Here is a 142208-nt window from a genome sequence, read left to right on the forward strand (position 1 = left end):
CACACACACACACAATCACACACACACACAATCACACACACACACACACAATCACACACACACACACATCACACACACACACAATCACACACACACACACAATCACACACACACACACAATCACACACACGCACACAATCACACACACACACATCACACACACACACACAATCACACACACACACAATCACACACACACACAATCACACACACGCACACAATCACACACACACACACAATCACACACACACACACACAATCACACACACACAATCACACACACACACACAATCACACACACACACACAATCACACACACGCACACACACAATCACACACACACATCACACACACACACAATCACACACACACACACAATCACACACACACACAATCACACACACACACAATCACACACACACACATCACACACACACACAATCACACACACACAATCACACACACACACACAATCACACACACACACACAATCACACACACACACAATCACACACACACAATCACACACACACAATCACACACACACACATCACACACACACACACAATCACACACACACACAATCACACACACACACAATCACACACACACACAATCACACACACACAATCACACACACACAATCACACACACACACAATCACACACGCACACACAATCACACACACACACACAATCACACACACGCACACAATCACACACACACAATCACACACACACACAATCACACACACACACACAATCACACACACACATCACACACACACACAATCACACACACACACAATCACACACACACACACAATCACACACACACACACAATCACACACACACAATCACACACACACAATCACACACACACACACAATCACACACACACACAATCACACACACACACAATCACACACACACAATCACACACACACACACAATCACACACACACACAATCACACACACACACACATCACACACACACACAATCACACACACACACACACAATCACACACACACACAATCACACACACACACAATCACACACACACACAATCACACACACACACAATCACACACACACACACATGAGCTTCATTTTCTTTCTCAAAATCTCATTTTCTCTTCTTTCTTTTAAATGCCCTATCCTCACCCCCTACCCAATTTCCTATTGTGCATTCACACTGTGTGAGCCCATCTATAAGACCACCAGATCAAGGCTTTACCAGACTCACTGTGGTATCTCTGTGGAGAGACATTCCTAGAGAAGGATTGTCACAATTTGTCATTTAATATTAAGTTTCTGTACTGCACGTGACTTACACACAATAGTTCCTGTTCTTTTAAGGTTACCTAAGGGTCGAAAATCTACCTTCTTTCATAAGCAACATGTCCATCTCCAACTCAGGACCAAAAACTAAAGGATGGTTTTAAACACCTTTCTGAAATTGCCTTTTTGCCAGAAGGTGAAGGCTGTCTCCAAGCCTCCGAACCCAGCAGAAACAGACCACGTGAAAACCCCACGCTTGATTAGCATTGCCAACTCCCCGTGTAAATCAACAACCTGCATAATAAATAAAAGGCAATCATGTTATAGGAAAAGGCTGACATCTCTTTGCAGGCCAAACCTTTTGTAAATAGCTGCCCACCTAAGCAGCATGTTCCTCACTCTGCAGTGCCCGCTGTTCAGTGTCAGGCTATAAGCCATTAACATGTTATTGTTCACTCTGTGGGTGGGATGGGTGGAAAGTAGAGACCATACTGAATGAGGACGGGGACAAATGTGGCAAGGAAGCTAGGAAGCCAATTAGGTACAAGGTTGGGGAAGGGATAGGAGAAGCAGGGCACTGGAGAGTGAGGAACATGCTGAGGCTTGGATTATTGCAGGTAAGGTGTGTGATCCAGCTCCCATGGGGTGAAAGGAGAGCTTGGCTGAGTGTCTCTGGCCCACAGGGTGTTGCTGTCAACACACAGATGCTGCATTGTTCCCAGGAGGCCCTTGGCTCAGGAGGAAAGTGCCTAAGTGCTGAAGAGCTGAAAAACCGCAGATGTACCTAAGGACTGGTCCAAGTGAGGGACAGGGAGTGAAAGGCTCGGTTGTTTCTTTCTGTGGGGAAAACTTCACAGCCTCTGGGCAGGAGTCAGCTGCTGGCAACCACACTGTGAAAGTCCCAGTATAAGGTGTGCCCTTCAGCAACGAGACTGAGGGATTCTGTGGAGGTCACCCAGTCCATCCCAGGGCTGCAATCCAAACAGCCTCTCGCTTGAGGCTGAAACAATATTGCTAAGATAGGCACATCCCAGAAGGCTCTTTTGGTCCTGTAAATGAGAACTCTTGACATTTACGGTCAGGAAATTCTTCCTGATATCCAGCTGAGGTCCTCTGGTCTTGTGAGCTATTTCGTCTTGCCCACCCTTTGTGGAAATTCTTAGCAGCTTCCAGATGCCCTCCTCCAACAGCACCTTTAATCCCTTCTTGGCTGCACTGAAGCCCCTTTATCCAGCCATCTTTCCCTAGTACTCACAATCTGACTCTCATCGTTTGGTTTCTGTTTCTAAATCATTTGATTTACTTTATTGTTTTTCTCTCCCCACTCTTTCCCAAATTCTTCACTTTCTTATAAAAATAGGAACCCAAACTGTAGTAGGACCCATGAGCTACATTTTGTGTTAATTTTTCTATTATTTTTCTTGAAGTGTTCCCCTCAAAAACCACATTGAGATACCATCTCACGCCAGTTAGAATGGCGATCATTAAAACATCTGGAGACCACAGATGCTGGAGAGGATGTGGAGAAATAGGAACACTTTTACACTGCTGGTGGGAGTGTAAATTAGTTCAACCATTGTGGAAGACAGTGTGGCGATTCCTCAAGGACCTAGAAATAGAAATACCATTTGACCCAGCAATCCTATTACTGGGTATGTACCCAAAAATTATAAATCATTCTAATATAAAGACACATGAACACATACGTTTATTGTGGCACTACTCACAATAGCAAAGACTTGGAACCAACCCATATGCCCATCAATGATAGACTGGATAAAGAAAATGTGGCACATATACACCATGGAATACCATGCAGCCATCAAAAAGGATTAGTGCATGTCCTTTGCAGGGATGTAGATAAAGCTGGAAACCATCATTTTCAGCAAACTGATACAAGAACAGAAAACCAAACGTTGCATGTTCTCACTCCTAAGTGGGTGTTGAACAATGGAAACACGTGGACACAGGAAGGGGAATGTCACACACTGGGGCCTATCGGGGAATGGGGGGCTAGGGGAGGAATAGCAGAGTTGGAGAGATAAGGGAGGGTTAGCATTAGGAGAAATACCTAATGTAGATGATGGGGTGATGGATGCAGCAAACCACCACGGCACGTGTATACCTACGTAACAAACCTGCATGTTCTGCACATGTGCCTCAGAACTTAAAGCATAATAATAATTTTTAAAATGCGTGTAAGAACGCTATAGGAACAAGAGAATGTGTGCATGTGATTATATGGAATGAACGTAGCAGCATAAAAAAGCCATATCCACACTCTGATTGAAACAACTATAAAAGCAGCTCGCAGTATCAATTGAAAGACAGCGCACAAAGTGAAAATCAGTCTGTGAAAGGGGACAGATAGGTAGCATTTTCCTTTTCATCTCAAAATTGCATTTAGTGTTGATGTTACAGTACTGTTTTAAAATAAGGAAGATTGTATCTTAAAATAGATTAAATAAAAGTCATAATCAGTACTGACCACATGGGTCTTAACATCTTGACAAGGCATTTCTCTACTTGCTGGCATTCAGTAGCCATTTTACCATGTTATTTTGTATGCTTAGTTGTGTGTGTATGCTATTGAATTGAATTATTCCTTCTCATCTTGTGCTTCTTCATAACTGCCAGTTATTTTGGCTGGTCTTCTTCATAAACATTCATGTTCTTTTTAGCTCTGGGGACTCATGACCAAAGAATGGGGCTTCAGAGAGAAGAAATTTCTAAAGGTTTTCATTCATTTGTTAAAAATAAGATCTCAGAAGCATCTGCATTTTTTTCTCTGAATAATCTCTTCCCAGGTCTACATCCATTTCCTCAGGGCTATGTTATTGTTGAGATATCTAGATACATCTTAGCTAGTTTTTATTGTAGAATCACTCATTGGCCCTTACTGACAAGACTACCACACTTTTTCTTTAGAGTATGAAGGAAGTGATAATGTTACACAATATACATTTGAAAAAGATGGCCAGGCACCGTGGCTCACACCTGTAATCCCAGCATTTTGGGAGGCCAAGGCAGGCAGATCACAAGGTCAAGAGTTGAGACCATCCTGGCCAACATGGTGAAACCCTGTGTCTACTAAAAATACAAAAATTAGCTGGGCGTGGTGGTGCACGCCTGTAGTCCCAGCTACTCAGGAGGCTGAGGCAGGAGCATTGCTTGAACCCAGGAGGTGGAGGTTGCAGTGAGCTGAGATCACGCCGCTGCACTCCAGCCTGGCTCCTGGTGATGGAGCGAAACTCTGTCTCAAAAAAAAGAAAGAAAGAAGAAAAGAAAAAGATGTTAACATATTTGGAAGACGATGATGGAAGGAGAGGGACTGAAGCAGGACTCAAAGAAATGACTGGAAAGTTTGGGTCTGAGTCTCACTTCTTCTATGTGTGTGCCTCTGTGACACTGGAAAAACTACTTTTATCTTTGAACTTTGGTTTACTTAGGGTAATGTAGTAATTCTTAGGATTGCTTGAGACCCCAGGGTGATAATCCATATTAAGTAAAGTTTGTCTATTGCTTTTCTTTTACGTTAATACTACATTGCATCTAAACAGTCATTTCTGTAATTGTCAGAACTTACGGGAAGGCAGAGGCTTCTTTCAGGCTATTTCTTTGAGGCTGAAAAAGTATTTGAGGTAACAGTTTTTAAATGTAGGCTTTATTGTATTCTAGATATGGGGAGACCAACGGATGAAAAAAGATTGCCATTTGAAAGATAGTTTATTGCTCACAGTCCCCAAGAGAAAGAAGCATGACAGCATGCTGTGCAGAGCCACATGGGGGAGCACCTGGGGTTAATCAGAAGGTAGAAGGAGTAAGGAGAAAATGACAAGAGCCTTTATTATCGTTTTTATGGGGAGAAAGGGGAGATAGCTAGGAGGGTAAGGAGGCTTAGGATTGGCTGGTTTTGATAATTTCAGTAGGCTCTGTGGCATAGGAGCTGTCCCTTGTTGCCTGGAACCTGGCTCTGGGTTGAGTAGGGCTGGGTGGTAGCCCAGCATGTGATAGTCCAGTAAGGACACAGCTGGAGTATGGACTCTGAATCAGTTGGTTTGTATATAAAAGCTCTACTAGCAGGTGAGTTCATTACTATCTCTAGGAATTGCCCATCTCTAGGAGGAAGGGGCAGTCTCTCCAGGGTAAGCAAAGCCCCAGATGTCAAAGCATTAGAAATACATAGATAGTAAAATAGCTCTGACATCCATTTGCCATGGAGTCCCTCTCCTACCACCTATTGGGTCATGCCCGAAGGAAAGGCTGCCTTCATCAGGCCCATCGTAAAACACATATACCTTGAGCAGCCATGAGTAGGACGAGGGCTATGCAGCATATTGAGAGAGAGAGAGAGCAGTTTATTTATATGCTCATTCATTCATTTAAATATTTATTAAACAACTATAAGTGTGCCAGGGAAAACTGCCCCCTGAGAGAGAGAGCAATTGGTGATGATTGGATGATGAGCTGTAGAACAGAGACATTTCAGTTGTAGTGACAACGGGCAACATGGAAGCCACCAGAATGGTTCTGGGCCATGGACAGAATGCAGCCAAATAGGAAAAGCAATACACAGGGAAGAGGTGTGTTGTGGAGGGGTCTGGGCAGGAGGCTGGCCACGGGCTGAGGGGGCCCCACAGCTGGGGGAGGAGGAGCCACAAAGGAAACAGTCCACAACCATCATGAGCAAACTTTATTTCACAATTGAATTTGGAACCATTATTTCACCTTTCTGAAAATATCTTGTTTTCTAAACAGAGAAAAGTAAGACAGGAAGTGGGAAGGATCTGACCCATGGCCCCTAATTGCAGAAACCTTACATGAAGAGGCCCAGAGAACAGGAAAAGGAGGAAGTTAAACATCAACACCTTTTGAGTGTTGAACCTTTGGAGAAAAGGTACTCTGGAAATCAGAGAAGCAAGTGAATTTCAAAATCAGACCTCTACATTTGAAGGTGATTCGCCCTCATTCAATTCACTGCTAAGACAGGTCTCTCTTTTCTTTCTGTTTTGGAACAAGGTCGTTGTTTTTGTGGGCTTGACAGTGAAATATCTGAGCCATACTAGGGATAGAAGGACATGGGTGAGTAAAGGATGAGGGCATTAGGCCACTTCTATAGGTTATGAAAAGTGGTGTGGCATCCAGCCATTAATGTTTAATTATCCAAACAATTGCACTAAATCTTAATAGCAGAATTTAATTTCTGAATTAGCCCACTTGTCTTGAAATGGTAATATGGTGTTAGCCTAAAATTAAAGACATAAACATAGAGCATGTTTGACATAATTCAAGCTGTGGCGAAGTAAAAATTTTAAAATTTGCATTTTATTACAAGTCATGTTTTCCCAGAAGCCTCTGCAACTAACTTTCATTACGAGGAGTTTATAGGGGCGTGTGTTAGGATCTGTGTGGAAATGAAGAAAGCAGCATTCACGGAAATATAAGTTAGGCTGTGAAGAAGCCACAAGAAAGGCTTAGATTGTCCCATGTGGATATTTGGTGCTGAGGTTTCCTTGCAAAGTGCCCCAGATTGGAGAATGAGAGCCAGGCCTTTACACCTCAACATCGAACACTTGATGATGCGAACTGCACGTAGGAAAGGTGTATGCCCTTGAGCAAGATGGTTCATCCGAGCACAGGGAGATTCCTGGGCTGGCTGGTGGGTAGGATTCAGCTAAGAGCTCTTAGTTATCAACATGCTCAGAGCTGGGAGAAGCTAATGACTTTGGGGTGATCTGCGTGACACCACAGCATCCACTACACATGCCCAGAACAGTATCTTCTTTTCTACCACCCCAGTTGTTGCACCAACGCTATGCAAAAGAATAAGGAAAGGACACATTCATTTTATCAAATAAAAATTGTGAGACCCCGTCATTAAGTTTGTGCTGGGGAAGAGCACGTCTATGTTGTCTTCACTCAGGGGCAGGCTTCACTAATCCTGCCAGGGGCAGCAAAATGTATTCACTTTATAATCATTCACTCATTCATTCCTTCACCAAGCATTTATTGAGTGCCTGCTAAGAGATAAAGATGTATCAGGAAATAGATCTGGCCAGGTTCAGTGGGTCACATCAGTAATCCTAACATTTTGGGAGGCTTAGGTGGAAGGAACCCTTGAGGCCAAGAGTTCAGGACTAGCCAGAGCAACATACTGAGACCTTATCTATGAAAAAAAAAAAAATATATATATATATATATACATATGTGTATTAACCAGGATATGGTGTGGTGGCATGTGCCTACAGACCTGGCTACTCAGGAGGCTAAGGTGGGAGGGTTCCTTGAGCCCAGGAAGTCAAGGAAATAGATCAGACTCACAAAGCATAATGTTGACTTCACACCTTCTCCTCTCCAGCCATCTGGTTCCCTAGTGTAAGATAAATATGAAGTTCACTGGGAAATTGAGGAACGGGAATTTCTAACGTACTTAGTAGATAGCCAGATATTTAAGTGATAATGTTAATGATGTAATGATGATGATGATGATGTAACAGGAGTCCAACCGACCTTAATTCTTATTTTTCCCAGCTAAATTTCATGGAGCTGATCTTATTTGTTGTTAAATATCTCTTGCCTTTATGTGCAGAGTCGACAGTGCCTTACCTTCCTGTCTTCATTTCCTGCCCCTCACTCCTTCTGCCACGCCATCCTTTTTACTCATAGGTGCACATCCATCCTTTACCATTTTACCAGGTCCATTCTTTACGACTTTCCTACCAGTTCATGGCCTCTATCTCCACTTCTCCCTCCATCGCCGTCTCTTCCAAGAATGGTGCTCTAGGTCACTACATGGGGCAAAAGTTCAGGCAGGGTGATAATAACAGGGCTGAGAACAAAGGAAAGGAAGTATCTGGAAGGAGGCGGATACACACCGAACAGTTTGTTGAAAGTTCAGGCTCTGTCCTGCAAACTCTACCGAGTACACCTTGACCATCAGGTCCCATTAGTCCCAAAGGGCACTCCTTTGAGACCTACATACCCTTTACTCCGCTACATTTTGGCAAACATGTCACAGAATGAAAATGGAAAAGAATGACTGTTTGTGACCTAGCTCCTCAGACCTGCAGCCTCTCTTGGATTCACTCATTCTCATCACTCCACACTCTTTTCTTCCCATAACACCACTAATAATATACCCAGCCCAAGAAGGGAAGAGGCTAAGTCAGCCACAAGTGGTAATGGAAGGTGTCTGCAGGAGGGCAGGGTGGTTTGTGGTCGGATATTTACATAATTGTGAAATACAGGAATGGCGGTGGATGGTAATATGATGTTGCTTTGTAAGGTGGGAGCTAATGGGTCAGAGAATCACCATCCTGTTGAAGCCAGCTGACGTTTCGGAAAGGATGGTAGTCAACGTGGTTAAGGCAGGAGATACTTATGCAAGCCAGACCAAGTGTTCACATGGCAGCTTATTAAAGGCTATCTATAGTTTGAGAGCTGTCATCAGCTTATGACCCTCCAGTTCCCCCACTTTCTCATTTTCCAATTTTCCAAGTTGCAAAATATTCAAGTTCCTCAAAGTTTCCTCAAGAAGATTCACCATTTCTGTCTGTGTGATTCTAATTACAACTTTGTATCTTAACATAGCCATTTCTGGAAAGCTCATGTCACTTAACACAGTTTCTACAGGGCTTTCAAAATGTCTGCTTGTAGGTTCAAGGTCATCAAATTCTACACAGAGATGGAAAGTTTAGAAATGAACTTAGAAGGGCTTTGTCACTTGAGAACTAATGAATACATGAGGAAAGCTGTGATAAACAAGCAGCCTCTTAGAAGAAATGTATTTGGAAGAGGCCATTGTTAGCTACGATTCTTAGTCACCAAAAACAGAACAGAACCCAAACCACAGCAAAGGCTATTTTGTTCATAAAGCTAACATCAATTCCTCATCCTCCTCTACACATTCCTGTTTCTATAAAAGACAGGCCCCTTAAATAAAGATACTAAAAAATCTTTTGAGATAGGTCTTATTTTATTTTATTTTCTTACTATAGAGAGATTGAGCCTCTAAGATCTGAACGAAGTGGTCACAGTTGTACGAAAGGGAAGAAATTTCAAAGTAACAATTAAGTCACTTCTCCAAGCAGCCATTCTCTTCACCAGTTGTGGTGCTTGGCATTCAAAGGACTGTTAGTGTTTGGTTTCGTGGAAACATCTAGTCTTTTGCAATCTGCCATTGAAAAATGATCGTGCACTGGAAGAGTCGAGGAAGGAGTATCATTCATCAAGAAGGGGCCTGTGAAAGAATCTGTCTCTTCAGGCATAAAGAGTTAAATGTTAAAACAATGAGTCTTAGAAAAGGAACATAGTATTTAGTATTCATTTACTGTACAACTTTCCATTGTACATTTCAGCGTTCATTTACTGTTACAATTTATCTAATCATAGCTGTCACCTAGAACTCCTAGGCTCAAGCAGTCCTCCTGCCTCAGCCTCCTGAGTAGGGACTACAGGCACTTGCCATCACATCCAGCTCAAATTAACTTTCCATCTCCTTAAAGGTACATTGTAAGGGTCAAGCGAGATGAGGAATGGAAAGCATTCTGAAATGTAAAAATACACATTGACTTTGGCCTGGACTCAGACGCTCCTTAATCGCTGCTTACACACACACCTACCTGCGACTAAATGCTGAATCACTACCAAAGGCACCTAAAATGGCTCAGAAGGAGCGGGGGAAGCTGGATCATCTCGAAACACAGAGTCTACTGATTAATAAAGAGTTGACTGTGAATCTATGCTCAACTGTGCACAAACTGAATTATTGCCACATTTATGTTCCCAACCCACAGGAGCCGAAACTAAGTCTCCCCATTTGTAGGTACTGTCTGGTAATTTAGTGACACATTGCTTTAATCTATGGCTGTGAACGGGGAGGCGAAAACATCTAACTTCTCTGAGACTCAGTTTTCTCCACACAAAGTTAAGGAGAAAATGCCTTAAGGTTCCTTCCTAACTCTAACATCTTGAGTTCTGAAAATTGACGGAAAAGGAGGTCAGAACTGATGGACTAACTAGTTCATGTCCCAGGCACCAGGCCAGACATTTTACCGCTCCATTGTCTCCTCATAATGAAAATAACTTCAGTTCAGTTAAGGCCAATGCAGCCTTAATCTACTGCTAGTTTGTAAATCAGTCACTCGCCCCAACTCAAGAGCAGCTGATTCTATTTCTGTCTGATTTTCTTTGCCAAAACTCAGCCCCCAGTTTGTTTGGTTTTAATAAATTTATTCTGTTGTTACGAACATTGTGTAAAATGGAAAAAACAAGTCTAGACTGGTTTTAGTTCAGGAAGTTAGGGCAGGGTCTCTTTATTAAAAATAAACACGCTCCTGCTTGCTTCCTTTTCACTCTTTTCTCACAAATCTGTTCCCAAAAGCCCTTGGAATCCAGGATTACAACATGTAATAATTGCCCCAGATCTCTGTGCTACACCTGACCCCTTCCTGAATAATAAGGCTGAGAATACAGGAAGTTCTTAAAGGCAAAACACAAGTTGTATGTGATAAAAAATTGATGACCTGATAATTTCCCCGATAGGATCTTTTGGCTTCCTGTAATAAAAGTTGGCACAATTTTCCCAGCTTATGAGACACACTTTTCAACTGAATCTTGCATTCCTTGTTTTTTTTGGCATCACTACCTTTCTAATTTTAATTAAAGACGGTGGCCTATAACCCTTCTTGTCCCATAGAAACAGGAAAGTTTGGTTATTCCCCTCGCAGGACATGCGATGGGGTGTGGCTCGCTTCTTCAGTGTCCCGCTGCTCAAACCTCTAAGGAAGCGTCAGACCGGCAGGTTGTGGGGCTCCAACCCCATGGCAGTGTCTAGGGGTGAAAGTTTACAGCTCTTGAAGCCCTAGCGGGTGTGTGTTAGAGTGCTCTTAGTGTAACCATCCGCAGATGGCTTCCATTAGCCAGCTCAATTAAACCCTCTACCTTCTCACAAGGACAGAGCGCTTTCTGTATCCCACGTTCCTTGATGTAGGAGAAGAATCAGATCAAACCTAGGCTCGGAGAAAGAGTCCAAGGTTTTATTGAGTGGAAGTAGTTCTCACAGATGGGGGAGCCAGAAGGAAGATGGTTTTCCCCTGGATTCAGGGAATAAGTGGCCTGGGCTCTGCTCCAACTGCCCCAGCCAAAGTCTGCAGAGTTCTGCTTCTGCCGGTGGTGGCCTGCCGATGGCCCAGTGCCTGTCAGTGTGATCTCGACGTCCAGCTGTCTTTGGGTCTGCCTGCTAGGGTCTTGGGGTTTTTTATAGGCACAGGATGGGGGCGTGGCAGGCCAGGGTGGTCTTGGGAAATGCAGCAGTTGGGCAGGAAATGCCTGTCCTCACCTAGGTCCATGGGGGTGGAGCCCTGAGCAGGGACCACGCCCTCCTCTACCCAGCACTTCCATATCACCAATAGGGTATTTGATGCTGTAACTCAATCCAGGGCCGAGTTTATTGTCCCCCCTTGTCTTTTCACCTTTGGCGTTTTCCTTTTTCTGGTGGGTCTGCCTCTTTCTTTTCTTCTCAGGGATGTTGTGAAGTGCCATTAAAACATAAAAGTTTCTGATCAGTGAAGGACACAAGTGGCCTGCAAGAAGAAATACATTAACGAATATTTATTGTTCTTCTGCAAACACTTGGAAGGACATCGTGTGGCAGTTAAGTGCAAGGGCTCTGATTCACTTACCCTGTGCACCTTCACAAGCCTCCTCGTTTCTCTGCACTTCAGTTTCTGCAGTGTTAGGTGCAAATAGCAGCAGAACTAACCTTAGAGCCTTATTGTGAAGAGTGAAGTAAACAGCTCAAGTTAAGCACTTGGAAGGTGACTTGGCACAGAGTAAGCATCAGGTATTACACTCGAGGAACATCTCGAAGAGCTCAGAGCTCAGACTTCTCAAGCTACGTTTTTTTTCTTTGTTTCTGGTCTGTGCTAAGGCACTAGTTATTCATTCTACCTAGAATATACTCCCCACCTTCCCTCACTGGCAGCCCGTCATCAGTCATCAAATGGGTCTCTCTGGAACCTTCCTCGTGCTCCTAGGCTCCCCTAACACATGGTAATACACCTGACTAATACAGAATTAATCACATCTTATTACTACCATTAATTTCTATATTTGTCTACTTTAAAAAAAACATGTAACACATATTGGGAACTCAATATATAGTTTAAATATCTGTAAGATGCATCCAAATGTTAGTTCTCAATAGTTTCTTTCCACCACTCTGCTCATGCTGATCTGAAAATGTGTGAACACATGACAGTGACCAGCCAGAAAGCACAGAGCTATCTGGGGCATGAAGAAGGTCTTTGAGCACAAAGCTGGGGGACAGCAGGTGGGGACTTGAGCCTCAGGAACAGAACTGAGCAATTCAGGAGACTCCACAGAGTTTACCTTTTCAGTTTCAAAACTTAGTTTACTTATCTTCAAGAATGAGTTTGTCATAACCTATTGGTTTTCTCCCCTGAGAAAGTGTGTGTGTGTGTGTGTGTGTGTGTGTGTTTCCCTAGGAAACAACCATACCTGGAAAGGTTTCTGTGAATATCAGAAATAGTATAGGTAATTAGGCATTTAATAAATAATAGATATTCTCATTGTTATTAGCCTAAGCAACTATATACAAATAGGAACCCTCTGGGCAAATTAACTTTTTGGAATTTAGCTAGTTAACTAAAGAACCTTTGGGAAATTGTCAGCTTAGGTTAGACCAAGGCATTTACTTATATAAGTAAATAATATAGGAATATAAAATTTTTTGATAAATGGATGCTTTCATCATAAGAATATAATAATGGATAAGAAATGAATAATGAACAGGACCAAGAATTAAAAAGTCAAAAGAGAAGACAGATAACAAAAACAGAGAGAGAAACTAAAGCTTCTTTCCCTTGTGAAATGACAAGGCATAAATGATGGTTTTAATAACTCCCTCTCTCTCTGTCTCTTTCCCCTCCTCTTACTGGCTCCTAGCTAGTCTGGCTCTGGGGATGATCACAGAAGCCCTAGGAGGTAAAGAACATAAACTGTATAACCAACAAATTAGATTAATCAAATCAACACATATTTAAGGCAGCGTGGAGTCATGGAGAGAGCTCAGATCTGAGATCTGATTGCAACCCCAGCATTTATCGGTTCTATCTCTGAGCAGATTAGTCTTTCTAAGCCTAAAATGGAGATAACATCCATACCTGGAAAGGTTTCTGTGAATATTAGAAACAGTATATAGGTAAAGTGATTATGCATTTAATAAATAATAGATATTCTCATTGTTATTGGCCTAACCAAGTATATAAAGCAATGCAAATAAGACTTGGTTCCTAACTTAGAGCAAGTGCATAGCAATAAATATGTGATGCATTAAATTTAAAAATATGACTAAAACACCTTAGGTAACTGAAAATGCATCCGAAATTTTTCAAAAGCAGAAGAAGAGAAAAATTCTTTAAACTTTCTGGGGGAAGCGGCCGAAATGCCTAAAATGTATAAAAGGTTGCAAAATTTGCCTCCTAAAACAAACATGCTATAATGACTTGGCATTTTATTAGAAAATAGATTTTCACCCACATAGTTCTCAGGCTAATTAAACACTGTATCGGTGGTCACATGTCCACAGAAAACAGAACTGATACTGGCAGGAAAGGTGGGAAAAGGCATTCCAAAAGAATTCCAATCCCTTTGTGTGGGAGTGGTGTAACACAAAGGGACCCAGGTGTCTGAAATGATCCTGAGCTTTTAATCACGTCCCCCACAGCTGCCCAGCCCCACTGGAAGAAACTCCTCACACCCTTGTTTATTCAGAGCTACCTTCTGGATATTTTTCCATTTTCCTATAACCTTGCACTAGGTCTAGAGGCCTATTACTGATCTCAGCTCTCGACTTCCCGCCACATTTCCCATCTACAGTCTCACACTCTGATATCCAACATGGAATGTTGTTTCCATGGTTCTGTCCCTTGGTTCCCTTCCTTGGTAACAATTTTAAGTTGCCTCTCACATTGTATCTGTTTCTGGTCCCTCCAGAGAACTAAGCCTGATCCCATGAGACTATTAGGACTAGGGTTCATGTTGAATCCACTGTCCCTAAAGGGAGAATGGAAAAAGACACGGAAAATACAAGATATTTGTAAATTAATTTGCCCAAAGCAGAGTATTTGGGAAGTTGAGTGGTTAAAAACACTGGCAAGATTTTTTGCAAAATTACAGAGTTCTTTCCACATTGCTGCTCTCATGAAATACTTTGTGCTTGCCAAATTATATTAGCTGAGAAGGCCCATGGCCCACCAAAGGCTAAGAGACAGCCTGAAGCTGTGGATCTGAGGTGATGCCAGGTCACTGAACTGCCTACGTAGCCAAAGTCAGCCTCCAGGGTGAAAAGGCCTTTCTGTCGTCTGCTTAAGTAGGAGTACAAAAGTATTTATGGCTACAGTCATGTTTCTGACAACAAACCCAATTATAAGCCAACATTAAGGAAGGGATTTAGTCACGCTTTTAGTGTGACTTGGTCAAACAACAAATATGTATTGATCGCCTACTCCATGCAAATCCACCCAATGGACTTACGTGGTTTAAACTCTCTCTGTATAACTCAATTTTGTTGATATTGTGCAATATATTGTTTGGTCTTACTACTGTTACTAACGAAAGAGTCAAAAGAGAATAACCAAAGAGAAATAATGGTCATTTGCTCCTAAAGACTCATTTCTTTCATCTATCCCTGAGTACAAAACAGTTGGTTCTATGGTGGAAGATAGGTGAGACCCATCTAGGGAAAAGGGTCTTGCCATTATTTTAAAAAAATAAATCTAAGTGTTTTATTTGCATGAGCTGATGACTCTCAAATTTATATTTCCAATTAAGATTAAACACAGAACTCCTACTGCTTACTCTGTCTTTCTATCTAGATACCACAAAACATCTCAACTCATTATACCGGCTTATATTTCTCCCTACAAACTGTGAACTACTCTAGATCAGCATCAGCTGTGCAGTCCAGAACCAAGGACCCAAGCTTGACACCTGAGCTTTACCTCTGCATTTGTTAGTTCACCACCACCTTCTAAAGATTTCCATATCCCTGTTCCTCTTTCGTCCTCTTCCACTTCATTTTGGTTTAAGCCACCATCATCTCTTATCTGAGCTGCTGCAATGCCCAAATCCTAGCCGATCTCCCTGCATTAACTCTTACCACCCTCTAATCTCTTCTCCACAGTGCTGCCAGATTCATTTATGAAAAAACACAATCTGATTATGTCGCTCTTCTCCTTCCGAAAGTTCTTAATCATTTCCAATCACTTTAAGATCTTTTTAAAATATCATTTATTTTGCATTTTTACATGGACCTGCCTAAATCCCCTGCTTCCTCTTGTGTCTTTTAATACTTCAAGCCTTATTCCACCTTACAACTTACATAATTACCGTTCCTTCAGCCTGGAGGACGTTTCCTCTTTCTGGTCTTCTCCTTTTATCCAGTTAACTCTCATTTATATACTTCAAATTGCAGATCAAATATTCTTTTTAAAGATAACTTTTTTCTAACCCCCTAAACTAAGTCTGGATCCTCTGTCATGCACTTTCCTAATTCTCTGTTCTTTTCCTTCATTAACTTTAACAAAGTTCATAATCACACTTTTTTTACTGCATTTTAGATTTTGGGGTACATGTGAAGAACATGCATGATAGTTGCATAGGTACACACGTGGCAGTGTGATTTGCTGCTTTCCTCCCCTTCACCCATATCTGGCATTTCTCCCAATGCTATCTCTTCCCCAACTCCTCTCCCCGCTGTCCCTCCCCTATTCCCCCCAATAGACCCCAGTGTGTGATGCTCCCCTCCCTGTGTCCATGTGTTCTCATTGTTCATCACCCGCCTATGAGTGAGAACATGCGGTATTTGCATAATCACACATTTTTATGATTATCTCATATCTCCACAAAACTGTGTGTCCCAGCAGGGTAGAGATCTACCCCTCTTATTCATGAGCACAGCACACAAATGAATATCTATTGGGGGTGGGCAGGTTGAGCTAATCCAGACAAACATCTCAACAATAACAGGCGAACTGAAGATTCTGTGGCATCAGAGCAGACCCTCAAAGTACTTCCTCCAACATTTCTGCTTCCTCTTAGCATCTGCCACTACCTCATAAAATTATTTACTTATTTTACTAGTTAAGCGTCTGTCTCCTCTATTTAGCTGATCTCAGGTTTTTGAAACAGCATTCGAAGAAATGAGAAAATCACAAAAAAGAATCTTCAAACTATGAGGGAAATCAAGTTTCAAGCTAAAATTGTATTTCCAAGTAAACTATCATTTCAGAGGAGGACAAATTCAGTCTATGTTTAGACACCTCTTGTGATTGCTTACCACTCACAAACCCCTGTTGATAGAAGCTTTACTTCAGAAAATTGTACAACAATAGAAAAAAAAATTGAATGCAAAGAGATTGTAAGCATTCATGTAAATCAAAGCACACAATGACTGTAGAAAGTATTAAGGATAACAGTGAGTAATTATGGGGGTGCTTTAACTGTCATTAAAACATTTAAACTTTCTTCTTTTGCCCAAGAGATATGTAGACGTATTGATTAATTTTTTATCATGTTAAGAAAATATAGATGTTAATAATTCAAAGAAACTCTCTTAAAAACATAGAGAAGCTGGGTGTGGTGGTATTCACCTATTGTCCCAGTATTCAGGAGGCTAAGGTGGGAGGATCCCTTGAGGCCAGGATTGCAAAGCTGCAGTGAGCTATGATCATAATATTTAATATGAAACAATATTTAATATATTTTCAAACTTTAAAGATTTCTATTTTATATAAACTGTACTAAATAATAGAAAAAAGAAGAAATCCTTTGCAACTCATAAGGCTAGCATAATTTTTCTATCAAAATAGGCCAAGAATCGTATAATAAAAGAAATTTATTTTAAACCTTGCCATATCTTTTATCTTAAATGTTTCTCTTGGAGACAGCCCCACCTAAATGGTGAGTTTGGCCCATTTACATTAATTAGAATTGCCACTATATTAGAACTACTTTCTACTTTTTACATAAATGATTAAAGTTTCTTATGTACTTATAATTATTGGTTTACAAGACTTTCTATTCCTCTATAAAGTAAAATTTTCTTAAGGAAAGATATCAGCTCTAACAGTATGGCATACAATAGTTTGTGTTTGTAGAATAAATGAGCAAATGACTAAAATATTATGATTATGCTCAGAAATTCCCATCACTGATACGTTAACTTGTTTTTATAAGTTCAGTTTAGCAAATAACTATTAAGTGCTTACTATGTGGCAGGCAATGTAGCGTGTGTTATGTTGGAATACAATTATGAGTTGAACATAATCTTCACTCTTTAGATATCTATAATCTGATATAACTGACATAAACACAAACACATAGATATGCACACAGAGAACTATTCTAAGTCAGGTAAAGTCCAAGGCATGAAAGCCCCTAGTGTCCCTTTGGACAAAATCAGTTGACACCTCTGAGCCTCCATTTCCCCAGAAGAACTTTATAGAAATAAATTATATTATTTGTGTCAATTTATATTTCAAACCATATTTTATATTCACGTGCTTGTGTGAATTTTTATTGCGGATTCGCTCAGTTGTTTGCATACATTTTATTCCTGGTCCTCTTCAAAGACGCCCATATGAGTAGTAGAAATTGCCTTCCTTTATGCATGTATTTTATTTTTTAAATGTTGGTGCATGATATTAGGAAATTTTTTCCCTTAAGGCATCAGTTAGGCCCTAGATAGTTTAAATAATATGCTGTGGTCTATATAAATTTGTTTAGAGAATCACTGAAGTGTTTTAACATCTTTTTCTTTCTGGTCTTTTCTTTCAGGACACTTGAAACACCTTAGGATTCTTTAACTACCATGTGTTCGAGCAATTAATTCTAATCTTACACCATATGGAAACCATTTCTACCAGTCAGCCTTGCCAAACCTATTCATGGCAGCCTGTGTTGTTGCTATCTTCTTGTGCAACAGAAAGACACTCTGGCAAGATGAGCAGTGAGTCAGATACTTTGCTTATCTTTAAACCTACACAGGAAAAATCCCAGCCAGATAAACTGTGTCTTGCCCTAGAAGGGGTGAGTCCAGCTATGAAGCACACTTTAGAGATCAAATGTAGGTGCTGAGAAAACCAAGCAAAATTGCCAGATTAGCTAAGGTCAAAACTGACCTCCAGTTGTTCCAGGAACTTTTTTTTTTTTTTTGCACCATTGTCCACTTGATTTCTTTCTGGCAACAAAATACTAAGTGTTGAAACGCTGCTGTTCTAGAGAGTCCATGGTATAGAGATCAGCCAGTATTTGTATCAGAGTTAGTCGTCCTTCCCAAGAATCCCTGGCTTTGAAACACGTCTCCCCAGAAATCCTCTACCTCTTGCTGCTGACCTTGTGAGAAAGATCATATGGCATCGTCATCTGAGGATGAGAAGAAAGGACTGAAATGCATTCCAACAAATACCGCACAAGTTCTCGGAAAATGAAAAATGATACAAAATTGTCTTCCTTTCAGCTATTTGGTAAATGTTCTGCAGACATATAAAGTTTTCAGAGACAAATCTTGGAATAGCTATACTCTTTCTCACAAATTAACTTTTTGTTTATTATTTGTAGATAATACAGTCATATTTTTCCTTTTCGAACTAAAAATGGTGCTTAGTTTTGAGCAATCTGGCTTAGGTAAGAGGCGTGTTTTGATGGGCCGGAAAAAAAATGAAGAAAACAAAGAAACAAAATACTACCTAATAAATATTAGTTATTCCCATTACTATAATGAAAAACGTATTAGATCATTTACTTCTATCCCTTGGCAATCTTTCAAATATTCTTGTTTTTATTTAACTTCAAATATTTATAACTTGTTTGGTGCTATAACCGGGGTCAGCTTCTTTACACAATTTTACATGGATGCACAAGCCCACTCCAGTAAATCAACACGTGAAAACACAGATGCAGAGAAAAACATGTGGGGGGACACTTTATGTCCTTTATATCCAAACACAGTAAGGGAATTTTCTTATTTTGTCCTTCCAGAGGAATTCTTGCTATTCAAGTCATTCCACTAAGATTTCTCTTTAAAAAGAGTAAACTTTTACATGTATTTCTGTCATAATTTAATTTTCTGACACTATCTGGAAACTTCTCAGGAACGTTGCTATTTCATGAAAAGGATAATCATTTAATTTAGTAGTTGGATTGCTGCGTAAGTCAAGGGTGACAAGTAATAGGAAGACAGCATTTTCTTTCATTTGACATACAATGTAGTTATTTAGTATTTCAAGTTACAGCAGTCTCCTGTCTCCACAAAAGGCAGAGGTGTTTCAGTTAAAGTTCTTAGACTGCTGTAGTGAACTGTTAAAAGTAACTTCATCGCGCTCTTGCGGGGTGGAAACACTGCACTGGCTCTGCACGATCAGCTCAGTTCAAGAAGCACAGACGAGCACTTACTGTGTGTCAGATGATGCGTAAGAAACAGAGGATACAAAGATGAAAAAGATACAATCCCTGACACCCCTTGTGGAGCTTAAAATTATGTACTGAAATCCAGTAAGATCGATGAAAAAGTATCGTGACTAGTGTGAGAAAACTGAGGTATCTAACTGAAAATGCAATTCAGCAAGAGAATTCTTTGTTCTTTCAGCAAGAAGTCTTTCTAGAGATGGCAGTTTCCTAAACAATGAGTCATCATCCTTTGGGTAAATGGGTATGGGGTGAGGAAGCAGAGGAGACATGAATAGCTGGGAGAAGTGTGTGCACAAGATGGAGCACAGAAATGCCTGTGATTCAAAAAAAAAAAAAGAAAGCATGTACTACTAAAGAGATAAAAGTGCTAAGGGAGCTTTTGAAGGACGGAAAAATAACACCTGGTTGAGACGCTTAAGCAAAACATCATGTAGCAGGTGGTATTGGAGCTAAGCCTTAAAAGATACCCAATGTTCCTATAGACAGAGACAGGGAAGCAGAAAAAGAGGATACCATGAAATGAGCAACCGTGTGATAGCAAACACTGAAGGATGTGTCAGGAACAAGTTGCTCAGTTTGGCTAGAGGATTGGTTACATGAACGGAAATAGTGAAAGAAATTAATGGGAAAGACAACTAGGCAGTAACAATGAATGAACACCTACTGTGTCACATACACCTGCTGGGTATTTTACAAAGACTTTCCCATTAAATATTTACAACAATTTACAAAAGAATTATCACTCACATGTTACGGTGAAAAACATGACTTATTCAGGGTCCCATAATTAGTTAGACACTATCATAAGAAGAAGAACTACTTTCATGGAATGTTTACTATATGCCAGCATGGGGCTAGCCAGGTCCTCACATGAATTATCTCATTTAATCCTCACCACAACTCTATAATTGACTTTCCATTATCGCCCACATTCTATTAGATGAAGAAAATGAGGATTTGAAAGACAGCAGAGATCATTCAGTGACAAATGAAGTGGGATTCACATGTTCTTTTCCATTCTCTCATTATGACACCAGAGAATTTAGGATGCCTGTGAGAAGGATGGCAGCTTAATTCGGTAAGCGATGAGAAGCCATTGTGCGTTTTAATAAAAGATGAGTAGGGGCCAGAGAATAAGCTCAAGGAACTCACCGTCTGGTGGAGGAGCAAGACAAACAAGCGTTCGTGTCAGACTCTCGTCCTTCCTAATCCCACAGCCCAGCCTATCTCCACTCATCTGCCCTCCTGTTCCTAACCCAGAACAGAGTAAGACCAAAAATTACGTCTTGTTCCCTTCGACTTATTGTCTCTTCCTTTTGAGTCTACTCTTTTTCCTACTGGTTTATGGCTCACCAAAAGACAAAGAACCCCAGTGAAAACTCCTTTCATCCTCTTAACAAAATAAAAGCCTCTTTCAAAATTCCATAAATGGCATGAAAAAAAATAAGTGGGATTATGAGAAAACAGGAAACGCAAAAAAATGATAGATTAGAAAAATTGGAGTCAGAGTAAAGTCCCCGAGATTCAGACAAGCTCTGGCTACAGGACCCCTTAAATAAACTCCAGCAGGAAGGGCTGAAATCAATTTCCACAGTCAGCGCAGCCAACATCTCACTGCATTTTTTTCCCATCACAATCTTATCAGGGAGAAATCAGATGTGGAAACAATCTCTTATTCCACAGCCTGTTCACTTCTTAGCTTAATCAGCAAAGGTATGCCCTGTGCTGTGCTCTCTCTCACGTTAACCTGTAAATTTTTCCTTTGTGTCCTGTAGAAACTCCCTTTTCTGGATTTCATCCCCTTTCCATGGTTTGCAATGACTAGGCGATGAGACAAAGGAGAGGGGTTGCTGAGTTGCTGAAAGGAGGGTTTTCTCGTACCGACCAAATCCTGGCTGAAAAGACTGACTTTCTTCTAAGGATTTCAAAGCACATCAGCATCCAACTCGAATGAATGAAGATATTTGACTACAACTGGGAAACAACAGCAGACCGGACCCATTGGCAGCCAGTTATTTGAATGAAGCTTTTGAAAGGCATCTTGCTAGTGGTTTGTCAGCTGAGGAGGTGGACATCCAAACACCAATCAGCCCTAGAAACACTTACAAAATTGCATTAAGAACAAAGTGTTCCTTCACACACTGAATTATATAATTTCTCTATCGTGTTTATTCATTTCAAGGATGAAATAATTTAGAAGCACAAAATTATGCAGGTCTATTCCCACTCTTCTGTTTAAACAGGCAATTGCCCAGCAGTCACGCAGCCATTGGGTGGCAGTGCCAGAACCACACTGAGCTTCAGCCAGTTCCCCAGTTCCCAATGGACAAGGCCTTGCTGGTTCCGTCCCTTCCACGTTTTGCATTCTCTCCTCTGCTTTCGTTTTCAGCAATCTGTTCCCTCGCTACTGGGAAAAATGGAAGTAACACTAGACCAGTGTAGTTGAACCCATCTTTTGAAATAATATTGTGTGTGGGTGTACTCCATGGCATTCCATGTAGGCCATTAAGCTAGGAGCTCTGCAGGTGTTGCCTTATCTAATTCATCTAACAGTCCTCTGAGTTAGAGTCCTCTAACATTTAGTGAGCACCGCCTATGTTGCAGACACTTACAATCCCTACCTGTGTCACTGAGGCTCAGGAGTTTAAACAGCATGTCAAATGCCATACAAAGAATAAGCAGCAGAGGCCAGGCACAGTGGCTCACGCCTGTAATCCCAGCACTTTGGGAGGCCGAGGCAGGCAGATCACTTGAGGCCAGGAGCTCGAGACCAGCCTGCCCAACGTGGTGAAACCCTGTCTCTACTCAAAATACAAAAAATTAGCCAGGCAGGGTGCCATGTACCTGTAGTCCCAGCTACTCAGGAGGCTGAAGCAGAATAGCCTGAACCCAGGAGGTGGAGGTTGCAGTCAGCCAAGAATGTGCCACTGCCCTCCAGCCTGGGTGCTAGAGCAAGACTCCATCTCAAAAGAAAAGACAAAAGGAATAAGCAGCAGAGATAGAAGTCAAATCCAGGCTTTGTTATCCTGAAAACTGCGTCCTTTGGCCAGCTTCTACAGAGCCTGTCTTCAGAGTCCTGTGGAGGTTATGTGATGATTGTTTGTTAGAGTAGCTACCAAAAGTATGGAGAGAATACCTAGATGAAGTGAAGCTGGGGAATGCTCACTCCCCTCCACCATCTGCTTTTTGTTGTTATTGTTTTGAGAGAGCAACAGAACAGATGAAACGGATACAGGCTGGAATATGAAGAATCGTGGTCAATTTGACTCATACGGGTACCAGATATTCTCCTAGTTAATGTATTACCTAAACTTAACATCACCCTAAGAAAGATTTAAATCTCCACTTCAAGGAAGTACCCTTAGGTTAGACGTGGGGTCCATTCAGATGCATACCTCTGACTGAAGGATTTCAAAGAGCATATTTTCATTTCTCATGTCAACTTTAAAAAAATTACCATCGACTATTTTTAACTTCATTTGGTAACGAATGTTATATTTACTTAATTGTTTTAAATTATTCTCTGTTGTTTAAAGCATTATTTCTATCTTCCCTAAAACTTCTTAACAACTCATTCCAGCGCTGTCGAGTTATCGGGCACCGTGATTTGGTGGATTAAGCTGTCGTCCTCATCCCGCTCTGCTTCCACCTCGCTGCTAGAGACATGATGTGATGGTTCTCATACGCCCTCTCCTCACCAATCCTACCTTTAGGATCCAGTTTCTGCCAGTCACCAACATCCCCTGCAACTCCTGCAAGTTACTTGGCTCCATTTCTTAGGGTTGTAAATGTCGTGAATATAAAAAGGAGTATTTTTATTTTGGTGATTTGGAATAATGAACAAGGAGATTATGAGTATAGGACAGACTGCGGGTTGACAATAGGATGGATATAAAAGGGGCCTTCCTTTCCAGCTGAGACCACGGTACTGAAGGAGAAATTCTCGGGCTGTCTTCATCACACCTCGTCTGGAAAAGGCAGCCGAAGTCTGAAGACTAAACAGCCAGCCTTTAGTCAAGACAGGAGACATAGGACCTGCTTTCTATTTTGCTTTGAGTTGATGGAGCATTTTATAAATTAAGCTGAGATTTCCACTTTTCTGGGGGGTCTAAGTAAATGTAGAAATTGGCCTCGTGGGCACTGGAAGACAACATTCTTAATATGTCAAATACACAAACCAGAGTGAGTGTTAGATGATATTCAGCAAACATCGGCTTCATAGGCTGGGTGAGACTTGGTGATTCCTGAAGGAAGCTGAAAGCTTTTGGGAAGCACCATATTTGACTTGGAGCTTGTTTGAGCAGACATTTAGTGTGCTGTGCACTGGAGAGAGAAATAGGGGAGTTATGGTCTAATACTAAATCTATCCCTCTCTCCATTTTTATAAGTCATTTAACTTTCTGGGCTTAAGTGTACACAGAGCTTTAATTTGTATTGCACTATTGTAAAGGATACTGAGAAAATATCATTTTAAATGTGTATGCCTTAATTTTGTGTAACCTTGTCTCTAGCTATGAAACTGGAAACTCAAGGAGCCCTGTAGACATAATCACAACATTTAAGCAGGTGTCAAAACCTGACGGGATCTTGCATGCTCGTATCATATTAAAAACATATGATTTGACGTCAAACAGTCCTGTGTTCCAATCCGGTCTTTGCCAGTTGGTGTGTGACCTTGGATAAGCTATTTTACCTCTTTGAGCTCCTATTTTCTTATATATGCGATGTGGGTAATTATACTCAACTTATAGGATTATTATAAGAAGTAAACACCGCAACAAATAAAAAGTGATTATCAGAGCATCTGACATATAGCATTTCATATACGATGGTAGTACTTGGATAGATGTATAATTTTAATTTTATATTTGCTATCTTATTTAAAAAGTGAAGTTTTTCATAAGAAGGAAATGGTGGAGGAAATAATCAGCAGGAAGGAAAAGAAAACTCCCAGCCATTCCCAGCCAGCAGCTCTCCACCTCTCAGATTTCTCCACCTTTATTTTACTTAATAATCAGGCATCTCCAACTTTCCCTGGAAGTTTCAGCCCACGGGTCCCCAGATGCTCCTCCCATGCCTGAGTTTGACATTTATTCTCACTTAGTTCAATAAGTCAAATTCAGGAAAGGAAAGAAAGATTCTGTGCCTAGGAAGTTACGTCAGTTAAGAAATCTGACATGCAGACTCTGCTCAAGGGGCTTGCCTTTCAAAAGCATGGCTCTGTCACATGCCATTGGCTGCATCATGGGTCCCATGACATCTGGCTTCTATTGCATTATCCTTTGATGTCCTAGAAAGTGATTTCTGCTCTTGTCTTCAGGGCTGCTTCTTCCTAACTCTCCTTTCATTTGCGTTTTTCCTTTACTGGCAGGAGTAAGGGCTCTGGTGCTGCCAGTTTATAAAAAAATCATAAAATCAAAATTTAGTAAATAAAGCTGAATTTCATGGAACAGCAAAAAAAGAAAAAAATCTGACTGGAGCTGGGAAGATTCCTCCCAAGAGACAAAATGCCTGGCCATCTGAAAGAGGGTTAGTCAAAGGATAAAGTTAGCAAGGGCAGAAAGGGAAGGAGGTAGAATTGACAGGGAAATATATTACTCTTACTACCTCTGCGCCATTATTTTAGTCACAGAAATACCATGTGAAGGGCATAACTCTTTTGGTATATTCTCCAGCAAAATATACTTTTCTGAAAAGCTTCTCTCCACGGTATTTCCCAGCAGCTCTGCCAACGTTGTGTCCTGCATTCCCTCTCTAAAGTCAGAATTATCTGAGCTGGTCATTAGCACCTTTCCTGATGCTTTGGAAACAGAGATACCTACCCCTGAGTGCTCACAAGAAAGGTCAGCCCAATGAGAAAGCTCATTACTTGGTCTTCTTTAGGGTCAGTTGGCTGCCTAACAACTTTTTTTTAAATTGATTTTACTTCAGGTGCATACTATATCTGGCATTTCTCCCCATATTATCCCTCCCCTCCCTCCCCTCCCTCCCCTCCCTTCCCACCCACACCCGCTGTCTCTCCTCTACCCCCAACAACTGCCCCCAGTGTGTGATGCTCCTCTCCCTGAGTCCACATGTTCTCATTGTTCAACACCCACCTATGTGTGAGAACATGCAGTGTTTGGCATTCTGTTCTTGTGTCAGTTTGCTGAGAATGATGGTTTCCAGATTCATCCAAGTCCATACAAGGGACACAAACTCATCATTTTTTATGGCTGCATAGTATTCCATGGTGTATATGTACCACATTTCCTTTGTCCAGTCTATCACTGATGGGCATGTGGGTTGGTTCTGGGTCTTTGCTATTGTACAGAGGGCTGCAACGAACATACGTTTGCATGTGTCTTTATAGTAGAACAATTTATAGTTATTTGGGTATATACCCAGTAATGGGATTGCTGGGTCAAATGGAATTTCTATTGCTAGATCCTTGACAACTTTTTAAATAAGAGGAGCCACCATTCAATTTGTGTTCAAAGAACACACTTGATGCATGAGGCTAGGGCCCATATCTGTATTTTTCTCTATTGTATTTTCAGCCTAGAGTTGACATGCAGTAGATGTGCAGTACATTTGTTGGCTAGATTAATAACGGATGGATGGATGGATGGATGGATGGATGGATGGGAGGATGGATGGATGGATGGATGATGGATGGATGGATGGATGGGAGGATGGATGGATGGATGGGAGGATTATGAAATCACAAAGCTCCTTCTGACCCTGACAGCCATGGTCATTCTTCTCTTTTCTGCCTGAGAATAGGTGGAATAGGAGATCTTGTATTACTCCAGCTTCTCTTGCTTCAGTTCCCAGGTTGCCGACCTCACATGAGGAGATTCCTATACATTTTTAAAAACTGGCAATTGGCCGGGCCTGGTGGCTCACGCCTGTAATCCCAGCACTTTGGGAGGCAGAGCCGGGTGGATCACGAGGTCAAGAGATCGAGACCATCCTGGTCAACATGGTGAAATCCCGTCTCTACTAAAAATACAAAAAATTAGCTGGGCATGGTGGCGCGTGCCTGTAATCCCAGCTACTCAGGAGGCTGAGGCAGGAGAATTGCCTGAACCCAGGAGGCGGAGGTTGAGGTGAGCCGAGATCACGCCATTGCACTCCAGCCTGGGTAACAAGTGCGAAACTCCGTCTCAAAAAAAAAAAAAAAAAAACTGGCAACCGTATCACTGTCTCATATTTCTCTTATCATTTCTGGGAGTATCTTCAAATATTCTCTCCTCTGAATAACACTCCCCTTTTGTTAAGGAAAAATGTCTGTATAAGTGTCTTTCATAATTGTCTAAAATCCAATTATAATTTAGAGTTTCATGTGGTCTTGTCTTGACAAGCTATCCCAATTAAGAAAATGCGAACTAGCTGGCAAAATTAATTTGTTTAAATTTCAATATTTTCTGAAAATTCACAGACAGTGTTTTGCCATCTCAAACAATTCTATTCCTAACCAAAGCAACTTTTATTTCTCTGTCGCCATGTCTCGCTTTTGATATGTCTCACCTTCCACGATTGCCTCAGTTTTTCCTTGCCCCTCATTCTCTACCTAAAACTCACCCAGCAAACCAAACTATTGAGGCTCTTCTCATTTCCTCTTCTCTGATTTTTTTTTCCTACATCCATTCTTCTCTTCTCTCTTCTCTCAGATGAGTCGATCTTCATCCTTTCTAATGTAAGTCCCCCATCCCTGCTCTATGGGTTAGTCTAAGTTCCCTTCCTAAAAACATAGGACTAGAGTTGGCATTCACAAAATTGTGTCTGAAATGGGGAGTAAGGTGACAGAAGAGAAAAATGAGGGCTCTGGATTCTCACACATGTTAATAATTTTTACAAATCATACATAAATGGGATTTTACAGAGAATAACCCAGAAGTAGATGGAGAGCAATGGACAGGAAAGTCAGATGAGGGACTGAAGAGACACAGCTCCCAAAAGAGAGTTAGCGCCAAAAAACCAAGTCAATAAAGAGAAATGCTTAAGTTGAGGGAATCCAGTGGAAGCAGTGATTTGAGGTGAACAGAGGTGAAGCTTAAGTTGAAATGAGAAGTATAGGATTTTTGAGTTTAATTTCTGGGAGTGTAAAAAATAAACAAACAATTGTGATGTCAGAGGCTGAAAGATTATAGTTGCCATTTGAACTTGGGGATGAGGAAACGTCTAGAACTTGACTGGAGAAGAAGAACTAATGTACACTGGAAAGCATATGTTTATAGCAGAAAAAAGGGAAGACTTATCTTTTTCTGGAGATGGAGTGAGGAAGGGGAGAGTAGACTACTCATTTTAAGGGTGAAACATTGGAACTTAACGTGTTTGATGTTATGTTAATTGGGGGTTAATTACTAAGCTAAGTACATATGAAACATTTATGGCTAGCTTGTTCCCCAAAATCATGCAATGTAGTGAACTGGCTTTCACACTCTAAATTATTCACTCACAGTGTAGTGATTGGGGTTTATCTTAGAACATGGACACTGAAAGTAACACTCAGAGTACGTTGTGATTTAAAGAGTGAAACAACCGCCAGTCGCATTTGTGGACATTGCGATAGTTGAATTTATCACGGATGAACATACATGGTCTTCTTTCTGAGATTTTCTTTAAGATTTTCTCCCAGAGAATCTATTTCTTAGGTTTTGGAGGGAAAACTTGAATTTTATTGATCCCTCAGAACTCAATCTTTCAGATTTCAAAGGAGCTATTTCTTTTAAGGGAGACCCTTAATATTTATAAAAGCTCTTCAGAGGATGGAGGGTGGGAGGGAAACTCCATCCCAATAACACAAAAAGAATGAAGCATGAGGCTCCACCAGTTCATCCCCACTCCTTGAAATACATCAGTATTGAAAGACACATCCACCCACCCCCAACCCAGCCCAGCCCTACTGCTGTTCCAGCCCAAGGGTCAGAGGCCCCAAAGCTGCGGCTCTTCTACAGTCTTCTGCTCTGTGACTCCAGTCTGTTGTCTCCAAAGAAAACCGCTGGGTACCCAAGAAACAGAGGCACATCTGGTTGGATAGATTTGTGATTGCAAAAGAAGGGGTAAAATAAAGAAAGGAAAAAAAAGAGCTCTCTCTACAAGATAACCAGAGGCAGCATACTGAAATCCTCCTGTGGGATAATAAGCTAGCACTTCTGGGCCTGATGGTTTAGTGAAAACCTGTGCTTGAGGCTACGTTACAGTGAAAGGGTGAAGCGAATAGTAAGGAGCCATTACTTCCCTCCTTAGGGAGGTGTCGTGTTTGTCCATACATCCCCACAGCACCTAGCACAGTACCTTGCATCTCATTTGCCACTCACTAAAGTCCATCAAGTTAGTTAATGATCGAGACAATGCCCTCAGAAAATGAGAAAAGAGTATCCTTGTATCCTTGCTGCACTCTCCATCACTGATATTCTGCCTAAGAGAGGACTAGGCACAGGTTTGAACTAATGTCGCAAAACTGGATGGGCAAGTTACAATGGTGTTGATTAAGGAAACAGAACTCACGGGGCACTGGACGGCTCCACCCTGCTGACCCCTTGGAAAAATTCACAAATGCCTGATTGGTTTGGGAATGATAGGTCTAGATTAACACTACTGGGAAGATGTCTAAATTATAATCAGCAGAGAAAATGAAGTCCTTCTGGAAGAAGAGGCAAAGGTTATAAAGAAGAAAAGAAAGTGAAGTCCCTTCTCCCCCCAAACCTCTCATCAATCCATCAGGGTAACAAACAGAACGCTAGGGCTCTGTCTGTGGACCAAACCCAAAAGGCCTGTGGTCAGGGCTAGGAGGGTAGATCACATGTTTGAGGCAACTCCCTCTGCGGGCTTTTGCCCAGGTCTGTCACCAAGCGTAGGTTGGCCACGACTTCTGCACCAGAGCAGCATCCTGCTGTAGCACGGTCAGGTCCAGGAGTGAGGGAAAACTGCCCACTTCGAGTAGATAATATCTGGGAGGAATGACTGTTTGGGAAAAGTTCCAGTGCTAGTTCAGTGCCAGCCCTTCCCCACCTCTCTGGCCCTCTCCCACTGGTTCCTCCCCTCTCAACTGCTCTGGTTCCTATAAAAACCTCACAGCCTTCCACTAACATCCTGTAGGAGCCTCTCTCCCTACAGCTGCTACACACAACTGACCTGCCACTGACCTGCAGGACGAGACCATGAAGAGCCTGGTCCTTCTCGCCATCCTGGCCGCCTTAGCGGTGGTAACTTTGTGTTATGGTGAGACACTTTTCTCCCTTTTCTCTGAATTTACTTTTCTGCCTCTGACTTTGGGTCATATTTTTTCTCTCCCTCCTCCTCTTCTTCCCCCTTTCTCTGTTATAATGATGAAGTACCATTACTTTCACATTTCCCAGTCTCCGCGGACACTGATCTGTTGTATAGAGTCTTTTTTATGTCCTGAAAATCCAGACTCTTGTGCAACTTAACAGACAAGCCCTTTCAGTGGTAAGTCTCTGTATATCTAGAAACTCAGATACTTCAGAAAGAAGATACCGAATTCCCAGCCACTGTGTTCTCATTTTTAAGGATATTTATTTAGACGTTGGCATCAATGGGTTAAGGATATTGTTTAAACCACTTGCCTTTGGGAAAATCAATTTTCATGTGAAGTATTAAGTATAGCCCTTTCTAGGCTATACTTCATATCTTGAACAATATCATGAACTTACTATTTTTGTTTGGTTAATTAATTTTAAAATAAAGTTTTCCATCAAAAAAATTTTAGAAAAGAATCATTTTCATAACTTCTATTGTCAGAAAATAAATTTTTTCTATTTTCTACATGTTGTTAAATACACTTCTGTTTGTTCAAAGCTGAAAAAAGGACATCTGAAGCAAAGTTATTTATTACTTAATTCAGTCTCACATTTCAATTACCTGGATATTTTCACTGTTTTTAATTTTAAATTACATTAACAACCAGAAAGATTATGCTTCTCACTCTTGTCATTCCTCCACAGATTTTCTGTATCAGAGGATTTGATTTCTTCACCTCCTTTTTAACTTTTGAAGAAAAGTTACTTGCTGGCAAATATTAATAGAAGCCTCTTCTTCCAAAATTTACCTGCTGTGCTCAGGAGAGGGGCAGAAAGAAGAAAACTTTTGTTTTGACATCGTTTCAGTTCTCTCTCTGAACTGGCATCGTGCCCAGGGTGCGCTGTCAGCTGGAGCCCGTGGTTTCGGTGGCTGCCAATTTCACACAGGTTCTTAAGAGGTTTTCGGATCCCTCTTAGAAACTTGTCCTGGTAAGCCCAGCAGAGCAGCTGCCCTGCAGTTCTCTTGCCTGGAGAAACCTGGCTGTCTTCTGGATCCTTCTTAATCCTCTTTGACCCTGTTCTCAAACAGGCTCTGCGTAAATCAGAGAAGATGGTTCTCTGGAGACTTCTGTGCAGCACTTAAAATGTCTTATTTTGATTGTCTAAAGACGTCATTCTTGGGAAATTTTAGCTCAAAATGGCCACTTCCTCCTTCAACATCAGAGAAACTAGAACATAGAGATACCCACAGCAGAGCCAGAGCTAGAGGAAAACCTCCTAAATCCTAAGTTCCTGAAATTTGTAATAACCACACTGCTAAATATATTCTTCACATTTTCTGAATCTTTCCTCTCCGCCCATCCCTCTATTTAAACTATGACAATGTCTAAATGGATAAATAATGATATAGTGAATCACTGATAAATAATGATAAAATGAATGTTTTTCTTTTTAATTCCAGAATCTCATGAAAGCATGGAATCTTATGAACTTAGTAAGTGAATATTTAACTTCCTTATTTAAATCTCTTGCATTAAAGAACCTTTCCCTATTTTTAAATAAACAAGATGGTAAGATATATAACAGGGAGAAAAAAGGGGGCCTCTTTTGGAAAACTAAAGTAAATTTTAAACTCTAACGACTATAAAAATTGCCAAAGGAGCAATTTTTTAAGCTTGAGGTAGTGCAATATGGGATTTAAGCTGCATGCAACATATTCAGAAGCCATAAAATCGCATTTGGAAATTTCAAGTTGGCACCACGTCAACCACACAGATGGAAAACGAGGAGTAATGACAAATGGTAAAGCACAGACTTGGATGCCAAGTCAGCTGGAAGACCACAGGCGCCACGTTAAGCTGAGTGCTGTTTTGCTGTGTTTTGTATTTTTTTTAGACAGAGTCTCGCTCTGTCACCCAGACTAGAGTGCAGTGGCATGCTCGGAGGCTCACGGCAACCTCTGCCTCCCAGGTTCAGGTGACTCTCATGCCTCAGCCTCCCAAGTAGCTGGTACAGGCACACGCCACCATGCCCAGCTAATTTTTGTATTTTTAGTAGAGGCAGGGTTTCACCATGTTGGCCAGGCTGGTCTTGAACTCCTGGCTTCAAGTGATCCACCCGCCTCAGCCTCCCAAAATGCTGGGGTTACAGGCGTGAGATACTGTGCCCAGCCAGCTCAATGCTGTTGAATAGCTGGTCTTATAAAGACTGAGCAGGGCCGGGCGCGGTGGTTCAAGCCTGTAATCCCAGCACTTTGGGAGGCCGAGGCGGGTGGATCACGAGGTCGAGAGCTCGAGACCATCCTGGTCAACATGGTGAAACCCCGTCTCTACTAAAAATACAAAAAATTAGCTGGGCATGGTGGCGCATGCCTGTAATTCCAGCTACTTGGGAGGCTGCGGCAGGAGAATTGCCTCAACCAGGAGGCGGAGGTTGCGGTGAGCCGAGATCGCGCCATTGCACTCCAGTCTGGGTAACAAGAGCAAAACTCCGTCTCAAAAAAAAAAAGACTGAGCATAGGAGGAAATGGCCTATCACTCTGGTTTTTAATTTATTCGTTATTTTTATAGTGTCTCGACTGTTCATTCACTGGCAATCTAGAGTTATGCTTCATAAATCCTCAGGACAGAGGATTTCTCCTCAAAAGGAATTTAAAACATACCAAATAGAAATATGTAGATTAAGAAAGGCAGAGTGATTGTCCAAAGGCAAAACCAACAAAACCTACATGACCAGTCTCTAAGACACATAGAGACTTGATCAGGAAGGTAATGAAATCTATTTTATACGCTCCTTTGATTTTTGCCAATCTCTGGTTAAATGAATTGCAGAAATTAAGGCACTTTCAAATATATTTGTGTCACGGAATATTCATAAATATTTTCAGCTACGTGTTACTAAAACTGCATTTATTTATTTTCTGTTCTAAGATCCCTTCCTTAACAGGAGAAATGCGAATGCTTTCATATCTCCTCAGCAGAGATGGAGAGCTAAAGTCCACGAGAGGTCAGTGACAAAACTTCACGAGGGGCGGTCATTTTTCCCAGTGTAGATCACAGATCTGAAATGGAGTGGGGAACAGGTTTTTCATCATAAACATTATTTCTAATTGTATCTTTAAAATCAAAAAACTTAAAAACAATATACAGAAAACAACTGAATTATTGGGGAAAGATCTGGAAAGGAGAGGGGAGGAGGGAAAGGAGCACAGAAAGAAAACTTCTATTTTCATTTTTTAAAAAATCTCCTGTTGTGCCTTCCCTCTCTGGTTTTTTTTTTTTTGGTTTGTTTGTTTGTTCGAGACAAGAGTCTTACTCTGTTAGCCAGGCTGGATTGCTGGCACTATCTCATGCCTCAGCCTCTAAAGCAGCTGGGATTACAGGCACATGCCACCATGCCCAGCTAATTTTTGTATTTTTAGTAGAAACAGGGTTTTGTCATGTTGGCCAGGCTGGTCTTGAACTCCTGACCTCAAGTGATCTGCCCTCCTCGACCTCCCAAAGTGCTGGGACTACAGGCCTGAGCCACCACACCTGGCCTCTTCCTGTTCTTTAAATATCTCTTAACTTAGGGGGGACATGGAGGGAAACACTCTCCAATATTTTTTCTTCTTTTCCATTTTCTTATTTTTCCCCTTTATGCTTCTCAATTTTGGCCTCTTTTTCCTCTTTCTAGGATCCGAGAACGCTCTAAGCCTTCCCACGAGCTCAACCGGGAAGCCTGTGATGACTACAAACTCTGCGAACGCTACGCCATGGTTTATGGATACAATGCTGCCTATAATCGCTACTTCAGGCAGCGTCGAGGGGCCGAATGAAACTGAGGGAAGAAAAAAAAAAAATACGTTTTTTTCCCGAGGCTGGCACCTGATTTTGTATCCCCTTGTAGAAGCATTACTGGAATAGACAGACTCATTTACAATGCTTGTTTCCTGTATGTTCTCTTGTCTAGCTGCACCCCTTTTCCCCACCCCCCAGATTGATAGGTAGTGAAAGTGCCCTGTGGTGAGGGTCAAAGGAGAGCGAATGTTCCATAATAAATTTCTGGTGTGATACTTTCATCTTGTAAATCTGGTTTCTTTTGGGAAAATACTGAGATATTTTAAGTCATGGCTCACCTTACCCAAAATAGGAGATTCTGTTCATCTTATATCTAGTATTGATTAGAAGGAAAACTACATAGAAAGAAGGACGCTTAGAAGGCACTCATCCAGCCATAAATTCTCTAAACCCTCCCTACCTTGGAATCTGTGAATGGAATCTGGTATGTTTGTTCCAGGATTTTCCTATGGTGAATTGTGGCAAATACAGGGCTCACTTCATCTGTTTTTCATCTCTTATGCATCAGAGTCAAAAAAAATTCTGAATCTAGGTAACCTAGAAGAAGAGAAAAAAGAAGAGGAAAAGGAGAAGAGAAAACAGAAGGGACAAATAAAAAATAATTGTCCAAAACTATCAATAATTGTTTATAGACAACTATATCAATAACCACATTATATGTAAATAGTCTAAACAATCCAATTTTTTTACTTCTATATTTATTTTTACTTCCACATTTGTTATAGCTTCCACACTATATTTTTATTATTCTTGCTTTAAATAATTTTAATAATTTCCTTTAAAGTTTAGATAATAAGAAAATATCCTGGACCAGACACAGTGGCCCACACCTGTAATCTCAGTACTTTGGGAGGCCAAAGCAGAAGAATTGCTTGAAGCCAGGAATTCAAAACAAGCCTGGGCAATATTGCAAGACCCCATCTCTAATTTTTTTTTTAAATTAGCCAGGCATGGTAGTATAGCCCCAGCTACTTGGAAGGCTGAAGCTGGTGGATCACTTGGGTCCAGGAGTCTGAGGCTGCAGTGAGCCATAACCACACCACTGCACTCCAGCCTGGGAAACAGTGAGACTCTTGTCACTACAGAAAAAGAAAAAAGAAAAGATCTCATACGCTTACCCATGTCGTTTTCATTTCCTGTATCTTCATTCTTCTTTCCATCTGGTGTCATTTCCTTTCTGCCTGAGGACTTCCTTTAACTTTTCTTGTAGTTCAGGTCTACAGGATTCTTTAAGTTTTGTATGTTTGTTTTTATTCTTGAAAGATGTTTTCACTGTATGCTGAATCCCAAGTTGCCATTTTTCTTTTAATTATTTTAAGATATTCCACTGAATTTTAGCTTGCATAGGTTTTTGACATAAAATTTGTTGGAATTCTTATTTTTGTTCCACTGTGCATACTGTGTCTTTGACCTCTGGCTGATTCTAACATTTTTTTCTTTATTAGTGATTCAGACCTACCTTGATTTGATTTGTCTTATTTCTCTTGTTCTTAAGGTATATTGACCCTCTTGGATTGCATAAAATCGGAAACGTTTCCAGCCATTATTTTTTCAAATACTTCCATCCGTCACTCCTCCTCTCCTTTAGAGGATCCAATGACATGTACATTTGACCAGTTGAAGTAATCCAACTCTCTAATGTTATTTTAATTTTTTATTTTAATATAATTGCTTTTCTCTGTGTGGTTTATTTTTTACACTTTCTATTAATGTGTCATCAGGTTCATTAACCTTTTCTTGACAGTATCTAATCTTATTTCATCTGGTTGTATTTTGCATCCCAGACATTGTGGTTTTAATCACCAGAAGTTTTTTTTTTTTTTTTTTACAGTGTCTAATATTTTAATAATATAACATCTTAAGTTCTTTTTGTCATCCAAGTTTTGTTTAAAATTGTAGCAAACTCTATGTGTGTGTGTTTGTGTGTGTGTGTGTGTGTGCACGTGCATGCGCCCTTAGTTGGCAATCTAGAATAAAATACATCATTCTGTTAACAATAATTTTCTGTAGTGTGTGAAAGTGAGGTATTTAAGAGTAGGAAATCTAGATAAGATTTAATTTTTTAAACAAAGCTTCACATGCACCCCTGAACTTAAAATAAAACGTTTTTTAAAAAGATTTAATTTTTTCCTTTGCGTTCCTGGGCTGTTGGATTTTTTTTATTGCATTTTAGGTTTTGGGGTACATGTGCAGAACATTCAAGATAGTTGCATAGGCACACACGTGGCAGTGTGTTTTTCTGCCTTCCTCTCCTTCACCCACATTTGGCATTTCTCCCCAGGCTTATCCCTCCCCAGCTCCCCCCCACCGCTGTCCTTCCCCTATTCCCCCCAATAGACCCCAGTGTTTAGTACTCCCCTCCCTGTGTCCATGTGTTCTCATTTTTCCTCACCCACCTATGAGTGAGAATATGCGGTATTTCATTTTCTGTTCTTGTGTCAGTTTGCTGAGAATGATGGTCTCCAGATTCATCCATGTCCCTACAAAGGACACGAACTCATCATTTTTGATTGCTGCATAATATTCCATGGTGTATATGTGCCACATTTTCCCAGTCCAGTCTATCATCGATGGGCATTTGGGTTGGTTCCAGGTCTTTGCTATTGTAAGCAGTGCTGCAATGAACATTCATGTGCATGTGTCCTTATAGTAGAACGATTTGTAGTCCTTTGGATATATACCCAGTAATGGGATTGCTGGGTCAAATGGAATTTCTATTTCTAAGGCCTTGAGGAATCGCCACACTGTTTTCCCCAATGGTTGAACTAATTTACACTCCCACCAACGGTGTAAAAGTGTTCCTATTTCTCCACATCCTCTCCAGCATCTGTTGTCTCCAGATTTTTTAATGATCGCCATTCTAACTGGCGTGAGATGGTATCTCAATGTGGTTTTGATTTGCATCTCTCTAATGACCAGTGATGATGAGCATTTTCTCATATGTTTGTTGGCCTCATGTATGTCTTCTTTTCATTTGGATGTTTTCATATCTTTCATGCCTGTACTTATTTTTTTAGTGTATTTGATATATTTAAATAGTTACAATAACCATTTTAGTGTCCTTATGTGCTAATTCTAATATGTGTCTGTTACGAGTTGGTTTGATTGGTTGATTATTCTACCATATGAATCACAATTTTCTACTTTTCTGCATTCTTGCTTAATTTTATTTGATGCCAGATATTGTAAATTGTACCTTTTTGTGTGCTGGATATTATAGTTCTGTTATTATAGTTATAATAACTATAGATATCATAGTTCTATTATACAGAAATAGTTCTGTATGTGTTTCTGAGCTTTACTCTGGATTCAGTTAAATCATTTGGATAAATTTGATCAGTATTTAATCTAAGGCTAATTATTTTGGCACACTAAGCCAAGACCTTTCTGAATCCTGCGCCCAGTGTCCCATGACAATAATTGCAGCCTTGAGTTAACAGCCGCCTGTTTCCTCTGTTATTCTTGGATGGTAATCCCCCCACACACATATGCCAGTCAGTCCTCTGTGTGTACATGAGACTGCCCTCCACTGATATCCAGGGATCCCTCCCACTCTCTCCTCTGCAGTATTTGGCCATGTGAAATACAGTCACTGTATTTGTCTAGAACTTTCAACTCCATCTCAACTCAAAATGTCCACTGGACTCCAGCTTGATTCCCTCTCCCTAAGCCATGGCTTAGAAACTCTCTTAAGGCAATAGGCTGGAGAAGCCATAGGACTCACTTTGTTTTCCATCCCATATCAGTTGCCATCTGTAATTGCCTAATGTCCAGGGTCTTAAACGCCATTTTTTTGGTATGTATTGTCTGTTCCTCTAGTTGTTTCTGAAGGAAAGATAAATCCCCTTTCTTGGATCGAGTCTTAGTTCCTTAGACTCCATCTTAGTTAAAAGTCCATTAAAACAGGCAGGATTATTTAAATGGTCATCCCAGCCTCAGAGTTCCCCCATAAAATTGGCTCAGACATATACTGCAGATATATCACAATTCAAATGTTCACTCTGCCTAGCCCTACTTCCGGCACCCTCTCATGCATTGTTCCCCAATAAACCACCCGCACGCAAATCTCTAAATCTTAGAGCTTGTTTCCTAGGGAACCAAATCTATGACAATCATTCAGGTGGTAAACGGTGAATAGGCAACCAGCATCTTCTAGCTCCAGAATCTTCTCACTCCAGCTTGTTTTACTCATTACCTAACACTAGTTTCATAGTTTTTGAGTTGACAAGAGATTCAGCAATAATCTATTTAACCCCCTCATTTTACAGTTGAAGACTTTGAGAGCTCGAAGTCTAAGTGACTTGAGTGACGATCCCAAGGGCAGGTAATTCTGTTTTCTTGAGAAATTTACTTGTACTGGCCTCATAAAATCTAATTCTTAAAGAGACGCATACAAATAGCCCATATGTTTTTACCAGCCTCCCATCGTGTATAGTCACACTTTCCAACCTGATGAAGCTATTTTTAATGTAGTTTCTACCTCAGTCAAAACTTTATCTATCTACCATCTCAGCTCTATAATTTCTTTTTTTGATATACCCTTGTTTTTCAGAACTAAGACACATAAAGTAACATGTTACAGGTCTTATTCTCTTCCCCCTTTCTCATCTTGGTAAGGTTTGTCCATAGATTAATTTAGCTTGAGAACCAAAGAGTGTTTAAATGTAAGCCGATTACTCTGCCACCACCCGTAAAAGCAATTTTCATCTTAGAGGAGTGTCTAAGAATAAGTACTCTGTAGCTAGGCCTCCTGGTTTTTAATGCCAACTCTGCCACTGAGAATGTGTCAATTTTGGGCAAGTTAAGTGATCTCACTGGGCCTCAGTTCCCTTATCCATAAAATAAGATTATTCTAGTACCTATGTTAGAGTTGCTGTCAATGTTAAACAAATCAATATATGTAAAGTACACAAAACACTGCCTGGCATGTAGTAAGTGCTCAGCAGTTCTTAGCTATTTATACTGCATTATACTACCACTATGCCCTGGATATTTAAAACAGCAAGACAATGCCTCTTTGGACAGTTAACTTACACCTCAAGCATCTATAATCGCCTGTGAAGGGCGGTCTGCAGGACTCGTACCAAACACTATTAACAGCACCGGCTACTTGGTGCTCACTTCACTTTCCCTCTCCTCCACCAGGCCACAGCTACCCATGCTAATCAGCACGCAGTTTCCAAAAAGACTAGAAAATTCATGTTCTTCGTTTCCGTGCTCAACTGGGTTTGAAACTTTTGCAGCCAAGGTAATTCATACTAGAATGGAGCTAAACTTATATTCTTATATTGTAATGGTAGTGGTATATGCAGACACCATGTACCCTTACCCTTTCAATAGAGGGAATCTGAAAGTAACCTGTTGCTATATGTACCTTAAGTTCTTGATGTCCTTAGTTATCCATCATCAGTCGCTTTTCCAACTACTAATTTTAATGCTTCCTCGCCATAATACAGAACTCTAATTAGAGTGAATTCTGTCGTAAATTCATGTTGATTTGGAATCCTGAAACTCTGCCTCTGCTTTGCCTGTATTTGCCTCTACTTAGGAATAGGGCTCTATTTTATCTGAGTTGGCCATCCTCTGGAACCCAGACATTGCTACCCATCTGATTATTCCTAAATATACTTTCTGCCATCTCTTCCACCAGTAAGTATCCCTGACATTGATGTCAGTTCAGAACAAAATAGATTAATCTAGTCTGCTTCAATGGCAAAAATGAGCCACCTTAATCCAGGATGTGTTACATACCCTGAACTACTAAGCATTGTATAGGGTTGTGTCCCCGATAGGTAGACTATATACGTCCGACAATAAGGTGTGGAAGCAGGAGTGGCCTTTCTTGTCATCATTTGTAAGCCGCATGAGGAATTTATATTGTAAATCCCTGCAATTCTAATCTATAGGCCTGAAAATTCTGGTTTCTGTAGAGGAAATATTTTCACCGTAGAACATAGGAAGAGTCTCATTTACGTTCTAAAGCTTCACAGTAACTTCAAGCTCTTTATGCCAGGCAGCAAATGAAGGAGTCATCTTCCTAACAGGAGTAATTAACCATCTCATCAGGAGAAGGTAGGGCCTCTGTTACACAATCTAAGGAGTGACTATGACACCACTGAAACATCTCTTGATATGCCTGTGCCCAGTCATGGTGGTAGATGGACAGATATATCAGCCACGGTCTAGAAGAGCATAGTGCAGGAGCTCCCAACTCTCAAGAAAGGAGCTGTAACTCCCTTACCAGTTAGACACCAAGACCACCAGACACACTGTGACTGAGCAGAATCTAGAATGGGTAGTTTTTAAGAGGGAAACAATGAGTATTAGCAGTGGCCTTACAACTGTCTGTAGCAACAGGGGCTATCGATGGTCCTACTAACCTTCATATGTCTTCTGGCTTAACCCAACAAGTGAATTAGAACTGAAACGTGAGAATATATCAAATGAGAAACTATAGAGCTGGAAAAGATGAGATCGTTATCACACTAAACGTGGGAAGTACGTTTGTTTAAAACAGCCACATTATCCAGGAAAGTAGGACGAGAACTTCTCTATTCTGACTTTTCCCAGGAAAAGAGACCAATCAGAATCTTAAAGAAGCTGTTCTTGGAATAGTTTGTATGAAGCAAGTTCAAGCATAGTGGGCGGATGTAATGAATGATGCGGGGTATTGCCCAGATCCCTTAGCAAGTTCAAGCATAGTGGGCGGAGGTAGTGAATGATGTGGGGTATTGCCCAGATCCCTTCAGGACTGAGGCACTCGCTTTCTCAGCTGCCTGAGTCTCTTTCCTAAAACTGCTCTTAGCTGAAGAAAGTCATCTTGCCCAATTTGCATCTCTCTCCAGAAGCAGCCCGTATCCAAAAACTGGTCAATGCAGGGATATAAGACATAGCCCTTTTCCCCTGACACTGACACTTTTCAGTCTTGTGATTGTTTCTTATCTCCCCTTCCCCTGCCAGCTCTATGTTAAAAAGCCAGGATCTATCATGACTTAACTGCGTAGTTTATGACTTTACACATTCTGAGTAATGGGAAAGCAGAAGTATGATATAGGAACCTCTCATGGTGGTCTCTGAATTTATTCCAGGATTGAAATTGGCCCCAGTATTTCTCAATTAAAAATGAAACCCGCAGCCCATCCTCAAGAGTATTGAAACCAGGGACTACGTTAGGAGATTCATCTGTTAATTCCTTTAAAGAAATGAGCTGGGTGACCTGTTGGGGGATTTTTCCATCTCTAATTTTTCTGAATTCAGGCATTGAAAGCTAACCAACAAATAAGAAAGCCGGAAACATAAGTCATCTGGGGTTGTTCAAACATGAGGTTAAGCTTTGAAAAATACTGTTCGAGAAATGTTCTCCTTGCTCATTTAGTTAATACAGGAGACTTTTATGGTGTTTGCCTAGAAACCCTCTGACTCCTTTACTTCGGGTAGAGCAATACACAAAATTTGTCCCTACCCATTTCATCTAAGGATAATGACTTCTTGTGACCACAAACCTATAATAAATAAAGTAGGAAAATAATTTGCATTCATTGATGTTTTTAAACATTCTGAGAGAGAATTTTCCTCCTTATGAGGAATCTTGGAAACACCTAAAAGACAATAATTTTGTATTATAAAAGTATTCCAAGAAAATCATAAATGTTGGTACTTACTCCTAGGAGTGAATTAGACTTCAAACATGGGAGTATACTGAAGAGAGAATTATAGAGCTGAAAAAGAGGAGATGATTTTTACATTTCTATAGAATAGCTACAGGATCCAGGAAGATGGGTCTGGAACTACAGAGTTTACTGGAAGCATATGGACAATCTGCACCCATCTCTCTGAAAACATAAAAAATAATTGAAAAAAATATAGAGCAAATTTAGTTCAGTGTTCCCCAAACAGGTATCCTAAAAAATCATACTCCAGTCAATGTGCAGCCAAAATTGTTCTATGCCCAGACGAGTTCTAGGTCTTTATGTGTCTCCTCTTAGAAATACATGTGTTTCATATACTAAACGTAGTATCTCAAACCTTCTGTGTGGTCCATCAGTAAAGGAATTTGTTTGAGTCTGTTAAGCTCAGGGGTTTGCAAGATATATTGACAATAGAATGCTGTTTTCAAGGGGCATTGACCAAAATCTTGCAGAACACTATTTAGAACCACTGATCAAACTCAGCTTCCCACTATTTCTTTCTGCAGCATTCCTAGCATTCCACCTACATGTATGTAGCATTTAACAAATATTTATCGCATGCCTACTCTGTGCCATATGAGGTGGCCGATGTAGCAGATGGCCATTCAGTTTGTACTTGTGAACACGTGTTATAAAGCTCTCTATGCCACAGGATGCCCCAGTTTTTGTATACTGAATCAATTTAAACATGTTGGCCTTAATTATTCTCTCTCAAACAAAACAGAATGAGTCTACTCTACTGACTCATTTCTCTGCTCTTCTTTTCAGTCTTCCGCATCGTGTATGCTGCTCAGACACCTTTGCACTCCCATGCATCTTTCTCTGGTTAGATCCTAATTTATCAGTGTCAGTCTTCAGGACCCAACGTGAAGCACAGCACATTTTCTGATAGTCTCAAAGTGACACTAATTGTGACTATTTGTGATCCAAACCTTGTTGCATCCACGAGGAATCTAAGACTGTATTTGCTTTTCTCATAGTTGCTTCTCACCAATGGCTTTGTTAAAACCTTCAGGGATTAGCAACAGATATATCAAGAGGAAAGAGCCAAAAGGGCAGGGTTGAGGGAAGGCAGTGCCACGGAGAAGCGCTTGGCACTAAAATTCACTTCAAAGTTAATTGTATTCACTGCTCTTTCACAGGCACCCTCATTAGTCCAGTCTGCTATATCAGAAATCCCAATGCAGATTTAGGAAGCCAATAAATTTGTCACATGCACTATGTATGGTCTGTCAATTGGCCCTGCTAGCTTTGTTCCCTTATTCGAAATGCCTATCAAGCTGCCAGGTGATGCAAAATGGTTAGCTAATATATTATCCAGTATAAACCCGGCTAACTGGACAAAAAGGACAAAAGGCAAAGGAAAGTTCATCAAAAGCTTGCAGTGAATCAGATGCAGCATCCTGTATGCAATACTATTTATAGGACATCCCAGGCCAGGCTTCCTCACTCTGCCCCACCCCAGAGCTTTGAGTCCATGTTAGGCAGGCTCTATCATGAGCTTTGGCATAGAGGTCCTCATGTCAGGTCAGTCTGACATAAAACTATGACAACCAGAACAAAACAAACCAAAACGAAAAAACTCTTATCTAATCATACAGACTTTCTCATTCTAGAAAAAAAATAAAACTTAGACAAATTAAATTTAGCAGAGTTTATTTGAGAAAAAAAAAAAAAACAGTTCATGAATCAGGCAGCGTTCTTAAGCAGTAAAGGTTAAGAAAGCTCCATCTAGAGATAGGAGCAGGCTGTCTTTATAGACAGAGAAAGGAAGCGATGTGCAGAAATAGCCTGACTGGTGACAGCTCTGCATTTGCCTTATTTGGACGTGTCTAAGCAGTTTACATCCCCTGATTGGCTGAAAGCTCAGCTGCTATGATTGACCAAAACTCAATGAGTCATGACAAGAATATACTAACTGCAAGTAACATTGCAGTGTACTTACATATTAGGTTACAGTCTGCACATATGCAGGAAGCTTTAGGCCAAATTTCGTTTAATATAACACTAGTGTCTCTTTTTCTATCTACTCTCTCCCCACCTACAGGCCAAAACAAGTTGCCTTAGTCTTCCCAAGGAAATGTCTGCTTTGTAAAAATGGAATTTGGAGAGAATCATGTTGACGCAAAGAAACTTGTCTCAAATAGTGACCCTAAACGCAGCCCAATAAGCTCTGGAACAAGACACTTTGGAGCACGGCCCTCCAAGTACCTCTCAAATCATATTATAAAGTAGCAACCTAGGCTACCAACTTGTAAAGAAGTTCTCTGCTGGCTGAACAGCAATCCAGATCACTCAAGCTGTCAACCAAATGTAAGGAAAAATAGGCCCAGACCATTGTGTTTCTGAGAGAGTCCCCAGATGAAGAGAAAGTTGATGTTTATCTGGACTCCTCAGAATTACTAGTTTCTGGAGAACCTGCATTTGTCCAGGACTAGATTGAAGGAGAAGCATGCTAGGACTAACCACTAGAATGTCAGCTGCAGACTTGGACCTAGAATAGAGAGGTGTGGGTATACACGTGTGTTTGCAATGAGGAAAAGGAGACACAGTCTCAGTGCAGTATAACCCTCCTCTGACCCAGCTCAGGACACCCAATTCTTTACACAGACTCTACTCTCAATTCTGCCCTAGCAGCCCCAGATGTATTGTATTAATTTCTCATTTTTATAAATGTTATTTATTTCAAGTGCTGTCACTTAGATACTTTATTTCCACTGGTTCTAACTGCATCTGTGGGGAATGGGAACAATATTGTCTGTAGTCAAGAGGTGTGGGAACAAAGTCAGTTAGGTTAAAGTCACTGAAAGCAAAGAGCACTGGAGCTCACATGTGAATACCTAAACACACCCTTAAGCAGTAAAGGTAGGAAGCTTGGAAAGTCTTTTTGCAAAGGGGAGACTAGAGACAAATAGCAATGTGTGCAAACTGACTAGACTTGAAGCCATATGGAAAAGAGAAGACCCAACCCTAATGCTAGAAAACGTGTTGGGAATGAAAATCTCCTTTGCAGGTATCTTTCATTGTCTAATAAGACTTCCTTAGAAATCACAAAGTCAGATGTTTGAAATCAGTCTAAAAAGCATTTTTGAGTGGTAGAAAGTCAGCCTTCTGTTTAGAACAAATGAGTTCCCTTGGATAAAGTTAAATAATTCAATTTTAATTTTGCAAGAAGGAAAAATAAACATGTGCTTCAAAAATATTTACAGGGTTTTATTTTTCCTTTGCACTCAGTGACCTGGAAGATGAAAAGAAGGCCCTGGGCCAAACCAAAATATGTCCATGGTTTTCCACAAGCTGGACTGGGCTTGTAAATGTTGCAGTCAGAAAACTTCAAAGTCATAATTTAGGTCTATGCTGCCTGATATACACATACCTTGCAATTTTAAACAATGACATGATTTATTTCCTTCATGTTAAAAAAACAGGTATTACTTGTAGAGGCTATAAAAGATCTTGATATGATAAAGTGAGTTCTGAGATGTTCAAACTCTAGAATTGGCCCTACACATTCTTTTCTTTTTCTTTTTTTTTTTTTTTTGAGATGGAGTTTCGCTCTTGTTACCCAGGCTGGAGTGCAATGGCGCGATCTCGGCTCACTGCAACCTCCGCCTCCTGGGTTCAGGCAATTCTCCTGCCTCAGCCTCCTGAGTAGCTGGGATTACAGGCACGCGCCACCATTCCCAGCTAATTTTTTGTATTTTTAGTAGAGACGGGGTTTCACCATGTTGACCAGGATGGTCTCGATCTCTTGACCTCATGATCCAGCCGCCTCGGCCTCCCAAAGTGCTGGGATTACAGGCTTGAGCCACCGCGGCCGGCCTGACCCTACACATTCTACAGTGTTTTCTAGTATCCATATTCATAAGCCTCTAAGTTTCTAGGATCCTTCATGAGAGGCCACCCTGGACCACAGATAGTGTATCTACCAAAGATGCTTTCCTGGCTTTGCAAATGCTGGTACACACAAATCTGGGCTTTCAAAAAGAAGTGACAAAACGCCTTCCTTATGGCTTCAACTGCAAAATGACCTGCAGAATAAGTTAGGATGGGTAAAATGAAGGCTTCTGGATGTTCCCCATTTGGTGGTGACACTGCTTTTTTTCCACAACTCATCGTTGGCTGATGTTTCACTGAACATGCACTCTTTGAGAAGGATGTGTTAGAATGTTTCCTCCTTTCTAAAAGGCCATGAAATCTAAATCACCTTCACCTCCACTTAAACTACTCTAAACCTAATTGGTACTGATTTTTAGTATCCCTTTTCATGTCTTCTCCTTGTGCCCGTCACTGGAAACAAAGAGGGCCAAAATTGGAAGAATAGACCCTTTTATTCAACATTTTCTCACACCATAATCTCATGCAATCCACTTCTCACCTTTAGAAAGCCTAGGTGCATGTGTCTCTTAAGTTAGTATGGTTATATATATATATATATATATCCTGCTCAATTCATGCTTTCATTTTACAGCCCAGAGATGGACTCTGGAGATCAGGGGAAATGTATCTAGAAGAGAATAAATACAAAAAAGGAAAGGGGCCTAAAACTAAACTCCATGACCAATGGTGAAAGAAATGAATTCTATTTGATCTGAAGCAGAGAAGGCATGTGTGACCTTGAGGTACAAACCTACAAAGGTCTAACATGTGGAAAGGAAAAAGACTAAAAACAAAAAATAAAAATTACAGAGAAAAAGATTTTGGTTCAACGAATGAAAAATCTAAGAGAGAAGTTCAATTTGCAAATGTCTACTGGAGTAAGCTTATAATCACAGGACATGTTTAAACATGGGGAAACACCACTTGACAGGGACGAAGGAAAGGAAATTCCTGGAGAGAATGGTCAGGCCAAATGAAACTTCAAACCTTAAAATCTTATGATTCTGACCAAGGCCTAAAGGGGAGAAATACACAGAGCCAATACTTCTGTTCACAAAACCAACTGTTGGCCCTTCCACTCAGGACAGGAAGAGGGTTAGACAGTATGTTAAGATATAGAAGCAGGCTGATGGAATTTAAGGACTCCAGGACAGAGAGAATCACCATGAGAGTGTGAGCCAATAAGGTGACTACGACTATGTGATTAGATGGGTGAGTAGTCATAGAAGTAATATTAAGTAAGGAGCAACTACATAGCCTTTTAAGCCTCCAATTGGACTCTTTTTTAATATGCACGGATGGCATATATTTGAAGTAAACCTATTTAGGGCTTGGATTTTCTTTTTTTGATAACTGATTTAATTGTTTAGGTCTTACTGTAACCATAGCCCTGAGTTGTGAATTAAACGTGTTCAAAAGCAGAGAGGTAACTAAGAGTTTGACAGCAAAGGAAAGAAAGGAGTTTCTGTTGTTTTCTAAGCATCACTGTGACTCATAATCTTAAGTGTAATTGCACTAATACAAGCATGTATTACACATTTTATTTTGCTATGGTTTGTGTGACGTACTAGAAATGAAACTGATGGGGAGGGGGCAAAGATGGCCTATTAGAAGCAGCTGCGGTACCTGACTCTCACAGAGAAGAATGAAAGGAGCAAGTAAATTCCACACCTTCAACTGAAATATCCAAGTACGCGCACTGAGGCTGATGAGGAAAACAACCTGACCCACAGAGAACACAGAAAAGCAGAGTAGGGCAATAGCCCACCTCGGAGCAACAGAGCCAAGGGAACCCCCATTCTCAGCCACAGGAAGTGGTGAGTGAATGTGCGACCCCAAGAAACCAGACTCTCAAATACACTCTCAAATCAGGAGATTCCCTTGTGAGCCCACATCACAGGGCCTCGGGCCTGACACAGCAGAGCAGCTGCTCAGGCACACACAGAGACCCAGGAGCTTTACATACTCTGGCTCTGGGGTCACTGGCAAGGCAGGAGACCCACCTATACCCCTAGAAAGAAAGCTGAATCCAGAGGGCCAAACAGTGTCAGTCTGCAGGCCCCACTTCTGCGGCACCTCACAAGATAAGATCCACTGGTTTGGATTCCAGTCAGCCACTAGCAACAAGTGGCTGCCTGAGATGGGTCAGAACCCCTGGGGGCAGTGGTGGGCCATCATCTCTGCTGTTAGGTCAACTCAGCCATTCCAGCCTACAAGCTTTGGAGAGTCCAGATGGTCCAGACAAGGAAGGATCCCCCCGCCCCCAGCACAGTACAGTTGCTTTGCCAGAACAGGGCCACTTTAAGCAGTATCCCAAAACGTTCCTCCTCACTGGGTGGGACCTCCCAGCTGGAACCTTTGGCCACTCCTGCCCATTTTCTCTGGACAGAGTTCTGATCTCTCCTTGGGACAGAGTGCCTGGGGTAGGTGTGGACTGCCACCTGGGTTGTTTGGACAGCTCAGCCATTCCAGCCTGCAGGCTGTGGAGAGTGCAGTGGACCAGCACAGAGGCAGTTCCCCAGCAGGGCAGGGCGGTTTTGTCAAGGTATAGCCAAATTCCTTCTTTAAACAGGACCCCAATCCACTCCACCTCGAAGGGCAGGGTTCTCCCAGTCATAGCCTCTGGCTATCCCGCTCATATTCTACAGACAGAGGTCTGATTTTTTCCTGGGTTGGGTTGCCCAGGGGAAGGAGCAGGTCACCATCTTTGCTGTTTGGGTGACTCAGCCATTCCAGCCTGTGGGCTTTGGTGAGTCCAAGCCGAAGGGGCAGAGGTGGTTCCCCAGGACTGCACGACTGTCTTGTTGAGGTGTGGCCAGACTGCTTCTATAAAAGGGAGCAGGATCCACTCTTCCTTGCTGGGCAGGGCCTCCCAGTTGGGACCCCTGGCCACCCCTGCCCATGTTCTATCACTGACAGAGTTCTAATTTCTCCCTGGAATGGAGGTGCCCAGGAGAGGGACAGGTCACCACTAGTCCACCCTGAGGGCCTTGAATTGGGGGCTGAAGGGATCCTCAACACAGCACAGCTGCTATACCAAAAAGCAGCCAGACCGATTCTTTAGGCAGGTCCCTGATCTTGTTCCTCCTGACTGGACGAGACCTCCCAACCAAGGTCTCCAGCCACCTCCTATAGGCACATTCAGGCCGGCAACAGGTCAGTAGCCCCCAGGACAGAGCTCCCAGACAGAGGGGCAGGTGGCCATCTTTGCTGTTTTGCAGCATTCACTGGTGATACCTTCAGGTACTAGAAAAAGCAAGGTGACTAAGATCTGGAGTGGACCCCCAGCCAAACATAGCAGCCCTTCAGAAGAGTGGCCAGACTGTTAAAAGAAAAACAAAACAAAAAATAGTAATAACAACCACAGAAGCCACCCAAGAACCCATCCCAAAATGAGCAACCTTAAAGATCAGAAATAATAAGCCCACAAAGATGAGAAAAAAATGAATGCAAAAACACTGAAAACTCAAAAAGCCAGGGTGCCCTCTTTCCTCTAAATGACTGCAACACCTCTCCAGCAAGAGTTCAGAACTGGCGGAGGCTGAGATGGCTGAAATGACAAAAGTAGTCTTCAGAATGTGGATGAAAACGAGCAAACAAACTTTGCTGAATTAAAGGAGCATGTTGTAACCCAAGGCAAAGAAGCTAAGAAATATGATAAAACAATGCAGGAGCAGACAGCCAAAATAGCCAGTATAGAGAGGAACATAAGTGACCTGATAGAGCTGAAAAACACACTATAAGAACTTCACAATGCAATCCCAAGTATTAATAGCAGAAGTGACCAAGCAGAGGAAGGAATCTTAGAGCTTGAAGACTGTCTTTCTGAAATAAAGACAGGCAGACAAGAATAGAGAAAAAGGAATGAACAAAACTTTCATTTTGTGATTATGTAAAGAGACTCAGTCTATGACTGATTGGGGTACCAAAAAGAGATAAAGAGGCTGGAATCAATCTGGAAAGCATACTTCAGGGATCGTCCCAGAGAACGTCTGCCATCTGCAGAACAGGTCAACACTCAGATTCAAGAAGTGCAGATAACCCCAGTTAGACACTTTACAAGATAATCCCCAGGAGACATAATCATCAGACTCTCCAAGGTCAAAATGAAAGAAAAAAAAAATGTTAAGGGCAGCCAGAAAGAAAGGCCAGGTCACCTAACAAAAGGAAGCCCATCGGACTAACAGGGGACCTCTCAGTAGAAACCCTACAAGCCAGAAGTGACTGGAGGCCAATACTTAACATTCTTAAAGAAAAGGATTTCCAGCCCAGAATTTCACATCAGGCCAAACGAAGCTTCATAAGCAAAGGAGAAATAAAATCCTTCTCAGACAAGCAAATGCTGAGGGAATTTATTACCACCAGATCTACCTTACAAGAGCTCCTGAAGGAAGCACTAAGTGTGGAAAATAAAAACTGTTGTCAGCCATTACAAAAACTCACTGAAGTACACAGACCAGTGACAATATGAAGCAACCACGTAAACAAGTCTGCAAAATAACCAGGTAGCATCATGTTACGTGTGAATCAAACATAACAATACTAAATGTAAATAGGCTAAATGCCCAATTAAAAGACACAGAATGGCAAGCTGGATGAAGAGTCAAAATCAATTGGTATGCTATCTTCAAGAAACCCATCTCACATGCAAAGACACACATAGGCTCAAAATAAAGGGATAGAGAAAAATTTACCAAAAAAAGGAAAAACAGAAAAAAGCAAGGGTTGCAATCCTAGTTTCTGACAAAGCAGACTTTAAACCAACAAAGATCAGGGCTGAGCATAATCTCAGCACTTTAAGAGGCCATGGTAGGTGGGTCACTTGAGGCCAGGAGGTCAGGACCAACCTGGCCAACATGGTAAAACCCTGTTTCTACTAAAAATATAAAAATTACCTGGGGGTGGTGGTATGTGCTTGTAATCCCAACTACTCGGGAGGCTGAGGCAGGAGAATCACTAGAATCCGGGAGACAGGGACTATAGTGAGCCAAGATCATGCCACTGCACTCCAGCCTGGGTGACAGAGTGAGACTCTGTCTCAAAACAAAACAAAACAAAACAAACAAGCAAACCAAAAAGATCAAAAAGACAACAAAGAAGGGCATTATATAAAGGTAAAGGGTTCAGTTCAGCAAGAAGAGCTAACTATCCTAAATATATATGCACTCAAGACAGGAGCACCCAGATTCATAAAGTAAGTCCTTAGAGACCTTCAAGGAGACATAGATTCCCACTCAATAATGATAGGAGACTTTAACACCCCACTGACAATATTAGACAGATCACTGAGACAGAAAATTAACAAAGATATTCAGGAGCTGAACTCAACTCTGAATCATATGGGCCTGATAGATATCTACAGAACTCTTCACCTAAAAACAACAGAATATACATTCTTCTCAGTGCCATATGGCACTTACTCTGAAATTGATAACATAATCAGAAGTAAAACACTCCTCAGCAATTTCAAAAGAACTGAAATCTTAACAGTCTCTTGAACCACAATGCAATGAAATTAGAACTCAATATTAAGAAATTCACTCGAAACCATAAAACTATATGGAAATTGAACAACCTGCTCCTGAATGACTTTTGGGTAAATATTGAAATTCAGGCAGAAATCAAGAAGTTCTTTGAAATTAATGAGAACCAAGACACAATATATCAGAACTTCTGGGATGCAGCTAAAGCAGTGTTAAGAGGGAAATTTAAAGCATTAAATGCCCACATCAAAAAGCTATAAAGATCTCAAGTTAACAAACTAACATCACAACTAAAAGAATTCAAGAAGCAAGAACAAACAAATCCCAAAGCTAGCAGGAGACAAGAAGTAACCAAGATCAGAATGAAACAGAAGGAGAGAGAGACATGAAAACCCCTCAAAAAATCAATGAATACAGGAGGTGCTTTGTTTGAAAAAATTAATAAACGTGATAGACTGCTAACTAGACTAATAAAGAAGAAAATAGAGAAGATTCAAATAAATACAATAAGAAATGATAAAAGGGTTACTACCACTGACCCCACAGAAATACAAAGTGTCAGAAAATACTATAAACACCTCTATGCACATAAACTAGAATATCTAAAGAAATAGATAAATTCCTGGACACATACACCCTCCCAAGACTGAACCAGGAAGAAATCAAAACCCTGAATAAACCAATAATAAGCTCTGAAATTGAGGCAGTAATAAATAGCCTACCAATCAAAAACAAAGCCCACGATCAAAAAGATTCACAGCCAAATTCTACCAGAGGTGCAAAGAAGAGGTGATAACATTCCTATCGAAACTATTACAAAAAATTGAAAAGAAGAAATTCCTTCCTAACTCATTCTATGAGGCCAGCATCATCCAAAATGTGATACTAAAACATGGCAGAGAAAGCCAATATCCTTGATGAATGTCAGTACAAAAATCCTCAACAAAATACTGGCAAACCAAATTCAGCAGCACATCAAAAAGCTTATCTACCACAATCAAGTAGGCTTTATCCATGAGATGCAAGCCTGGTTCGACATATGCAAATCAATAAATGTGATTCATCACATAAACAGAGCCAAAGACAGCAATCACATGATCATCTCAATAGATGCAAAAAAAGGCCTTGGATAAAATTCAACATCCTTTCATGTTAAAAACTCTAAATAAAGTAGGTATTGAAGGAACATACCTCAAAATAATAAGAGCCATATATGACAAATCCACAGCCCATATCATATGGGAATGGGCAAAAGCTGAAAGCATTCCCCTTGAGAACTTGCATAATATAAGTTTGCCCTCTCTCACCACTCCTATTCAACACAGTATTGGAATTTCTAGACAGGGAAATCAGGTAAGAGAAAGATAAAGGTATTTAAACAGCAAGAGAGGAAGTCAACTTATCTTTTTGTGTAGATGGCATGATCCTACATCTAGAAAACCCTATTGTCTCAGCCTAAAAGCTTTCAAAGCTAATAAGCAACTTCAGCAAAGTCTCAGGATACAAAATCAATGTGCAAAAATTGATAGCACTTCTAAACACCAACAACAGGTAAGATGAGAGCCAAATCATGAATAAAATCCATTCACAATTGCCACAAAACGAATAAAATACCTAGAAATACAACTAAAAAAGAGAAGTGAAGGGCTTCTTCAAGGAGAACTACAAACCACTGCTTGAAGAAATCAGAGATGACACAAATGGAAAAATATTCCATGCTGACAGACGGGAAGAATCAATAGCATGAAAATGGCCACAGTGCCCCAAACCATTTATAGATTCAATGCTATTTCCATTAAACTACCATTGACACTCTTCTCAGAATTAGAAGAAAACTATTTTAAAAGTCATATGGAACCAAAAAAGAGCCTGAATAGTCAAGGCAATCATAAGCAAAAAGAACAAGACTGGAGGCATCACACTACCTGACTTTAAACTATACTACAGGGTTACAGTAACCAAAACAGCATGGTTCTGGTACAAGAACAGACACAGAAACCAGCAGAAAAGAATAGAGAACCCAGAAATAGGACCACACACCTACTACAACCATCTGATTTTTGGCAAACCTGACAAAAGCAAGCAATGGGGAAAGGATACCCTATTTAATAAGTGGTGCTGGAAGAACTAGCTGGCTATATGCAGAAAATTGAAACTGAACCCCTTCCTTACACCATATCAAAAATCAACTCAAGATGGATGCAACTTAAATGTAAAACCCAAAACTATAAAAACCCTAGAAGAAAACCTAGGCAATACCATTCAGGACAAAGACACGGGCAAAGATTTCATGATGAAGATGCCAAAAGCAATTGCAACATAAGCAAAAATTTTAAATGGGATCTAATTAAACTTAAGAGCTTCTGCACAGCAAAAGAAACTATCAACAGAGTAAACAGACAAACTTACAGGGTGGGGAAAAATTTTTGCAATCTGTCCATCTGACAAAGGCCTAATATCCAGTACCTATAAGGAACTTAAACAAACTTACAAGACAAACAACCCCATTAAAAACTGGGCAAGTGGCTCAAGCCTGTAATCCCAGCACTTTGGGAGGCTGAGACGGGTGGATCACGAGGTCAAGAGATCGAGACCATCCTGGTCAACATGGTGAAACCCTGTCTCTACTAAAAATACAAAAAATTAGCTGGGCATGGTGGCGCGCAACTGTAATCCCAGCTACTCAGGAGGCTGAGGCAGGAGAATTGCCTGAACCCAGGAGGCGGAGGTTGCGGTGAGCCGAGATCACACCATTGCACTCCAGTCTGGGTAACAAGAGTGAAACTCCTTCTCAAAAAAAAAAAATTTAAAAAAAAACTGGGCAAATGACATGAACAGACGCATCTCAAAGAATGAAATACATGTGGCCAAGAAATATGAAAAAAAAAAAGCTCAACATCACTGATCACTAGAAAAATGCAAATCAAAACCACAATGAGACATCATTTACACCAGTCAGAATAGCTGTTACTGAAAAGTCAAAAAGCAACAGATGCTGGCAAGGTTGTGGAGAAAAAGAAATGCTCTTACATAGTTGATGGGAGTGTAAATTAATTCAACCAGGCTGGGCACAGTGGCTCATGCCTGTAATCCCAGCACTTTGGGAGGTGAAGGTGGGGAGATCACCTGAGGTTAGGAGTTAGAGACCAGCCTGGCCAACATGGTGAAACCCCATCTCTAATAAAAATACAAAAATTAACCAGGCTTGGTGGTGCCCAGTGAGGCACAAGAATCACTTGATGTGGGGAGGCAGAGGTTGCAGTGAGTACAGATCATGCCACTGAACTCCAGCCTAGGCAACAAAGCAAGATTCTGTCTCCAAATAACAATAATAAATAGTTCGACTATTGTAGAAGACAACATGGTGATTCCTAAAGATCTAGAGGCAGAGCTACCATTTCACCCAGCAATCCTGTTATCAGGTATAGTCCCAAAGGAATATAAATCATTCTGCTATAAAGACATTTGCATGCATATGTTCATTGCAGCTCTATTTACAATAGCAAAAACATGGAATTAACCAAAATGCTCATCAATGATAGACTGAATAAAGAAAATGTGGCACATATACATCATGGAATACTATGAAGCCATGAAAAAGGAATGAGATCATATCTTTTGAATATCACGCATGGAGCTGGAGGCCTTTATCCTTAGCAAACTAACACAGGAACAGAAAACCAAGTACTGCATGTTCTCACTTATAAGTGGGAGCTAAATAATGAGAACACATGGACACACCGGGAGAACAACACACAATAGAGCCTGTCAAAGGGCAGGGGATGGAAAGAGGAAGAGGATCAGGAAGAATACCTAATGGATGCTGAGCTTAATACCTGGCTGATGGGATGGTATGTGCAGCAAACCCCCGCGGCCCACATTTACCTATTTAACAAACCTGCACATGCTACACAGGTACCCCTTAACTTAAAATAAAAATTTTAAATTTAAAAAAAGGAATAAGAAACTGGGCTTAAAGACGCTAGAAAGTAGATGTGAGTCTTACATATAGTCTAACACATACTAGTTATGTGTTTCTTAACAAAGTCACTTTGATGGCCAGGCGCAGCTCTCACCTGTAATCCCAAGACTTGGAGACGCCAAGGCAGGAAGATTGCTTGAGCCCAGATGTTTGAGATCAGTCTGGGCAACATGGTGAAAACCCGTCTCTACAAAAAAATACAAAAATTAGCTGGGCATGGTGGCGTGCGCCTGTAGTCCCAGCTACACAGGAGGCTGAGGTGGGGAGATTGCTTGAGACTGGGAGGAGGAGGTTGCAGTGAGCTGTGATCATGCCATTGCTCTCCATCCTGGGTGACAGAGAGAAACCCTGCCTCAAAACAAAAACAAAGTCACTTAGCCTATTTGCCCACAATTTCCTTACATGGAAAATAGGGCAAATATTGTCTATTCTAACCACTTTTTAGGTTACTATGAAGATTGAGTTGAATAATGAAAATTTTTAAACTGCTAAGTGTTTATTTAGTATATAAAGAAGAAAATATGTATAAAAAGAGTTTGGGGGTTGGTTAGATATTTTTATCTACGCTATTAGATACTTCTTGATATAGAACTTATAAAAATATACACATCAACCACTTGTTAGCGGAACATAAATCACTTCCTTTTTTTTGTTTTAAATTCTAACACCAGTCTTTAAAATAGACGTTTCTTATATGTAATACACAGAAATGTGAAAAAATATAATTTCTGTAACTCTATATTTTCTAAAAATCCAACACTTTTAAACTAAATGTGAGGATGGGAAATTCTTCATCATACAAAGAAAGAATTGAAGGTAAAATACTAAAATAGGTTTGTTTTTCTAGCGTCTCTCATTTCCCTTTTCTTTGCCCTTCCTTTCACCACTACCCATTACTTGCAGCTATAAAGTAAAACTTGTATCAGCCCCTTTGATTTATACCCCAGTAAAAAATCTCCCTTGGGAGTAATCTGCAGTCAGTCATGTGCACCCTGCTATGTCAGAGGCCATGTATGACTTTTTCTGTAGATAATTGCCTTGTAAGTTTCCTCTCTAGCTATGCCCAGAAAGCCTAGCCCTATTTGGTTCAGGAGACGTCAGGCATCAATGAACAAGTAGAAAAGATCATGTGCTTCATTGCCCAGCTCTTTTGCCCCTGCTGGCTCTGGAAACTTGCAATTCAAATTATTGACAGAATTTTAGTAAACGGTTTCTCTAGGCCAATATGTAAACAATGCTGTTTTCCTGGCCATTAGTCACAAAATTTCAATGTTTATGTAACTACGGTCAAGATCCAGAAGCAGCAGCTTGACCAAAACTTTCCTTTCTCAATATTACAGTACAGTTCTGCTTTTGTACACACCTTGCATGACTGTAGAACCATGTGGTTATATTCAGTTGGCCAGAAAATTATGTTTTCCTTGACAGCAATTAAAGTTTTACCCAAAGATCTTCCAGTCTGAAACAACATCTAAAGGCATATTTTTCTAGTTAAGGAAAAAAAAAAGATACAAGTGATGCCATGAAGCTACATCAGGTCCAGAAAGCTTACATTATATTTCAGCTAAAATATCATTCTAACTCTTCCCTACATTTGAACCATGACACGTTTCTCAATTAACATTTTTACAATTAAATATGTTAAACATACATTGAATTCACAAAAAACCATCAACTTGAGAAACGTACAAAAGAATCTGATAGGTACTTTCTTCTATAAAAAAAAATTCTTAATAATATCTATGCTTGCTTAAACAGAAAAAGAAAAATGAGCAATAAAAAATGTTAAGCAGCCCAGCGCAGGGCTCATGCCTGTAATCACACACTTTGGGAGGCTAAGGCAACACAGCAAGACCCATCTTTACCCGGTAATGAAAAAACTAGCTGGGCATGGTGCATGCCTATTGTTCTAGCTACTTTGGAGGCTGAGGAGGAAAGATTGCTTGAGAAATCGAGGCTACAGTTAGCTACAATCATGCCGTTGCACTCAAGCCTGTACAACAGAGACCCTGTCTCTAAAAACAACTAAACAACAACAAAAGAAAAAAACAAGAAGTTACAACCAAAAAGAATTACACAATTAAACATTTTTTATTTATAATTGAAAATAAGTCGTAAAGGCTTCTCATCTAATACTTAAATCTCTTTCCCATCTATCTCACTCCCCAAAGTCTTTGCTAAGCAGCTACTGAACTAATTAAATACAACTGAAAACATGCATATATGAAAAGTGAGAGATACCTGTCAGGAAACTGTTGTGCATTTAGATGGTCGTGACTGATCTGATTGACTAGCCTATAAGGTTAAAAACACTGAGTGTAACAATTTGTGTCTAGCCAACTTCTTTCTAAAGAATAACAATCATAGTAATAAAAACAATAATAATAATTGCCATTTAGTGAGCATTCCCTGTGTAACAGACACTGTCCTAAACACTTTACAAACTTTGTTCATTCGGTTCTAATGACCGTTTGAGAGGTATAATGTTATCTCCATTTTCCGAAGTGTAAGCCGAGACTTAGAAATGTTAAATAATATGCCCAAAATCGTTGGACTAGAAAAAGTAGAATCGGAATTGAAGCCTGAATCTGCCCATCTCCTGAACAACTGTGTCCTTTGATCATGCAGAGACTTGAAAAAGATAATTTTTTTGAGAGTCAAGCATCAAGATTCTATAGGGCTGGCCGAGACATGCTAAAACCATGTCGGGAATTTATCTGGACTGGAGCAGAGAATCATCAACCCTGCACATGAGGGTCTATAACTTGAGCTGTCAAATTAAGAAAAGTAAACTTAATCAGAAAAGAGCCACTGAGTCCTACAGTTTATACAAGAACCAAACAGAAAAGTCGGCCAGCAAGAAAAGAAACAGGCCCATACCACCACTTCCAGAAAATAAATTTCAGGGCCAGTGGGCTCATCAACGCTGAGTGAGGACAAAAGGGACAAACAGCTCTCCACTCACCTCACCCCAACAGGATATGGAAAACGAAAGACAGCAGAGACAGGGTAAGAAGGCTGGAAGTCACTTTAGTCACTTTAATCCTCAGTTCATCAGCACTTAGAGTAATGATTATATCATTATAAAAAGGGTGGCTGGGAATCGAATGAGATAAAACATGTGCAGTACTTAGCACAATAACTGATGTAAATATTCATAGCAGTAAATATTAGCTTTGATCAGTATTGCTGTTCCGGAAAATCACCGACAGCTAACTATGGCGTCGAGCAAATCATCATCGACTGGAGTCTGAAGACCTGGATGCAGTGGCTCATGCCTGTAATTCCAGTAGTTTGGGGAGACTGAGATGGGAGAATCACTTGAGCTCAGGAGCTCAAGACCAGTCTGGGCAACAGAGTGAGACTCCACCTCTACAACAAATTTAAAAATCAACCGGGCATAGTGGCATGTGCCTGCAGTCCCAGCAACTTGGGAGGCTGAGCTGAGGAGATGACTTGAGCCCCATAGCCTGAGGCTGCGGTGAGCTGTGATCACATCTCTGCACTCCATTCTGGGCAACAAAGCAAGACCCTACCTCAAAAATAAAGAAAAAGAAAAAGAAGAAGAAGAAGGAGGAGGAGGAGAAGGAGAAGGAGGAAGAAGAGGAAAAAGTCCTGATCTGAATCTTTTGTTTGTGTTACCCACAGAATTAAGCAAACACGATGATCAGCATGAAGAAATTTAAGTTAATGAATATTATAGACCAGTTTCTAATGATACATTCCAAGAAGTTTAAAAAAATGGCAACTAGAGATACCGATTCTTAAAATGTCAGCTGCATTAGGAAAATTAGGACATGTTACGTCTCAATTTTAGGAAGGAATTTGACAAACTGTCATAAGTCCTGTTTAATGGGTCCAGTCTGGATCATCTCTAAGTATGGTTCTGTGAATTGCTTTATCTCTTGACAATGGATTCTTTGTCCTTTTTCTGTGTGAGTGTAATAATTTTTTTTTTTTTGAGATAGAGTCTTACTCTGTCACTCAGGTTGGAGCGCAGTGATGTGATCATAGCTCACTGCAGCCTTGACCTCTTGTGCTCAAGGGATCCTCCTGCCTTGGCTCTCTAGTAGCTGGGACCACAGGTGTACGCCATCATGGCTGGCTAATTTTTAATTTTATTGCAAAGATGGAGTCTCACTATGTTATCCAGGCTGATCTCAAACTCCTGACCTCAAGTGATCCTCCCATCTCAGCCTCCCGAGGCGCTGGGATTACAGGCATGAGCTATAACTCCCGGCCCATAATTTTTTATTGAATATGGCATGCTGTGCATAGAAAAGCAATAAAGGCTGAGGTAGGTGGTATCTATACCCTGAAATACACACATTTCTTCTTTCAGGCAATTAGTATGGGAGTTGACTCAATCTAGTCAGTAGTTGAGCTAGGTTCGGGTTTTGTTTGGTTCTAGTTGCCTTCAGTGTACAATTTCAACATTCTCCAGCTGTGGGCTGCTTTTATCTTGTGTCTATAGCAGAGTCTGAGACACCTGAGAGCTCTTCTCTGTTTCTGTTCTGCATTCAGCTTGCAGCAGGCCCGGCATGCCTCTCCACAAGCATGCACCTCCCTCTGCAGTAGTCTAGTGTTGTTTGCTTCTTACTTGCTGTCAGGCTTCCTGTAAGGCAGGGGAAGGAGGTCCCCTGGAATAGCCTCAAACTAAGATAGAACTCTTGTTCCTGGGCCTTGGGACAAGGCCTTCGCAGCACTCCTCCTCCTCCTCCATCTTCCCTTCTCATCCCACTAACAAACTCCACCTTTCATCTAAGAAAGGTCTTGCATGGAGTTTCTACTCTGCCTTGGTGGCAGCTGACCTCTTAGCTTTGTAAGATTGCAGGTCCCTGAAACAGACAAGTGCCCTGTGCCCTCTGCCAGGGGCAGAGCCAGACAGAACAGCAAAGGCTTTGTCACAGCTTTCATCTCCAAGAAGGAATCTTTCCATTCTTTCTTGTGAATTACCCAGGGAGGCTCATGGAAAACGGTTTGAGAATGAGTGTCTTCTTCTTTAGTCTAGATTTCTAGAAGGTTCTGAACTGTCTCACTAGCATATGCTGGACCTTTAAGAATTTGTTCAAATTTTGGCTGCTTACTTTTTTACCCACTCTTAAGACAGCTGCCTCTTTCTCCTTCACGTCCACAAAGATGTAGCAATTCATGTGCCCTGTCTCTCCTCAGATGGCCAGTTGCCCTTTGAAATTCAGTTAACCTGGTTGACTTGTGACCTCGGCTTTTTCACAGATACAAGAAAATCTGTGACTTTACATAGCTTTTCTCCTCATTTCTAGGGTAGAGATGACATGCTTTACTGTTTCCTATATCCTAAATAGAATGATTCAGACAGGGATGGCAAACCAAAAGGGCTACAAAAGCCAGGCTTAGAATATACATGACTAAGATGTGCGTTATGAGTGAGTAAAGAATGCCGGACTCCCTGAGGGCATACAGATATTTTTTAATTATGCTTAACCAGAAATGTCTTTAGAATTCAAATGACAAGCTGAATTTCCTAATTAAGATATCAGCAGAATTATGTGTTCAAACCTCGTTAAGCGGAACTGGTTCATCCACAGCATCATTTTCAACCGAAAAGAAAATTCTTATTTTCATGGCCAGAAATCTCTACTTAGTCCTGTGCTAATTTTAATATTTTAAGATTTGGAATGAAGATATAAAAAGAACATATTCTGGTTTTCTTTCATGAAACTTAACAAAGAGTTATTGCGAATATACTTGATATGAAGACTCATGAAGTACACTCGACAGGTTAAAATAAAGAGGCTTACTATGCATAGATGTAAGGTTCTAAAATGGGGCCTGATAAATCTACTTTAGCTTTACAGGTGCATGGGATTGGTGACCTACTAAGAGGAGTTCATATGGTCATGACTGATGATTACTAACAGGTACAAATTCAGTGAGTCGAAGTATGACATAATTGCCCGCAAAAAAGCTGTTTTGCCTTAGGTTACAATAAGATCAGTGGAAGGAAAGTGTGCAGAACAAACGAAGCCTTTAGTCCCACAGATTAGACACATGTGGAGTCTCCTGTTGCTGCATTTTACGAGGGTCATCGACTTACTGGAATTTAGAAAGAGAAAGATGGCCAGGATGATAGTCTGCGCCCTCTGAGGAAAAGGTGAGTCAGAATGTTGAGTCTGGAAAGGGAAAACTTGGAGGAACAGAATGGCATCTTCAAATATGAGAAAAGAGCAATGAGAGAGATTTGGCCCCTGCAGCCCAGAAGCATTTTAAATAATAGTGAATAAATTTGGATTCAGTGAAACTGATGTAGTAAGTGTTATTTGATATGTTGTTATTTTTGGGGTAAGGTAGACTGAAACATTTTCATCTCGTGTCAGTAAAAAAGAAGTAGTGATTAGGGAAATGTGATTTGTGTTTGTGCCATTCATTATTAATCAATGCAAGAAGATAGTAACATGTCTCAGAGCATGGGAGGAGCAAAATTCTGTTAGCATGAAGCCAGGACTATGAATTTTACAAGAATATGACCAATTTTATGTTTATGAATATAATATTAATTTCTTGAACAGAGGAGAGATTTCTTTTAAAAGAAAATTAATGTTTAAAGTGGTAGAATGGATTTAACTTCAGATACTTGTGAAACCTAAGAGGAAAACAGCTATAGTATAAATTTGGAACCCACTCTATCCATAAAAAGGTGGCTCACTCTTCCCACCTCCCCAGAAACAGTAACAGACAGTGAAGTCAGGCTGTATCTTCCTTCACAAAGAGGCAATAGCTGGGTGGAGGAGAAGGGCCATCAATTTCTAATAGTGAATGGAAGCTACAAATTGTTCAAGATACAGTCAGGACAGAAGATGCTAGAAGTCAACTTTATTTATAAGGAGTAGCTTGTGATCCAGGAAAATAGGGAATGGGGCATGAGCTATTGTGTTTGGTGGCATAGTAAGTTAGAAAAGCTTCGAGAGGCAGATTACTGAGCCACACGAAGCATTTACTCACCATGATCTACCCAGAGAAAAGCAAGGTCCATCCTCCCTGAATTATACCCCTCTGTGCAGTATAGTAGAGACATGTGGAAATAAAAGGAGGTTTGACTACACAGGGTGCAGACAAAAACCCAGGAAAAGGGCCTTCAGTTTATTGTCTCTTAGTGACCAAAATAGAAATGTATAAACAAAGGATTATTGAATATAAAGTCATTACACCAAAAGAGATGTAGCTTAATTTTAAATTAAGTCTGGGAGCTAACGTAAGTACAGAACTAAATTCACAACCACGAATCCGTGGAACACAGAATTGCTGCTGCTGATGGTGAGAAACTTTAGTTTGGCAAGCTCAGCGTACATGAGAAACTACCAGGGACTCGAGCAAAACCAGTGGCAAAGAGGTGGAGATGCTGAAAAATGCTTCAGATTTTGAAGCAGTACTTTCCCCCAAAAAAACTATATTGTCACACATACAAGCACACATGCACACACACACACACACACACAAATAGAAATGTAGGGAAGTTCACTAAGGGACTGCAGAGGTGCTCATGTCATCGTGCTGCTCTTCCCTTGCTTAATCTCCCGTTTCTGCCACCTTGTTTCCCATAGATGGGCCCACTCATTCCACCTCTGAAAGCTCAGTCCTGCCCTGTGTGCAAACTGCCTCACATGCAGCTCCACATGTCCTCAGGCCTCAGCGGGAGCAGGGCCCAGTGCCCTGGCATTGGATGCTGTGTCCTCTCAGTCACTGCTCTTTTCATCGAGAAGCTGTGATCCCAGAGAAGTAATCCTCCCTAGAAATGTAAGTAACCTCCGGTTCTCTCAGTCCTCACCACGCCTTGAAAATTTTAGAGCTTCTATTCTCCACTAAAAATGGATGATTTGGAAATTAACACTCCATTTCTAATCCCCATTATCTATCGAATATGTGACTAGTGCTCTCTCTTTTTTAATTTCCTTTGGGAAATGGAGCTTTTTGCCAAGATCTCCTTCTAACTGCCAGGCCCCCGACCATGAGCTGACCTTCAAAACGGACAGATCTAAGTTCCGAGAACCCTGGGACCATATCTAGTTGGATGTGGCTGAATCCGCAGAGCCCCATGCACAGCTCATGCTCAGCAAATATGTCATTTTCAAATGTGTGAATCGATGGCTACTCACTCACCTGGTATTCCCAATCGCTCTGCCCTACCCAAGTGCTGAGATGGTCCTGGAGTTATGTCAGATCTTCTGCTGCTGCCCACTGTGGCCCCAGAATTCTGGACAGACTCAGCCACAGTCCTTGGGCAAATGTCTTTTCTGTGAGCCTGGGCCTCAGAACCTCTTATGGACCACTGGGAATTCTGCTCTGTCTCTCCCAGAACAAATGGCCTTCTTGGGTATGGTACCCCAGCTACTGAAATTTGGAAGCATTTATTCATTCACTCATTCATTCAACAAGCACTTATAGAAAGCTAGCTGTTGTGAGGGCACCTGCAGCAGAAGTTGCTCTCACAGGATTGTTGAGGAGGAGAGTCACAGAGGAGTGGGGGCAGGGGGGATCTGATGATTGATATATACCCAAGCACCAGATACTATAATAAAGCAATTGCTTTAATAACTGTTATTGCAAAATGTATTGAAACAATAGATCCAAATGTCTCCTGAGAATGGTAAAACATCGCCCTGCGATTTCCCTGCCAGAACTGCGCAATCTGAATCTAATTACCAGGAAATAATGTGCAAGCCCCAATTGACAGACATTCCACAAATAACTGACCAATGCTTTTCAAACGTGTCCAGGTCAAAAGGCAAAATAAACACTGAGGAAGTATTGCAGCTTAAAGAGACTACAGAGACTATGATGGAGGTAAAATTCCAACACAACCAAGTGCAAATTGTGGTCCTGGGAAGAGCCATAAAGGACGTTATAGGAACAGTTAATACACTTGAATATGAGCTATGGATGAATGAGGTTATATAAATGATATTTGTAGATAACTGTGGTTATATAACAGAATGTACTTGTTTTTATGAAATAAATGCTGAGGTATTTAAGGTAAAAGAGCAGATGCCTGCAACTTATGCTCAAGCATGTTGTTTAGAAAAAGAGAGAATGACAGAGCCATTGGGATAAAATATTCACAGCTGAGGAATGTGGATAGTGTATCAGAATTCCTTCTAATCTTTCACCTTTGTGTAAGCATGAAATGTTATCTAAGTAAAAAGTTATAAGCATGTGAAATAACTGAGGGAGCGTTGCTCACTTCTGTAAGAGTGTTAAGAATTAAGGAGGAACTGATCTGTTAACACATAGATAACAAACCCATTCGACCTACCAAATATTGGGGTCGCAATCAAAGGACTTTCCTGTGGATAACGAGGACTTCTGGCAATAAACACTCCTATTAAATTCAGACACAGATCTGAAGAAGTTCAACAAGATCCAAACAGGAACTACCAAAGGTCATTGCCAAACCTGAAGGCTGGCAGCAGAAGACAGATTTCCTCCCCGGGCAAGGCCCTTCTAGTGAGTACTGCCACCCATTCTCTAAAAGAAGCTTTAGAAAATTAGTCTGGAATGTCTAGAATTTATTCCAGAAAATAGATCTGGAAAATTAGCAAAACCTCTTCTTAAACAGCTGCTTAAAAAAATAAAAATTACCTTTCACTGTGCTGGGCACGCTAGGAGTTGCTGGTCTTCCATTTCATTGTGAACAGAGCCCGGCAAGACTGCTGTTACCACCTCGACGTTTACATATGAAGGAAATGAAACCGAGAATTAATGTCACTTGTTGAAACCCACAAAGCGAGGAGGTCATGGAGGTGAAATTCCAACACAGGTCTGTGCTGCTTCAAAACTCACATCCCAACCCATCGAGACAGCACAGACGGCATCCTGAGGAAGCAGGTTTCATTACATGGTAACTGAATGCACTTCAAACTCTAATATTAAACTGTTACCTGAGAATCTTAATAAGACAGATAGTCGTCAAGGCAAAAATAGTTTTTTTATTGACTCCAAACATTGTCTGAAAACATTTTTTTTTTTTTCATTTTAATTCAAATATGTTCACATATACACCAGACCTTGGGCCTTTCCCTACCCCAGTTGTTTTCTCTCTCTCTCTCTCTCTCTCTCTCTCTCTCTCTCTCTCTCTCTCTCCCTCCCTCCCTCCCTCCCTCCCTCTTCGACTCCCTTTCCTGCTCACTGCCCCATTCTCTTTTTCTCTCACCACTCGGCACCCTCACCCCCACCCCGGCCATTCCTGCCCCTTCCTCCATTCTGTTTTTTGTTCTGAGTGGTATAAAAGGTTACAAAGTTTTCTGCTGCCCTCCAGTGGTCCTATCCTGGAAATGGCAGTCACAATAGGAAAAATTAGCAAAACCTTTATTGCAGATAATAATAAAATTACACTCATACTCTTTTAAAGTGTTTTAAGATCATGGGCTTCACGGGACAGAAAAGTACCGGTGATTACTCAAAAGTTATTCAACTTCACAGGGAGTCAGAAATCATATTTGTAAAGGAAAGGTTAAAATATCTCGTGGTTGTTCTGTGGGTTGAGATAATATGCAAAAGGGTCTTAAGTACAGTACTTTCTCAATAAAAGAAAAGTTTTACCTTATTTAAGCCTGACAACTTTTATAAGGTTAAGAAAACTGAGACTAAGCACAAATTATTAATTTTTTAAGTTAGCTCTGCCAGCATCGTGGGTACAACTCAACTTGTAATTCAGATTTTCAGACTCTAATTCTAGTCCTTTAAATGACATTTCAATATCCCAAAGTAACAGTTGCTAATAAGGAAACTAAAGAATTTTTAACGTCTTAAAGGGATATTTTCACACACTGCTAGTGGTTGACATGAAATCCGAAAGATATGCATTCCATTGATCGATCAGTAATCATATCTCTAGAACTGCGTCTTAAAAGTTGTGAGATCAACCTGGCAATAAGGCCAAATAGAAACATCTCCAGTCTGCAGCTCCCAGTGAGATGGATGCAGAAGGCAGGTGAATTCTGCATTTCCAACTGAGGTAACCAGTTCATCTCATTGGGACTGGTTAGACGGTGGGTGCAGCCCACAGAGGGCAAGCCAAAGCAGCGGGGTGGGGGGGGGTTGCCTCATCCGGGAAGTGCAAAGTGTTAGGGAGCCCCCTTCCCAAGCCAAGGGAAGCTTTGAGGGACTGTGCTGTAAAGAACTATGCTTTTCCCATGGTCTTCGCACTCCACAGACCAGAAGATTCCAAGGTGCCTATGCCTCCAGGGCCCTGGGATTCAAGCAGAACACTGGGCAGTCGTTTGGGCAGACAGGGAGCTAGCTACAGGAGTTGTTTTCTTCTCCTTTTCTTCTCTTCTTCTTCTTCCTCCTCTTCCTCTTCTTCTTCCTCTTCTTCTTCCTCCTCTTCTTCCTCTTCCTCTTCCTCTTCCTCTTCTTCTTCTTGTTTTTTCATAGCCCTGTGGTGCCTGGAATGCCAGAGAGACAGAACCGTTCACTCCCCTGGAAAGGGGGCTGAAGCCAGGGAGCCAAGTGATCTAGCTCAGCAGATTCCACCCCCATGGAGCCCCGCAAGCTAAGATCCACTGGCTTGAAATTCTCACTGCCAGCACAACAGTCTGAGGTTGACCTGGGATGCTTGAGCTTGGTGCGGGGAGGGGTGTCTGCCATTACTGAGGCTTGAGTAGGTGGTTTTCCCCGCCTGGTGCAAACCAAGCCATCCGGAGGGAAGTTCCGGCTGGGCGGAGCCCTCCCCAGCTCAGCACAGTTCCGGTTGGGTGGGGAGCTGGGCGGGGCGCTGGGCGGGGCGCTGGGCGGGGAGCTGGGCGGAGCGCTGGGCGGGGCGCTGGGCGGGGCGCTGGGCGGGGAGCTGGGCGGGGCGCTGGGCGGGGAGCTGGGCGGGGCGCTGGGCGGGACCCTGGGCGGGACCCTCCCCCCAACCCCCCCACTCCCCCCCCAGCTCAGCAACGTTGCCAGAGCCAGACTTCCTCTCTCAAGTCCTCCTCTCTGCGCAGCATGTCTCTGACCAAAAAGGCTTATAGATAAAATTCCCATCTCCCTGAGACAGGGCACATGGGGGAAGGGGCAGCTGTGGGCACAGCTTCAGCAGACTTAAATGCCCCTGCCTGCCGGCTCTGTCCAGTAGATCTCCCAGCATAGCGCTCGAGCTCTGCTAAGGGTCAGACTGCCTCCTCAAATGAGTCCCTCACCCCGCTGTCTCCTGACTGAGAGAGACTTCCCAGCAGGGGCCGACAGACGCCTCATACATGAGAGCTCTGGTTGGCATCTAAGGGTGCCCTTCCGGGACGAAGCTTCCAGAGGAAGGAATAGGCAGCAATCTTTGCTGTTCTGCAGCCTCCACTGGTGATACCCAGGCAAACGGGGTCTGAAGTGGACCTCCAGCAAACTCTAGCAGACCTGCAGCAGAGGGGTCTGACTGTTAGAAGGAGAACTAACTAACAGAAAGGAATAGCATCAATGTCAACAAAAAGAATATCCACTCAGAAAACCCATCCAAAGGTCACCAACATCAAAGACCAATGGTAGATAAATCCACAAAGATGGGGAGAAACCAACACAAAAAGGCTGAAAATTCCAAAAACCAGAACACCTCTTCTCCTCCAAATGATCACAACTCCTTGCCAGCAAGGGAAGAAAACTGGATCAAGAATGAGTTTGATGAATTGACAAAAGCAGGCATCGGAAGGTGGGTAATAACAAACCCCTTTGAGCTAAAGGAGCATGTTCTAACTCAACACAAGGAAACTAAGAACCTTAAAAAAAGGTTAGAGGAATTGCTAACTAGACTAACCAGTTTAGAGAAGAACATAAATGACCTGATGGAGCTGAAAAACGCAGCATCAGAACTTTGTGAAGCATATATATGTATCAATAGCCAAGTTGATCAAGTGGAAGAAAGGATATCAGAGACTGAAGATCAACATAATAAAATAAAGCATGAAGACAAGATTAGAGAAAAAAGGAATGAACAAAGCCTCCAAGAAACGTGGAACTATATGAAACAACCAAACCTACATTTGATTGGTGTACCTGAAAGTGACAGGGAGAATGGAACCAAGTTGGAAAACACTCTTAAGGATATTATCCAGGAGAATTTCCCCAGCCTAGCAAGACAGGCCAACATACACATTCAGGAAATACAGAGAACACCACAAAGATATTCCTTGAGAAGAGCAACCCCAAGATGCATAATCATCAGATTTACCAAGATTGAAATGAAGGAAAAATGTTAAGGGAAGCCAGAGAGAAAGGTCACATTACCCACAAAGGGAAGCCCATCAGACTAACAGTAGCTCTTTTAGCAGAAACTCTACAAGCCAGAAGAGAGTGGGGGCCAATATTCGACATTCTTAAAGAAAAGAATTTTTCAACCCAAAATTTCATATCCAGCCAAACTAAGCTTCATAAGTGAAGGAAAAATAAAATTCTTTACAGACAAGCAAATGTTGAGAGATTTTGTCAGGCCTGCCTTTAGTGCTCCTGAAGGAAGCACTAAAATGGAAAGGAACAACTGGTACCAGCTACTGCAAAAACAAAACAAATTGTAAAGACCATCAACACTATGAAGAAACTGCATCAACTAATGGCCAAAATAACCAGCTAGTATCATAATGACAAGATCGAATTCACACATAATATTAACCTTAAATGTAAATGGGCTAAATGCCCCAATTAAAAGACACAGACTGGCAAATTGGATAAAGAGTCAAGACCCATTGGTGTGCTCAAAATAAAGGGATGGAGGAAGATTTACCAAGCAAATAAAAAGCAAGAGTTGCAATCCTAGTCTCTAATAAAACAGACTTTAAACCAACAAGGATCAAAAAGACAAAGAAGGGCATCACATAATGGTAAAGGTCAATGCAACAAGAAGAGCTAACTATCCTAAATATATATGCACCCAACACAGGAGCAGCCAGATTCATAAAGCAAGTTCTTAGATTGCAACAAAGAGACTCAGATTGCTACAAAGAGACTTAGACTCCCACACAATAATAGTGGGAGAATTTAACATCCCACTGTCAGTATTAGACAGATCAACAAGACCAAAAATTAACAAGGATATTCAGGACTTAAATTCAGCTCTGGACCAAGTGTACCTAATAGACAGCTACAGAACTCTCCACCCCAAATGAACAGAATATACATTCTTCCCAGCACCACATCACACTTTATTCTAAAATTAACCACATACTTGGAAGTGAAACACTCCTCAGCAAATGCAAAAGAATGGAAATCATAACAAACAGTCTCTCAGACCACAGTGCAATCAAATTAGAATTCAGGATTAAGAAATTCACTCAAAACCACACAATTACATGGAAGCTGAACAACTTGCTCCTGAATGACTACTGGGTAAATCAAAAAATGAAGACAGAAATCAAGAAGTTCTTTGAAACCAATGAGAACAAAGACACAACGTACCAGAATCTCTGGGACACAGCTAAAGCAGTGTCTAGCGGGAAATTTACAGCACTAAGTGCCCACAAGAGAAAACAGGAAAGATCTAAAATCGACACCCTAACATCAAAATTAAAAGAACTAGAGAAGCAAGAGCAAACAAATTCAAACGCTAGCAGAAGACAAGAAATAACTAAGATCAGAGCAGAATTGAAAGAGATAGACAGATAGACACACACACACACACACACACACACACAAACCCTTCAAAAAAATCAGTAAATCCATGAGCTGCTTTTTGAATAGACCAACAAAATAGATAGACCACTAGCCAAATTAATAAAGAAGAAAAGAGAGAAGAATCAAATCGATGCAATAAAAAAATGATAAAGGGAATATCACCATTGATCCCACAGAAATACAAACTACCATCAGAGAATGCTATAAACATCTCTACACAAATAAACTAGAAAATCCAGAAGAGATGGATAAATTCCTGTACACATACACCCTCCCAAGTCTCAATCAGGAAGAAGTCGAATCCTTGAATAGACCAATAACAAGTTCTGAAATTGAGGCAGTAATTTAAAAAGTCCAGGGCCAGATGGATTTACAGCTAAATTCTACCGGAAGTACAAAGAGGAGCTGGTGCCATTACTTCTGAAAATATTCCAAACAATAGAAAAAAGGGACCCCTCCCTAACTTGTTTTATGAGGCCAGCATCATTCTAATACCAAAACCTGGCAGAGATGCAACAACAAAAAAAGAAAATTTCAGGCCAATATCCCTGATGAACGTCGATGCAAAAATCCTCAATAAAATACTGGCAAACCAAATCCAGCAGCACATCGAAAACTTGTCAATCACGATCAAGTCAGCTTCATCCCTGGGATGCAAGGCTTGGTTCAACATATGCAAATCAATAAATGTAGCCTATCACATAAATAGAACCAATGACAAGAATCACATGATTATCTCAATAGAGGCAGAAAAAGCCTTCAATAAAATTCAACATCACTTCATGCTAAAAGCTCAGATAAACTAGGTCTTCATGGAACATATCTCACAATAATAAGAGCTACTTATGAACCCACAGCCAATATCATACTGAACGTGCAAAAACTGGAAGCATTCACTCTGAAAACTGGCATAAGACAAGGATGCCCTCTCTCACCACTCCTATTCAATATAGTATTAGAAGTTCTGGCCAGGGCAATCAGGCCTGAATTTTTCAAGAGAGAGAAAGAGTATTCAAATAGGAAGACAGAAAGTCAAATTGTCTCTGTTTGCAGATGACATGATTGCATATATAGAAAACCCCATTGTCTCAGTCCAAAATCTCAAGTTGGTAAGAAACTTCAGCAAAGTCTCAGGATACAAAATTAATGTGCAAAAATAACAAGTATTGCTATACACCAGTAAAAGACAAACAGATAGACAAATCATGAGTGAACTCCCATTTACAATTGCTACAAAGAGAATAAAATACCTAGGAATAAAACTTACAAGGAATGTGAAGGGCCTCTTCAAGGAGAGCTATAAACCACTGCTCAAGGAAATAAAACAGGGCACAAACAAATGGAAAAACATTCCATGCTCCTGGATAAGAAGAATCAATATTGTAAAAATGGCCATACTGCCCAAAATAATTTATAGATTCAATGCTATCCCCATCAAGCTACAATTGACTTTCTTCACAGAATTAGAAAAAACTATATTAAATCTCTTATGAAACCAAAAAAAGAGCCCACATAGCCAAGATGATCCTAAGCAAAAAGAACAAACCTGGAGGCATCACGCTACCAGACTTCAAACTATACTACAAGTCTACAGTAACCAAAACATCATGGTAACAAAACAGATATATAGACCAGTGGAACAGAATGGAGGCCTCAGAAATAACACCACACATCTACAACCATCTGATCTTTGACAAACCTGACAAAAACAACCAGTGGGGAAAGGATTCCTTATTTAATAAATGGTGTTAGGAAAACAGGCTAGTCATATGCAGAAAACTAAAACTGGACCCCTTCCTTACACCTTATACAAAAATTAACTCAAGATGAATTAAAGACTTAAACATAAGACCTAAAACCATAAAAACCCTAGAAGAAACCTAGGCATTACCATCCAGGACACAAGCATGAGAAAAGACTTTATGACTAACGCCAAAAGCAAAGGCAATAAAAGCCAAAATTGACAAATGAGATCTAATTAAATTAAAGGGCTTCCGTAGAGCAAAAGAAACTATCATCAGAATGAACAGGCAATCTACAGAATGGGAGAAAATTTTTTGCAATCTATCCATTTGCCAAAGGGCTAATATCCAGAATCTACAAAGAACTGAAACAAATTTACAAGAAAAAAAAATCAAAAAGTGGGCAAAGGATATGAACAGACACTTCTCAAAAGTAGACATTTATATAGCCAAAAAACATATGAAAAAAGCTCATCATCACTGGTCATTACAGAAATGCAAATCAAAACCACAATGAGATACCACTTCATGCCAGTTAGAATGGCAATCAATAAAAAGTCAGGCGACAACAGATGCTGGAGAGGATGTGGAGAACTAGGAACGCTTTTACAGTGTTGATTGGAATTAGTTCAACCATTATGGAAGACAGTGTGACAATTCCTCAAGTATATAGAACCAGAAATACCATTTAACCCAGCAATCCCATTACTGGATATATACCCAAAGGATTATAAATCATTCTACTATAAAGACACATCCATACGTATGTTTATTGTGGCATTGTTCCTGATAGCAAAGACTTGGAACCAACCCAAATGCCCATCAGTGATGGATTGTTTAAAGAAAATGTGGCACATATACACCATGGAATGCTATGCAGCCATAAAAAAGGATGAGTTCATGTCCTTTGGAGGGACATGGATGAAGCTGGAAACCATCATTCTCAGCAAACTAATACAAGAACAGAAAACCAAACACCACATGTTCTCACTCATAAGTGGTAGTTAAGCAATGAGAATACATAGACACAGGGAGGGGAACATCACACACTGGGGCCTGTTGGAGGGGTGGGGACTAGGGGAGGGATAGCATTAGAAGAAATACCTACTGTAGATGACAGGTTGATGGGTGCAGCAAACCACCATTGCACATTATACCTATGTAACAAACCTACACATTTTGTACATTACCCAGGAACTTAAAGTATAATTTCAAAAAAAAAAAAGGCTACTAGAAAAGAAAATTCTGAGAAACACACAAAGATTTATGTAGTTGAAAACAAGCTAAATATAATATATTTATTAAATATACTTTGGTGTAAATAATAATTATTTTTTATTTATTGGACAATTTCTAGTTGCCAGATACTGTTCTATGGGTTATGAATATATCAACATTAAAATAAAGTTGATACTATTATTATCTCCAACACACGAGGAAACAGAGAAACGGAGAGGTTGAGCAGCTCATCCAAGATCACACATTAAAGAAGAGGGAGCACCAGAAACTGAACTGAGATGTCTTATTCAAGAGTCACTAATCGATCTGTTTCTGAGACTGTACAGTCCATGCATCGATCCATGGATTCATGTGGTAGCACCTATATAATGAAATATAGTGAAACTTTTTTAAAAATACGTTTCAATAGGTACGAAATTATATAAAGACTTGCATGCATTTATTCAGGGGAATAAACAGTATGCAAAACTGCATATTATATTACTTCAGTTCTAGAAACATATGTGTATAAATCCAGACCTTATTAGTGCCTATCTCCAAGTGATGGGTTATATGTAATTTTTTCTCCTTTATGCTTTCTAAATATTCTGAATGCTTGTTAATGAGACAAAACTGCTGTGATCATCAGAAAATTTAGATTAAAAAATATTTAGGGTGCCAAGAAATACTAGAATACTTAAGAACAGCATTTAGTTTACCTTAAAAGTTAAATATTGAATCCAGAAGTAAATATTTGCAAGAAAAACAATTATCAAGGGCGGCTAACTTTTAGTTTCTTAAATAATGAATCCAGAAGAAGAAATACAAAATATTTGCAAGAAAATAGAATTATATGAAGAGTTGGGAAGACAGGAAGAATGTTCAGACTAGAAAGGGTAGTACCTAAAAGGTCTTAATAGAACTCCTGTGCTGGATTAAGTTTGCACACTGGACCCTATTTTGACATACGTCAGCTCTACATGGGCAGTCTCCTGGCAGTCATCATTAGGATTCACTGGAGACTGGAATCGTCTGGACAGAGGGCCTGATATCCTCAGAAATGAAAACAGGGGAAGAGCTTTGAACCCAGAGGTACAATCTCTGGATTGGAGAGTTTCAAAGGTGCCAGGGAAAAGCAGTAAAAAGAGCCTTCTTTTTTACAATAACCCCAAAAGAGACTTTTCTCTGACAGTCTGTCCTGGGCAGGGCCTATCGACAGCACCAGAGGCGCCTGTAGACGCCCACCTTGAGATGGCACATTCCCAGCTGCCCTGTGCATGCCAATCTTATCAGTTTCGATGGAAGCCTGGGGCTCCAGATAATGCTGCTTGGCCCCAAACGCTGGACAGAGCATGCTTTTTCCTGTTTGGCTGGGAACTGCTGAATCTGACACTTAACAGGACTTTGGCATTCCCCTAAATACAGACTAGATCAGAGAATTTTTTTTTTCATTGAAAAGTACCTTGGGTTCACTTTAGAAACCCTTATTTGGTGTGCGCATCTGGCTATTTCAGAGATCAGTTTTGCAAAGAAGTTGGAGTTGATTTCTTCCCTCAGATAAGCTAGTGATTGTTGGTGGCCAACCGAAGCTGCTCAACATAGACAGGAGCAAAAAACATTCCTGCTGAGATTGAAAGAAAACCTCAGAGGAGAACTCTGAGAGTTCATCTCAGGATGAAGCTGCAAGGGCAACGGAGACGTTCTTGTGATACAAGCAAATGCGGTCCATTGATCAACAGAATTAAGATTCTTCTCCCAACTACTGCAGCTCCTGCGGTGATGAGAATCTGGCTCCTCAGAGGCCTGCTGCCGTTCCTGCTGCTCCTCTCTGGCCTGCAGAGACCCACAGAGAGTTCTGAGGTAGGAGGACAATTGAGGAGGTGGTCTCTTTATGATCAGTGCTCCAACAGAACATTCACCGGGCCATAGCCTTTAAACGGCCCAACACTTAGGCATTCGGAATTCAGTTTCATTCAGATTCAGACAGCTTAACAAATCGTGTTAGTAAAGAGTGTTGAAAACAATTATGAAAAATTGTAGAATCCTTCATCATTTGTAAACTTGACCTTATGGATGCTAGTGGCATATTTTCTTGATCCACTATAAAAATTAAGTAAAATATTGCTTCTATAGTTCAAACAATGCAAAATAAACCAATTCTATTTGGCTTTGAACTTTCTCATACAGATTGACTCAAGTTTTAAGTATTTTAATGTAAAGATCTTTGTAACAAAAAGCAACCTAATGTTAAGAGATGACAGAGTACATATTTGAGATCTAGTAACATATTAACCAAGTCTCAGAGTTCATCATGACAGGTGACAGAACATGATATTGGTTTGGTTTGGTTTGGCTTGGCTCGGCTTCAATAGATTCTGGAGACCTATTTTAAAACCTACCGTGGAGAGTTATTGGTTAAAATCATTTAATCAGTCTTAAAAATGTGTTCTGTTTTACACACAACGAGCTGATGTGTCATCGTAAATAACACAATGGAAATACCAAAAGTTCGAGTTCCAACATCCTTAACATTGACTAGATGGAATGTGACCCTGTAACATGTCCCTTAATGAATACTGTTTACTAGAAACACATTATTTCTTTGTCAAGAAAGAAATGTTTTAGAATTTGTATAATTACATATGGCTCTAAATGATGGACTGATGATACTTAGTGGACTTCTATTCAAATCTGTCATTTCAGTTTAGCATGCACTAGACATCAACAAATAACATTCTCTTAGCTACCCATTAGAAAGGAATGTTCTTTTCCAGGAGGGGAGAGACTTTCCTAGGCACATTCCTGACTGCTGTCCAACTCTTTACTCACTATGTTGTCCCCGAAGTGGACAAATGTACTTGACTCATGGGGAAAAACAACTGGGTGTGCTGAAGTTGGCTCTGCTGCTCTTCCTCCTGGGGGTTAGCCTGATGGCAAAGGGCACCAGTTCTCTGTTCCCAAATGACAAGAATCTTACCTGGGCAGGCCCTAGTCCAGTACTGCCTGCAAATGAGTCAGTCCTGTTCTGGAATTTGCTCTTAACAAGCCAGTTGCCATCAGACCTAACGATGTGACCCATTCAGTGGGAAACAGATATTTTGGCTTTCATATTTTGCCATTCTTATTCTCAATGTTTTCAGAACCTGGGAAGACAAGAAGGTTGTTACTTATGAGAACCACCCTTGGAGAACCTAGTACTACTCAGAGTTTAAGGATGAAGTTCAAGAATTTAATATAGGTTTTGGGCATTCCTAAAAGAGATATTTTTGAAAACACCAGTGATGGGATAGAAAGGGGGGGAAGTAGAGGAAACAGAAAGTATGATTCAACTATAAGATTATAAATGTTTTCTTCAAAGTACTTAGTATGCAAAAATTCTGTGATTTTAGTGATATTAAAAGACTTACTTCCTCTCCGGAGAGATGAGTTTTTCAATCTTTCAGTAATTTATTTATCAAACCAAATTCAATCTCTAGCACAAGTCACTGGTGCAGGAAGGACTGGAACAGTGTAATGATTCTGAGCGAAACTTGCTTCAGCAAATATTTGTTTCCAGGAGAACGCTTGGCCTTATAGAGTACAGCAAATCTGCAACCACATTCACCATCTGACTCGAAAATCTAAAGTCAAGATTCTTCTTTTCTTATAGGTTGCAATAAAAATCGACTTTGACTTCGCACCAGGTTCCTTTGATGATCAGTACCAAGGCTGTAGCGAACAGGTTATGGAGAAACTCATTCAAGGGGATTATTTCACCAAAGACATAGAATCCCAGAAGAATTACTTTGGGATGTGGCAAAAAGCCCACTTAACGTGGCTTAACCTGGGAGGAAAAGTCCTCCCCCAGAACATGACTACCACACATGCTGTGGCTATTTTGTTTTATACATTGAACAGCAGTGTTCGTTCTAACCTCACTAGAGCCATGGCCTATGCTGCCCGGACTCCACAGCAATACGAACATTCATTCCACTTCAAATATTTACACTACTACCTGACCACGGCAATCCAGCTGCTGAGGACAGACAGCTTCATGAAGAATGGCACCCCGTGCTATGAGGTGTATTATGCGATGAAGGATGTCCACTTCAACGCCTACACAGGGGCCACCATTCGATTTGGCCAATTCCTCTCCACATCCCTCCTAAAAGAAGACGCACAGGAGTTTGGGAACCAGACACTATTTTCTATATTCACCTGCCAGGGCACACCTGTACAATACTTCTCCCTCGAGAAGAAAGTCTTGATCCCTCCCTATGAGCTGTTTAAAGTTATAAATATGAGCTACCACCCAAGAGGAAACTGGATGCAGTTGAGTTCAACTGGGAACCTGAGCACGTATAACTGTCAGCTGCTAAAAGGTATTCTTTATCTAAATTAAGGCCACTCGGGATCACAGATCACTGCTCTTTTATAAAAGTTATTTTTTCTCAGTGGGCTCAGGGGGAAAGACCAAAAACATGAAAATCGACTTTCAGTAATGATGGAACTGACAGATTAGTGGAAAACCCACTTTATTTATTGGCTGCTTCTCTTTTCTTCCTACTCCACTACCTCTTAGGACGATAAGTTCTGCAATGAAATTATTATGTAGGGACTTGTGGACAGACAGAGTAAAGCTTCACTGGAGGGTGGAGCATAAAGACAGCACTTTCACCTTCTCCCTCAAAGGCGTTGTTTTCGTCACGGTCATTACATGGATAAGGAGTTCTAAAAGTAAAGCAAGAGGAAATACATTCATTAATTAATTTTCCATTCATTAATCATCTTCTATTGTGATGGGGGCCCTGGAAATACAGAGTGAATAAAGCAAAATAATAACCTAGGTGGGTTTTTAGTCTAATGAGAAATGGAAATAGGAACAAATGTATACGCTCAAAAGTACTAAGTGATATACCAAATGTTTAAGCAACAGTTGTGACTGCTCAGTGCAGGGAGCTACTTATTCTCTCGAGGGAAAGTGAAGAAAGCTTCATAATAGAGAGCCACGAGGGTCTTGTCATGAGAATGGCTGTTTTCAATGAAAGAAGAGAAATCGTTTTAAGCAGACGATAGCTTGCTATGGTTTGAATGTGTCTCAATAAGTTTCTATGTTGGAAGCTTAATTTCCAATGCAACAATGTTATGAAATGGGTTCTAATAAGAGATAATTAGATCTCTACTAATAAGAGATGATTGGATAAATGTTATTGTCACATGAGCAGGTTAGTTATTGTGAGAGTGTGTTCTTGTAAAGAGAGTCTGACCACTGGTGCCTCCCTCTGTCTTGTGTACCCATTTCTTTTCCACCATGTTATGGTATAGCACAAAGTCCCTCACCAGATGCTGGAGCCGTGCTCTTGGACTTCCCATCTCCAGAACTGTGAGAAATACACTTATTTTCTTTACAGATTACCCAGTCTATTCTCTGCTATTACCAAGCTATTCTCATAATAGACAATAACTATTACCAAGCTATTCTCAGCTTACAATGACTTTTCTTCTGTCACTGAAAACACCCATTCTCATGACAAGACCCATGTGGCTCTCTATTATGAAGCTTTCTTCACTTTTCCTGGAGAGAATAAGTAGCTCCCTGCACTGAGCAGTCACAGCTACTGCTTAAATATTTGGTATATCACTTACTACTTTTGAGCATATACATTAGTTCATGCTTCCATTTCTCAGTAGACTAAAAATCCTCCTGTTACTCTGTTATTGCAACAGAAAACAGACTCTGTTTTACTTCGTACTTAGTACTTTTGAGTGTATACATTTGTTCATGCTTCCACTTCCCAGTAGACTAAAAATCCTCCTGATACTCTGTTATTGCAACAGAAAACAGACTAAGACACTAAGACTAAGATTTCAAACAGCCTGGTGTCTTCAGGGACTCTCTGAAATTCTGGGGGGCTGGTATGTAGGATGTGTACGATATGAGAAGGGAATAGGAGAAGGAAGGGAAGAGGGGATTTGTCCAGGTGGAAGAATTCTGATGGGGCCTTATTATAAAAGGTATTGTATTCCATGCTAAGGACCTTTGAATTTTATGCTGTAGGTAATGAGTCATTAGAAGTTTTTAAGGAGTAGAAATCAATTTGATCAACATCTTAGAAAGGGCTCTAATGATATTGTAAAAAAATGAACTAAAGCAGGAAAAATTAGAGATAACAAAATACAAAAAATTGTTGAACATTTTTAAAGAAAAACATGATTGATTGAATTTTATGTTGCCACCTAGTCATTTCATGTAGGGGTAGTTGTGTAGCAAAACCTCTGCCCTGTTTGATTCAGAAAAAAAAAAAGACTGTTTTTATTCAGATATGAATGTATTTACACTCACAGTTAGCTGGAACTCAGCTGTAGGGTCTGCCTTCAATATATCCCCAAATCTGTCTCTGTTCTATTATTATTGTGATGATTTATAATTCAGGCTCTCAGCATTTCTCCACATTTCAGGGTGGTAGTGTTGCAAAGGTCTTCAAACTGGCATCCACACTGAGGTTCAGAATCTGCTCACTCTGTCCTAGCTGTAAATACAGACCAGGGCGGGGAGACCTATCAATACTCACATGTCTCCTTGGCAGCATGGCAGCAATACGAGTGAAATGAGTATCAGCCCCACAGACACAAGAGATTAGTGTTTGTAGAGGATGAAAAACTATAGTAGAATATGAAGACAACAATGAGGTTTTAATTATAAGTGAAAACATTCATAGCCAGGTTTCAGGATTCTTTGGAACTACACGTGACTAGGATATGATTACTTCATTCTCATCATAAATTTGGGACATATAATTCTTCACTAGGATAATGAGCACAGCAGAATACATTCAATGAAAAATTATAGAAGATTTATATCAAGCACTGAGGGAAAGGAGTATAAAATATAAAATATTACTCACATTCTGCCACTCTATAAACCTCAGAGAAAAATATTTCAGGACACTCCCACCCAAATTAATGATCTTTGCTTTCCTATGTTGAAACTACTGCAATGCAACTTTAACTTAAGTTTTGAGTTAAGGTTTAGCTGGGGTAGCCACATATATTACTAAATTCTGAAAGTTCCGTTGGTCTTAATGAGATATTTGGAATCACAAATCCCACTTAAGGGAATCAATAATCTTATATCGCTCTGTAAGCTCCCTGTGGGGGAGAAGTGGACTACATCGTATTTGAGAGCTAGGCAGGCAGGCAGTTTGAGCCCAGACCCACTCTGTTTGAATTCATATCCCACTGTACCACTTAATAGCGATGTGTTCTTGGTTAAGTTGCTTAAACTCTTTAAATTTCTTCATCAGCCTAATAATCATCATAACAGAACATCAGAAGACATTTGTGAAAATGAAATAAAATAAAAAGCGTGGCCAAGTGTGGTGGCTAACACCTGTAATCCCAGCACCTTGGGAGGCCGAGGCAGGTGAATCAATTGAGGCCAGGAGTTTGAGACCAGCCTGGCCAACATGGTGAAACCTCGTGTTTACAAAAAGATACAAAAATTAGCTGGGTATCATGGCGCACACCTGTAGTCCCAGCTACTAAGGAGGCTGAGGTGGAAGAATTGCTAGAACCCTGGAGGCGGAGGTTTCAATGAGCCAACATCACACCACAGCACCCAGCCTGGGTGACAGAGCGAGACTCGATCTCAAAAAAAAAGTAAACAAATAAGATTATTTATACATTCGATAGCATATAATAAATGGTAAATTCGTGTTAGCTATTATTGATTTCAGTGCCCTGGCACATAGAGGTACCCAGCCTATTTTTGTTGAATGAGTGAATGAATGACGGTGAATGAATGAAGCATACCCTTTCACACTTCTAAGCAATCTGGGCGTTAGACCACATGACCATAGAATGCAATTAATTAAAAACCGTTCCAATATTTGAAGAAGAAAAAATATTCTAGAAGCTTCAACCCCTAGTCAAAAGTAAGCTGTTGTCACAATGTAAATGATCAACATGGTCACTTGCAATGTGAGTTACCATAAATATATTTTTCCCAGAAATTTATTAATTAGAAGCTTGTGCGGCCACGAGGAAAAGCTTGCAAATGGCAGAAGAAAAATGCCACTTGTCATAGAGGATAATATTTTCTTTATAAATTGAAGTGATGAGGGAAGAGCTAGGTCAGAGGCATCACAGAATCAGCCAAGAGCTGGAATTGGAGCATCTTCTCATCCTCCAGAGCTATGAAACTATCTGGAAAGGTCAGAGGGAGAGGAATAAGCTCACGTTGCAGGGACGCCTTTCCTCCTCTGACCCCAGGCTCAGGGTTGCAGAGAAGGCTGGTCCGTCTTCTGGTTCCACCTGATCTACCTAAGCCTCATCTGCCATTGGCTCGTCGGCAGCACAGTCACTTAGTTAAGGGCAAAAAATTGCAGTAGTGCCCCCTTATCTATGGTCTTGCTTTCTCTGATTTCAGTTACCCACTGAAAATATTAAATGGACAATCCCAGAGATAAACAATTCCCAAGTTTTGAATGGCTGCCATTCTGAGTGGCACGATGAAATCCTGTGCCTTCCTTCTCAGGATGTGAATCATCCCTTTGTTTGAGGGATCCACAGTCTACACTACCTGCCTGCGAGTCACGTCGTAGCCTTCTCAGTTATCAGAGTTGCTATCTCAGTATTGCAGTGTTTGTTTACAAGTGGCCCTCATTTTATTTCATAATGGCCCCAAAGTGCAAGAATAGTGATCCTAGCCATTCAGATAAGCCCAAAAGAAGCCCTAAAGTGCTTCCTTTGAATGAAAAGGTTAAAGCTCTCCACTTAATAGAAAGAAAGAAAAAGTCATATGCTGAGGTTGCTAAGACAGTAAAAACGAATCTTCTACCTGTGGAATTGTGAAGAAGGAAAAAGACATTCCTGCTAGCTTTGCTGCCACTCTTCAAACTTTATCATTGGTGGTATGGATATGAAACTAACATAGGCTTCGGGACCATCAGCAGTTTCAGGCAACCACTGAATGGCTTGGAATGTATCCTCTAAGGATAAGGGGGTACGACCGTATACAGTCTTGGATGGGACACAATGTCCATCTCTTCTGATTTAAAAAACGTTCGATTGCCTTCAGAATGTTTCAGTTATTCACTGCAGTGTGTTTTGTTTTGTTTTTCTCAATCAGCAAGCTAAGGAACACCAGAAAGGTCCTTAAAGTCATTTCTATTAACTGATGACTAGTACTTACACCAGCATCCTGGAGCAGTATTGGGCTAATCCATACATGAACAACAAGAGGAAGGAGGTGGTGGGTCTTTCTTATCTGGGGTCCTTCAATGAAAGGAAGTAAGATCAGTGGACTCTCCCCCGATCCGACATTCTGGATAGCTGCTCTTCCCACTTCACTTCACTAACCCCCGTCTGGGGAATTCCCAGATGTTCTGGAGCACTGATATCTAATTTCTCACAAAACTGAAATCTTCTCTGGACACTGTTCCCCATTCTTTAAGCTTTGTTTTGTTTAGTGAGCAGAAGCCACAGGCTATTCCTTGTCCCCAGAAGTCCCTACAAGTGAATTATGTTTTCTCTCTCGTTCCCTCCGAATCTGACAGATGTGATACTGGAAAGACCACTTGAGGACCTTTAAAATCACCCAGCCGGCATTCTGTAACTTTCCCAAAGAAGAGATAGCGTATCAAAGAGCATAGCTTTCTTAGTCCTTTATGCTAAAATTGGTCCTGTTAACTTGTAACTCAAGCTTAAAGAGTTTCCTGGAATCTGTTGCTTTTAAAGAGACAAAAGATCAAATTAATAGAATTATACTATTTAAAGTAGCAACTTTTCAAAAGAAAAAATTGTCATTCTAAACTAACCACTTTCCCCTCTAATTATTCTATCACCCTTCACATGACCTATACTGGTTACCATGGAAACAGGTGTTTTCATACCCATTGGAAGATTCAAAATATGTTAACAGATTGTTAGTTATTTGTCCTTAAATCTTGCTTCTTTCAGCAAAATAACCTATGCCAAAAATCTGTAGACACACAAATACATGTTCTGTTCTATGTCACTGAATTCACAAAGGACAGGGATTTATTTGTTAAAATGTTTCACATAATCAAAATTCTTAACATGTTTCTAGAAAAATACAGGCAATTGTTTGTAGTCAGCCTGATTTTACTTGTAAACTTCACTTTTTAAAAACCTGTAAGATTCTGGTGGGGAGAAAATGAACGTATGCATGTAAAATCTCTTACAACAGTATCTGACAAATGTAAGTACTCAAAACTTTTAAGATACTATTACTATTACCATTATTATTATTTATTTATTAGCTTTCTCTTTCTTCCTGTTTTCTTTTACTCTGGGCTTTAATTATCTAAAATCAGTTTATTCTATTTGTGACATCACAATGACCTTGAAGTAGAGTGTCTGTCTCAGATAAATGGATGGAAGAATGAGTGACTGAATGAATCTGGGAGACCACATGGCACGGTGGAGAGTTAATAAACTTTGGAGCCAGAGAGGTTTGGATACATGTTAGTAGCTAAGTGGCCTTGTACAAATGACTTAACGTCTGAGCCTGTGTTTTCATTTATAAAATGAAAATGATACCTTGTGGGAGGGAATGTTGTGATAGCACTGGAGTCTGTGCATCCTCTCAAACACACCTAGGAAAGTACTCTGCACATGGCAGTGGGATAATGGTCTAATGGCACGAACGTGTGCTTCAGTGAAATTGACAGGAAGAAGAGAAACAAAGGAAGAGGCAGAAGTGATAGCGCTTTCCATTTTTTGGTGCTAAGTTTTTGCTAGTTAATATTCTAAAATATTAACACTCTTGCTCCTTGCATTTTGACAGAAAGAGGCTATAGACAGCATTTGCCTCAAACACTAGATCAACTTGATATATAGTGCACATCAGTTTTACCTTTTTCTTTAAGAGACTATTTACGTCTGAACAGTATGATAAAATTCAGATTCAGACTTCATGAAATAAAAGTTATAATCATTATGTATTTCTTCCAGACTTTATACCCTAAGGCAGAGATGACCAAAATCAGGTTATAATACACTGACGAAGTGGTATCTGTTTAGCAATTTAGTTTACAAAATACTTTTACATCCATTATCTGTTTAGTTTCCACAACTGCCGTGTAAGTCAGGTTCTTGACTCCACTGTACTGATGTGAACGTTGACATTCAGAGAGCTTAAGTGATTTGTGTAGAGTTGTTCACGGTTTACAAATGACAAAAATAGGATCCTTCCCCATGTTTTCTTTCTTTTTTTTTTTTTAGACGGAGTTTCGCCTTTGTTACCCAGGCTGGAGTGCAATGGCACGATCTCGGCTCACTGCCCCATATTTTCTAATAAGAGTTCCAGAACAATATTCCCCATAGACTAGTTTCAGGGGATTGATTCATTCTACAGCAAATGTTACTGAGAAACTACCATTAGTTTTAAGCTTCTTGACTATGACCGTTTACATTATAAGTCAGTCCACACACACATAAGTATGCAGATACACACACATTCATACAAATACAACAGTGATCCTTTTCACAGGCAGTGTGATGCTAGTGTTTTCTATTTTATTACATTATAAACAGCGATGCCTATGACTGTCTAAGCTGATGTCACGACCCATTACTGGAACACGTTCTCCAATTTAAAAAATACTGTAAAAAGGTAAAGAGAGAATTTAAAACTTCGAAGAGAGAGTCAAATAGAAAACTAAAGACAACTACAAGTGTAAAAATAATGTGAGGTATTCTCAAATTAAAATTTTATTAGTTTGTAATTAATTTAATGCACAGCAGTTTTTCAGTTATTTTCCTAAATATATGGTCCATGTAATAATAGTAATACAGGTAGAAATGATAATGGCCATAAGAAAGATAGAGAAAATGTATCAAGGGAGTTAGTTACTTTAACCTGAGAGAATAAAATAAAAAGGAAGCTATTTTTGACATCCTAATTATTTTAAAGAGGGCTTATGCGTTTTTTGAAGGATGAGTATGATTATAGACAGTAGTGTCTACATATTTGTCTCTTATTTGGGCATCATCATAATAGCAGCTATCATTCATTCATTCAACAAATCAGTATTTATTGAGCACTTGCTATGTGCCAGGCACTATCCGAGGTGGAGGGAAGAAAGTAGGTGAAAATCCCTGCCCTTGGGGATTTACATTCTATTGATGTGAAGCCAAAATAAACAAAATAAATAAGGAAATTATGTTATAGTTTGTAGGTGGTAGGTACTAAGGTGAAAAACAAAGCAGAGTAAGAAGATAGGGAATACCACGGGAAGGAGTGGCAATATTAAACTGGGTGATCAGGGAAAACTTCACTGAGATGCTGACATTTGAGCCAAGGTTGAAAGGAGATGACAGAGCCAGTCCCATAAAGATCTGAGGAAAGAGCATACAAGGAGAGAGAACAGCAAGTGCAAATGCCCCAAGTAAGAAGCAACAGCAAAGACGCCAGTAAATAGGAATAAACGAGAAAAAAGTAACTTAAAATGAAGACAGAAGATGATGTAGATTTGATCACATAGGACCTTGAAGGCAGTTGTAAAGACTCTGAATTTTCCTCTTAGATAAGCTACTACTGAGAGGTTTGGGGCAGAGAACATAGAAGACTGTGTCAAAATTGGTCTAGCAGCCCAGTAGAGGAGAAGTTGTCATGAGATAAGCAGAGAAACCAGATAGGGGCCATTTCAATCATTCAGATGAGAGATGAAGATGGTAGACCAGATTTAGAGCCAAGAGGAGGTCCTGACACACAGGAAGTAAAGAGTGAGGGAAAAAGAAGAGTGAAGGATGACTCCAAGGTTTGGCTAGAGTAACGGAAAGGATGGAGGTGGCACACACTGATATGGAGAAGCCTGGGGATGGACTAGATTTAAGAACAGGAGTTTGGTGTTCAACATGTTATATCTGAGCTGTGCAATCACAACCCAAGCAGAGATGCTGAGTGGACAGCTGGATATATGAGTCTGGAGATCCAAGGAGTGACCCAGGATGGAAAGATAAATTTGGGGTCAGTGGATTATGGGTGGTATTTAAAGTTATGAGACTGGTCGAGCTCCCTACAGAAGTGTGTAAATAAATGAAAGAAATGTCCAAGGACCAAACCTCAGGACACTCCCATTTTTAAAGGTCAAGTGCAAAGAAGATTGAGATGCCAGGTGTGATGGCTCATACATGTAATCCCAGCACTCTGGGAGGCCGAGGTAGGTAAATTGCTTGAGCTCAGGAGTTCATGAACAGCCTGGGCAACATGGTGAAACCGTGTCTTTACCAAAAATACACAAAATTAGTCAGGTGTGGTGGCGTGCGCCTGTAGTCCCAGCTACTTGGGAAACTGAGGTTAAAGAATTGCTTGGGCCAAGGAGGCTGATGCTGCAGTGAGCAGAGATCACACTGCTACACTCCAGCCTGGGCCACAGAGCAAAACCTGTGGGAAAGAAAAAGATGGAGAAGGAATGGCCAGTGAGAGGAAAAACGAATAAAGTTGGTGTCTTGAGCCTAACAGACACAGTAAGTGGCAGAGCCAGTTTTAACCTAGAGAGTCTGATTCAAGAGATTATATGGTGAGCTTCCTGGAATGTAAATGTCAATTCTCAGTCCTCATTGTACTTGGCCTATCAACCATATTCATGATGGTCAATCACTCCATCCTCCTTGATACTTATGCTTCCTTTGCTCAGGACACCAACTCTATTTGTTTTTCCTCTCTCACGCCTGACTAATGTGTGTGTATACAAACACACACACACACACACACGCGCATGCACAGTAATTCCTATCCCTTTTTTTTTTAAGATGGACATCTTACTCTTGTCACCCAGGCTGGAGTAGACATAGTAATTTTCAAGACCTCATTTTTCACCAATAAGAGTTGGCAAGGGAAATTAACAGCGAACATCTTTCTAAACTTTTGTCAAACTTTGTGTTAAAATCAAATTATATGAATCCCTACAGAGACCTGGGAAGCATTAATACCACTTTAGCAGGTCAATCATTAGAAACAATTTTGTTTCCTCTTCATTGAGGCTAAAGATCACAAGGATTTCCAATCCCACCATTTCCCAGCATTTAGAGGGAGAGAGGGGGAGAGAGAGAGAGAGAGAGAGAGAGAGAGAGAGAGAGAGAGAGAGAGAAATTCCAAGACAGAAAAGACAAGAATTGTTTTGTGTGTGTGTGTGTGTGTGTGTGTGTGTGTGTAATTCATTTTTCTGTCTTGGAATTTCTACTTGCATAAACACACATGCACATTCCCAAATACAAATTTCAAGAAACTCAAAAAAATTTATATATTGTATGAAAATAGTAGAAGTGTATTTCTTCCTCATCTGGTTATCCTATCAAACAATATAAGCAAATACTGAGGCAATTAGAGTTGACTCTCTTCCTTCCAGAAACACCTTTTCTACTGTAAAGAACCGGTGAAGGCCGGCTGAGATTCCAGTCTTTATTTAGACTAGCTCTTTACATCAACTAAAAACCAAGGATAATGAAAATAAGTATCTCATAGGTGTGTTCTGAGGATGAAGTAACTTAATACATAGCAAGGGCTTGAAAGAGATCCTTGCACAAAATCAGCATTCAGTCTGCGTTAACTTTCATAATGGTGATGAAGATGGTGATAAGTAAGACGGCGATAACGGTAACAGTGATTGTGCTGCTGGTGATGATGAAAATGGAAAATCAGGTCTCTACCACCCACTGGCTGCGTTACCTGGGGGTACATCTTTTAACTTCTTGGTGTCTGTTTCATCATCTGCAAAATAAGCAAGCTATGTTCCAAGAAATCGAAAAGAATGTGTTTTAATTAGCTAACTTCAACTGTTTTTATTAGGAATTTTCTAAGTAAGTGGAGCAATGAAGATATTAGGTAGTTTAACAAAAAACAAAAACCTCGGCTACCTAAAATATCTCTAACTTTTGTTTTGTTTTTTTACAGCTTCCAGCAAGAAACGCATCCCTGATCCTATAGCTATTTTGTCTCTCTCCTTTTTGACCACTGCCATCATCTCTTCCAAAAGCAGAGTATAAAGAAATCTTGTGGCTCCTTTTATTTAAAAAATATATATTTAAATAAAAACTTTTTATTGGACTTTTGGCTAGAAATGGAAATTTATTTTCCAGGAAGGATGTCCCCGTCATACTTCTGCTGAAACCAGTGCATGGCCTCCTCTTGGCTAATTCTCTTATGCCTTCCTTTGTATCCGTTTGCCTTATTTCAATCTGGGCACTCTAAGTACCCTTGGGAAAATCACTCTCCACAGCTAGCAACGGATGCATTGCTGGCTCAGTCCCACTGACGGTGATTGGTCTGTAAGTCAGGCCTTAGCCAATCAATATAGTTCTTCATGGACACAAAGATTCATGCTGGAACAGAAAATGATCCAATCAGAGCCTGTGAGATACGATCAGGATACTTTTCTGGAATTGCAATTGGGAATAGGACGGGAGCTTCTTTTCTTAATGAATATTAATGAAAGCAGGGTAGGAGCTTATAGCTGCCAGCAGAGATCCTGCCACCAGGAGAAGAGATCGTACCTCCTTGAGAAACACAACAAAGGAAGAGCTGAGAAATGAAGACAAACTGAGACCTGATAACAGCGTATAGGCCTCTGAATCCAACTTTACCTGAAGCTGAATACTCCAAGATTGTCATTATGTAAATCAATACATTATGTTTTTGCTTGCATCATTTGAATTAGATTTTCTATGTCAAGCATCAAGCAGTGGGAGGAGTTCTAATGAATCCAAGGACTCTTCCTAAATGTTTTGATTTAGATATTCTAAATAGGAACAAATCAAAGAAGCTCAAGTTAGAAACAAAGGACAAATTCTTTACAAATTCAAATGGAAAGCTTTGAACCCCAGAGACTTAACCAAGGTGTGAATTTTCTTCAGAGATTTTTATGAGCATTCAAGATCAAGCTGGTATGGCCTCAGATGAGAGGACACATGGAAACTTGAGAAATAAAAGGGAAAGATAATGAAAGATGTTAGTGAAATCTCATTCACTGACAGTAACAGGTGTTGCATGCATGTTCTTAAGACATTACAAGAGTTAAAATTTAAATTCGTATGTTAATTTGTAGAGAACTTGATGGCAAATTTAAGCCTTCATAGCAAATTTAAATGTTAGGAAAACATGAGGATATGTGTGAAGGTTAAAAGAATATGAGAGAAAAAAACACTGATTACAAACAAATATCCGCGATACAGTGAGGTCTCATTATGTGCAAACTATGAAATACAAAGAAGCATAAACTGCTGAATTTCATAGCTGGAAATGTTCTCTAATGCTCCCCTCAGTATATGATTTAGGTGGGGACATAAGGGATTATTTAACCTTATCACCAAAGACCCTGGTATTGGGCTAAATCAAGTAAAGATGAGGACTGGCTCTGTAATTTCAGATTTTGAAAGTCCATGCTCCCTATCCCTTCCGAGGAGAGCTGGATAAGCAGCAGCAAAACTGAAAATCAGTTCATTATTTACTCTCCATAGTACTTCCTGAATGGCCTGTGTTATGATCAGAGAAATTGAATGGGAATCAGCTACATAAAATGACCTGGCAGGGAGTTCGGGCATCTCTGCACTATCATTCTTTAAACTGGGATTTGAAACTAACAGGGCCAAATCACCCTGTCGCCTAGTTGCAGTAGCCTCTGCAGCCAATAAAGGAAAGAATTTCTACAAACAGACAATGTATGTGACTTGCACAGGGTCTTTGGCAGTTTGGCGGCCTAGTAGAGAGCCCTGGGGGCATGGCTCTGGGGGCAAGCTTTTCCAGCGGTCATCAGTGAGTCAGTAATGACATGCTGTGTTGGGAAAAGCCACCCAACATCTTCAATACATTTGTCCTGTGCCAAATAAATGCATGTATTGAGCCATACTATGTACAAAGCACTTTGGGGATTAAAAGTTGAGAAGACATATATGAGGCCAACAATCATATGAAAAAATGCTCATCGTCACTGGTCATCAGAGAGATGCAAATCAAAACCACATTGAGATACCATCTCACGCCAGTTAGAATGGCGATCATTAAAAAATCTGGAGACAACAGATGCTGGAGAGGATGTGGAGAAAAAGGAACACTTTTACACTGTTGGTGGGAGTGTAAATTAGTTCAACCATTGTGGAAGACAGTGTGGCGATTCCTCAAGGCCTTAGAAATAGAAATTCCATTTGACCCAGCAATCCCATTACTGGGTATATATCCAACAGACTATAAATCGTTCTACTATAAGGACACATGTACACGAATGTTCATTGCAGCACTGTTTACAATAGCAAAGACCTGGAATCAACCCAAATGCCCATTGATAATAGACTGGATTGGAAAAATGTGGCACATATACACCATGGAATACTATGCAGCAATCAGAAATGATGAGTTCGTGTCGTTTGTAGGGACATGGATGAATCTGGAAAACATCATCCTCAGCAAACTGACACAAGAACAGAAAATGAAACACCGCATATTCTCACTCATAGGTGGGTGATGAAAAATGAGAACACATGGACACAGGGAGGGGAGTACTAAACACTGGGGTCTATTGGGGGGAAAAGGGGAGGGCCAGTGGGAGGGGGAGGTGGGGAGGGATAGCCTGGGGAGAAATGCCAAATGTGGGTGAAGGGGAGAAGAAAAGCAAAGCACACTGCCATGTGTGTACCTACGCAACTGTCATGCATGCTCTGCTCATGTACCCCAAAACCTATAATCCAATAAAAAAAATAAATAAATAAATAAATAAATTAAAAAAAAAAAGTTGAGAACACTAGCCCAGATCTCTCATGAATTTACATTCTCTTACGAGAAATTAAGAACATAAGCAAGCCACAAGTGAAATGCCAAAAAAAAAAAAAAAGAGGCGAAAATCAAGTTTTCTGTTCATTACAATTCAAAAGAGAGATTTCTTCCAACTGAGGCGAGAAGAGACACCAGGAAGACTTTAAGAGGCCGCATTCGAACCAGGCCTTAGAGTTCCAGGATGGGAGAAGGGGCGAGCGGAAGGAGAAAGAAACAAGAGATAGTATGTGCCAAGTGTGTAGTGCCAAAAACAAGGCCAAATATTAAATGCCTGGAGCTGAGAGAAAAAATGTGATTCCTCTGGCCTATAGTTAGATAAAGCTTTCTGTCAGAGATGAGGTTTTATTTAGAGGAAAGTAGAAAATAGAAGCAGATACGGAATGATCGATGATGGACAGCACAAGGTCAGGGAGCAGATAGGTCTGACAGAGAGTGAAGGGTAATGTGGGCTGGAGAGGAAATGGGAAGCCACGCAGTGAAGCTAAAAAGTCAGCCAAAAGCATTAGATCCCCATGAGAAGTCATGATTCTCTGAGTAAGACAATTCTCCTGAAGTGTTGACTCTCTAGGCACAAGCAGCAACTGCATCCTTTAAGAACTCACTGAAATGTGAATTTTAGGACCTGATCCCAGACTACAGAATCAGAAATCGAACAAACTGTTTTAGTAAGCCCTCTAGATGATTCAGCTATACACCAGCATTTGAGAACACTGTGACTTACATGATTATGACCCTTAGGGAATAGCCAAGTTTCTAAAAAGGAGAACTTAATTCTAACTCCTGCTGCTGTTTTACAGAACAAATCTCTGGAGACCGAAACTAATCTCTTAAAATTATGTAGATAATGAGTTTGGTTAAGGATAAATGTACATAGTTCACATTCCTTCAGTCTCTCCCTATAGTCCAAAGTTTTTGAGCAAGAAATCTGTAGAGTATTGATTTAAATTGATTCAAAGTGTTTATGAAACTCTTAAGAGACTAGTTTTAGAAATTTTACTGTGATTTCTGCTGGGATAAATTTGTTAGGCAGGAATATCTTCCAAAAATAAAGTGGATGCTTGAATATGTGTAAAATCATGCAATTATTAGCAGAGACTTTGCTATAAGGAGTACTTACATCCTATAGTAATTTTATTAAAGGAATACATGCATCTCTCCTTTTTGTATGTAGAGAAATATTCTGTTTAGCCTGAGAAAGCTGACTGAAACAGGAAAAATAAAAAAGTAAAAGCACTCGACCCACGCAATACTCAATTTTTATAACAAAATATCCTCTTGAATATGCCTATTAGATTAACCTGAAGTTCTCTATTTACTTTTTTAAAAAAATCCAATGAAGAAAATTTCAGTAGTTTGTTTTGCTTGAGGAATCAGGATTCTTTTACTGAGTTGTCTAATGATATGAATCAAATTGATTTACACTGAATGAGCTAGCTCTTGATTTGGTAAAATTCAACAAGCACTTATTGAATTAGGTGCTTTCAGAAACAGCAAGACGCAGCAAACATTGGCAACTGAGAAGAAACTGCGCTTATAATAGGACTTGCTTTTTTTAATAGTAAATGATCGTGTGTTGTGTTGTGTGGCACGCTGTGTGGCAGTCCACTTTTTCCTCCCTACTTATGCTTCATTCAAACAGCTAGGCCATCCCATGCTCACTGCCTAGAGGAATGAGACGAGGCATAGCATAGAAACACGTGAGTCCACCCTCCTTTGTTCTTCAAAAACTGAAGGATAGTAAAGAAAATGAGAGGAATCCAGAACCAAAGCTGTTTGAGAGAAACATTAAATATGAGTAACAGACTTCAGAAAAATACAGCTTTTCCTCAATATTTCCACAAGCCAGGAAGCAGCAGCAGACATGATGTCATTAGAACGGTCAGACTGGTGGTAGCCAGAGGTGGGAAAATGTGAAACACTGTAAGTGATCACCAGCTTAACAAGAGCCACCAGTACTTGAAGATCACCCATCTTTATTTAAGTGGGCACTACCCATCTCTAATATCAAGGGGTTACCCTGGTTGCCATTCCCATTGGCATCTGGCAAGGACTTCCTGTGAACTGCCACCATCCATTCTTCTAGTCACTTCGCAGAAAGACTTTGCACCAAGACTTTTCTTAGTCCTTGTCCAATTCATTTCCATACGAATCCCCCTAGCTACTGCATTCAACATTCTGAAACGAAATCCTAAGACTAAAGGAAGGCTGAAACCCTGGACACAGACAGGGTCAAGAAAAGTAGCAAAGTGAGAACCTGTCTCCCTTCTCCTCTTTCTCACCGTGTGTGTGTGTGTGTGTGTGTGTGTGTGTATGAGGTGATGGTAGCAAGTGAATCGATTTAACATCCTCTTCAAAACAGTAAGAGTTCTTAATAGAAACCTATTACAAATAAGCAAGGTTTCGGCTTCGCTGTGGAGGGAAAATGAGAGTTCATGTATTGAAACTCATCCTTTTTTCTAGGACCTCCAAGCTCTGGTAATGGTCAAAATCCACTTGACCCTCCCCACCAAACATTCTGAAATTCCTGCCATTTGTCTGAGGATGGAGAAGGGATTCCTTATTTAAAATGAAAGTGGTAATTACAATGATGACTTTGGCTTGGAGTTATCATTGCTTTTCCCATTCTCAACAGAGTTTCTATCAGGTATCATGTGAAATAGTTAACTTCAAGGCCAATCTTAGGAGTATACACTCATTAATAATACATGAGAACCAAAGACTTATGGTAGACCAACAGACTGTCCTATCTCATCTCTTCAAATACAAGCCCATCTCAGACATCCAACTTAAGCGTTATAGTATTTTCTTTATGAAAGGTTAGAGTACCTCCATTTTTCCACCTCACTATCTCCTAAGCATAAGACCTCAGAAGGAGACAAGTGAGCATGAACTATCTGCTCCGGTCTTACATAAGCAAGAAAAATCTATTATTGCTTGTTCATTGTTCTTTACTTATGAATGAATCATATCTAAAATACTTAGTGATGGCTGCTGATGGTCAAGGGACTGAAGTATATGGAAATTGGTATATGAATGACAAAAATTGAGTTTATTTTGTTTCCCACCCTGACTAGCTCTCTCTGCCAGATTGTCTACCTAATGACAATATTTACAGGTTACCTGAACTTCTCACTGAAAATAGAATGGTTAAGAGTGGGAACTAGTTTAGGGTTGTTTTAATTATGCTCTAAGATAAAATATAATATTTAGACATCCTCAAATGTAATACCACATTGTTCTTTTTTCAACAATATATTCTTCTTAGTGACCGACACTTCAGACAGGCTTTCTTAATGATTTCTGTTTATTTCCATAAGGCAAAACTACAGGTAAATGTTTTGCCAGATGACTTCTCTTTACTTATGTTCTAACATACCATATGTTTGGCACCAAAAGATCTTAGAAACCACTGTGAAAAACCCCAGTATTTGAATTAGTTTTCTGACAGAAATGAAAATCTCTGTTGCATTCCTACTTGTCACTGGCTTTCTTAAATGCAGAAATATTCATTTCCACAGTCTTTATGGCTTTTTGGAGGATCTCTAAGATTGGTCCCATAGCCTTGTTCCAACACATCTGCTGTTGACTCTACGGGAATTTTGGAATCCTCAGTTTTTAGTGCATCCTGCAGTTTTTTCAAGGTGTCTATCCCAGTAGTTTTGGAAGGACCTGGACTCCTGCTTCTCTCAGATGTGCTGACATCTGATTGCTCTTTGGTGTCTTCTGTATAGAAGTCACTTAATTGAAGATTCATGAGGGAAATTTCATCAAGCACGAAAGAGAAGATTCCAAACTCCCAAGGACGTTACTGCTATTTAGCACAGAGATGATGACTGGTGTGCGGGCACTTTTGAACACCTCTTTAGCTGACTGATGCAACTCCTCTACATTGGTACTCTTCTCAGCCATAGAGCACATGGCCATGGCAACCCTGCAACATAAAGACTCTTTTTGAATTTTGTCTTGTTTTGCATCCATTACAGATTGCATCTCCTTAAGGATTTTGAGCATTTAGATGGCATGGTTGCTCTATTGGACTACCGTGAAGATGGTGTGACCCCATATATGATTTTCTTTAAGGATGGTTTGGAAATGGAAAAATGTTAACAAATTTGGCAATTACTTTGGATCTATCACGTGTCATCATAACTAGCTTCTGCTTGTCATCCACACACCAGGACTTAAGACAAATGGGACTGATGTCATCTTGAGACCTTCATTTATTTTTGACTGTGCTTTATTTGGAGTGGAGGCATTGTTTTTAAGAAAAACATGTCATGTAGGTTCTCTAAAAGTAAAATGCAATTAAATTCAAAAACATATAAATAAATATAAATAAAAATAAAATAAATAAATACATTTTGAACATTTGCTCAGAACAGTCCTCAAGGCTACTCCTGTTTTTCACAGCCATCCAAAGGATTAGAGCAATCATATTGTGGCTAAACAATTCGGTCAGGGTGTTTGTGACAGAACAGGATCTTGTACATGAAAGAAGAACCTTTTGGCAGCTTGAATCAGTCTCTCCTTATCCTTTCCTGACGCTGAAGACGATTCTCCAACAAAGAAGTTTCAGCACTGCAAAGCAAAGCAATAATCCAAATGAAAACCAAAAGTCAATTTGGCAACCGTAGAGAAACTGAAAGTATAGTCTAAATATGAGGATAACTCCTGCCAAGGGCAGGAAAGCTATACAAACATTAAAACAAAAATGATATTGTGCTTCAATAAAAATAATAGCGAAAATAATTAAAACAGAGTAGAATAGTGTTATATCACTGAATTTATACCACATAATAAATACTGTGTACTGGATCCCGAAAATATCAATAGATTAATATACTGAATTACCCTACACTGAAGGATATTACCCTTGATAACTATTCAATGTAGTAAAAAATACTAGATAAATAAAGCATTACAAATTACACAGAGGGGCTCTGGTTCCCGTTAAGGTAGACTAAGAACACTGCAGCCGATCTTTCCTACTGATTACAACTAAAAATCCTGGACTGAATATATAAAATCACTATCAGATAATTCTGAAAGGTGGATGACAGAAGGCCAAGGAAGTAGGGAGTAATGGCCTTCAAAGGACAATAAAGCAATGAAGCCCTCTGACTTTTTCTTTGAGAATGGGTTTTTCTGTGCTTTTTGCTGTTGATTTCTTTTCCTGCTTCTGATATACACCACCTGGGGCAGTTTGAAATTAGAACTGTGAACAAGCCCAAACAGGGAAAGTTCCAAAAGAAACCTACACTAACTAGCAAATCAGGAGCAGGGGCCTCTACTGGGCAGATCCCTTTTGATCTAGTTGCCAGCAAGAAAATGGTAGCGTCCCCACCACCCCACCCTCTGTCTGCCCCCAACTACTCATGAGCAGAGGCAGCCCTAAACACTTGATTTTAGGCAGCCCTAAACACTAGCACCACCGCCCATCGCATACTCCCCACCCCATCCCAACCCCCACACACACATATCACAAGCACAGCAGAGGTCAGTCAGCCCTTTGCCCCCACCCCTGCCAACTGTCAGTGAAAAGGCTGTCCTTACGGAGTGAACCCCTTTTCACTCTTCCCACTCTACCCTGGGCAGAACCAACTTTCTCTCATTGCTTTGCCCCGAGGTGAGAAATAGTTGCCATGGGAAGAGCTGAAACTGTTTTCTAGCCAGAACACCAGGAAAGGGGACCCCTGGGAATCAAATAGTGCATGGCAGACTGCAGAAAGAAGTAAAAATTATAACCAAAAAATAGTACTGTTGGGATTTTCAATGCACGTAGACTGCATATGACAATCACACCCAATAAGGAGACTCATGTAGCTGAAAGATTTCTTGATTTTACTTAAAATGGTAAAATATTAATTTTAAGTAGATTGTGTGAAGTGTGAAAGTATACTGTAATCTCTAGAGTAACCATTAAAAAAGCAGGAAATAATGTGTCCATGGAAGTAGAGATGGGAGTGATGTGGCCCCATATTAAGGGATGATGACGGCCGGAGCTGGAAGAGGCAAGGAATGGATTCTCCCTCAGAGCCCACAGAGGGAGTGAGATCCTGTTTGACTTCAGCCTTCCAGCCTTGAGAGGGTACATTTCTGTTGTTTAAAATCACTAAGTTTGTGGTAATTTGTGACAGCAGCCCTAGGATACTAACACAGATTTTGGTCAATAGGCAAATTAAATTGAAATTTCAAAATTATTTAAGTAACTATTTATATTACTCAAAAGATGGCTTGAAATGGAAAACAGAGAAATTTTTTAAAAATGGAACAGAAAACTAATAAAAGAAGTTATACTTAATCTAAGCATATCAATAAATGCATTAAATATGGGTTTCTAGAACTAATAAGTTTCATAAGGTTGAAAAATACAAGATCAAATCAATTGTATTTCTGTATACTAGCAACAAAATAAAAATCAGAAATTAAAATTAAAACAATGACCTTTACAATATCATTAAAAATATGAAATATTTATAGATAAATCTGAGATGAAATATCCCTACACTTACAACTGTAAAATATTGCTGAGAAAAATTAAGGAAGACCTAATTAAATAAAAAGATGCATATTGTAAATGGGCCAAAACACTCAATATTGCTAAGATGTCAGTACTCCTCAAATTAATTTATAAATACAACAAAATTCCAATAAAAAACCCAGCAGGTTTTTTGATATATGTAAAAGACAAAAAATGTTCTCTTAATAGAACTAAAATAAAAGTCAAAAAAGAAAATACATGAAAAATATTGTGAATTAAACAACACTATTAAATAATCTGTGGGTCAAAAGAAGTCACAAAAATATAGAAAATATTTTGAACTGAATGACAATGAAAATATATCAAAATCTGTGGGATGAAACTAAAGCAACGTTTAGAGAGAAATCTGTATATTAAATATTTATATTAGAAAGGAAGGTATAAAATGAATAATTTTAACTTCTAGCTTAAGAAGTTAGAAAAGAGCAAACATTCAAAGTAAGCAAAAGGAAAAAAATAATAAAAAACGAAACACCGCATATTCTCACTCATAGGTGGGTGATGAAAAATGAGAACGCATGGACACAGAGAGAAGAGTACTAAACACTGGGGTCTATTGGGGGGAAATGGGGAGGGCTAGTGGGAGGGGGAGGTGGGGAGGGATAGCCTGGGGAGAAATGCCAAATGTGGGTGAAGGGGAGAAAGGAAGCAAAACACACTGCCATGTGTGTACCTATGCAACTGTCTTGCATGTTCTGCACATGTACCCCCAAACCTAAAATGCAATATAAAAATTTTAAAAAAAAGAATAGAAATAAGTGAAATTGAAACAGAAAAACATAGATAAAATCCACTAAAAGGTGTTTCTTTGAAAAGAAAAACCAATAAAATTGTTAAACTTTAAGTCAGATTGACCAAAAAGAAAAAACGGGAGAGAGAACACAAACTACCAACATAAAGAATGAGATGTCGGGCCGGGCACGGTGGCTCACGCCTATAATCCCAGCACTTTGGGAAGCCGAGGTGGGTGGATCATAAGGTCAAGAGATTGAGACCATCCTGGTCAACAAGGTGAAACCCCATCTCTACTAAAAATACAAAAATTAGCTGGGCGTGGTGACACGCGCCTGTAGTCCCAGCTACTCGGGAGGCCAAGGCAGGAGAATTGCTTGAACCCAGAAGACAGAGGTTGCGGTGAGCCGAGATCGCGCCATTGCACTCCAGCCTGGGTAACAAGAGCGAAACTCCGTCTCCAAAAAAAAAAAGAGAATGAGATGTCACTACTGACCCTACAGACATAAAAAGGATAATGAGAGAATATTATGAGCAACTCTGTGTGCATAAATTCAACAATCTAAATGAAATAGAGCCAATCCTTAAAAGATAGAAACTATGAAAACTCACCCAAGTAGAAACAGAACACTTACATAAACCTTACGCCTGAATCCCAGCACTTTGGGAGTTCAAGGTGGGTGGATCACGAGGTCAAGAGATCGAGACCATCCTGGTCAACATGGTGAAACCCCGTCTCTACTAAAAATACAAAAAAATTAGCTGGTCATGGTGGCGCGTGCCTGTAATCCCAGCTACTCAGGAGGCTGAGGCAGGAGAATTGCCTGAACCCAGGAGGCGGAGGTGCCATTGCACTCCAGCCTGGCTGACAAGAGCAAGACTCCGTCTCAAAAAAAAAAGGAAACCTATATTTCTTAAAGAAATTGAATGTGTAGTTAAACACCTTCTAGAATAGAAAACTCAAGGCATAAATGGTTTCCCTGGTGAATTCAAACATGTAAAAAAGAACAACAATTCTACACAATATCTTCCAGAATACGCAAGGGAGAATACTTCTCAACTCATTTTATAAGGCTACCATTCTAGAAAAATAAGAAAACTCTAGACCAATATTCCTTAAGAACAGAGACATAAAAATCTTCAACAAAATATTATCAAATCCAATCCAAAAATGTAAAAAAAGAATAATACACTGCAATCAATTTAAGGTGCATCCCAAAAATGTAAGTGTAGTTCAACATTAAAAATCAAACTAAACAAGAAAAAGCACGTGATCATATCAGTAGATGCAGAAAAAGCATTTTTAAATATTCACTTTTCATTAATAATCAAAACTCTTAGCAAACTAGGAATATAAGAAAACTTCCCTAATCACAGAGGGCTCTTACAAAGAACTACAGCTAACATAATAAAAGACTAATTGCTACCCCTTAGGATCAGGTATGTCCATTTCACTAGTTCTATTTAATATCATACTGGATATCATAGAAAGTGATGTAGAACAAGAAAAAGAAAATATTCAAATTGAGAAGAAAGAAATAAAACCAACTCTGTTTGCAGACAACATGAAATCTACATACAAAATCCCAAGAAATCTACAATAAAGTTCTAAGAATTACAAGTAATTTTAGCAGATATACGGTCAGCATTCAAACACCCATATTCACTAGGAATGAACAATAGAACCAATATTTTTATAAGTATCATTTATAATACTCTCAATGAAATTCTTAAACATAAATCTAAGATATGTACATAATCTGCCCACTAAGATTCAAAAAAAATAAAATTCTGAAGTAAAAAAATCAAAGAAAATGTAAATAAATGGAGAGACAAACTCTGTCCATGGACTAAAAGACTATATAGCAAAGATGTCAATTCAAATTCTGCCCATGGATTAGAAGATATATAGTTAAGATGCCAATTTTCCCCAAATTGCCCCACAAAATTAATGCAATCACAATAAAAATGCCACCAAGATCCTTTGTAGACACAGAACAGAATTCTAGAATATATATGCAAGTGTAAAGCAACAAGAATAGACAAATGTTTTTCTAAAGGAACAGTTAGAGGACTCACAGAATCTAATATTAAGATATACCATAAAACTACAGTAATTGAGATGGTGTTGTATTGGCGATACGTAGACCAACCTAACAGAACAGAAAGTCTAGAAAAAAACCCACAAATGTGGTCAGTTGATTTTTAACAAAGATGCAAAGGCAATTTAATACAGTAACTTTAGGGGTTTTCACCCTAGAAGAAAACCTAGGCAATACTATTTGGGACATAGTCATGGGCAAAGACTTCATGACGAAAACGCCAAAAGCAACTGCAACAAAAGCCAAAACTGAAAAATGAGATCTAATTAAACTAAAGAGCTTCTGCACAGCAACAGAAATTATCATCAGAGTGAGCAGGCAACTTACAGAACGGGAGAACATTTTTGCAATCTACCCACCTGACAAAGGTCTAACATCCAGAATTTACAAGGAACTTAAACAAATTTACAACCCCATCAAAAAGTGGGCAAAGGATAGGAACAGACACTTCTTTTAAAAAGACATTTACCTGACCAACAAATATATAAAAAAAAAAAAGCTCAATATCACTGATCATCAGAGAAATGCAAATCAAAACCAAAATAAGAAGCCATCTCATGCCAGTCAGAATGGTGATTATTAAAAAGTCAGGAAATAGCAGATGCAGTAAGGCTGTGGAGAAATAGGAAGGCTTTTACACTGTCAGTGGGAATATAAATTAGTTCAATTTATATTGAACAATATGGCGATTCCTCAAGGATCTAGAACCAGAAATACCATTTGACCCAGCAATCCTATTACTGGGCATATTCTCAAAGGAATATAAAGCATTCTACTATAAAGACACATGCATATGTATGTTTATTGCAACACTATTTATAGTAGCAAAGATATGGAATCAACCCAAATGCCCTTCAATGATAGACTGGATAAAGAAAATGTGTTACATATACACCATGGAATACTATACAGCCATAAAAAGAATGAGATCATGTCCTTTACAGGGACATGGATGAAGATGGAAACCATAATTCTCAGCAAACTAACACAGGAACAGAAAACCAAACACAGCATGTTCTCACTCATAAGTGGGAGGTGAACAATGAGAACACATGGATACAGAGAAGGGAACAACACACACCAAGGCCAGTTGGGAGGTGGGGGGCGAGGAAAGGGAACTTTGAGGATGGGTGAATAGGTTCAGCAAACCACCATGGTACACGTATACCTATGTAACAAACTTTCACATTCTGCACATGTATTCCTTTTTTTAAGAAGAAATAAAAACAATACAAAAAAAAAAAAGAGAGAGAGAGAGAGTTTAGGGTTTTTCAACAAATGCTGCTGGAAAAGCCTGATACCCATATGCAAAAATATAAACCTTGATTTTTATGTCATACCATATACATACATAAATTCAAAATGGAACAGACATAAATATAAAACCATAAAAGTCTTAGAAGAAAATCTTGTAACTTTTCATTAGCCAATTCGTTCTTTAATATGCATGACACCAAAACCATATAAATTAAAGAAAAATGATAAATTGGCTGGGCATGGTGGCGCATATATTCTTAGATGTATGTCGAAGTATTTTATTTTAGTGTAATCCCAACACTTTGAGAGGCCAAGGTGAGCAGATCACTTAAGGCCAGGAGTTGGAGCCCAGCCTGCCCAACATGGCAAAACCCTGTCTCTGCTAAAAATCACAAAAATTAGTTGTGTGTGGCACATGCCTGTAATCCCAGATACTCGGGAGGCTGAGAAACGAGAATGACTAGAACCTGGCGGGGCGGAAGATGTAGTGAGCAGAGATGGCACCCTGCACCACAGCCTGGATAACAGAGTGAGACTCTGTCTCAAAAATAAAATAAAACAGAAGACAAATTGTAAAGAGCTGGTCAGCAATTTCAAATGCCACACATATGATAAAAAACTGTAAATTATTTCTTATGCTTAGTCATTACAATGTCATTGGTAATGCTAGAAAAGCAATTTTGCAAGAGATGGGAATATGTGCAGAAGCTAGATTATAAATACTGGAAAATTAATGGAGAAAATAAAGTAGAGGCAGTGCATGTAAACTACCCAATTGGGACATCTAACTGTGAAGAAGAGAGATAAAGGAGGCTACTGGGTCAAAAAAGGTGATTATTATAGGTTTGCTTGATTTTTTTTAAGTGCAATATTCATAAGTGCTGGCAAATTGTTGAAACAATCATAATTGAATCAGGCAGGTTATTCAGGGTCATGTAATATATGATTTTTGAGCAGAGTTTTTTAGGAAAAGAAGGGGGTAAGCTTTAAGATAAAGGGGAAATAAAAGCATTCTAAATAAAAGAAACTATCAAGTGAGAGCTACATGCAGGTAAGTTTGGAGATACTATTGCTTTCACTCTCATTTCCTATCACCGTCAATCCAGCAGTGAAACTTGTCAAATCAGCCTTCCTGATTCCCTAAAACCACCCTGACTCCAAGATCTATGCCAGGAAAATTTGCCTCCTTCCTCAGGTTCAGTTCTGACTATTGCTCTGATGTCAATACTGGCTTTAGTTATCAGGAAAGATTTAAGAAGTTCAAGTTTTCAACCTGAGAAATGGATTGCAGAAAAGAGGAGTTCAAGTTGATCGGGGGGCTCAGTATGAACGTAGTACTGCTTCTAGTGTTCCTCTGATAATTCTTTTGCATTGCTACTGTTTATACTTTAATTTTAGCAACTCCACTTAGGCTACTATGTGGTGGGAGAGAACGGAGTGGATGAGTAGGCAACAAATGTTAAGAAGGGTAGAAACAGGAGAGAAACAAAACACCTTAGGAACAAGTGGGTTGAATGGTACTCTTTCACAACAGCCTTTCAGAAACAAAATGTAACTGTTTTAAGACAGCAAAGAGACAGACATATTTTGTCCAGATACTGTAGGTAATGGGGTTGGTGACTCATGATTTATTGTCCATACTTACTAATCAAGTTCACATAATGTTCCCTTCCTGAAATCCAAACTCCAAATATTAAAAAGAATTTTTTAATGATTCACTATTACCTACAGAATGAAATACAATTTCCTAGCATGATATTTAAGGCTATCTACGAGCTGTTTTCAATTTTCCGTTACTTACCTACCCTTAACTGCTCTCACGTACACCCTGTATCACCCGCACGGTAGATTTTGTTCCCTGAAAATGCTCTACCATTTTTGTTACAGCTCCTTTGCTCTCAGTATTCCCTCTATCCGTATTATCTCCTTTATACCACCCACCCCCACTCAAACATCTGTTAAAATCCTACTAATCATCCACACCTAGTTCAGATACACTGGCCACATATCCTCACGTGGTGGAGCCCTGGATACATCAAGCGCAAGATGATCCACTGGGACAAAAGTAAAAAAACCCCCGACTTAACCCTTCTTTAGGGTCATAGGGCAGCATCTTTAGATTTTAAAGTCTCCTGTCTGCCTGTCTGACATTTTGGTCCTGTATCCTGTACCCCCACCCCCCATTCTCCTCTTCCCTCTATCAGGAGATACTGTTATTCATATATAAATAGCTACTATTTCCTAAGAGTTTGCCACATATCAGCCACTATGCCAACTACTTTATAACCATTACCCCATTTAAACCTTATGAAAATCCATAAATTATGAACTAAAACTCATATTACACCAATGGGAAAACTTAGAGAGGTAAGTGACTTTCCTAGGGTTGCCTGACCAGTAAGTGGTACCTGAAGCACACAAAACCAGGACTGCCTGAGTGTAAAGCCTGCAGTCTTTCACTGAGTTACACTGGGCCTGAGTGACTTCCCTATGACTGAGTTGTGGAAGAATCAGTGGCTATGAAGTCGGAAGCCAGAAGCAGCAGGGAAGACTCTGATCTGAGCTTTCAGGAAAAAGAGTCAAGTTGGTCTTTAAGGTTTTTATATTGTCAAGAAAATTCACCAACATAGGAAGAGAGAGAGTGAAAAAGAGGAGAACTCCTAGCTGGAAAGAAGAGAAAAATATTGAATACAAGTAACTGTATTTATATCTCTTGAGAATTTAAATAATCAGCAACAGTTAGAGGTGCAATTGCAACAGAAGCTAAAAGAAACTTAATATCTGGAATAGTTGACAAGAGAAAATCCCAATATCTGAGAGCTGCCATCAAAGAGCCATCTTCTCCACTAAATTGAATCAGCTCGGTTCCATAGTGCTTCTCAACGATAAAAGTCCATTAAAGAACAGAAATTTAAAAATAAGTTTTACCATGCTGTCTTCCAGTTTATATAACTTAATACTGTATATTGTTTTTATTAATATAACTTAATAAAAGAATTCTGAAGTCCAAGCCATGTAGAAATAGCCTATAAACCAGACAGGCAGAGGGACCCAGCAGAGACTAGCAAAGTCTCTAAGTCATCACATTCCATCAGAAATATCCAGATGAAACCAAAGCACTTTAACAATACTCCTAAACAACTGCTGGGACCACGGAACTCAGAAACACACCGAGGTAAGCAACATGGATATTTCTATCAGTTCTGATATCATACTCTTTCTCAATGGCAACAGGAATTTGAAATAGCCTGTCAGTCTTGAATCTAACCATATAAATAGAATAAAGCAAAAAGACAGCTTTGTTATAGGAGGATCCCGTGACATGTTCCTTGTGATTTAGAAGGAATCTTCCTTGGTGCCTTCTCTGAAGACAACAGGGAAGGAAGCAAATTAACCACTTCTAGGACTGATTAGGTCAGAGTGGAAGAGAAGCAGTAAAGACATCAATTTTAAGAAGGATTAAGGATAAAATGATACCTGTGTGAATGTGTGAAGTTTATATGGATAGTACCATTTCCTTCTGTGTCATAATATGGATACTCAGTCCCTATCTGTGAATGAATGAACGTGGTTGGTTAATGTATAGTCCTCATACTCTTTCATAAATTATGTTATATCTAAATATCTCTGAGCACTTGCTGTGTGCCTCCAAACAGGCTGTTATCGTGTTAAAGACAAGGAACACTGTCTTTTTCAAATGCCTCAAGGGATATCGTAGAGGCCTCACCAGTGAGCACTTGATAAATGCTGATGAATGACTTTAATATTATTCTTTCTGTACAGAAACTTTCAAAGAATTTATGTTACAAAGAGTATCATCATCATCACATCATGATCAATGTTTGTTTTAATTAAAGGCCACGGTTTTCATTTGAATTACAGGAGACTCAGAACTAGTTAGAAGCTGTTATTTTCTCCTGAAAGGCTCCTGACTTTACCTATATCCCATTTCCACACTCCAAATAAGGGAACTATGCACGACAGCAAAACCCTGTTTGGACAGTGAGGGAAAGTGACAGCAAGAAGAAACGTAAAACCTCATAGAGCACTAATGACTAAACATCAGAGATTTAGACACGGTCATGTTTTTCTTTCTTTCTTTTTTCTTTCTTTTTTTTTTTTTTTTTTTTTTTTGAGACAGAGTCTCGTTCGGTCGCCAGGCGCCAGGCTGGAGTGCAGTGGCGCGATCTCCACTCACTGCAACCTCCGCATTCCGGGTTCAAGCAATTCTCCTGCCTCAGCCCCCCAGGCAGCTGGGACTACAGACGCGCGCAACCACGCCCAGCTAATTTTTTTTTTTATATTTTAGTAGAGACGGGGTTTCATTATGTTGGCCAGGATGCTCTTGATCTCTTGACCTCGTGATCCGCCCGCCTCGGCCTCCCAAAGTGCTGGGATTACAGGCGTGAGCCACCGTGCCCAGCTCTTTCTTTAATTGTTATTATAAAAAAAAGTTCAAACATACACAGAAGTGGAGACAATAATATAGTAAACTCCCATGTACCCATAACTCACCTTTAAAGATTATCAAAACAAGTCCAATGTAATTTCCTCTATAACCCTACCCCTATTCTTTCCAGATTATTTGCAAGCAAATCTCAGAGACCATTTCATTTTACCTTTAACATGTTTAGTATGTATTTCCAAGCAGACAAGAACGTCTCTTTTTAAAATTTAACCTTACACTTCCCAAATCAGCAATATTTAAACAGGACCATCTTTGACTTTGAAAGATACCAGCCCTATGCTCAGTATCAGGGTGACAGGATCATTCGAACCCCAAACCTTAGCATCCCACAGTACAGTCAGGCAACAAACGTGTACATGTACCTCCTAGATCTCAACTAAAAACTGAAAAAGAAAGAAAGAGAGAGAGAGAGAGAGAGAGAGAGAGACAGACAGAGAACTAGCATCCTGCCATAAAAATGGATTTGGGGTAGCAGGGTAAAAGCTTTTGGAATGCAGTTTACAATACATACCAAAAGTAATAAAAATTTAATTCCCATTACTTATGCCACTAATTATGTAATTCTTCTAGATATTTATGCTAAGAAAATAATCCAAATAATGCAGGAAAAAAAATCTGTGGGTATCAGAATGCTCATTAGAATATTGTGACAGTGAAACAGTTTTGAATTTATTCAATTACAGAAAAGATATGGAATAGTACATGTCATCGATAAAATATTTTTAAAACTATAAACAGGAGAAAGTGTTAAGTGAATTAATGTAAGAAGAATTTAATTTACACTATTATAACTTTGTAAAGACACTTATGCATATAAACAAGTTTTAAAAATGAATACAAAAATCAAACGTAAGATGGTAGGTTTATGGGTGTTTTTCCTCTATTTAAAAAAGTTTATATATTACTGGTAATAAGTTTATATTAAAAAATTATGTTTTACAAAACCGTTCACTTTTAATTTCTCCATAATATACCCTCTATCAAGGCACAAATCATATATTGCCTTCCGCATGAAGCTTTCTCTAATCACCCTGATATTAATTTCTAAGTTCCAATAACACTCGACAGTCCACACACTACTGTTATTCACGAAAGTACCCTAAAAAGTTTTATTTGAACATATGATAACCAATATTTTCCCTTTCTGAAAAAACTAAAACAACTGTGTGATGTCATTAAACATTAACTTTTAGATACAATTATCAGTATATTTTTACCATATCTTATATGCGCTTTAATCTTAAATGCTAACTTCTCAACTCAAAACAATTGACAAAGTTAGGTCCAAAAACCATCATCTCCATTTTCATTTCTTAAGGTGTGCTGATCAATGACATCAGCACTTTCAGATGTTTTTGTCATTTTTTAGTAAAATAACAAGTCAAAAATTTCCAAACTTTGTTTTAGCAACAGAACTCTCTCATCAAATAAAATTTTACCCACCCAGAGCCCAAATGTGCAGAGCAGCATAGCTGCTCCAGTCCAGCAAAGGCCCACATAAAAAATGGGAGTCCCAGAGACCAACAGCTCCACCTGCTGGCTAGCAATTCCCCATCGGCTGCTCCAAGGCACTACAGAACCCATTTCATGGATAACTGCAATAAAATATTCGAATAATAGCACAAACTGTGTACATAAGTGGACGGTAATTCCCCAAGTAGAATTTTTCACTGACAGGAAGCACCGTCATGCGATAATTCAAATTACGTAGAAGTTCAAAGTTACTATACAAGAGGTGTAGCTAATTAGGGCTGGAGTAAATATACCAGTTGCTGTTGGTGCCACAGTCTTTGAAAGTGACAGGTCACCACCAAAACGGAATAAGATGGAGAAAGGATATGGCTCAGAACTCCTCTCAGGCACAATCATATGGATTGTTTGTAAAATATCACTTGAAGTTTGCCTGCGTAACAATGATGATCTTTAAGAAGAATGACTCCAAGTAACTGCAGGGCTTTTGTTTTGTGCAGTGGAGTTATCACTGTGGGGGCCAGAGCTAAACTGTTAAGGGCAGCAGTGAAAATACTGAACGCTGCCAACTGTGGTTCTCCATGTGGTGCTCAACCTCTCCTTAATTGTCAAGCACATATTTAGGAAGATCTACTTGAGGCAGGGAGCAGTGGCTCATGCCTGTAATACCAGCACTTTGGGAGGCCCAGGCGGGTGGATCACCTGAGGTCAGGAGTTCGAGATCAGCCTGACCAACATGTAGAAATCCTGTCTCTACTAAAAATACAAAAAGTCGGCTGGGTATGGTAATACATGCCTGTAATCCCAGCTACTGGGGAGGCTGAGGTAGGAGAATCACTTGAACCCGGGAGGTGGAGGTTGCAGTGAGCTGAGATTGCCCCATTGCTCGCCATCCTGGACAACAAGAGCAAAACTCTGTCTCAAAAGAAAAAAAAAAAAAATACTTACTTGAAAAGTTACAAATTGTTAACCTTACTAGATGACTAAATGTCTCCATACAACCACAGTGCCAATATATTATATGTTAAAGTGTGGGTTGTTTAAAACAAATTTGCACAAGTCAAATACCAACTGTACCTTTATAATTCTGTATGACATGTTACTTTCAACTAGACATTATAGTTATAAATCTGTCTTAACTTCCTAATTAGATTAGAAATTCCAAAAACGAAAGGACCATGTCTTTTTCATCTTTGTACACTTTGCAGAGTGGTGCAAGCATATGACCTTACACACGGTAAGTGCTAACCTATTAGATAAATTGCTAACGGATCAGTAATTGCCTTCTTCACTAAGCTCTTCAAACTTCACCTGTCCAAAAAACAACTCAATAGTTTCACCTTCAATCCCCACCTCTCCTCTTCCTAATTCCCCAGTGCTCCTTATCTCATTTGGGGTGTGGAAATAATCTTGAGCTGTATTCAGTACTGAAGCTCAGACATACCTGAGCAGGTATGGTGGCAGGCCTGCTGAAGACCTGTCAGCACAAGAAAACCCTCCCTACTCCCCACCCTAAGGAAAAAACCTAGGAAGGTAAACCGGACTCAGAATAAAAGTCATTTTTCATTGTAAGAAAAACATAACTCTCAGCACATCATAACAGCTCTTAGACAAACTTGTTATCCAAACAAAGTCATGGACTGACGTCTAGATCCTTCGAAGAAGAGTATAAGAGTGCAAATGCAAGAGCATGACTACTTACAAGGAGGAAAAACATTACTTTAGTAGTTTAAAACATATGATGTCTTACACTTTGATTTCTAGTAAGACCGAACTTCTCTCGCCATTTTATTAGCTACTATTTTTTTTGTACTCTGTTCAAGGTTGTTCACTCATTTATATATTAGACTGTCCCAGCTTTTTAAAAATAACAATGCATTTTTGCGTTTTCTCCAGTTTGCTTTCAGTTCTTTTTACATTGGCTGTCTTTGTTAGTCACATTTTTGCACATCTTTTTTTTTCATTGATTTTAGGCTTATAAAGTCCTCCTGCATACATATATTTGAAAATTATCCATTTTATTTTAGCTACCATTTAATTTTTTAACATATATTACACTAACAATTTTGTTATTAATTTTTAACTCCAAAGTCTAGCCCATGACTCAGGATCATTTGTGGAGTAATCATTTCGATTATTTTTGATTTGAGATTCTATAGTTTATCATCATTAAACAGATAGAAGAGTCTGCTTTGGGGACTAATTTGCTCCATTAATTCACTGACTCTTGTACCTGTACCATACGTTTACTCTTTCGTTTTTATGGTGTTTTAATGCTGGGGATGGGAGAAGAGCCCTGTTTTTTTCCTGAAAAATAAGTCTTACCTCTTTAGCCTTTCAGATACATTTTATGATTAATTTGCAAAGTCGTGATAAAACAATGAGTTAACTGAAAATGAGCCGACCAGTTGGACGCATTCTGCCTCCCATCCAGGAGGAAGGTTCATTTCTCCATTTGTGTATCTTGAGGTAGACAGAACCACCCACCTTTTCTGGAAACTATGCCTTCGTATAATGGCATATGATAGCTTCTAGAGATTTTTGCAGGATAAGAAAACTCTCACCTAACTGTCTGAGTAGAAATACAGCTAATTTTCTTCCAAATTCAGTCAGAAACTAGAGTTTTGATTTCGTGATAAGATCTGAAAACCAGGAGTCAAAAAAGACAAACACTTAATGGAAAATAACTAGAAGAAAAAAAGAAAATTCCAAGTCCAAATCGGTGCTTATCAAATTACAGTTTGCAACCCATTGGTGAGTTTAGAGAATATCTGCCAGATCTTCAACAAGCAATTTCTTTAAAGGGAATTGGATTAGAAAAGTTTCTAAGTATTGTTTTGTGGAAATGTGTCTGTTACACGTGTGTGCCTGTATATGTGTGTATGTGTGCTGGATTTGAATTCAGGATAAAAATGAATTTCTGACCATGGCGATTTATTTTACCAGGAGGTTCCAGTGCATTTTTTCTAAATCTAATAACATACATGGTTATTTATGTTCCAAACCATTTCAGAAAATTTTCCCTTTTCCTTTTCCAAATTATATTCGTACGATTTGGAGGATAGGTTGTTTTCAGGTTTACTTTCTTGAAAGAAAAACATCTTCATTCCTTCATCCCATGCTTCTGAGGTTCCCCTTAAGCAGAATAAGAACCCTGGTGCACAAGACAGAGGGTCCAAATTAATTACAATGTTGTTTACTCAAAAAGAGACTGTGCCAGATTCCACATGGATGTGGATAGAGAACTTTTTTTCTTTTCTCCCAACGTTTTAATTTAAAAAAAAAAAATAAAAGTGCCAGCCACATAGAAAGGCTACTGAAAGTATGCATATTGAATAGCATCGTGATTTTATTGGCTCAAATTTAGGTTTTTCATCCAAATAAACACAAGAGCATGACTGTTAGTGGTTTCTAAATGGTACCGTAGGTCAGAAGGACAAACGCTGAAGCCTTTTATCAAGTTTATTTTATTAATTCTATGATGTACCCTCACCACTTCTTTTTTTTTAGACAAAGTCTCACTCTGTCACCCAGGCTGGAGTGCGGTGGCACGAGCTCGGCTCACTGCAACCTCCTCCTCTGGGTTCAAGTGATTCTCCTGCCTCAGCTTCCAGCAACAGGCCTGCACCACCACACTAATTTTTGTATCTTTAGTAGAGTTGGGGTTTCTCTGTGTTGGTCAGGCTGGTCTTGAACTCCCGGCCTCAAGTTATCCACCTGCCCTAGCCTCCCAAACTGCTGGGATTACAGGCCTGAGCCGCGGTGCCTACCCCCTTATTCTTTAATACTTTTGTAAAATGCCATTTTTTTTTTCTGACATTAACTCTAACTTATCTAAATAATGCCCAGGTGCAATACTATTTAGACCATTCTAAATAATTTAATTTATATGCTTTGCAAATGGAAAATCACAAAGATAGCCATGTGCTTATCTCTGATTAATATTGTGCCTTGTATAGTGCCTACCTTCTCCCCACATGAAATTTTAATCCATAGAGTCTTGAATATATACTCTTATCCCCAAAAAAATTTTTAAAGATTCTAGCATAATATGTATGTTGCCTTTGGATATCCCTTAGGTTTAGAAAACAAATAATTTGCCTGTAGAAAAATATAAAGTGATTTGAGTATTTTAAATTAAAACCACCAAATATTGAAACACAAAAAGTAGCCCTGTAAATTCATAGTTATGAATATTCATCTGGCCCTGATTATCAATTTAACTCCAAATGCTAGAGAAATCAGTCTGGTAGGCATGGTCGATGTGGTGAGTAGGGGTTGGGGAAACTAAGGAGCTCTAGTAATCAAGAGCTAAGCAGTTCAAATTGGGGTGTGTTTCAAATAAATGTTATTAAATATTACCTGGAAACAATCATGCTTATTAATAGATGCTTGAGAGACATGAATATTTCCCACCATCACAAAATCTAATGCCTTAATTTATTTCCCACCACAAAATCTAATACCTTAATGTATGCATCAAAGGGGTTGTATTCTGTTGCCTACATTCTTCATACCGACTCCAAATTTCTTAACAATAACTGTTTTAAAGAACCTGTTGAGCATTCTGAGGAATTCTCCTTAGACAGCATATTGCTTCTTTGCTATTCATGATGAAAAAGATTTCCTAGTCCCTTCTACACAGTTAGCAGATATTTTTTAAGACTTTGAGTAAAAATGTACCATTTTATTTTTCAGCGATCACACTGGAAATATGGCCCAAAGTGACTTCCTCTATCCAGAGAACCCAAAGAGGCGGCAGGAAGTAAATCGTCTTCACCAGCAGCTCCTTGATTGCTTATCTGACAGCTTCGACGTCACCAATAAGCTGACTGAGGTTCTAAATGTGCACTTGGGGTGCAGGCTGGCCTCCATTGAGATGAAAAGAGACGGGACTATCAAAGAAAACTGCGACATCGTCATCCAAGCCATTAGGGACATTCAAAAGGAAGTGCAAACGGTGGATGAAGCACTAAAAGATAAGCTAGAGCCAACCCTCTACAGAAAACTTCAGGATATTAAGGAAAGAGAAACAGAGAAAATTGCGATAGTGCAAAAGGTTATTTCAGTCATTCTGGGAGAAGCTACATCTGCAGCCAGTGCAGTCGCTGTGAAACTTGTGGGCTCCAGTGTCACCACTGGCATCATTAACAAGTTGGTCACTGTGTTAGCACAAATTGGTGCTTCTCTCCTTGGTAGTATTGGAGTTGCTGTTCTTGGCCTTGGCATAGATATGATTGTCCGTGCCATCCTGGGAGCAGTGGAAAGAACACAGCTTCAAGCAGCCATCAAAAGTTATGAGAAGCATCTGGTGGAGTTCAAGTCAGCCTCAGAAAAATATAATCACGCTATTACTGAGGTCACCAATACAGTGAAACAGCAAATGAAATGAACAGCCATTTTATCTGCACTGGAATGTTTTTCTGCTTCCTTTTCAGTAACATGTTTGTTTCTTTGATTAGGTTCATTTTTTAGATGCTTCCAATATGGACTTGGAGAGGGAAATTAGAGATGCCAAGACTAGATGACTAGATGAGTTTTGAGTCAACAATGGCTGGATCAGTTGGTGCTAGACCCTGTGAGGTAAAAGAAATCATATCCCTGGATGTTTTCACACCCTGCTCTACCAGATTAACATCAGGGTAAATGATATCACAGAGTGCAAGTATAGGGGTTACTTTTTCCTTTTCTAATTTCATAAAAATTCTTAAATTTTACATTGGCAGAGACTCTCATTTCTATCACCAGCTTCAAACATGATTTAGTTATAATGGGACATACTTAGTAACTTCTGCCTAGAAATAAATTGTGGGCCTTTGAATGGGACAGAAACACTACCATATTTTTGACCATCAGAGTAAATCTGGTTTTCTGTAAACTGGAAGAGACTGAAAAACAGTTTGTAACAATTTGCTTCAATTAGGACAGGAAGAAGATCTGTAAACATCTACTAATTACATAATGTAAACTGGATGGATTTTAAAATGGTAAAAATCAAAACTAAAAACATAAAGGTCCTGTTTCTATAACTGCAATCAACCCTGACCAACTGTGATGATTAAATATGGCTCAAGTGAATTTTCAAACACTGAAACATTTAAAAGACAAGCAAGCTAAGCACAGCTACACATGAATAAAATGCATTTAGGATGCAGAATAGAAGGTCAGTACTTTTAAAGCATTTGTCATTTAAAGGAAAATCACAGTTTATTATAACATAAGTTTTCAGAAAAAAAATACATAGTTTCATTTTCAACACTAGCAAAAAGGAGGCAGCTGCCTTTGCTACATGACATATTAGGTGAGCCATGTCACTAAGTACCTAATTTCAGAAAGCGCCAAAGTCCATGGAGGCCTAATGGTTCAGCTGAACCTCTGCAGATGTGTTTGTTTTCTCAATCCTTTGTCAATGAATAATTCCCAAGAGGACTCTTTTAGTCTATACTGACAAAATTATTAATATGCTGTTGATGCCAGACTGTTTGTTATAGTTGATTCTCCCATCCAAGTACAAGAAATGTATTGAAATAAAAACTGCTCAGCATATATTAAAAATATTAGCTAGATGAAAAATTTTAGCTACTTGACTTTACTATTTCCAACATACACTTTGTTTTCTCTTTCTTTTCTAGCATTGTTTTTCAAAACTAGTTGCAAAACTATGACCACTACTATGGTGCAGAGAAAGAAAAAAACACTAGCTGCAAAACATTACAACTTAGTTCACCTTCAACATTCAAGATTATTTTCTGTTTAATGTATTACCTGGTTTATCAGCTTTAACCTGTAAGATCTTGTCATTGCTTTCTGAGACTCAAATTCAGTCTAAAGTCAAATCAAGAATTTCCTAACACAAAGGTAAGTTTAGGTATTGGAATGATAGGAATGCTCTTACACCGCTAAGGGCAGTTTAAAGATTCTGCTAAAAATTAATATGTATCCCCACCAACATTTGAAATATTTATAACTGATGGTAAGAATAGCCTTCCTACATGGGATACTCAGGTTAAGGTTAGAAATAACTAAGTGTGTCCTGTAGGATAATTTTTTAAATGTTTAAACTTACCTTTAAGGGAAATAAGTGGGGGTAGACTCAGGGAAAGAGAGGCTAGAAGGTACGGAAAGAGGGAGTAGAGGGTAGGGACGAAGCCTAGAGTTAAGTGAATAATCCCGTACGTAGAGTGACATCATAGAGGACTTTTGGCTGATGAAAATCCCGTACGTAGAGTGACATCATAGAGGACTTTTGGCTGATGAAAAGACCAGTCTGGAATAGAGCCAATATAGATCAACTTCCCCACGCATAAATTTAAAACCGACTGCATATGTATGCCCCTATCTCCTCTTCAAAACAATACTAATAAATAATAAATCACCGCCCGTATAAGCAATTTGCGACTCTAACAAGGGTGCCGATTTATTTGTTCAGGTCTACGAATGTTCTGTTCTGCCTGCCTATTAAATTTCCACACGTACCAGGCGCCCACATGGGATAACCTGGTGCTTACAAAGCAGATTAAACTCAGTGGCAAATGTTATCTGGGTATTCGTCCACAAACTGAAACACCCCTAGAGGATGGCACCTGCCTGCATCATAGGAAACATAAATATCCAAAAACTAATGTAATTCTATGAAACAGAAAACGCAGAACACTTCTCTATCTGCAGAACGCACGGTTCTCTGACAGCTCAACGCACTAAGATCCCAGCAATCAGGTCAGAACGCCTCCAACTCGAGGCAGGATCGTCAACCAATCAGATAGCAGTTTTCGTCTTCTAATTCCTATTGTACTAGATACTCGCAGTGAGGCGGGCTCTTAGCCGATAACCAACCAATTGGGTATTGTATGGAGCCGGAAGCGACTCTGGTCCTGGATTCTCGGGTATTCTCTATGGTTCCGGGACTGAGCTACGCAGAGAGAAGGCTGGACGGAGGAACGGGAAATGACGTAAGGATTGCGGAGGGGCGCGAGGTTTCAAGATGGCGGTAGCTGAGGTGTTGACCGAGGGGCTGAGTTGAAGGCCCTTACCGGTAAAAGAGGCCGGGAATCGCTCCCTCCCCGCTTCTCGCAGTCCTGGGAGCACAGCAGAAGTGTGAGTGTATGGGATTGCTTTTCTACTCTTTCCTTGTCTCTTTGGTCCCTTCTGCGGCCCGCGCAGCGGCTTCAGGGACACCCAGCCCCTCTGCCCCGCTCCTCCTGTGGGGTCTCCGGTTGCGGACTGGGGTATTGCTGGGCCTGGGGTGGCGCGACGACCAGCGGTTACGCGGTTGGCTTCGCCCGGGTCGGTTGGGGCGGCTTCCTGTGCACGTTGATTGGTAGCCTTGGGTTTCACGTCTCGTACCTGGAATCATGGTCGGTCAACCGTCGCTATGGTTTCGGCAGTTGCTGCTTTTGCCTCCTTTGGTGAACCTGGACCCTATGTCATTGAAGCCTCTTTGGCTATTTAGAGTTCCGCAACGGTTATTTGGCCTGATTTCCCAGTCGGCCCCGCTTGCAGACGAAAAACTAATCTGTGCAGACTTAAGCGCCAGTATCTTCCGTGAAATTCTCTGCAATTCGTTGTGTTTCATTTGTGGGGGAGGAGATTCAGAACGTGAGCCTGAGGACCCTTAGGAGAGCACGGAAACGCACCCAATCAAAGCTTGTATTTGTACTGATTTTGCTTGTTTTCCTCCTTCCCCACGTCCTGCTCCCTGCTACTCTCCCACCACCCAGTTTTTCTGACAAGGAAACCACTTGACAGGGTATATGGGCCAGGAATGTAGATCCATTATAAAGATTATAGTTAAATAGTGAGTCAGACATCACAGGATGTGTTTTTTTGTAACCTCATTGTATCCTCAGAGCTTTGTTGTAAAGTAATTAATGTCCCCATTTTTTAGATGAGAAAGCTGAAAATCAGAGCCTTTGTCACCTTCGTCTTGAAGTAATTGCCAGCAAAACAGCTCTGAAACATCTGGCGGAAATCGGGGCAGTTGAACACTTGGTGAAAGAGAAATTAACTCTAATAAACTCGTCTGACAAAATCTCCCCTTTCTTACCTTTAAAAGGTGCCTACTTGGAAAAGGAAGCAAATTTGTCCACCTTTATTACTGGAAAGACTGGGCTTCAAAAAATTAAGCCCCATTCTTTTGAAATAAGAGGAAGAAGTCATGTAATATTGATTGTACTGTGTTAATAAAAGTTTTAGCTTATAAAATATTTTTTCCTCAAACATAAGTATTATTTTTAATTACCTTAAGAAATATATATTGGGAGCCAGATATTGGTAAGAAAATATATATATCTTAGTATTTAAGTTGTGGGGACCTCTTAATATAGCACTAATTTCAAATATTTGCATTTTCAGTTGTGTTTTGAACTCTTGAGCGTCAAGAATTATGTCCGAATTAGAACCGAATCTGAATTAAATATGCTTAAATCAGTGAGAATTAAATATGCTTATATCAACAATTTACTGTTTTAGAGGTGTTGAGAACGTACAGGATACATGCCAAGAAAAACCATGGAGAGAGGCAAGGGCGAGGTATTTGTTTTGAGCCCAGATTTATACGCTCATTCCCTTCTTCTTCTTTTACAATTATATGTTAATAAAGGGACGTTATAGTAGAAGGACTAATGGCTTCTGATGTTCATGGTTTGTGTCATACCGTTAACGCATTTTCAATTTTTTTTTTAATCAGTTGACATAGTCAATGCTGTGATCCATAAAAAAGGGTTAAACTGATGACTTGAGCATATTCGAAGTGGGCTTCACATTCATCATATTTCTAAAGAATGATAGAGATCTAAATTTTCATGGTCAAGAAAGTTGATGCCATCTTTCGTGGACATTAAAGTCAAAACTAAGGAAAGAACGGTCTCACAGAATTTATAATTAAAGGAATGTTTCTTTTCAGAAATTAGTAAGGACTAGAAAAAGAAATAAATAAATATAGAAGATATAAGCTGTTTCTTTGTTTTCACCTTCACAGGTTTTTCTTTTTTAATGAACAAGTAAACCATATAGATTGTCAACATGGGACGGAGATCTACGTCATCCACCAAGAGTGGAAAATTTATGAACCCCACAGACCAAGCCCGTAAGTGGCCATTGGTGTGGAATGATGAAGTAGGATGGTGTTAAAAATTGCAAATATTAGGGGGTTTCTTTCCCTGTGGCTTAATTGCAAGACCAGCAGTGATAAGAGGAGTAAATTGTATATTTAGTGTTTGTATGGGCACATGATTAAGACTTTAAACATGCAAATAAATAAATTAGTAACAATATTTTTCAAATTTGATTGACTTGCACAGTAGAATTGGCTGAAAGCTTTCTCTTTGTATTTGAAATTTTGAGCAAATTAGTTTTGCAAGCCCTTGTTTAGCATTTTATGTTATCCTTTTCCTTCAGACTCATAGTTGTTTTTTATGAAACATTTAAAATGTCTTCACATTTTTGTCGTAATTTGAGGGATGCTATTGGCATGTAGTGAATAGAGGCCAAAGATGCTGCTATTTTACAGTGCATACTATAACTCCCCACAGTTAAGACTTGCCTGTATTAAATTGGAGGAAATGCTAACGTTCAAGATTCAAAAGTTTTATTATATCTCCCTCTCTTTTAAAGGAAAGGAAGCCCGGAAGAGAGAATTAAAGAAGGTATGATTTCAGAAGCGTCTTGTAAAACTTTAAGTATTGTTTGGCACATCTTGTGATTTGGGATTAGTGGGTTTCAGAATAACGTTTCTAATTTTATGAGAAAAGATGCTTTATGCTTTTTATAAAAACTGTGAAATAAACTAAGCCAAAATTTACTAAGGAACTGAAGTAACTTTGCAGAGAAGCTCACACAGGTTATAATGATATTTGACTACTTTTCCCAATGAGTTATATACTTTTGAAAATCATTCTTTTTTGTTATTTATTAAAACATAACTTTTAAAGCCTACTGATGAGAATGGAAATAAATATGATGCTAGACAGCTTTATATATCCATTTTCCTGATTAGCTGTATATTATGTATATTACATTAGCTTAACTATATATATTGGTTTCTAATATTTATAGCTATATTAGCTTTATGTATCCATTTTCCTAATTAGCATTTTCCTCTTAGCTGTTGGATTTGTGACTAAGTACTTCAACGGAATAAGAAAGAATTTGCTTTATAGTATTGTGCCTTAATACATAGAAGCGACACAGATTTTAAATAATGTTCAATTGTGTCTTCATGTTTAGCATTAAATTCTGCAAAATTTTTAAATCTTTTTTTTTTTTTTTTGAGACGAATTCTTGCTCTGTCACCCAGGCTGGAGTGCAGTGGTGGAATCTCGGCTCATTGCAACATCTGCCTCCTGGGTTCAAGCAGTTATCTTGCCTTAGCGTCCCAGGTAGCTGGGACTACAGGCACCTGCCACCACGCCTGGCTAATTTTTGTATTTTTAGTGAGACAGAGTTTCACCATACTGGCAGGCTGGTCTCGAACTCATGACCTTTTGGTCTGCCCACCTCAACCTCCCAGAGTGCTGAGATTGCAGGTGTGAGCCACTGCACCCAGCCGAAATATTCTTTATATAATTTCAGCACTTAAACCTTTGAGCTTTTTTTTTTTTTTTTTTTTTTGATAAAGAAAATTTTGGAATTCAGCTAGCAGAGGTTTTAGAACAGGGGGCAGGAACAATCACCCGAAGTCTTTAAGAAAATAAGAGGTAGAAAAAAAAGAAATTTAAAGTATGTATGTGTGTTTAAGTAACTGCTAAAGATCTCACAGAGTTAAAAGAAATGCTTTCCTAAGAAAGCACATCTTAAAAATAGCATTCATCTTTTTGAAAGGTCTAAACGTTTTTAAAGCAAAAAAAATTACATAGCTGTTTCTGGTGGTTGAAACAAGTGATCAGAAGCCAAGGAGTTCAAAATTCTGTTTAGATTCTTAAAGCAAGTTGAAATAAAACTCATGAGTGTCTGACTTGTTGACGTTCTGCCCCTCTTTTATTTTTATAAGAACAAAAAACAGCGCATGATGGTTCGAGCTGCCGTTTTAAAGATGAAGGATCCAAAACAGATTATCCGAGACATGGAGAAATTGGATGAAATGGGTAAGAATTTACAAACAGGCAGCTGTAACAGTCTGGTACATACAGAGGCAGACAGGTAATGAGTGAAGCAGCATAGGCGTAAGTAAAACAGAACAGCGCAATAGCATTTGATGCTTGGATTTAATGTTAGTTTCGGGAGGCAAAATGGAGTGCTAGAGGGCTGTTGCAAACTGGAGACCCCAGATACCAGAATGAGAGGGGAGCAGTCATTTGGCTTTCAGCTAATTGTTACTATGAGAGAACAGAAGCTCAGTTTGGCCAGCTTGCTTTTCAGGAAAAGAATCTGGTTTATGAAATAACTTTGGGTTTTTTGTTTGTCATCTTTTATTTAATGCTGGCAACTACCATGTAAATCTAAGTATCAGGCCACTGTGAATATAAGGCATTTCCAGTTTATCCAAATTTTTAGCAAAAATTTCCAATTTTTAGCAAAGATGTAGAAAAAAATCATCGAATACCTAAAACCAAATATATAAAATACTATACCAGGATTCTTTGCCTTTTTCACATTCCATAGCATCATTTTATTCACTCTCCATGTGCATCTTAAGTATCGCTGCTTTGATATAACTGGAATCACGTGAAATGGCTGGATGTTATGTTTTTTTGTATCCAAGTTTGAGAATCATTGATGCCGCTGCGGGAAACTTTACCCTAACCCACAGATACCCTTTCTGTTTGATATTAGAGCATGCAGAATATTTTATTTGTTTCTTTTAATAGAAATTTTCAAACATGCAGAAAATAAAATAGTCTAGTTAACTTCCATGTGCTTTTCACCTGGCAAATTTTTGCCACTTTGTCTTCTACCCTTTGTCATCTTTTTAAAATAGTATTTTAAAGTGATCTTTACAAGTTCTATGATTTGTCCAAAAACAGAGTAGTAAGTAAAAGAGATGCAGTGAAACTCCTCAATGATACATTAAATGGAGTACAAAAAATCCAGTCATGGCATTATGCTATTAAAGGTTTCTGAAATAATGTCGGAGAATCTGGGCAGCTAGCCTGGGTAAGAGTTCTGGGTTGGGCTCCAGAATTCCAGATCTTTCCCAGTTCAGCTATAACTGATCCTACTTCTTTATTCTGGTCTAAATATCAGCAAGGACAGTTACTTTCCTTGGGGAATCAGGAAATCCTTCATTAAATGACCCCAGATGTTATGTGTTGTTTTCAAAGGAGAAAATAGTAATAACTGAGATTTTTCGAGTAGTTATCTTGCTACACACCAGTTTTTTCCCACTTGTTTTCTAATCCTCACAATTTTTTAGGGTAGGTGTACTATCCCTATTTTACAGGTTAGGAAACTCAGGCACAGCGAGATTACATAGCTTTCTCAAGGTCGCACTGCTGTGTAGTGGCAAAGCTGAGATTAAAACTCAGACATTCAATGCTTTTCCTAATCACACTAGGAATAGTATGGTGTAAGACTACACCTTCTGGATTTGAATAAATTACCAAGATTAATAGTTAATAGGATTTAAAGAAGAAGATAAACTTGTTATTCTTTTTAAAAAAAAGGAAAGGGGTGAAGACAACACTATTCATCAGGGTTCCAGTTACAATTTATAAAACTCAGTACAGACTAGTTAAGGCAGAAAAAAGCATGCATTGGCTCTCTTAATTAAGAAGTCTTAATTTGGTGGCATTTCTGAGAAAAGTAAAATTAGTGGCCATCTAAAAGGGGTGGGGATTTTAATAAAATTGTAGTTCTTTGAATAAAGTTGAAAAGAGTATGTTTCGTATCTAGAGCTCTTTAAAACTTTTCACCATATATGGAGCTTTTTATTACGTAACCTATTGATAACTAATTGAAGTGGCCCCTCCTTTAATCCCATAATCTGCTTTTTCTCTCAGAGTTTAACCCAGTGCAACAGCCACAATTAAATGAGAAAGTACTGAAAGATAAGCGTAAAAAGCTGCGTGAAACCTTTGAACGTATTCTGCGACTCTATGAAAAAGAGAATCCAGATATTTACAAAGAATTGAGAAAGCTAGAAGTAGAGTATGAGCAGAAGAGGGCTCAACTTAGCCAATATTTTGATGCTGTCAAGGTAATCAAGGTGTTTTTTTTTTTTTGAGAGATAAACTAAAATATTATACAGATTGAGTATCCCTTATGCAAAATGCTTGAGACCAGAAGTGTTTTGGATTTAGGGGTTTTTCTTAGGGAGGGAGGGGGATTATTTGCATATATTTTGGGGACTGGACCTGAGTCTAAACATGAAATTTATATTTCATATACACATAGTCTGAAGATAATTTTGTGTATGAAACAAAACTGCGGCCCATCATATTACATCAGGTGTGGATTTTTCCACCATGCATCATATGGGAGTCAAAATGTTTAGGATTTTGGAGCATTTTAAATTTTCCATTAGGGATGCTCAGTTGTACTTAGATTTAAAAAGTTAATGGGAGAATGGATCATGCTGAACCTCTTCCTCATAGCAATTTCTTCTAAAACTAAACATGTCTACCCTATGAACCAGCAAATCTAATCCTCTGTATTTAAACAGGAGAAATTAATTCAAAACTAGGATCAGCCTAGTATTCACTAATAAGATAATGGATAATTAAAATGTAGTATATTTATACAATGGAATACTGTTCAGCAGTAAAAGGGATAATCTAATACTCAAAGCAACATGAAATATAACAAAAATTACCAATAAATCTCAACAAGCTAAGTTAATTTCATCGTTACAATTTCATTTCTAGAATACAACTAATCTGTGTACAATGTATGTACAACAATATATGTACAACTAATCTGTATTTCTAGGTACAACTAATCTATGCAGGAAAAAAAAATGTAGCAGTGGTTGCCTTGGGGGATATTAGAGGTGGATTGGGAAGGAGTATGAGGTATATGCATTTGTCAAAACTTGACTGAATTTGTACGTTTTGTAAATTTTACCTCAAAGAAGGGAAAAAATCAAATGCTGTTATTTCTGTAAAGGAGGTAATATGCCCCTCATTTTACAGATAAGGGCACAAGTTAACTTGCTTAGGTAGGCTAAGCTAATACACAACAGAAATTCAACATAGGCAAGCTCATGGGCCCAACCTGCGCCACTGGATATATACATTTGTTAGTTGACATGTATTATTTTTCTATCACCCTGCATATTAAATAGGGTAACTTTGGTGTTAGGTACTTTTAACAGTTGGATTTCTCTAAACAACAGCTATTTCGAATCATATACAAAAAGACTTACCTGATAGTAAGAGGAGAAAAAACAGCTGTGTTTTGGTGTTTTCAGTAATAAAGATTTCTTTCAATTCTTTGACAGTCTTTGGAAGTATTGACATGAGGCTATTTTTGTGGGAGTTTTTAGTGATATTTATGTTAGTTGGAAAGCATGTCTGAGTCATGAAACAGCTGACTTGTCATTTATAGCGTTTAGTTTATGGATGATTTTTTTATCGTAATACTGAAAGGTTCTCTCTGTTTCAGAATGCTCAGCATGTGGAAGTGGAGAGTATTCCTTTGCCAGATATGCCACATGCTCCTTCCAACATTTTGATCCAGGACATTCCACTTCCTGGTGCCCAGCCACCCTCCATCCTAAAGAAAACCTCAGCCTATGGGTAAGGAAGCAGTTCACAATCAGAGCTCATTTGGTAAAAGCACAAATTGACTGTCCACTACCAGAATTAATGCTGGGGTAAATAAAAGACAATGTGGATGTAAACAGTATGAAATTTGATTAAATGTAAAATAAGAAATCCCTTGAAAATTGTTTAGAAGAGAAAAATATCTCATTATTATTAAGTGATTACTGTGGGGTTTTTTGGTTTTTTTTTGACAGACCTCCAACTCGGGCAGTTTCCATCCTTCCTCTTCTTGGACATGGTGTTCCACGTTTACCCCCTGGCAGAAAACCTCCTGGCCCTCCTCCTGGTCCACCTCCTCCTCAAGTCGTGCAGATGTATGGCCGTAAAGTTGGTTTTGCCCTCGATCTTCCCCCTCGTAGGCGAGATGAAGACATGTTATATAGTCCTGAACTTGGTGAGAAGTGACTGTTCTTTTGCTGTTATAATGACCATTTTTTATGTTGGCCCTGTTTAACATATTGTTCACCACTCTCAGAGCTTAGGAAGTAAATGAGAGGATGTCATGTAAATACTAATATACATACAGTCGGGTAAATTATAGGATCTACCCAAGTAACAGCATCATACATAAGTATACTGTGTTTTAAATTAAGCTCTTCTTAGAGATGTCACTCTATCTTTTAAGACTTGTATATCTTGTTCCCTTTTAGCTCGTTGTCATCAGACTACAGTGTTGTATACATTCACTGACTCTATGTGTATATAAACATGATTGTTGCCAAAGGAAATGAGTTCTCAAATTAGAACCTCTTTTTAAAAAAATCTTAAATTACCAAAAAGTAGTGTTTAAAATTATTGGCAAATGAAAATATTGTTAGACTGTATGAATAGCTATGTACAGGAATTTTTTTTTTGTAAGAATTGTTACAGTCTTGAGTTAAAATAGCATAATTTTCAGTATTTCTGGGTACCATGTTTTAGAGGATCCAGTAATGTTACTTCTCCATGTTCCCTTCCCACTTTTCAGCCCAGCGAGGTCATGATGATGATATTTCTAGCACCAGTGAAGATGATGGCTATCCTGAGGACATGGATCAAGATAAGCATGATGACAGTACTGATGACAGTGACACTGACAAATCAGATGGAGAAAGTGAGGGGGATGAATTTGTGCACCGTGATGACGGGGAGAGAGACAACAATGAAGAAAAGAAGTCAGGTATGTGCAGAGGAAGGATTACAAATTGATCGATAAAGAGGAAACAAGCCGAAGGTCCTAATTTATTAGCCAATCTGTGAAAGTCCTGTGAAGTCTTTGGAAGTAGGGGTCATAGCTGTATTCATCTTTGTGTATTAAAATTTTGAAAGTTTTTGACACAGTAAGTACTCAGTGGATATTTATGAGGAAAAACATTAAACAGTGTAATAAAAATGTCTGTGATAAAGTTCACTTTAGGGTAAAAGGTATAAGAACTATTCACTAGCATAAGCATATGTTATGGTATGTTATAGGAAAGAAAGGAGAATAGCCCCACCTTTGAAGCCCTTTTATGGTATCTTATATCTTATGAACCAGGATCAGAATTTAAACCCAGGTACACTCATGAGTGGAATCATGAAACATATTGTGTCTATAATGTGTATGTTTTGATTATTACAAAATTCAAATTGAGTTACATGTACTCTTTAAAAGAAGCTATGATATTTGTCAAGAACATTTTAATCTTTGTAATAGGTACTGGCAGTGCAAAATGCACACTAATTCTGCAAACCTCAGCAGTTTGGGAGCTTCTTTTGGGATTATTTTTGTAGCCTACAACAGAATACTTATATAATACTATGCAATACTAACATTAATATTGATGACAAATTTTCCCCTGCTGTGTCTTAAGAATCATGGTTGCCAACAAAAAAAGCTAGTTAAAAAGACTAGATAGAGCTGGTAATGTATAGAGAACCGTTAGGTAGGAACCAGAACTAGAAAGTAGAAAGCCATTAGAGCCACAGCAGCTCCATTTTTTTCTGTGACTATGTGGTCTCTTGCCTTCTTTTCCTTTTATTCTGCCAAGAGATTTTTCTTTTTCTTTTTTTTTTTTTTAAGACAGTCTCACACTTGTTGCTCAGTTTGGAGTGCAGTGGCGCAATCTCAGCTCACTGCAATCTCCACCTCCTGGGTTCAAGCGATTCTCCCAAGTAGCCTCAGTCTCCCAAGTAGCTGGGATTACAGGTGCCTGCCACCACACCTAGCTCATTTTTGTATTTGTAGAAGAGATGGGGTTTTACCATGTTGGCCAGGCTGTTCTCAAACTCCTGACCACAGGTCATCCACCTGCCTCGGCCTCCCAAAGTGCTGGAAGTACAGGCGTGAGCTACCACACCCAACCAGATTTTTTTTATATATACTCATCAAGACACATGTTATGAAAATGGCTGTCTTAACTCTGACTTGATATTCACTCAGCTCATACTTACTGAGTTTTTACTATACACAGGGCATTTTTTTCTAGGCACTAAGGATACAGGGTAAACAAAACTAAAGTCCTCTCCACTTGGAACTATTCTCCTCCTAAAATGTTTACCGAGAATGCTCCTATCCAGTGTCTAATGAATAGCCTTTGTCAGTTAAGAAGTTCTTTTTCTTCTTAGCTTGCTAAGAGGGTTATTTTTTAATCATAAATATATTTTATGTATCTGTTGGGATGTTATTATATTTTTTGTTCTTTGTAAGTTCTTTATTGTAGTGAATTACATTGCTGGCTTTTAAAACACTGTTAGAATCAATGTCCTTATGTATTTTTTTCCTTTTAGTAAATTTTAATTTTGATAACGTTTGGAGAACAGGTGGTGTTAGGTTACAAGGATACGTTCTTTAATGGTGATTTCTGAGATTTTCAAGGGGCCCATCACCCCAGCAGTATATACATTGTACCCAGTTTGTAGTCTTCTTTCCCTCACTCCCCTCCCATCCTTCCCCACTGAGTCCCCAAAATCCATTGTATCATTCTTATGCTTTTGCATCCTCAAATCTTAGCTCCCACTTATAAGTGAGAGCATACAGTATTTGGTTTTTCATTCCTGAGTTACTTCACTTAGAATAATGGCCTCCAACTCCATCCAGGTTGCTACAAAGGCCATTATATTGTTCCATTTTTATGGCAGAATAGTATTCCATGGTGGATATATACCACATTTTCCTTATTCACTCATTGGTTGATGGGCATTTAGATTGGTTCCAGATTTTTGCAATTGCAAATTGTGCTGCTATAAACGTGCATAAACTTGCTTATATTTTATGTTGGTCAGTAGATGATTTTTGGTATTAGGGTTATGCTAGCTTCATGAGTTGGGTAACATTTCATTGTTTGCGTTTTTTTTTTTGAGACAGAGTCTTGCTCTCTCGCCTGGGCTGGAGTGCAGTGGCATGATCTTGGCTTCCTGCAGCCTCCGACTCCCAGGTTCAATTGATTCTCATGCTTCATCCTTTTGAGTAGCTGGGATTACAGGTGCCTACCACCACACCCGGCTAATTTTTGTATTTTTAGTAGAGACGGGATTTCAGCATGTTGGTCAGGCTGGTCTCAAATTCCTGACCTCATGACCTGCCCACCTTGGCCTCCCAAAGTGCTGGGATTACAGGAGTGAGCCACCGCACCCGGCCCGTTTCTTCTTTTCCTATGCTCTTTATTAGGAGATTTCTGTAACTTAATGTTTGGCTGAATTTCCTCCTAAAATTATTTGTAGCTTTTGAGGAGATCTTTAGCGACCATTTAAGTTTTGTATGTTCTGGACTTATCACTTCCTTGACCAATTTTAGTAATTTATATTTTCAAGAAAATTGTTTTTATCCAGGTGTTCATATTATTAACATAGCTGTCTCTTCCTGCACTTCTGTCAAGTAGTGAGTAGCAATCATATCTAGTTCTTTACAGTATTATATAGTAAACATTTACTGAATTTTGTTGAACCCAATCTGCTTCACTCCCTCCCTGTCCCCTTAGGTCTGAGTGTACGGTTTGCAGATATGCCTGGAAAATCAAGGAAGAAAAAGAAAAATATGAAGGAACTGACTCCTCTTCAAGCCATGATGCTTCGTATGGCAGGTAAGGCAGGGAAAAAATAGTGAATCACCTTTTAGTGTTTCCTCACGCTAATTGCTTTACATACATTTTTCCATTTAGTATCTCAACTATCTTCAAGTAAATAATAAGCCCTTGTTTTACAGAAATAAGGTTTGGAGCCATTATATAGGCTGCCCAAAGTTACACAGCAAGTAAATGGTTGAACTGGCATTTAAATCTTGGTCTATCTTCTTTTAAAGTCTGAGTTCATTCCACTATGCTACACTAACATAGATGAGTAGAATATTATTTTATTCTTTCACATCTAAGTATTTTATTGAAGAAGACTATTTGGTTTTTAATTTTAAGAACATATTTGTTAACCATGTGTATTTAGTCATTGCTATTCTCCAATCTGAAAAAACTGAATCAACTGTATTTATTGGGTTTAAAATTTTTTTCAGGTCAAGAAATCCCTGAGGAGGGACGGGAGGTAGAGGAATTTTCAGAAGATGATGATGAAGATGATTCTGATGACTCTGAAGCAGAAAAGCAATCACAGAAACAACATAAAGAGGAATCCCATTCCGATGGCACATCCACTGCTTCTTCACAGCAGCAGGCTCCCCCGCAGTCTGTTCCTCCTTCTCAGATACAAGCACCTCCCATGCCAGGACCACCACCTCTTGGACCACCACCTGCTCCACCATTACGGCCTCCTGGGCCACCTACGGGCCTTCCTCCTGGTCCACCTCCTGGTAAGCCTTAAATACTATAAATAAAGTTTAAGTGAGGTTAGTGAAGTCATTCCAAAAAATATGCATTGTTGTTGTTCATGTTTTCTTGTTTCTTCCTAATGGAATTCTCTAAGATGTGAAGAATTCTTAAAGGACAGGTAAAACTTGTTCATTCCCAAACTATTGTTTGCAACTCATAGTTCTACTGATAGCACCTGTTTTTCTCCAAAGCACTCCTTTTTTCAGAGTTCTTGTGATTACAGCAGACAGAAACTTGAACATGTAATGGAGGCTTTCTTTAGTATTGCTTTTTAGTATGATAAGTTGACCTAGTTCTAAACTCGCAGTGAGTGGGAGTGGGAGTAAGACACAATTAATACTGTCTTGTGTTCTTAAGTTAGGAATGTTGAATGTCAGTGTAATCTGCATAGTCTTTTTAGTTGTAGATCTTTTTTAGAGGCAAAGGTGATTAATCTTAGGTCTCATTAAGTTTTATTAAGTTTTAATCTTACTAAGTTTTCAGCTTAAAAGTATAAAAAGATCGTAAAATGAAGCACAGAGAACTTTTCAGCTATTTGTGATTCAAGTCCTTCATCCTGTTGTCAGCCTTCTAAGTTTTCTTCAGTTGAGCTCATCATTTTCCGATTGGTACAAAGGAAAGTTACCTATAGTATGTCATTCTTAATGGTCTTATATGTTCTTGAGTTTTGGGGGGGAAGGGTCCTTAAAGCATTGCATTTTTTTATTCCATTTTTCAGCTTATACTGTAAACATTTAAGAATTCTTATCACCATTGTATATTTCCAGCACTGCAGAGCTGTGATTGAGTATGCTTTTAGTCAGTGTTGGGAAATTAAAGATCCTCAACAAATCTAGTACTCTTTTTCTGGTGTTCAGATATTGAATGAACTCTGTTTTCATGTATGTTTCATTAAGTTTTTGAAGTGGATCTGATTTCAGGTTAAAGTCAATCCATATTTGAGTTACTTTTAAGCCGTAATTATTACTTAATGTACATTTGTGTGACATTAATGTATCATTTTTCTCTTTTCAGGAGCTCCTCCATTCCTTAGACCACCTGGAATGCCAGGACTCCGAGGGCCTTTACCCCGACTTTTACCTCCAGGACCACCACCAGGCCGACCCCCTGGCCCTCCCCCAGGTCCACCTCCAGGTCTGCCTCCTGGTCCTCCTCCTCGGGGACCTCCACCAAGGCTACCTCCCCCTGCACCTCCAGGTGACGCTTTCAGTTTCTATAATAAAAATGTATCCTACTGTTTATTATTTCATTCGCTCTGAAAAATATTGTCACATTTCAGTGTTCTGAAATCTGAGGTAATCTTACAATCAGTAGTGGTTTTTAAATTGCTCTTGGCCTGGCTTGAAGTAGAATTCTTTCAGTTGGTATTTGCACTTCCAGTTGGTTTTTACAATTTCCAGTTGGTATTTGTTCTCACTGTCACTTGATGAACTTCTAGCCAGAAAACATGGGATTAAATTCTCTATTTGATAATTTTTTGGTTTTAGTTAGTAGTTATGAGGCTGTTTCATACCTCTGGTTGAGTACCAATTTAAAGTTTAAAATTACAGAGTTTTTTTCTCTTTCCTCTACTTAGTGTCAAGGTTAGACATGCAGATTTTCTTGTAGGCTTGTTTTATGTGACAGGTCTATTTCTAGTTTCCCACACTAAAATGTGCCAGTTTCATGTGAAGGTCTGCTTTTTTAAGTGCCCCAGCTGGGGCTTTTTTTTTTTCCTGTCTCTCTCTCTCTCTCAGTGATGCACAGAATAATTATCAGTTTATATAATCAGTAGGATCTTAGATATGGCAAAATGTAATACTTTAATTTAAAAGTGGCATTTGAAGAATTGAAATGTGCGGTTCTTGGTATATGAATACTATCTATGTCTGAACTGCTGACAGGACATGAGTGCTTTCCTGGTAGTGATGACAGATTGTTATTAGTTGCATTCTCTTGCTCCATGCGCATTTTATTTTTTCTTTGAGCCAGAGTTTCACTCTGGTTGCCCAGGCTGGTATGTAATGGTGCAATCTCAGCTCACTGCAACCTCCACCTCCCAGGTTCAAGCGGTTCTCCTGCCTCAGCCTCCCAAGTAGCTGGGATTACAGGCGTGCACCACCATGCCCTGCTAATTTTTTTTTTTTAGTAGAGAAAGGGTTTCATCATGTTGATCAGGCTGGTCTCAAACTTCTGACCTCAATGATCCACATGCCTCAGCCTCCCAAAGTACTGGGATTACAGGTGTGAGCCACCATGCTCAGCCTCCATGTGCATTTAATAAGCAGGGTTAAAATTTTATTTCCTGCCTGTTGTTACCTTTTTGTGCAGGGGAAGTGGTATGGAAATATAATGCATGGGGATCAGTCTCCTGACTTACTAATATCTGCACTATCCAGCTGGAATAGAATCTTGGGATGTGAGATTTGAAATAATATTTGAAACCAGTTGATGGCACTTTATATTTTAAAGTAGGACATTGATTTAGAGAAGAAGAGAACATATTACTGTACGTATAGGAAGACAGGTTGAAGGTAAGTATTGTTTTATAATAGAATATTCCTGAGTTTAGAAAGCAAGCAACATAAGTTCAGCATATTTTCTGTAAGTTGTTACCCATTTTTTTTTTAAATTGGCAACTAATATTTAAATGTCCTTAATAGTAGTTAAATTGTATTAGTTCTTGTAGTATTCATCCTGCCTATTTTATTCATTTAGGTATTCCTCCACCTCGTCCTGGCATGATGCGCCCACCTTTGGTGCCTCCCCTTGGACCTGCTCCCCCTGGGCTTTTCCCACCAGCTCCCTTGCCGAACCCTGGGGTTTTAAGTGCCCCACCCAACTTGATTCAGCGACCCAAGGCGGATGATACGAGTGCAGCCACCATTGAGAAGAAAGCCACAGCAACCATCAGTGCCAAGCCACAGATCACTAATCCCAAGGCAGAGATTACTCGATTTGTGCCCACTGCACTGAGAGTACGTCGGGAGAATAAAGGAGCTACTGCTGCTCCCCAAAGAAAGTCAGAGGATGATTCTGCTGCGCCTCTTGCCAAGGCAGCACCCAAATCTGGTCCTTCTGTTCCTGTCTCAGTACAAACTAAGGATGATGTCTATGAGGCTTTCATGAAGGAGATGGAAGGGCTACTGTGACAGCTTTTGATGCCAGAACAGGCTTCTGTTCATAACAGTGGCCCATGGAGAAAGAGGCTCTTATTAAACTTAGATGAAAGAGCTGCTTCCATTGTCAGGGTATTTTCTAATTTCAGTTCAAGGAATATCCTAAAATTTAGCCTTGTCCAGAATTTACTGCACATAAAAGAGAGTATTTCATTCAGAATACATCAGTTATTGAAGCAGTGCTGCTAACATCTTTCCCTTTCACACCACTGTGTTCATCCTGTTTCTTCACCAGTTCTTTGGAAATTTGTGATCAGAGGGATCCTTGTTGCTTATTTTGTTTTGACTCTCTTCTTGTGTGCTGTAGGCACTGGAGTAGAGATTTCTGACAAAAACAGTTTATTTCATCTTGCCTTTTCTGTTTATTTTTAATATTTTCCTGTAAATATTTTGTAATATTTTACTTGTAATGAAATGGATCACAGTGTCATTTCCTAAGACAAGGCAGGATATGTGGGAAGAAAATGTACAATTCTTTGATTAAAATTATTTCCCACTGACCTAAAGTTTGAGTGATTCGTGGGAAAAATAAATAAATGTTCTACACCAAGATACTCTGTGTTACTGATAATGTGTAAACATAATACCTTTTTTATGGGGGAAAAAAACGGTTAAGTATTTAAAACTTGGATTTAAGGAAGTGCCATTTCTGATACAGAATGAGAATCTTACTGAAAACATGGTAAAAACTAAGTTTTTAATTTTGAGGGATAAAAGTAATTCTTTAAGATTGTCGTACTGGCTTTAGAGAAACTGAGAGGTATTAGGAATAGTACGGCTCGGCTTTTCTTCTGAAGATGTCTTACCTTCAGTGCTTACTTATTCCAGAGCTTTGTGAACTGATACAAGTGGAATGGTAAAGGTCATTTTAAACCATTTTTAATGAATCATAAAAGGTTAGCTTTTTTTACTTTTTAAAGAGGTGGGGTTTTTGTGCTTTTATATTAGAATATGAATGAATAAGAATGCTTAACATTAATTTGCATTTATACCATTTCTTTACGAAGTTCTTTCATGACTAACTCATCTAACAAGTAACCCTATTAGATTACTTTTCTGGGTATTTACCCCATTTTACGCTAGAAGATACTGAAACTTAAAAAGGACTCGTGATTTATCCAGTGGTCCAAAGTGTGTATTTCATAAACACATACACACAATGTAGGCATTATTTAGGCATGCCTTACTTTCTACAGTATCTTAAATGCCTTTCATGTGAATCCCATATTATCAAAAATTGTTAATAACCGAAAATGTAGCGCAATAATATAATAAGGCATTTCTTTTCTTAGAGTTGATATCTTTGATGGAGTTTTGTGTTTTGGCTTTGCTAATACAGCCCAAATCCAATACTATACCCTAACAACCTCTCACTGAGACACCCACATTTCCCCATGGAATGTGTTCCCCTTTGCTGCAAAGGGCAATAAACCCAACTTGTGCAACTAGTAATATGTTCCAACATGGACAAAAATATAAGGTTAGCCAAAGCTCTCATTGCTTGCACCAGGACTCTCAACGCAGTGTGCACATAGAGACCTCCTGTCACTTACTGGATGAGGTGCCTCTTGCTCATGACTGGGAAGTAAGTTCACATTGAACGGAGTTCCTATATTTGTGGAAGCACTTCAGTGTTGACTATGTGTTTCTCCAGGAAGACGACCTATTGGTTTTTAAATTATCTAATCAGATTTATATTTTCATCAAACCATTTTTAGTCTTCTATTTCTTGCTTGTACTGCTTGTCTAATATTTAATATTGTCCATAGGGAAAGGTATAACCATAGTTATGATGAATCTTTGCAAGTGACCTCCAAGTGCTGAGGAGTTCAGAAGGTCTCCAGACGAGAGATCTTAGGATATATTTTGCTTGGGGTTACCATTTCTAAACTTAATTAAGGCTTCTTCTTCAGTCTTGTCTATTCACCCCTGAGAACTGGACTATTTCAGTCTGTCTGCCTAGACTAATAGCTGGCCATTGGCCAAACTCTGGGGGTGAGAAGTTACACATCTTTACATACCACTGCATCTCTCCTAGTCTTCACAGTCTAAAACTGCACTTCTTTCAGGCCAAACACAAGCTCTCTTCATGTTGTCTCAATATAAGGGTAATAATCTGTACACTTCTGTCTCTAATAGGCACAATTTCATCAGGGATACTTAGGAACTAGTGGTCAAATTGGGCTTTTAACATGAAAAAGACAGTTCATTTGAGAAGTACTTTAAAATAGAAAGCAGGCCAGGCGCGGTGGCTCACCCTTGTAATCCCAGCACTTTGGGAGGCCGAGGCAGTCGAATCACCTGAGGTCAGAAGTTCAAGACCAGCCTGGCTAACATGGTGAACCAGGAGGTAAAGGTTGCAGTGAGCAAAGATCGCGCCATTGCACTCCAGATTGGGCAACAAGAGCAAAACTCCTTCTCAAAACAAAAACAAACAGAAAGCAAATAAACTCTCATGAGCAGATTACTTGTTTGTCTAAAAGATAATTTGTTGAATACTTTGGGGTTAAGCAATGTTGGCTTTTATATTTCATGACTTGGTAAAATTATCAAGGCTCTATCAGCATGGTAATTTATGCCTGTAATCCTAGCACTTTGGGAGGCAGAATCAAGATCAGTTGAGCCCAGGAGTTAGAGAACAACCTGGGCAACATGGTAAAATCCCATCTCTACAAAAATTACTAATAGAAAAAGTAGCCAGGTGTAATGACACACACCTGTAGTCCCAACTACTCAGAAAGATAACGTGGGAGAATGGCTTGAGCCCAGGGATGGAGGCTGCAATGAGCTGTGATCACAATGCTACACTCCAGCCTGGGCAGCAGAGGGAGACCCTGTCTCAAAAAAATAAAAAATTTAAAAAAACAGAAAAATGTCATGGATCCAAGTTACTGTTCGAATAAGCCACCATTCTCCTTCAAGTCTATGTTACAATTTGATTTTCAGCACATAAGCTCTCCTGCCTCCGCTTGTGGAGAAAACAAAGTAAAGCTTTACAGTGGTTAATTTTATATCTGCCCGAAACCAGTTTCATTATTTCTTCCTCTGCTTCTTCTTTGTTCCTCTTATTCTCCATTTCCCTCTCTTGGAAAACTAAACATTTATTGATTTTTTTTAATTGGCTTGTCCGAGTCCAATTTCTCATGTTTTAATCATTCTAAAATGCCTACATTGGCTTTATGAGTAAGTCACTGCTTTTTCTGAAACTTTTTTAAAACTTGAGATGTAAAAAATTATATTCAACTAAAAAGAAGGAAGATAAAGGATGTCTTTAAGGGTTCTTTGCCAATAATCTTCTTGGTTTTTATTTTAGAAAAATGTTTGTGCTGTCACCATGTATACCTTAAATTTCCATATGTGCAATTTTAAAATGTAAAGGGTAAAAATGCATTTCAACTCCAATTCCATTAGTAACATGAGCTGGCTTGTCACCATTTCCTGTGTGGAAAAAAGTAATAACTTTTAAAGACCATATTTTAGTTATATGGCAGATAAGCAAGCAGGGGTATGAAGAAGCACAGTGATCCAAATTGTGGAAAACTCTCTACTGACGCTTTCTCTCCCGGAGTCCTTCCGCCGCATCCTCTCCTAAGTGATGCCTCTTCCTCTGCCAATTGATTACATCTCACAGATCCCCAGATTCTGTCGGTTGTGGTAATTTTCGATATCTGTCTATACTCTCTATCCATGTATATGTTCTTTCTGGATGCTTTGATCTACTCTTGCTATTTTCAGTCATGACTCCCAAATTCTTATCTCTGGGCCAGATTTTTTTCCCTAAATTCGGATTCAAATCCGGTTGCAGGAGTTACCTTTTGAGCCCATGTCTTCGTGCATGCTGTCTGTCAGCCCAGCTTGCGCCTCCCACCAGCCAGTGGACCCCCCCACCCGCTGAATGTCACAGGTACCCGTGTTCCCCGTTTCTGTTAACACCCTGAGCATCTCCTTCTCTCTACATGTAGCCTGTTATCTTCCTTTTGTGTGTCCCATGACAGTAAGTTTCTTGATAGCTGGTTACCAATCATAGGTATAACACATAATATTGTTCAATAAATTGTTAAACAAACAGGATCCATTTTTAATGTGTGTGAGTGGACTTAACAAGCCATAAATTCTAAACTAGGTTGTCTTCAGAGGCAGAAAAAAAAAAAAAAACATAAACAAAAACCATAAAACAACAAACATGCAAATTCAGGTTCACAAGCATTAACCATTTATTACTTTTTTGTTATACATTGAATTGTGGATGTCCTTTAGTTAGTGAAACAGCCACTAAAATTGTGTTTATGGTTTGCTGTCACAAAAGTCACAGGATTGCTAGAATGCTGTATGTTTACCTGTTTCAGCAGGTCCCATCAACTACCGCTACTCACTTTACATAGAAATAAGAAAGCTACTATTCACTGAGCCTATTTCTATATGGGAATCTTAGTGTCCTCACTCACATTAATTCACTGAATCCTCCCCAAACTTGCTAAGGTAAACTACTATGCCCATTTTAGAGAGGAAACGGAGGTTTAAAGAGATTAAGTTTCCAAAATTCAGATAAGGAGTAGAATCTGAATCTGAATCTAAGTCTCACTGCAGAGAGCAAGGGGCTTTGTGAAATGTGCATGTAGTACGCCAGTCATCACCAATTAAGGGGTCTGACTAAACCTTTTGATTCTAGGCAGGCACAACTAAACAGACTGGTCCTCGGGGACACAAAGACAAGACTGGCCCTGAGGAAAAGCAAAGATCAAACAAGTCCTGGCCAAGCCATAGCCACAATGAATGGCTTATCTCTGCAATAAGAGTATGTGTGTGTGTAAATAAAACTATGGATTATAACCCTATTAAAAACTGGAATTCAGTTCCCACCAGATTTTGTCTTAGGTCTTTTTCCGTATGGTCTTATGCTTGAAGAAATATTGGCCTTTTAAATTAACAATCACACATCGGCAGGAATTACTGTTTGTTCAGCACGGATCATGGGCTGAGCTATTTTGTAGGAGTATGCATTTTAAACTGCCAATCAATTCTTCAGGTTAAAAAAAAAAAACTCTCAAAACAAAAATGGTAAGGGGTTGACTGAACTTGAGCCAGGAGAAATATTTGAGGGGATCCTAAGAACCCTTGGGGTAGAGGTGAGAGAGGTGAGTGCAGACAGGGCAGTTGCCATGCCTTATATGTTGTCTATGCTGCTCATCAGGTAACAAGAGCTGGACAGACTCCTGTGACTCTTCCCAGGGAAAGACAAAGATGTTTTTTTCATATCAGTGGCTTGTTGCCCTTTGTCTTTATTTCTTCATCACTTTGGTAACAATCTCTCAGACGCCTCATCTCTTTAATTAGACTCAAATGTTAAAACCATATATGCATTTGTTCCACTGACCCCGAGTAGTAACAATGAGTACTAATTCTAACAATTAGGCATTTTTAAACAGTCCTGTTAATGTTTACCTATAATTTAACCTGTAAGGGTTAAACATACCTTCATAGAACATGGTACTTTTTCCGTTTATTGAGTGTCTAATATGTGGCACATAGTAAATGAACAATCTCAATCCTTAAAACAGGTGTTATGACTTTTACATATGACAAAACCACAGGGAGTGGAGTCAACAGCAGGACATCTGGAACCTGCCCAATGATTTGCCTCCTAACAGAGGTGTGTACGGCCTGACCTTTGTACATCTCAAAAATGGCAACATGGGAGAAGTAATTCCATTATTCATCCACAAACAGCAGAGAGGCACAAATACTAACAGAAGCTGATCTCCCATATTATCGTATATATTTGTTACTTGCCCTGTCTCTGTCTTCAGGAACGAATAGAAATAAAGTGAGCTCCAAGAGTGATAATCTGGTCGGCCTCATTCCCAGCTGTATCCCTATCACTTTGTACAGATCCTGGCACAGAGAGATGTTCAGTAAATACTGGGGACGAAATTTAAGTCCACATGGGAAAAAGGGCCAGCTGCTACTAGGGATGAAGACATGCAATATATCCATATATTTGAGGGTAAGACTTCGATTCTGACTCAGAGGAAAGATTAATCCAAAGTTGTGAAATCCGTACTGGGATCTTTTGTGGGGCCTCTGGGGCAGGATGAAATTTGCTGAGAAGGATGAAATAAATGGGGGTGTCAGCTAAGGGCAGGAGATGATTACTAGCTTTAACTTTCAAATGTGGATTCCTGCTCCGAAATGTGTTTCTCCCCACACTTAAATATCTGGCCCCATCTTTCATCACATATTCATTAGAGCAATATTGTACCATTAGGCAATGCAACTCCCAAAGATATTACTGGCATGAGGTCATAGCGGGAACGTAGTGTAAGGGACTTCAAACAGGTCTTCTGTTGGGTAAGAACCCTTTCTAAAAGCAAGAAGATTTTGTTTAGTTTTAAAGCAAAGTCAGAGTCTCAAAGAGAATATGATGAAGACCAGATCATTATGAAGCTAGAAACGTGAGAACATCACTTTAAAAGTTTACGCGTATGTAACGCACGACTAAAGGCGCTGCAATGTTATTATGCAACATGACAGTCAGGGGAACGGATTTCCAACCTCATGACTCATGCTTCCGTATTACCCAATTATTGAAGTTTTCCTTCATTTAAAAATATATGAACATAAGGGTGCCACATAAAGATATCTGGTATCCAATGCATGAAAGCACAGCAGCTACCAGGCCAAGAAGAATCCGCTAATCTTAGCCTTGATACTGCGCCATCAGAGCCACTTTCCAAGACGGAAAAAATATGGCCGGGGACACTTCCTGCCCCAAGCCCAGCTCGACCCGACGGTTTTCTTCCCGGATTTTGTCCCCAGTGCCCCCAAACAAGGAGAGCGAAGGCTCCGGGAAGGGGAAGTAAAAATAATTCCGGAGGAGGCCTCGCCGCACCGACTCTGCCTCCCCTTTGCCCCACTGAGAGCGAGGTGCGCTCCCACCCTGCCCACCTCCAGGCTACCCTCCCCTAACGCCTCAAGGGTGACCTGCGGACCAAAGCAGTCCAGAGGCGCCAGAGCCCACCCACCAATACCTGCTCCAACGGTTTCCCGGTCGCCCCCACCCGGGGCCATCCGGCAGGTCCCCGAGACTACACAGCTCTCTCGACCAAACTATTTTCACCAACTTTATTGGCTCCCGCAGGGTCCCTCGCCGCCCTCCTCCCCACTAGATGTCACCGGCCCTCCATGACATCCGGCATATTCAAAAGCGTGGCGGGACGGCCATGAAAAGGGCCCTTGCTGGGGGAGCCAGCTCCCCGGGGGCCGCGTCACGGTCCCTTGCTCTTCGCCTTCTGACTCTCCGTCTTCCTGGGCAGCAGCACCGCCCGGATGTTGGGCAGGACGCCTCCCTGAGCGATGGTCACCTTGCCCAGCAGCTTGTTGAACTCCTCGTCGTTGCGGATGGCGAGCTGCAGGTGGCGGGGAATTATCCCGGTCTTCCTGTCCCGCGCGGCGTTGCCAGCCAGCTCCAGGATCTCCGCCTCCAGGGACGCCGGCGCCCACTCGCTCCGCCTAGTTCCCTTTGCGCAGTAGTCTGTGCACTCGGCCCGCCGGGAACTGCAGGCCCGCGCGAGAGGAGCGGGATTTGGCCTTTGCTGGCACTTTGCCGCCCTGTCTTCCGCGACCGGACATGATCACCTCACGCCCACTCCAGAAAGGCAGACAAACCGCTCACGGCGTCCGGTACCGGAATGCAACGTGCTCCACCCGCACAGCCTTGACAAACTCTTTGCTGCCGCGCGGCAGCCCCTTCTCATTGGCTCTGGTGACCAATGACAGGCAGGCTCCTCTCCCAATTATCGCTCTAGGAGAGAGACGGCCTCCTTCACCTCTCTCCAATCAATAGCGCAATCCCGGAATCCTCATTTACATAGCCGCTCACATAAATAACTTGGCCAGCCCGTTCTGCATCTGGTAACCCAGTTGAATTTAGTGGTTATAGGTTTTCCAAGACCACGCCCGCTCCCAAGCAAATAAACTACTAGGAAATAAGGAAACATGGTTAGGAACAGAAGAAAAATCCAGAACAAGTCGTTGCTATGTAAATGGACGTTCTCATATAATACAGCATGCTAGGCAGGTAGGTTTCTGTCTCCGCAGCCCGCCGCTGCTTAGGCGAAACGACAACCTCTCCGCGGAATTCTGCCTGCCTAGGACAGGGTCCATGGGCTCTTTCTTTCTTTCGTTGTCTTTATTATTATTATTATTATTTTTTTTTTTTTGAGACAGAGACATGCTCTGTCGCCCAGGCTGGAGTGCAGTGGCCGATCTCGGCTCACTGCAACCTCCGCCTCCCGCGTTCAAGCGAGTCTCCTGCCTCAGCCTCTGTAATAGCTGAGATTAGGCGCTCGCCACCACGCCTGGCTAGTTTTTGTATTTTTTAGTACAGACGGGGTTTCGCCATGTTGGCCACGCTGGGCTCGAACTCCTGACCTCAGGTGATCCGCTTGCGTCGGCTTCCCAAAGTGCTGATATTACAGACGTTAGCCACTGCGCCTGGCCTGTGGACTTATACAAGCGCCTTGCCTCCAGTTACTCAACAGTGTGGAGACCACACTGGTGTCCCCGCAAGATCCTGCCGCCCACAGCCAGCCAATCGTTCGCTTGTAAGGCTTTGAAGACAGAGTGACGAGATGGGCATGCTTCCTGCACTGGCGGGAACAAACTCGCCTAGCCAAAATTTCTTTTGTCTTTGAGGCTATGGGCCTGCAAAGAGCCACTAGGTTTTATTGGAGAGGCCGAAGTCTTGGCCTCTGCTTGCTCCCCGCAAGTCAGGGCGCCCGGATCAGTGGATAGCGTCTCCTGCGAAGACTTGGAGGCCCCCGGGGTCTCTTTGTAAATGAGCCCAGGGACTAAAGTATGGCAGCTTATTCTTATGCTAACCCATGATTTTTGAAACAGAAAAAAGAGAAGTGTTTTGTTTTACATAGAAATTACTTTCGACTAATTCATCGAGGTCATTTCATTTTTACCTGAACATTTTCTTTCCTTTTTTTTTTTTTTATTGAGACGGAGTTTCGCTCTTGTTACCCAGGCTGGAGTGCAATGGCGCGATCTCTGCTCACCGCAACCTCCGCCTCCTGAGTTCAAGCAATTCTCCTACCTTAGCCTCCCGAGTAGCTGGGATTACAGGCGCGTGCCACCATGCCCAGCTAATCTTTGTATTTTTATTAGAGACGGGGTTTCACCTTGTTGACCAGGATGGTCTCGATCTCTTGACCTCGTGATCCACCCGCCTCGGCCTCCCAAAGAACTGGGATTATAGGCGTGAGCCACCGTGCCCGGCCTACCTGAACATTTTCACAGTTACACAGTTAACCCCGATAGGTGATATGATGCTGAACACTTGCTTAAAGAAACAACATTTTATTTGGATCCATTTAAATATGAAGTAAAACAAATTTACCTTCTCACAATCCGAATAAAGATTTGACTTCATTGAAATAACATTTTCAAGTATTTATGTATATCTTATTACTGCCTAGAGCAATGATCAACCCATAACTCAGTAAGTGTCTTCAGAGCTATTGTCTTAGTTTAGACAGTCTTTCTGGAGCCAGACTTCACCAGCCTAAATCCTGGCTTTACCACTCAGCAGTGACCTTCGATAAGCTATTTGACTCCTGTGCCTATATCAAAGTGTTTTGAAAATTAAATACATTAGTAAGTATCCAATAACTCTTAGATAGACTAAATAAATGGGCATACAAATCTCTGACGCAGTTTTTAATGAGGTGTTCCTGGAACGAGTTCTGTAAACTAGTTTCCATTTTTGCCTCTACCATAGGGAATTTTTCAAGAGTTTCTGAAAGTATTACTATTTTGGACGCGGTTTTTTTCTTTTATTCTTATAAGGAAGAGATTTCTAATTTGAAAATGTTCTAGCCTTGATTTCTTAGAAAGTAAGTATAAATAAGTCAACCTATTTTGCCATTACAATAATTATCTCTTCAAGATCTGGTAGACTTTTCCTCTTTCCTCTGAGTTAAGTATTAAAATAATGGAGTGAAAGAAAAAGAAATGCCTTTTGGGTTATGAAGATAGGCAAGGATTGAATCAAGTGTAAACTGTAAGCATTTAGAAATATAATTTTACCCTGAGGCCTTCCTTCTGTAAAGGCTTATCTTCAAGACCAGGAACAAAGAGCCCCACTTATTAAAATTCATTGCTCAGAATCCTAATAAGACTTATGAATCATCCTCTAAATAATAGCTGCAGTTAAACCTTCAGGGAAGACAAGGTCCTGACACGGAACTTCCAAGAGCGGTGACAACTTACAGAAACTTCCGTTTTTGTTGAGATTCTCTTGAGAAAGGAAGGACTTCAGAACCTCCAGAGGGGATTTGCGGTAGAAATCATTATTCAAAGCCGAGATTCTGGCATCCATTATTTTATAAGAACTTTGAATTTTTAAGTAAAAAATGCGAGATGAAAACCTGAGATTTGAATGACATAAGACATTTACAGTAATTCAGCTTAATTAGGAACAGTTACTTGGTTGAAAAGCACACAGGCTCTTGCAGGGCAGGAAAACCTGCAAATTTCGCAGAAACAGCTGAAAGGGGAATGGCGGGGGTGGGGGAGGAGTGGGAGTGAAGTGGGAGCGAAGTGGAGGTGGGAGACGGGAAGCTAGACTTTTTTATTTCAATTCAAAGTATTTTAATTCTCTGCGAGGCCGCGAAATAGATAGATAGATGATAGATAGATAGATAGTTAGATAGATAGATAGATAGATAGATAGATAGATAGATAGATACGCAGAGTCACATAGAGTCCTATCCTCCTACAATGTCTTTTAAAAACCCACGAGTGAAAAATCGTGGGTAATTGCTTTGAAATCTCCGATGTAAAGCGTTACAGGTTTCTATTGAGTTTCATAGTAAGTCGGAAATTCTGTTTGAAAAAATATAATTGGAGGGAGGAAAGGAGAGGACAAAGAACGTGCATAGAATCTGGCCTGCTTTTATAAGGGCTGAGAAAAGGCAATATAAATTCTATTAGCTCATAGTGTTTTAACTTTAAACTGTATCACAATGAAATCTTTCTCCAAATTTATGGCAAAAATATCAGAAAACGTTTTCCCAAAAGAGCAAACAACAAGAAATCAGGCTGAGTTCACTGACTGCTTCCTGGACTTGTAACTACAGCGAGTCTCCAGAGGTGGGGCCTAGAGCTCCGCCCACTTTTTTGAAGTTTTCAAACAGGTCCGCACCGAGACAGTATAAGCCCTGGTCGGTGACTGGCAGTCACAGTGAGCAGCACGCTCTCTGCCTGAGTCGGAGCTGAGTTTTCAGAATGTCTGGTCGAGGTAAAGGCGGCAAGGGGCTGGGGAAGGGAAGCGCCAAGCGCCACCGGAAGGTGCTGAGGGACAACATCCAAGGCATTACTAAGCCCGCGATTCGCCGCCTCGCTCGACGTGGGGGCGTCAAGCGCATCTCTGGCCTCATCTACGAAGAGACCCGCGGAGTCCTCAAAGTCTTCCTGGAGAATGTGATCCGGGACGCAGTGACTTACACGGAGCACGCCAAGCGCAAGACGGTCACGGCCATGGATGTGGTGTACGCGCTGAAACGCCAGGGCCGCACCCTTTATGGCTTCGGCGGCTGAGCTGTCCCCACAGCTTCTCTCTAGATTCCAAAGGCCCTTTTCAGGGCCCCCAGGCCGTCACAGAAAGAGCTGTTAACACTTGTAGATACTGGGTAAACATCAGCCCTTTAGATGACGCGTTCCGGATACCGGGAGTGGGACATTGCCGGCCGGAGCAACTGCTCGG

The 142208-nt window shown here is 39.9% G+C and overlaps 8 protein-coding genes and 2 long non-coding RNA genes across 16 annotated transcripts in view; 6 read left to right on the top strand and 4 right to left on the bottom strand.

Moving 5' to 3' along the window:
* The first annotated feature begins 29858 nt into the window (after positions 1-29858).
* Positions 29859-34083, top strand: MGP (matrix Gla protein). The gene is made up of 4 exons (XM_003733689.5): positions 29859-29985; positions 31486-31518; positions 32954-33029; positions 33699-34083. Exons 1-4 carry the CDS (start codon positions 29925-29927, stop codon positions 33838-33840), a joined length of 312 nt encoding a protein of 103 aa, XP_003733737.1. The 5' UTR covers positions 29859-29924; the 3' UTR covers positions 33841-34083.
* Positions 32959-64610, bottom strand: LOC128928507 (uncharacterized). Its single transcript, XR_008473592.2, has 3 exons — positions 64510-64610; positions 34263-34399; positions 32959-33084 (listed from the first exon to the last, which is right to left on the bottom strand). It is a non-coding gene; the product is annotated as an uncharacterized LOC128928507 (long non-coding RNA).
* A 7955-nt stretch (positions 64611-72565) lies between these two features.
* Positions 72566-76597, bottom strand: LOC103795087 (uncharacterized). Its single transcript, XR_008473593.2, has 4 exons — positions 76462-76597; positions 75875-76175; positions 75445-75610; positions 72566-72849 (listed from the first exon to the last, which is right to left on the bottom strand). It is a non-coding gene; the product is annotated as an uncharacterized LOC103795087 (long non-coding RNA).
* On the top strand, positions 73971-89365 carry ART4 (ADP-ribosyltransferase 4 (inactive) (Dombrock blood group)). Its single transcript, XM_002752111.7, has 3 exons — positions 73971-74327; positions 76117-76828; positions 87367-89365. The coding sequence occupies exons 1-3, from the start codon at positions 74142-74144 to the stop codon at positions 87456-87458; spliced, it is 990 nt and encodes a 329-aa protein (XP_002752157.4). The 5' UTR covers positions 73971-74141; the 3' UTR covers positions 87459-89365.
* A 2680-nt stretch (positions 89366-92045) lies between these two features.
* On the bottom strand, positions 92046-94809 carry C9H12orf60 (chromosome 9 C12orf60 homolog; the record flags this gene model as incomplete). Its single annotated transcript, XM_017975812.4, is given in 4 exon segments — positions 92046-93802; positions 93804-93993; positions 93996-94168; positions 94739-94809. Coding segments are annotated over 4 exon segments (528 nt in total), but the record flags the coding sequence as incomplete, so codon positions are not given.
* A 9163-nt stretch (positions 94810-103972) lies between these two features.
* SMCO3 (single-pass membrane protein with coiled-coil domains 3) lies at positions 103973-117450 on the top strand. Of its 4 annotated transcripts, XM_078338277.1 has the most exons (4): positions 103973-104044; positions 111506-114901; positions 116276-116335; positions 116784-117450. In XM_078338277.1, exon 2 carries the CDS (start codon positions 111522-111524, stop codon positions 112197-112199), a length of 678 nt encoding a protein of 225 aa, XP_078194403.1. In that variant the 5' UTR covers positions 103973-104044; positions 111506-111521; the 3' UTR covers positions 112200-114901; positions 116276-116335; positions 116784-117450. The 4 variants fall into 4 exon arrangements, with proteins under 4 accessions (XP_078194403.1, XP_078194402.1, XP_078194401.1 ...); XM_078338276.1 differs by lacking the exon at positions 116276-116335 and having other exon boundaries at positions 111506-114907; XM_078338275.1 differs by lacking the exon at positions 116276-116335.
* Positions 114723-130988, top strand: WBP11 (WW domain binding protein 11). Of its 4 annotated transcripts, XM_078338274.1 has the most exons (13): positions 114757-114901; positions 116276-116335; positions 116784-116891; positions 117419-117450; positions 118794-118887; positions 120742-120938; positions 122345-122478; positions 122700-122899; positions 123473-123664; positions 126444-126545; positions 126968-127261; positions 128295-128477; positions 129978-130988. In XM_078338274.1, exons 3-13 carry the CDS (start codon positions 116828-116830, stop codon positions 130409-130411), a joined length of 1926 nt encoding a protein of 641 aa, XP_078194400.1. In that variant the 5' UTR covers positions 114757-114901; positions 116276-116335; positions 116784-116827; the 3' UTR covers positions 130412-130988. The 4 variants fall into 4 exon arrangements, with proteins under 4 accessions (XP_035111165.1, XP_078194400.1, XP_035111162.1 ...); XM_035255274.3 differs by lacking the exons at positions 114757-114901; positions 116276-116335 and adding an exon at positions 114723-114756; XM_035255271.3 differs by lacking the exon at positions 116276-116335 and having other exon boundaries at positions 114757-114907.
* Positions 114939-116292, top strand: LOC144577829 (uncharacterized). Its single transcript, XM_078338279.1, has 3 exons — positions 114939-115402; positions 115692-115859; positions 116159-116292. The coding sequence occupies exons 1-3, from the start codon at positions 115159-115161 to the stop codon at positions 116167-116169; spliced, it is 423 nt and encodes a 140-aa protein (XP_078194405.1). The 5' UTR covers positions 114939-115158; the 3' UTR covers positions 116170-116292.
* Positions 130989-137546: 6558 nt separating the features above from the next.
* On the bottom strand, positions 137547-138130 carry H2AJ (H2A.J histone). Its single transcript, XM_003733690.6, is given in 2 exon segments — positions 137547-137920; positions 137922-138130. Coding segments are annotated over 2 exon segments (363 nt in total). The 5' UTR covers positions 138068-138130; the 3' UTR covers positions 137547-137703.
* Positions 138131-141683: 3553 nt separating this feature from the next.
* H4C16 (H4 histone 16) overlaps positions 141684-142208 on the top strand; it is a 2423-nt gene continuing 1898 nt past the window's right edge. Inside the window, exon 1 of the mRNA XM_009003294.6 lies at positions 141684-142208. This exon is cut by the window's right edge and continues 1898 nt beyond it. Within this exon, the coding sequence (XP_009001542.2) occupies positions 141731-142042 (312 nt within the window). The 5' untranslated portion in view covers positions 141684-141730 and the 3' untranslated portion in view covers positions 142043-142208.

This window comes from Callithrix jacchus, chromosome 9 (genome assembly GCF_049354715.1).
Source record: "Callithrix jacchus isolate 240 chromosome 9, calJac240_pri, whole genome shotgun sequence".
NCBI lineage: Eukaryota > Metazoa > Chordata > Mammalia > Primates > Cebidae > Callithrix > Callithrix jacchus.

Excerpts from the sequence above, each read along its gene's own strand:
- ART4 (XM_002752111.7), top strand. The coding sequence starts at position 74,142 with ATGAAGCTGCAAGGGCAACGGAGACGTTCTTGTGATACAAGCAAATGC. Across the intron at positions 74,328-76,116 it reads GACCCACAGAGAGTTCTGAG|GTTGCAATAAAAATCGACTT; the intron begins GTAGGAGGACAA and ends CTTTTCTTATAG. Across the intron at positions 76,829-87,366 it reads TAACTGTCAGCTGCTAAAAG|CTTCCAGCAAGAAACGCATC; the intron begins GTATTCTTTATC and ends GTTTTTTTACAG.
- WBP11 (XM_035255274.3), top strand. The coding sequence starts at position 116,828 with ATGGGACGGAGATCTACGTCATCCACCAAGAGTGGAAAATTTATGAAC. Across the intron at positions 122,900-123,472 it reads GTTATATAGTCCTGAACTTG|CCCAGCGAGGTCATGATGAT; the intron begins GTGAGAAGTGAC and ends CCCACTTTTCAG. Across the intron at positions 128,478-129,977 it reads ACCTCCCCCTGCACCTCCAG|GTATTCCTCCACCTCGTCCT; the intron begins GTGACGCTTTCA and ends TTATTCATTTAG.
- LOC144577829 (XM_078338279.1), top strand. The coding sequence starts at position 115,159 with ATGGTCGGTCAACCGTCGCTATGGTTTCGGCAGTTGCTGCTTTTGCCT. Across the intron at positions 115,403-115,691 it reads TGGGGGAGGAGATTCAGAAC|ATGAGAAAGCTGAAAATCAG; the intron begins GTGAGCCTGAGG and ends CCCATTTTTTAG.
- SMCO3 (XM_078338276.1), top strand. The coding sequence starts at position 111,522 with ATGGCCCAAAGTGACTTCCTCTATCCAGAGAACCCAAAGAGGCGGCAG.
- MGP (XM_003733689.5), top strand. The coding sequence starts at position 29,925 with ATGAAGAGCCTGGTCCTTCTCGCCATCCTGGCCGCCTTAGCGGTGGTA. Across the intron at positions 29,986-31,485 it reads GGTGGTAACTTTGTGTTATG|AATCTCATGAAAGCATGGAA; the intron begins GTGAGACACTTT and ends TTTTAATTCCAG. Across the intron at positions 33,030-33,698 it reads AGAGCTAAAGTCCACGAGAG|GATCCGAGAACGCTCTAAGC; the intron begins GTCAGTGACAAA and ends TCCTCTTTCTAG.